Genomic DNA, 144,179 nt, shown 5'->3' with positions numbered 1-144,179 from the left:
CCACTCCGTTGTGACATGTAGTGTAATCAAACCTTACTTAAAAATACCATACATACTAGTGCCTGCAGTGAATTAATTTTTGAATATGCAAAATCTATGTTCGAAAGCTCTTTTCTGTATACTGTGCAATTGAAAAAACTTCATATATGTGAAAATACATATATAAATGTGTGTTTATATGCATATATTTAGACAATCACATATCTTTTTTTTTCCCTCGCCAAAAAAAGCAGTTTCTGAAGCAGAATAAATAGCTTCAATTTGCCAAAGTATGATCCAACAGCAACTCCTCTCACAAATGCTTTTTATTCTTAGTGCAGGGAAATAATATCAGTCTGGAGACTATATAATCCGTTTGTAGTCCAAAGTATTTGATTAGGTTTCTTTTCACATTCAATAACTTTGAATGTGGCTAAGTGACAACATTTTGTTGAAATAGCTAGCATACTTCTACTGCTTATTGTCCTATACACTGAAACCGTGACTGTCACCAGTATGTTTGCCTTTCATATATCAGAAGTGAGCTTCATTTCGTTATATAGATCTTCGCATTTTAACATCACCCTGAAAATAAGCTGCTGATTTAATGTGATTTAGGAACAAAGATTTCAAAGCACTGAGACCAAGATCAGTATGGGTCTGCAATACAAGCTTTTCATGCTTTCATTACCTCCATGCTGCTGACCATACACAGCAAGTGGTCCATATAATGCTGAAGGGAGTATCTCAGCAATAAATGCTATGAGCCTTGGCTCTGAGCTACACTGCCCATGCCTTTGCTTCATTTACATGCAACCACCAAGGTTTGCCTTTACATCTTCCTATTTGTTTGCTTGATCCCAATTATAACTAAATTTAACACCAAAATTTAATCAGTATGGTTCGGACAAGTGAACCATACTGAACTACGATGTAATCCAGAACCAGATTCTTAACGTTAAGCCAAGAACACACAATTTGAATACTGAAATCTTTTAAAGACAGGATTCAATTTTCATTGTATTTTTATTCTTGCTGCTTAATGAAACCCACATGGAAAGCATTGTGCTTAATGAAACTACAAAATTAATATTTCAGCAGATTAGACAGTATGTAAACACACAACTGAGCATAGGTTGAACAGATTATTTTAAAATATTTTTGAAAAAGCATTTTATAAGAGAAGTACCCTCTTGCAGGCTTGAGCCTGCTTCCTCTCCTCTCCTCTCCTCTCCTCTCCTCTCCTCTCCTCTCCTCTCCTCTCCTCTTCCCGGAGTGATCCAGAGCAAGGGCAGCAATCCTTGACCACTGAGCTTTGTGTCCATGCGCTATTCCCTGCTTTTGAGTTCTGTCTCGCATTTGGCTGGCTGAGAACACATCAGATTGGAAATCAAAGTTGTCATCATCCATGCATTTCCTCAAACAGTCACTTACGATGCTGTTGTCTGAAACTTTTACCCTGGAGGACTTGTGAGCCTTCCCTCCTTCTTTAGGACTTTATCGGTATTGATTGTTTACTGTGCAAGGGTTAACCACAGCTCTGCTTTCTTGACAGTGCTCTGTAGCATCTCCTCTTTCTCTCTAAAGAAGATAGTTAATTATAGTTTGTTTGCCAACAACTGTTTCAATACTGCAGGTCCTCACTGGTTTAGCCTAGCTAACCATATTTGAAATAATGGATTTATATGGTATGATAAAAGAATCCAGAATTTGAAGTTCACTTTTATTTTTGAATTAATGCACAGCATAATTTAAAAGGCCATGTTATGTAACTATAGTATTTTATGAACATTATGTTTCAGGTACTTACTAAAGCATCTCAAAAGACACAGGCTCCTTTCACACAGTGTAATTATACATAAAGCTCCCAAATTAGTTTGGTCAATGTACAGTCTGGCAGTTTAAGTTTAACATCTCAGAAAGTGCTTACCAAATCGTGATCACATGGACATCAAAGTTCACAGCAGAACCTAAATCTTGCTCCTCTGGCAACTTGCATGGCCTCTTCCACCCACCACCCTCTGCCATTTCCTTTTCCCAGCTGTACCTACATCTCCTTCTTCCTCCTAGTCCCTTGAGCCATACCTGCAGGAAAGCGCATATATTACACAGCAGCAGCAAAGCAAATATTTTCCAGTGTATTTGCTCTTCAAGGCAAGGACCACAAGTTTACCTTTAACAGCTAGTGTGAAATGCACATTTTCTTCAAGGCTTACTCTACAGTATCAGCTTCTTGCTGATACTTGGTTATGTGAGGATACAGCAGTGTGACTCCCTGAAGACTGAAGGTCAGCGACCTTGAAAAGAGTCAGCACAGCCAACCAGGCTCTCCTTATAATTCAAAGCCTTCATGCCTACCTGACACTACTTGGCCAGAGGAAAACACCAACAGCTCCTTTCAGCTTCAACTGCAGCAAATCCTCACCTCATCAACGTTTCTGGCAAGGTCCTCTCCTGTAGGGAAGTGTGATTTGCCATGTCCTGCTGTGACTCTTCCCACCTCAGCACAGCTAATTTCCCCTGGTGAAGGGGCATGAAGACAAGGACCAAGTCTCACTGGCACCAGCGTGGTTTGGTTAAGAGTTGCAATCACACTAGGAATATTTTGTCACTCTATTATCACTGCACTGGGAAAGCCTTATGCAAAAGAAATCTCTGAGATTCAGTTGCTTCCTCTCTTGGGCCCAGCCATGACTGAAGAGCAAAATCCACTACTTGTAAGAGATCACCAGTCACCCAGGAAAGTGAGAATTCCTCTGCATTAAACACACATATATTCCTGTACCTCACTACTTATGAAGGTTAAAGCACCTCTTCTGATGGGATTCAACTTTTGTTTTATATGCTCAAGCCTCGGCTCAAACTAATTAACATATGAGTCAAAGCTGATTACTATGTGCTTTACATCACATTTATTCGGAGTAATATCGATCTTCTGTAACCCTTCTCCCCCTCTGCTTTATAAATGAAAGGGTTATTCATGTGACAATAAGCAGCAATGGAAGAAACTGTGGAACGGGGAGAAGATAGCAGGAAAGGTAAGACCATTTTCTGGGTATAAAGTTAGGAAATGAATCACACAGAATCATTCAGGATGTAAGGGATCTCCAGAGGTCATCTGGTCCAACCACCCTGCTTAAGCAGAGCCACCTAGAACCAGTTGCCCATCCAGACAGTTTCTGAGTCTCTCCAAGGATGGGGACTCCACAGTCTCCCTGGGCAACCTGTGCCAGTGGTCTGTCACTCTCAGACTACATGTTTCCTGATGTTCAGACAAGGCCTCCCGTGTTTCAGTTCATGAATGAAGAAACTAAAGGATGAGAGCTGATTGCTGTATCTACATACATTTCCCCAAACTAAGACCATCCTTTCTCTGCCCCTTTCAAGGAAGCAGCACCTGAGGGAACGGTTATAGTCAATCAGAAATTTGGGACATGCTAATGGAAGCTGGGAGGCAGTATGGCAAAAGCGACAGCACTCACTGCAACTGAACTTATTGCCTATATATTAAGACACCTCCAAATCACCCAGCTGCCAAAATGCAGAGTATTAAACAGCTTTGACTTGCCTAAATATGACTACTCACACAACTTAAATATAGTTGCTCATTAGTTTGAGTCTCTTCTACTGTTAATGATGTTCCCACAACTAGTGCTCCTGCAAGTTACTACAAAACACATTAAGAATTTTACTGCACAAGCAGATCAACATTCAGTATTGAGACTTACTTTTATTAAAAACAGCAATGCATCATTTTACTACAGCTGAAGAACATTCAGAGGAGCTCTGCAAGAGACCAAGTGTTGGCGCAAGAATGTAGTTTCCAAAACTTAAAGAGGTAAGAACCATCAGACCGGGCAAAAGCTGCCGTTACACAAAAAGGCAGTATTGCCTCATAGACCAACTGAACTCAAAACAAAGTGGCAATCATTCATCAATAGTCTAATGCTAGTTTTTCTTCATAGAGCTTAGGACTTTGCATGCACATTTCAGAAAGTTTATATATAAATTCAGCAAGTAATTACTTTTGTGTTTGCTATATGAAGCCAAGTTTCAGCTCCTTTGTTCTGCAGTTAATTAAGATGAGGTTTCAGTACAACACATCTTAATATCTTAAATATAGGTTCAACTGCACCAAGCTATTTTCAATAGCATTAACACCAGTATTCCAAAAAATAAAACCTGGTCATAGCAAAGGTTATTTCTAGAGTACAGTAAGCACAACTGACATGCAATTGAATTCCTAGCCTGTCTGTTACACAAAGCAAGAAAATAACCTTATTTCTATGGCATTTGCCAAGTTTTTGTAACTTCTACTTCCCTCCCAGAATAATATAGAAAATAAACTTTGGATTGCTTAGCAGTTCCAGTTTCCACCCACCCTTAGCTCAATGTGCTGTTTCTACCAGGAGCAGGTCGCCTCCTCTGGCTCCAACTACAAGGCAAATCCTTGACCTCCAGTGAGGTGCCACTGATCCACCTCAACTGCTCCAAGTCCACTTCCCATTCTGCAGCTGACAGGCACACACAGCCTTGTATTGGTAACTTCGCTATCCTGCAAAATATTTCTACCCTGTTGTCCCAAGATTTAGAGGAAAGCCCATCACTACCACTGAGAGCCCAACAAATGAGACTCCAGAACCCGCTGTCTGGGTGGGCTTTCAGAGCACTTCAGTCTACATGGATCTTGAGATTCTTGAACATAGCTGCCCAGGCAGCAGATAAATATAAATATCCCAGCATTTTTTGGAGGCAGCTCATGACTTCCAATACTTTATTTGTATTTCATTGGACTCTACGATCTATTTATAAATTGTTTATCATACAGTTGCTAGAAGTCAGCAAGTCTGTGTCTAGTAAAATAGTACAAGTTAGTTCTATTAAAACATACATGAAAAACTTGTCCTTTTCACCTTTTGATAGCATTTTTAGATTATGCATACAGAGTTAGATTTTTGCTTAAAACTTTACTAGCTCAAAATCAGATCTCTGGAAGCTAAAGTAAGCACATTCCTCAACTCTATCAGGTCCAGTGTCATCCTGAGACTAACCAGCTACAGGCTGTGCCGCATGCCTTTACTCTATATTCCCTGTGCTCTTAATTATTCTCCCATCACAAAGCAAACTAAAGTGGTTGTCATTTAACATACACTGCTGGGAGTGATGATGAGGCAGTGTGCAAGACATAACTAAATCTTAGGATTGTAAGGAGATCCTGACTTGGAAGAGACAAAAATGCATGAGATAACAGCTTTTATGCTTCCAAAATGTCTCTTTTTAAATTCTGAATTCAAACTTCAGCACCGATGTACAGTTCAAGCACGTACATACGGCTGGATCAATACGTGCAGGGAGTTTGGGCCACACTCAGATGCATTCAGCCTCAACCTTCAGAGTACTTGACAGCAAGCTCCTTTCCTATTCTCCAGCTTGCAGAACAATAAATAGGTGGGCATCATTTCCTTTGCCTCTGCCCCTTCAAATAACAGACCTCTACTATTCTGGAAATTTGTGTAATTTACTCCGCATGCTCATTTGCCACTCTTCCAATGATGAAAGGACTGTAATTGGAACAGACATTCTAAAGTGTCAAAAAGCACCAAAAAAATAAAGCTGCAGTTTAGAGTACGTCTCCAGGAACGTACTGCCTAACAGAGAAGCAAAAGATGCTAAGAAGTCATTGGAAAATAAGTTCTATCAATGCAGTTATAGTTTGGCATTCAGATTTTATTTTAAATAGTACCCCAGTTCTTTCTCATTTTCCAATTCCTGCATCACCTTAATCAAACACTACACTTAAAAGATTAGTCAAAACCCTTCATCTCGCATTCAAGGCCCCAAGCACTGCTACATGGCTCAAGCTTGCTTTCAAAAGCCTTACACTGCAATGAAACAAGAAAGTTCAAATGCCAGGGGACTATCAGATCACATACATTTCCGTGTAAGAATGAAGCACAAAATCGGAAGCGTTGAGCTCTTCTTTAGTCCCACCTGAAAGCCACATGATTTCCTGTATCAAAGCAGAAGTGTCATCAAAAGGTCACTATTCAAGTATTACTTGTAGGACAGGAGGTACAACATGCTGCAGACATGTGGCAAGGACAAGCAAGGGCTACCAGGAGGCCAAGCGTTACTCACCTTGCCTTCAGAGCTGGCCAGCTTGACCACCAGGGAACTAAAGCAGGCGGAAAATTGGCTCCGGCTGAAACATGTTGAGAGAAAGCGAACAAACTCTTCATTCCTAACACAGCTGGACTCAGGTTTGCTATCTGCCATCACATCCAGTCCAGTGCAAGAGACTTCAGGATCCCACCCCCCTATTCTGGTCTGAATTTATACTGAATTAAGCCAAGGTCCAAACGTGTTACGCTCACCCTGAGAGAGTAAGCGTATGCTCCAGTCTGTGGGTTTCCAGAACTGCAAGAACCTATATAGAGTTTTAACCACCAAATCTGAGTATCTAAGAAGCCTTTATGAAATCTACTGCCCACCCCTCCAAAAAGGCTATTTAGTACAAAAATTGGAAACTGCAATTTGCATTACATATCCTGCTAGGCAGGAACCACCCCTAAACTAAATACAGCGGGACTTTAGCCCTGACAGTACAAGGTGTTACCCTATAACTGCACTGATTAAACAGTTGCAGACACCAGACTTCCAAGTCCTTTTTAGCAGACGTCACACTGCACAACATAAAGCAGCAGGCAATTGGCCAAAAATGGTTAGCAAAAAGGATTCCTTAAACCTCCAGCATCCAAATATAGCCCTAGCTGGTCACATGGGCTGCCATACAGTAAGTGCTCCTCACTTTACCTACCCTTTGATTAAACGGTTTGAGCTAAAAAGCATGTACTTAGAATAGCACTTCAGTTTCCAGCCCAGTTCCATGAACTGTATAATTCTGCTGTACCTTCCACGTTCAGACTGGCAGGAAGGAAAAGTTCATTTTGGTTTCTAGCGAGTCCAAAGGGGATCATTAGCTGCAAAAAGCTAGAAGAATACGAGACCTCTAACTTAGATGTGTATACACATCTATGCACACATATTTATGTGTATACATATAAAAGCAGCATATCTGCCATACAATGCAGCTTCTGTGAAAGACTTACTTGCTAACAAACTCTACAGCACATACTGATTTTTAATTTTAAATCACCATACCTTATTCTACCTGACCTCCAGCAATTCCTGGTTTTCTTATTACTCTTATTATGATGAAAGCTGATCAGCTGATTACGTCCACCTCACAAGAACTCCACACCTTAGTTTACACATCAAGAAACTCCGCAAAATTTCTGGATACCTGGGCCAGCTATTGTACCGTTGCCAGATTCTAACTTAAAACTGAAAAAAGGAGTTTGGCCCTTCCTTTCTCAACCCTTAAAGCCATTGTCCATGTTGAGTACGGTGCAGGTGTCAAATAAGGCCATATTGTAAAACCTTGCAACTAACCGCACTAATACAGGTGTCACTTATCCTTCCAAAGCCTCCCCCTCACATCAGTGAAGACGAAGCCTTGCAACACTCACAACAAACCTTGTGATTTTTGAAGATGCAGAGGCCTGAATTTAAGTCATAGCTATTACTCAACCGAGATTGGGGGCTTGGGGTTCCTAAAGAAGAAAACAGCTCAGTGCCACAAGGCAAGGCCTAAACATTGAATTAGCACACTTACTGCATTGTGTTCCAACAGGGCTCTATAGCACTGGTTTTTGCTGGGAGCAGAGCGTCTTTTATCCAACCCCAGTCCCTAGTTATGCTGCTATTCTGTTACACACTTAAAACAAAGCACAATTAGGAGCAGCGTGGAGCACGTTCACATACCCACCACCGATTCAGTTGCACCAGTTAGTTTCACATTTATGCCGACAGCCACGCCGGCCTGACTGCACTGAAATAACCCTCGGATACCCAGATGTTGCGCTATTTTTACCCTGGAAAAGAAAAAAACCAGAAAACCAACAAAACTTCAGAGCGGGAGGCCACGACAGCAAAGTCTTTATTCCGAGGCTGCCGCGCAGGTTTCGGTGCTCGGCGGAGCCCGGGCTCTCCGTCCCGGTCCCGGCGGGGCAGCCCGCAGTGACGTGTCCACCTGAGGCTCCCGGGGCCGCCGCCGCCGCCGGAGACAAAGTTCTGTAGTGCACTGACTGCTATCGTACCCAGAGTCGGAGTGTCACAGAACTTTGCTTCCGGAGGCTCCAATCCTCCGCCGGTACCGGCACCGGGGCCGTCCGCCCGCACAAGTTTCCCTGCCTGGGAAGGGAAGGGAAGGCGCACACGGTTAGAGGTGGGGAAGGGAGCCCCCTCCTCCCCCGCGGATCGGCGGAAGACCCGCTGGCCGGGGAAAGGGTGGATGGACATGAAGAGATTTTTTTTTTTTTTAAATAAAACCCCCCCAAACCCAGACACACCCTCCCCCGCCCCCCCTCCCGGGAGCTAACGGGCTGCCCTGCGCAAGTCGCGGCCGAGCGGGTGTCTGGAGCGCTGCCGATGGAAACCAGCGGGAGCCGGCGGCTCCTGCTGACAGCCCCGCCGCCGCGGCCCTCAAGCGGCCCCGGCCCCGCCTGGCAGCGCCCGGCAGCCCCCCGCCGCCCCGCAGCCCCCCGCGGAAGGGACCCGAGCGGCAGCCCCCCCTCCCCGCCAGCCCTTCCCCTCGGCCCCCGCCGCCGAGCGCAACAGGTCCGCCCCGCGCCGCCCGCAGCCCCCGGCGCCCCCCGCGGCGGCGACGGCGGCGGCGGCCTCGTCTCGTCTGGCCGCGTCCCGTCGGGCGGCGGCGGCGGCCGGTTGCGCCCGCCCCGCCGCGCCGCGCGCGCCGCGCCGCTCCATCTTGACTTTTGCCGACGTGGAAATTTTGGGTTCGGGGACGAGCCGCGCTCTTATTGGCCGGCGGCGGGCGGGGTCGGAGGTCACGGCTGCTGTCGCCGCTCCGCGCCAAGCCGCTTCGCAGGCGGCCCCGCCCCGCCGCCCGCCACGCCCACCCGCCCCCCGAGGGGCGGGGCCGCGCCGCGGGGCCCCGGTGGCCGTGGCGGCGGCGGCGGCGGCGGCGGCAGCGGGGGGAGGGGGGCGCTGAGAGCGCCGGGGAGGGGGCGCCGGCGACCCCTCGCCCCCCCGCCACCCGCGCTCGCCTCGGCCTCGGGCCGCCGCCGCCCGCCGCGCCGCCGGGGCGGGCTGGTGGGGGGGTACCCGCGGGCCCGCTGGGGGTGTGGACGCGGCGCCGGTTCTCGGTGCGCCTCGCCGCCTGCGGCTCCGCGGCGGTACCGCCCCCCCCCCCCCCCCGCCCCCGCCGGCTCGAAGCCTCCTCGGCCGGGGAAGGCGAAGCCGCGCTCCTGCGCCGCCGGCGGCGGACGCGCGTAGGCCGGGTGCTGCCCTCGGCCGGAGGTGCTCGGCCGCGGCCTCGGCGAGACACCCCCGGCGACACCTGCGAGCCCGCGGCGGCTGGAGGGCTCCCGTCACGGCTCCCGGAGCCCCCGCCGCGGAGAAACTCGGTGTAACTCGGTGGTGGAGGTGCTGCCCCTGGGCTCGGCAGTACTCTGCTCCTAAAATCGCTTCAGGTGGCCTGGTTTCCCCCCCCCGAGACAGCAACCTGGATTGTGGAGGGGTGTGGGCAGGAGAAAATCTCGAGTGTTTCTAGTTCCCGCTTTCAGTTTGAAGGACTTTGGAAAGAATGTTACAGCTTTTACTGAAAAGTATGCTCCCTCTCCCTGAAAGAAAAGCTGAGGGGTTCAGTTGTCTGAGGAGGGTGTTTTCTGCTCTCCTCTTGAGAAGGTGTCAAGACTTCACTAGTTCTGTGTGGGTCTCAAAGTACTCTAGAGTATGAAATTGGCTAAATAAAGATTTAAAAACAATAATTCCAGCAATTGTTATCTCTTATAAAATCATTAAAGTTAAACCTATTTTATTGATCAGCTTGTTCACTAGGCTCAGACGAGAGTGCTAACGCAGTGAACAGGTTGAAGACCTGATCCAGGATTAGGTTTGTAGTCATGTAAGCCTCAACTGTAAAAACGCTCTTGTACTTAAGGCACTTGAGCAGCCCCAGAAGAACTGCTCATCTCTAGGAGCTACGTGTCCACGAAGGCGCTGGTGGGAGGCGGCGTGCAGGCCCTGTCCTGCAGTGGCATCACCATGGCCGTGAACTCCAGCACTTGCGTGGTCCTTGTCGTTCACAGGATCACAGCGATGCCTGTTAATCCAAACCTGGGGCTGTCACTTCAGTGTCTGAAAGGGAAATTAACTGAAAAATGCTTGGAAATCATGTATCTTTTTTTTAGTTTATATAATTAATTTTCGTTTTTAATTTAAACTGTCTGACTTTAGAACGTAGTCTTTGGGGAAGGGGAACCTCAGAAGAATCTTCTTACCTTTGAATACTTAAATTTTGTCTCCTCTTCTTTAGCTCCGTTTGCAGAACCAGAAACGACAAGTCTCTCCCGAGCCTTTCTCTTCTGTTTATGAAGCATGTTCCTCCCTCCCTGTCTGCACCTTCACTGTGCCATTCAGTCTTCAGCCCTATCCCGTTTAGCTGTGGTTTTCCATGCGTAGTATTATTTCCCATCTTCTTGCTCCCTCTCTAGCCCTGCTCCCTCAGTGTACACCCCCTCTGCTAGGCCACGGAGCTGGCCTCAGCTCTGCCATTGCCACTCGGCTGTGTGTACGAGAATATTGATTTTACAGTGTGTATGCTCTGTAAAAAAATCAATATTTCAGTAGATTGAGCAGAGCGTGCGGCAGTGTAATGGAGCCCAGCCTGCTAATGTAACATGCAGGGGTCCTCATTCAGAGATTGAGGTCAGTCAGAAAATGGAAATGTGTTTTCTTATTTTATTGTCTGTTTCAGATTTAATGTAGGTGTTTATGTTCTAGTGTTTAACTTACAGGAGGGCACGCAGTTGCTTTAAAGTCATATCCAACAGAATGTCACATATTGCAGGCTACATACACAAAAAAGCATGCCTCAGGCGTACAACCCATTTTTTAGAGCTTAATAAAGCCCCTCTTCCCTTTACCCATTATATGTCTATCAAACAACAGTTGTGAGGAAAAACTAATAATTTTTGTTTCTGCAAATAAAAAATCATTTTCCGTTGTTTGGTGCAAAGCTGGGTTCTGATTATGTAATGAAACATGTAGTGCTTTAATGAACTCTGATACAGCGGCATGTATTGATGAATATCATAAAATGAGTATAAATGAAGAGAATGAGGGAGGAGAGATAGAAAATGTATGACACAAAACCTGAGTAAAAACTCTCATTGATTTTAATGGACCTGGGATTTCAGCCAGAACATTCTCCATGATATATTATCCGCTTTTTAAACCATTGCATCATGCCTTAAAATTTAGCAAAAGTGCTTCTTGAAATGACATGTGAAACCACTGCATTCTCAGGCTCAGAGTCAAGATTAGCGTAAGCTAACTATTGTTTCACAGCTCTGGAGAGGCTTGATATGGCTTTATCTTTACTTAATAATTTTATCTTCTGGTTTTGTTGGAGGCTATTTCTCATCCACCAGAAACTCTCACTGCAGCAGTGAGTACAGATCTATACAATGAGCAGAGGAGTGAGTGTTATGTTTGTGAATGTTACGATGTTTTGCGCTGAATAACATGCATTTAGAGATGCTACGGGGGCCCTCATGTTCAGTAAAAAGGCAAAGGTATTTATTCTTCCAACACTTGCATGAAGAGTTGGAGACTTTGATTTGGCAGTCGTGGCTGGGGAGGAGTGCAGGACTGCAGCAGTAATGTCTTCTTTCAGTTACAACTCCGGTTTAGGGCATGACTCATGTAGAAGGCTTCCAAATGTAAAATACTGCTACCTACAGATGCATACTATACTGGGGTTTCTCAAAACTCAGTTGATTTTCTTCAGTCACTGACCACTGATTTCCAATATGTTTCACTGTTTTGAAGAAGTATTTGTTGCTCTCAAAGCATGGAGGGTTAGGGTTTTTTTTATAGAAAACTGTTCATTTTAACATTTTTTAAAAGTTCTTTAAGAAATCAAATGCAAAAAGAATGGTAATAATACTTAGTATTACCAGTTGCTGGGAACCTATGCTCTTATCACTCTTAAAAGCGTACCTCAAGACATGCAGTATGTCCTAATGTCTTTAAACCAGTATAGTTTAAAAAAATAGTAGTGTAATAACATAGAATGTCAAATATATTAAAAACACTATGATATGATTCTATTTAATTCCAGAATGTTTTTCTCAGTATAGGTATGATAAACTGCAATAAAAGTATTATTCCAATTTAAATTGTAAGGTAAAACTCGTAGCTGAGGATTAAGGAATAATAATTAGGGTTGCATTTTATTTTAAGAATCCATCTGCTTTGGCAGCATGCTTCCAACTCAGAAGCTTCAAGAAGGTGGTTACTGCACACGACAAGGAAAAGCACATGATACAGAGGACCGAGCTGTGACTTTTTGTGAAGTAAGGATGAACGGTATTTCACAGAATGCTAGCTTTAACTTAAAAGGTGGGAGAGTTCTATGACAGAATTTAATTTTATGAACAGAAGACTCTTTTCCAAGGGTCCTCCTCAGCCAGCTTTATGAAATAGTAAATTTTTTTGTTTTGTGTTTTGGTTTGGTTTTTTTTCCATTTTGAAACAATTAGTACATTATAAGATTTAGTATTTAAATCTAATTTGAAACTGGAATTATGCAGGATGGAAAATTAATTATCTCATTATTTGGAGAACTTTTATGGTATTCATACAATAAGTAAAGACTCAGTCATAAGCATCAATCAATATTATAGAATGTTTTAAAACAAATGTAAACAATTTATATTATGACAATTTGTAGCACTACTTATTGATAAAAGAAAAATGATACATATAAACTCAGTGGCATATCATTCTAATTCTTAGTTGGTTATTATCTGAGATTGCTTTTGATTAAATATGATTTGTGTTGTATCTGTGTGATTTTGTACTTCATTACTATAATAAATGTGCATTAAAACTGCATTATAATGTCCTAATTGTGAAATTGCCATTGAGTAAATTAAGGTTATGAGCACTGTAATGCAGTATTTTACCAAAATGTTATATTTCCTAGTGCTTAAATTTCCTTGCATCTTAGAATCATTGAATTAATTGCTAAAGTTAATAAGTAATGATAGATAGTCTAAGCAAGTCAGTCGTAAGTCAGAGAAAAGAATCCAGGTTTCCTGACTTTTCACTGTCTCTCTAAAAAGTGACAAAGTTGATACCTCCTTCTGTAATTTTAGAGGTAAGTGACTGATATAAATATCATTTTGGTAGAATCTGAACATCACAGAATAAGGCAAGATCAAGAGTCAGATTAAAACTTTAGGATACAAGGACATAATGTAACAAACTTTCATTCAAGTCCAGTGGAAATCTTTCTGTTTGCTTTAATAAAACTATCAATTTGTAATGTGCGGGCATCAACTGTATGAATAGCTCCATTAGTTAAATAGCTAATGCAAGTTTGCTCATAACATCTCATAATTTAGAAATTTGCAGAATCAACCCGTAACAGCCCACAAAGATTCAGAAGGACTCCATATGTTATAGATCCCAAATGGAGTGACTCTGTCATCTGCATTTTTAAGAAGATACAAATGGATCTGCAAGGTGATCACTGCTGAGTTACTGTAAGAGTATCTGCAAAACAGTAGTAATTTGGAAAACAATAGAAATTTCAAAATTTGCTTTTGTTGTGCATTAAAATGAAATTAGGACCTTCCTGAAACAATGCTGAAATGGGCATAAAAGACAGAACCCAGTGAGAATACTGCCTTTTACTTTGTCTGTAGCTGTTCGGCTTTGCATAGCTGGCCCAGAAACAGGCTAACATGCTGAATCAATGGGATTTGAACCTCTCTTGCCCATATCCCCCAGGGAACGCCTGAACACTTGCAGCCATCTATTTTGAGGAAAAGAAGGGAAAGTTTGTCTTTCACTTTTTTTTTTTTTTTCAGAAATTCACTTCTGAATCTGAGAAGCCTTCTTACTGGAACAAATACTTTCCCACAAAAAGGTTCCGTTTCAGCAAGTCAGCATTTTCGGATACAAACAAATATATTGTGGGAAAATTCCCACCAAGCTTTACTTTGGAGTCCTTCAGAAAAAAATCATGCAAGGGAGAATTATTGGAATGGTGTTTACAAAGGGATACACATATGATCCTCTATAGAGTCCAAATAAAGTGATACGGTGGTATCTAGGACAAAGACTTGAAGGAATTTAACCTTCCATTTTTAGGGCAGTAGAAATCCCTGATACAGGAAAATCAGCCAGAGATAAATAAATGACCAAATTCTGTACCATTCACTACAAGCCATGATTTAATCAGTTTATAATAACAACTTTAATGGGGATTGTGCTGAAGCTCATTGGCAGACTGCAGGACCAGAACTGAGAAGTAGCAACCAAGAGGTTGTTGACATAACAGGCCCAACTTTCTTGAATGATGTGTCCTAGAAACAGAAACCAAGGACCATAATGCTCGAAGTGGTGAACAGCTACTTATGTAAGTAGTCTCACTGAATTCAAACCTGTCCTAAAAAGGTACTTAACAATCTTCTGGCTGCAACAATGTGAAAAGAAGGCAAATAAATAGAATAAGAACTATTCAGGTTGTAGTCAAACGCTTCTTGCAGAAATGGCTGGGGCAGTTATGAAGTTACCTGCTTCTTCTATCGGCCTTGCATGGGTAGTTCAAACCAACACGGTTGCTTTCACAGTGATGTAGAGAAGCACTTGCATAGGCCATTCCTGTAGTGAAAGCTGTAAAGTCTTACACCATCGCTGCCATTTCTCCAGTGGCCATCTGTCTGTGGCCTCCGTATTTGACTGCAACTTTTACTCAAGTCTAGAAAATCACAGTTGGTGACCTTCAAGGCTGAGGAAAAAAATTCATGTGGGAAAACTTAATGAATAAATGCCAGTAATGCAACTGGCAACTACAGACTAGCTGAGAGTGCAAAGAATATTAAAGTCACCTCCTCCTTCCTGCACATACATTTTCTCTGGGCCTTTTTAGTTAAAGAGGCAAAAGTGGTGTCATTTGCAGATACTAGTCTTGTAGGGAAGTTTGGTAAGCATTTGGGAAAGGAAAACTCTTCTTACGTACTGAATAACCAAAGAAGATAGAGGGTGGTGGAAAAAACGTGTGTAACAATTGTGTTGTGTGACAGTTTTTCTTATCTTCCTCCAAACCATTTGCCTGGTAAATCCCTTCTTTTTCCTTCTTAATTTTTAGGGTCTTATACACAGCTCATCCCTCAAGGCACAAGCACAAATATTAATTGAAACTTACTTGCTAACCATCCAAGGCAATAAAATCCTAGGTAGTAACTATTATTTACAAGTATTTTAGAAAATAATATTTGACTTAGAAATATCCAGCAAACACTTACTTGATAAAAATCAGAATATCTCTACCACATTTCTTTCATTTCTACTATCTACATCAAAGCATGAGTTTGCGAAAGATATGGTTATTTAGGGAAAAGAAACTGAATCTCCCCCAGAAAAGCCCTTTCCTCAGTCTTCTTAAACAGGTACATCACAAATTATCAGAGGCATTTGATTAGGAAAGACCTGCTCGAATGGAAAGGCTTTAGTTAGCTGGGGGATGGGAGAGATGCTACACTTCTGGATGAATCCCAGAGCTGTGGGCTTTTCTGGGTCATTCCCGTTCTAGCTCCCTCAGAGACTGTTGCTGTGCCAAACACTCGGCAGCTTCGATGTTCATCCTGGATGCAGCCTGGCTACTCCAGAAGGTTCCCAGCTCCTCGAACATATTTAAGACATCAGTTTCTGTCTCAGAGGTGACAGTCTGGGTATGATGACTCGGAATCCCACTGAAATAAGCATCATATAACCAGCCTTCAGAGGCCATCTCTACGTCCTCTGGAATGCTATGGCTTCTCATACCGGTCTTGACAGAGGAAGTGCACTCATCGCACCTCCTGGGAATTTCTGAAGAACACAGTTCAAAAGTTTCCGTTTCCACTATTTCCTTATTCTAAAGAAGAAGAAGGATCTTTGTCCTGTCCAAATCTTGAAGAGGTGAAACCAAGTTTGGCACCTTACGTTCAGAACATTAACAATCATTTAGACTTCCACCTCTGCTCGGGTCTGATTTACAGCTTTCACCTTGCAGGACACATCATTCAAATCACCATCTGCTAGGCCCACAGGAATAATCTTCAGGCCAAACCATTACAGCAACCCATTACTCCTCTGGCTTTCTACACCACCAGGAAACATCAGTGAATGCCAAACTTTTGCAACAGCAAACAAAGGGAAATGGGTATTCATTATCTACCATTACTTTCATAATTGGTTGAGCAGGGAAAAAACAATCTTACCAGGAAATCCTCACAAGTCTGAACTACATCTATCAGCCTTGTTTGCTTGCCAGTTCTCCTGATGAACCACAGGAAATTTATTCCAACTCCAGCACAGATTGTTCAGAGGAGACAAGATAGGCTCATTAGCACTGTAACCTACAGGCAGTAGGCATACACACAAAATGTTCAGTCTTTGGATGGGGTAGTGCAGATGCGACCAAATGGGCTTGCCTGATGCGATTGGATTATTTATTCATGTTTATGTTGATCATATAACCCTGGCCGTGGTTCCTTATCAACGTGTGTGTGACCTCGATAGAGCAGCCTGTTAGATCACAAGCTCACGTGCGTGAGAAACCTGGATAGCACAGGTTCCCCTGCATGCACCTCCCCAAAAGAGCGGTATTTCTTCTGTGCTGAAGGGTAAGTAACTCTTCAGTAAAAACACTGATTGATGCAGTGATCACTTTATTAATAGAGTCACTTGAAAGAGTGGTGGAATTGCTGCACAGGACTTCCTAGGCATAGTAAGCCACAAATAGAGTATGTCTTTTTTGAAAAATATATGATTTTGTGAAAGCTAGCTGTAAAACACATCATGAAATGTATTTTAATAAATAATCTGAATAACTGAACAGTATATTTAAAATGAAATACATCAGAAAGTAAACAAGGTATATATATTCCACGGGTCTGAAGGCTTCTGTTCCCTCCAGCTAAATTCGCTATCATTAAATGAAGAATTTCAATAGATTTATTAGTTTGTTGTCTATAAAAATTTTAGCAAATTTATATATGCCATACTCAGCTGCTTTCAAATAAAGGAGTTACAAGCTGTCTGACTAAAGGATTTTTTTTCTCATTGAAATCCACAGGAAGATTTCTGTCAACTTCATTTAGAGACGAAGGGAAATTTTATAAAAGTTTCCTTTTGAAACTGATTGCCTGGAGTCCCGTATGGTAAGAAAAATGTTGCTTTCTAGATCCCACCATGGCACTCTGCTAATTTTATGAGTTTAGGAATAACCTGTCAAAATTCTGAAACACATGGGGGTCCTAATCATGAGCAGCTTGTTCCAGCTGGAATCATATTTCCTTCATTGCAAGACAGCAGTGGGAAAAGTGCTTCACTGGCACCTCACAGAAATGTGGTGTGCTTTTCCTCCACGATTTCTCAGCCGAATGCAATAGGATGCTTCCTCTGGCCCTTAGCAACAGCCCTTAGCAAGGGCTGACGGAGAAGAGCAAGGAGCAAAGCCAGGACTAGCAAAGAGCTATTGATTCGTGAATGAAAGAGAACATTTTCTGAAATAAAAAAAATCAGCTAGTCACAATAACTCTAGGACAAGTCTAACTTTAGTGACTAGAAGGAGAAACGACAGGCAACTTAAATTGACATTGATCTTGCTGGCATTCCAAGGGTAATATTTTCATTATGATAAAATGTTCTTTAACAATCTCTCCCGTGAATTGGGCACAAACATGTTTTTCTTCTACATTAGTCCTGCCTATCTTCCTGTTCCACCTATTTTTATACTATTAAAAAAAATATTTGTTTAGGCAATGCAAACAAAATCCCCCCCTTCCATGTGTTTAAGTTCCCTTGTCGTTTATGCTATAATGTAGTACAAGACCAGTGAGACAGCTGAGAATTTAATTTCAAACCAATTTTTTCATCTGCTTTTCAGTGTCCACTCAGAAAAGCAAACATAAAACTTGCCCAAAATGTTTGTAAGCATGTAGGACCTGGATACAAGTTCTACAGCATCCCTTCCCAACAAACACACAGGCAGAGGAGCATACATACATACATAAATACAAACACACTTATGTAGGTGGATAGACAGGTGTGTTTTGTCCACAGAAATATTTTTGTGTATGATAATGTAGAATAATCAACACAAAGTTGCATATATATATATATGTAACTTCTTCAGACATTTTAAAACTTTGGTCCCAAAAATGAACAGGTGAAAAGATGCAATTACAAATAACCCCTGTGGATTCTCATCTTGCATAAATTTCCATGGTTTTCTTTGCCAATCTTCATCAGGCAATAATTTGTCTCATTAATATTTTTCATAGCAGGGAAGTAGTTTGTGTGCCTTTAAACACTGCTCCAACAATATATAGTAGTATTACATGACAAAATGTATTGGTAGCAGATATATGACTATTACTTGTTATTCTAAAGCATCAACAGTGCATTCATGGGCTACACAAAAGACAGAGTCTCTGACTGAAGTCCTGTAGAGTCTCTGTGAAGATTTATGTGATTTTTTTCTGCAACTTATGATGTGGCAGAATGACCAGTTTATGATGTGGGTGGAACTTTGTTCAACACATGAAAATGCCTCTGCTCTCCAGATTATATTCTCCTGTGGTAGGCAGTAATGCTTTCTGCCCTCCATATGGCCACCATGTGCCAGCAGACACCAAATTGGTATGTGGGTTAAATGTAAAATAACCACAAGAGCTCCTGAGCCAATAATTACAAAGCTCCTTTTGATATGGTTAGTGTATCATTATCTGTACTGTGCAATAAGAAAACAGAGCTCTTGTTGTCCCTCTCTTCTCCTTCAGTAGCTGGGGAGCTTAGTGCATAACTACCACACACAATTGATGTCCACGAACTGCTTTTAGGAACTGTCATAGCAGCAGCAAAAAGCACACCAAGTTCTCAGCTCTAATTACACATTAGCTTGAATAAAATGCTGGAGGGGAAAAGAAGTGCATTCACTAAAGGCATGTATCTTGCATCCTGCTCTGATTTGCCCAGTCTCTGGGGTAGATCAGCTGGTTTGGACAGCTTCTCAGATGTTTAAGAAGTCCCTCTGTCCATTTAAAGTCTAAATTACCAATTTTTAGCCCTCAGCACTTGTGTGTACAAAGAACACATGGCTCTGTAAACAGTGCTAGTTTCCCACTTCTATCCAGGTGCAGTTCAAGGCTTGGATATGAGGTATTTTGTGATTTTGGCCTTGCCACAAGTATCTAAAAACTAGTCCCTGTGCTTTTACCCAGTAGTTGAGATAAGCTGTAATTCAAAAGCTAATGGTTTCTGGATATGCCTAGCTACAGGCTTAGGACAGGTTGTTCTTAGTAAAGGGCTGATGACTATTGTTTTGCTATGTCGCACTAGATCCCAAGATTTTTGCAAGGGTTTTTTATAGATTTGAGATATTTGAGAAGCTGAATTTAGTGGGAGAGTTTTGTTGAACAGGGAGTGCTTATACTGGCTTTTCTCTTACACTTGGTAAATTTGGACTATTATTGGTCATAGTTCATAATGGTACTTGTGCATGGTTATGATTGACCTGCTGTGTTAAATGAAAACAAATAGGACTTCTCACTCATTTGTCTTCTGAACATGTAGTTCAGAACATTCTAGCTGTCTGTTCCAGGATGGGCTTCCTACTCGTCTCCTTGCAACATCTATAAAGTATTAGATGAGCAAAAATCTGTGTTTATCTGAAAATGCACAAACATTCCCAATAATCAGGAAGAGAGATGTTGGTACACATATAAAACCCGGTCAGAAAGTAACTCACACAGACCACAAGTAGGGTTTTCAGTTTTGTCACCTATTTGCCATTTGTAACAACTGACAACGTTTCTGATGAGCTTTATAATCTTCCTTGTTATAGTGTATGAATTATATTATTATGTTATTAATTATAGTATATTAATTGTTATGCTGAATGAAATAATAAAAAAAGGTATGTCTAGGGTATACAGAGGAAAGCTATGTGTATATATAAATGTGTACAGGGGCAGATCTTTAAGGGATCTGTTGTTAATGCTTTGAAATGCCTCATCATTTTTTCAATGCTTTTTGTGTTACTCTCTGATTGAGGACTTACACCTGAGGGAAGTGAAGGACATCTCAGTAGCAGCTTCTCCAGCTGTGATTTCCCACCTAGGCTTCACATTGCCTCCTCTGTAAAACCAACAACCTGACACTTCATTGAGAACCATGTCACACGTCAGGAGAGGCTGCAGCTCCTTCTCATGTTTTGTATGAGCAATTCCAGCTCGGCTTTAATCTTTATTAAGACTGTCAGGGAACATTTACACAAAAAAAAATCTTTTTGATGTACATTGGTAATTTGAATTTAATTACAATTGTATTTGTAACTAAAATGCTAGACATATTAATTCTATCCTTTTCTTTTTTCTTTCCCAATCTGTTATAAACCAGTCATTGGTTTCCTGACCCAGACAGCTCCCACGAGTATCAAACACCCTCTAAGTACTAGATTTTTGCACTGGCTCCCTGATTTGGCTGACAGACATGCAAAATCACACACAGGCGAACTGCTCCAAACCAGGTTGGCAGAGACTGAAAGCTGTTACTATCTGGAGTCTGTCCAGAGATAGATGGGAATTACAGTAATTTTGGAGTCTCAGTCAAGTTCCTGGCTGACCAATATCTACATCACAAAGCCACCACTATACCCTTTTCTTGGCAGTAATTAGTACTTTGTTAACAGTCACCATAGGGAAACTGTTAGCAAAAAGCACAAGAAAGACCAGAGGAAGAATAACAGGGGAAACAGCTGAATATCCAAAATAGCTATATGCAAATATCAGTAATATGTTGAATAAACAGGAAAACTCAGTCTTCTTATGCACAAAACCATAACATAATAGGTGCCATGAAGTCCTGACAGAACAAATTGGGTACCTGGAGTATGGACACAGATACAGCTTTTTCTAGAAGAATAGACAGGACAAGGCGTTTAGACATGCATACTTGCTTTCCACTTCAGGGAGAGCTAAGAAGCTGGCTTCTTGATTGCCTTAGGGTGGAAATGAGGAAAGAAAAGAACAAGATGGATGTCTTGTTGGAGGTCTTTTGGAGAAAACAAAATCACGAGAAAGAAGAAATACATGAGGGTCTTTTTGCTTGAGCCACTCACAGAGATGTTCAAGAGCTGGCCTTGCCCCTACAAGCACTTCGGATAGTGTAAAATCTACTGAAAAGCAGTAAAGGAGGACACAAGCAGTTGTCAGGGTCTTGGAACATACTGAGGGAAGGCTTTTTCTCGAAAGGTGGGTGGGTGAGGAGGATGATATTTGGGGACACAGTGAAACTTGATTTGATTCAGCTAATAATGAGAGGTTTCTTGAGAAGGTGGAAGGTAGTCTGGGTGAAAGCAAGTGTGAAATGACAGACCACTATTTTAAGAAAAGCCTCACTATTAAGGATGAATTACAAAAAAGACAGGCTTCTAAAAATTCATAAGCTGGGATGGAGGCCTCTTGAGAAGGTAATTGAAAGGATAAAAGAGTAGGGGACCACTGGCAGATACTGAAAAAAATATATATTAAAGGTTCTACATTAAGCTGTCAGGTACAAAGGAAAGAGAAAGCACAATTGCAGATTGATGTGGTACTCTAAGGTGTTCTTTAGGCACCTGAAAATCAAAGCCTCATAGAAATCCTGGAAAACCAGGACACCTCTCTATGACTGACTATATAATATGGCAGGATAAAGCAAAACGTTTGGGCACACAAGGAGTTACAAATAGCAGGAGGCATAAAAGGTGACCAGAAAATGTTACCAGAACATAAGACGACAAAAGAAATACAGCTATATAACAGAGAGAGCAAATAACATACAGCACAAAAGAGGCCAAAATATTAAATCCCTTTGTTGTTTCAGTCTTCACTAAAGTCAGTTGTGACCAACACCTAATAAAATCAGTTTAAACAGAAGAATGAGGGGGCAGGCCAGAGCAGAGAGGAAACAGTTAGAAATGCTTATCTAAGTTTGTGATATTCAAGGCCTGACCACATTCATCCAAAAGTACTGAAGGAATTAGTCGCAGTAATGTCTGAGCCATTAGTAGTTGTCTGGAAGGGTGGACCTGAGGGACAGGAAGGGAATAGATATAATATTTAAAAAAAAATATAATACCTGTCTGTTAAAAGGGGAAAATGAATTATAGGACAGTCAACCTACCTTTGACATCCAGAAAGAGACTCCAACAACTTAGTGTACAATACACTTACAAGCTCTTGGAGGATAAGAAGGTGTTAAAAAGTAAAACCAAATCACACCAAGTCAGATTGATTTCCTTCTTTCCCCAGATAACTCACATTCACAGCATTCAGTAGGCCGTATCTTTATTTTAGCAAGGGTTCTGGCATGACCCTTTGTGATGTTCTTATGGACAAGCTGGAGACTAACTGAAAATGTTATCTGGTTAAGTGCAAGAAAAATTGCTGTCTAAAAGAGTGCACACAAAAAATGTGACACACACAGTGAGTATTCTAAATGGGATCTCAATGGAAGATCTTGTATATCCAGTTTCTGCTTGATATGGATGATATGGGAGTGGAACAAAGAATACACCTACAAAATTTGTAGTGACAGTGAAGAAATGGGTGAGGGGCTGCCAGGTGCTTCAGAAACCAGGATCTGAATTCAAAATAGTCTTCACTCTAAATGAAACAAATGAAATAGAGTTCAGTAAAAACATATCTAAAGCATTGCACTTGGGAAGGGGAAGTCAAATAAACATTTACACAATAGGAAATAAATGCAATATTTTCAGGAGTACTGCAGAAAAAAAAAAGAAACTCAAAGTTATGGTAGATTTCAAACTCAATGAATTAATAACATGATGCTATTACAAAAAATGCAAGTCTGACTTTGGAAATGTATTCAGAGCTAGACTGTGTGTAAGAAGTGAGGGTTAGAAATTTTCAGCAGAAGTCCTGTTTCTAGCTCTAGGTGTACTTAAAAAGATAGGCAAATCAGAGAGAATCCAGAAGGAATCAACAAAAGTGATAAGAATATATGAAGAAAGGTGGCAGAAATGGAACTGCCTTCTAGAGGGCAATGACAAGGGACAAAGAGCAGGCTGCCAGTGCTTAAGTTTGTCACAGAGAAGGTGGTGGTCCGTTGGAAATTGGTAGAACAAAAAGAAATTTGTTTCATTGGCAGCAAAGCAAATTCAGATCTGATAGTGAGGACAAAATCCTAGCTATGAAGCCACTTGAGCAAACTCATTAATAAAAGCTGTGGAGTCCTCCTTCCCTGGAGAAGGATTGTATTTTGAACATGTATAGCAGCAAAAATAATAAAATAAATACAATAAAACAATCTAAATTAAAACAAATTTTCTTTTGGAGCCAGGCATCCCAGCCTGTCTTCTGCTGACAAATGGAAGAATCATTGGTAACTTACTTCACATGTTTATGCAGCACTATAATTATCATTACCTACAGACCCATCAAGTTCTGATTTGTCCTCCTCTGAATGATTGGTATCCTAGTAACACTTTCTTTGATTTTTTTGTTTATATCAGTTATTTTTATCTTTGCATCATTTGTAAAACTGCACACAGTAGCAAAGGCTAAGGACCTTTCATGCTGTGTAAAGTCTATGTCCTACCATGACAGATAGCATTTGTTATGCTCTTCAGGAGCTCTTGGATCACTTCTTTGGCAGTGACTGTTGCCTTCACAGTATCCTCTTAATGAACAAAGAAAACAGAGAACAAGAAAGATTGCTTCAAATCAATTTTTCTCCCTCTCCAAATCAATTTTGCTCCTTCTCCCTGTACTCAATACAGTTTGGCTAGACCGAGCAATATGAGTCTTAATTAGAAAATTATCACTAGACAAAGAACATGGTGACTTCTTCCCACACACACATCCACCATGATATAGCAAAAGCCACCATTTCCAAGGTCCCTGACTCCCTAAACCCACTTTTTTCTTCAGGAAAGAGAAACACTAATCCTGCAGTGTCCCTAAATCCCCTCTGAATACCACTTTGTAGCAGTTTTTATGTTAAGAATTTTCTGCCTGGAACTTTGGCTTGGGAGGTTGTCTCCAGGACTGTCATGTATCCTTCTTTCATAGAGGCCAGTGATTATACCAGCTACCGTTATCACTTCATTGTGATGATTGATATCTTCTCTATTAATAGTCTGCATGAGATTTAAGGTCAGTTGAAATCTCTCCCTGGCTGAAGGGGAAGGTGGCTACAGGAGTGCAGGAATTATTGGAATGTGAGGTGACGGCCAAGATTTTCCAGACGAGACAGGGTACAAGATGAGTGGAACTGCTCAAGCTCTTAACTTTGCTGCATTTTCCAGGTCCTACCTTCCCTTCTGTGTGGTCAGGGTTTTTTTCCCCCAAAACACCCTGCCACCCCATCCTCCCATTTTTATCTGAGCCATAACATTACTGCATGACTAAGGAAATGGAACAGTGAGGTTTGCAGGCTGGACCTCGAGTGCAAGCATCTTCAAAAAAGAGTGGAACAACTCTTTTGTCATCACTAGCTGGCTATGGACCCTCACCCTTGCCTGCAGTTTCTGCTTGTTCCTTAAGCAAGTTATACTCTGTCATTTCCTAGGAAAGGGCTTATTGCTTCAACATCAGATCTGCTTCCCCATTACTTCTCCCAGGTGTGACTAGACAAATTCAGGATCTTCACTGACTGCTGTGAGTGAAGAAACTAGTACATAGAGTCATCTTTGTCCTTTCTTGAGGTCCTTCACAAAGAGTAGCTGGAGAGAAAGCCTGCTTATAATTTGTGCTCTCTGCAGTGGCACTGTTAACCCATCCTGAGCTCAGCTGGTCTACCTCAATGTCTTACATCTGATCTTGATTAGTACAGAATCTCCAGAACTAAATTCTTCCTATACCATGGCTAGAGGCTCATGACTCCTTGAAACTCATATGAGTGAGACCTGCTGTTAGATAAGGTATGTTAGACGGGTGTGTCAAGGAGACACTGGTGACTGCATCATTAAAATCTAGTTTCTGCTTATGGAAGTTCCTTAAATACACCTTTATTATAGATGATTTGAAGAGACGTTTAAGGCCAACACTATTAATATGTGGGTAAATTATAACCTATTGTATGAATATCTAACTACAAACATGGTTGCCCAAAATACCTTGACAATTCCTCTTTTCTGTACATAACATCAAAACGGAGGAATCAAAATTTGATGGAAAAGACACTCACAAGTTTCAGTAATGAATACTGTCACATTTTAGAGATGTCATATTTGTTGTTTGACACTGAATCTCGAGTGACACACTAAAGTAGACGCTCCAGACTTTTCCAGGAGTCTTCTCTGTTGTGCTGTCTCTGAAGTTTTCTACCATTTCATATGGCAGCTTGTTAACAGAGATTAAGCATTGGCACTTACATCACCTCTACTTTAAATGTTTTTTAATATAGGACCAGATAAGTATAAGTGCAAGAAAGACATCAAGAAAAGACTGGAAAGAAATGGAAGCTATCCAGATAGATGACAAAGAAAGAGCAAATGATGGAAAAACAATAATCCTATCCTGTCCATATCAGGTTTTAGAAATTGAATTTCTGTTTGCCACTTCAGCATAACTTCTGAGTAGCTATATCATCATCCTCATCATCATTATTCATCTGCAACACTACCATGGTGAATGATGGCAGCATCAGAAGAAAGATGCCATTAAAGTCAGTAGTCTCGTTGTGCACTTGTTTAGCTATTGTACACAAAATAAGACAGTCCCTGTGCAAAAATCTGCATTTCTGCTTTGCAGACATTAACAAAACAATGCAAAATCAGAAAAGGGATTGTATTCTCAAAACTTCAGAGCAGACCCCTAAAACTAGGACAGTGCAGTGAACTTGGTTACCTGTTAATGTACTCCATAGCTGGGATCATGCACATGGTGCTTGGAAACATCCAGTCTCAGAGCTGACACTTTCCGGTGCAGCTGTCCTTGTGTTCCCATCCACAATTTGCTGAATGAGATGAGGAGGGTAAAAAACCCAAGGGAAAACAGAAGCCGTAAAATTAACTTCACAGAGTCCTGAGAACCCCCTACCTCTACTGTGGTCAAAAAAGCCCAGCAGATAATCTTGTCCTCAGTTTAGAAAATGAAAAACAAAGTGGGAGAGTTGTGATAGTGCTGTTGCAGTGCAGGAAAATGACTTGTTCTTATAAATGTGCTGTGCCAGGTTATTATACTTAGTTAATTTATCTTATACTTTGCTGTAGGTAAAAACACTTTCTTATTTATTTTTTGTTTTGTTGTGGTTTTTTTTTTCATTAGAAAATAGTCATCTGCTTTATTAAACTGTAGAATATGAAAGCCAGATGCCTTACATATTCTTTTGACTGTTATGTGTTTCCCCCCACTTAAACATTATAATTTTTCTTTAATCAAGACAAGAACATTTCCTAATCTTTCTTTTGGCCCCTAAACAAAGACAAAGTTTGGCCCAAACAGTGGAGGATTTATCAATTGCTAGAGCCATATAATCAATAATTTTCAAAGGGAAAATGTTGATATCTGGACACTCGCCAAGCACCACTCTCTGGGAAAGAGGAAGTTTGTAGACAATCTTTGAGGGGTGGAGTGCACATCTGTCTTTGCACTAAGGACAACTGGTGAATAATGATTCAATCCAGTATTTTTATTTTTTCATCAGTATTTAAAAAAAAAAATCTGCTCAGGGTGAAATTCTGACCCTTGCCATGCCACTGGTGAAACTCCTATAAGCTTTATTTGGATCAGGGCTTCATCCATGGTGTATCACAAGAATGAATTACCTCTTAATCTGTTGTTTCCTGCAAGCTGCTTAGACAAAAGGACATTATTCATTCAATGTCTATTCTTTATACAGGGATATCAGAGACTGAAACCTGTAACAGGAGAATGAAAACAGGAGAGAAACTTGACTTCCAACTAGATGTAAGAAGAGTCACAGTTTTGTGGCAATGAAATAATCCTGCTGAATGGAGACATTGCTGATGCCTGTGTGACTTTGTTCGAAGAGAAGAAGCAGAAGAAGAGCAAAGAAGCATTGATAAGTTGCTCAAGCACTGTCCACTTCAAGTTCAGCTGTGGGTCATGGTGCACTGATCCTTATTGTCTCTAGTACTCCGAAAGCAAATGTAGTTAGCAGAGTCTGATAGAAGTTTCGCTTCAATTGATTTACACCAGAAGCCTAGTGCCTGCAAAACTGTGGCCAAGAGAGGAACCAAAGGTGCAAAAACATATCCTGTTCCCAGTTCTTTACTAACTGTGCAGTGTAATCTGATCACAGGAGGATGAAAATGTTTATACGACATGACATCATGAGAGGACATAATTACACTGTGTAACAGAGGCATTCCCTGACACTAAATAGCTACGTGCATTTTTGCCCTGGGCACCACCAAGGCAGAGACATGACTGTCTAAATAGGAGACTAAAAGGAGTAACGGGGTTAGATGAACTTCAATTCCCAGAAAAATCTTGTACCTATTTATAAGCATCTAGAATAAAACAATGAGATATATAATAGCTGCCATTGATTTGTTAAGGACAAATTGCATCAAAACAATTAAATTTTTTGGTAGGTAGTAGACCATGTGAATAGGGAGAAGGAATAACTGCCATAGGTCATGACTTTAGTGAAACTTTTGACACTTTCTAAATGGGCAAACTAAGTAGATATAAAGAAATAAACTTACCAAAGAGTGGGGACACAACTGGCCAGAAAACTACACAGAAAGTATTTATTAGGTCTTCAGAGTATCTGTCTTAAGGCACTTTTCATAATTTTTGTTTGTTCGGTGGAAAAATCTGGATGTGTTAATATTCCAGATGCAAACCTGGAAGGTTGAAAGGTAGAGGAACTGAAAAGGATCTTGGCAAACTGAAGAAATTACCTAGAAATAAGATGCAATCCAATAAGTAGAAGATTTTACAGTTAGGCAAGAGTGATTAGCTGCACAAAGAAAGAATAAGGAGTAACTGGGTAGGGAAGAGTTCTGCAGAAAAGGATCTGGGGCTTGTTGCAGATCACAAGTTGAATAGAAGTCAACGAGATCGCACTGTTATGAAAAGGGCAAATATGGATAAAGAGAATTCTTGTCTGTAGGACATTTGAAGTAATCTTCCACTCTACTCAGCATTAATAAAACCTCAGCTGGAGGCCTGTGTCCAGTTTTAGGAAATGAGTTTCAAGAAAAGTATAGACCAATAGGGAAGAGTTTGGTTTAGAGGTCTTAAAGTTGGGGATGTTTCATCTAGAAAAAGAAAACTGAGGAATGAGATAAGTCTTGAAGTGTTATACAGAAGACTACAAAAAGGGATAGGATGATCTGTTTCCCATGTTCGTGTAGGACAGACAAGGAATAATGGGCTTAAGAAAGAATTAAGATAAACATTAAAGAAACCTTCTTCTAACTCTAAGGGTAGCTGAACTCTAAGGTAGTACTGAACTCTACCATTGGAAGCCTTTTAAAACTCAGTTATGCAAACCTCTGAGGCATAGGTACAGTATATGCGGTCTTAGGACAGGGGTAACAACTAGATGATTTTTCACAGGTCCCTACAAGCCTTATTGTCTGTGATGCTGTGTTCATTTGGAAAGGCCTGAGTGATTGAAGCAATATATATTATCAGTACATTGTAACAAAATTCAAATATTTTATACCCATATGAAAACTGTGTGTTCCAACATCTGGTTTTGTAATAGCTGCCACAATAAATTTTACCTACTAGTTAAGTGATCACATACATTTCCTCTTGCCATACAAAGTAGCATTTTTTCATTACTATTTTCCAAGGTTGCATTTACGGCTGTACCTTCTGAAACAAGCTCACTTTCTAACACCTGCAGGTAGTTTCATTTTTCTAACAATTTTGAAGAAACACCATTGAAACCCATTTAGTTTTGGTATGACAGAAAAAGCTAGAGAGCTTTGCCTGCTACTTTAAGAAGGCAGTGACTCAATTTCTGAGGATAAATATACCCATAATACTGTAGCTGGCAGTGGAGAGAAGGACCTTTAGATTATCTAAGCCATCTCTTGCTAAGGTAGGGCTATTCTTTACAGAGCATTTTATAACAGTTTTTAATGATTGCAACATATAATGGTTGCATATGGCTGGAGGGTAACATTAGCTTGACACACAGGGTGATATGAGCGGCCCTTTTATGTTTTATGGGTTGCCTGTCATGCTGTTGCTCTTATATAGTTCTTTGAACACAGTATATAAAGTACATATGCCAAAAAGAAGCTATGTAGTCATTCCAAAAGAGCAAGGGGAAGGGCAGGAAGGAAATACCTGCCTGTTAGATACATCAGATGAAAATCACTCCATTAATAGTGTGTTCAAAGGCTAAAGGGGAAGGATGTTTGCAGCCAGCTATCTCTGAACTCTTGAAAAACAAGTCACACAAATGCATCAGCATAATTGAAAGTGAGGATCTTCTCTGCTAGCACTCCAGATGATGGGTCTATCTCACTTCCAACATCAGTTTCAAACAGAGGTAAATCAGCGTCTGGAGCAAATCCTGATTTCCATCATTGGAGGAAGGATCTGGACCATTCTTCTCTTTTAGGTCTTGTACATCTAGTGGTTGTCTATCAGTACCTATGAGCTACTCAGACATGTGAGACAGTAGGGTCCTATCAGTTGTTCATTTGTTTCATGCTTCACAGTCTGCAATGGAAGAAAAGGAGCACTTATAGTACAAGAGACTTTTTTCTTTATGTATCTGTATACATAGATAATGAGTCATCCTCAGACCATTACAGCTACCTAACATAGTCACCACCACTGCCTTGGGAGCCAAGTTCAAGGGAACAATGGACAATGCAAACCCTAGGTACACCTGCCAGAGTTGGCTTCCCTGCCCAGGCTGGCCGAACGTCATCCTACGTCCTTGTCATTGTCAGCTCACAAGCACCAATTTACCTGATGCTCTTTCTGCAGGAGCTACAAGTCCTTCCTGCTATGATATCAGTTCCCCGATCCAGGTCACCATGTAGCTGCATGAATAGTTGTGCCAGGATGTGCCAGCATATTTACAAGGTGGAAACAAATGGCTGGAGGAGGAAGGGAGAAAGCCTGATTGTGGGGAGAAGCTACTAGGAGCCTTCTCAGAGCTTCTGAGTAGGCATGGTGTGGGTCCTCACCCAGGGTCTCCAGCCAGAGGGGGACCCAAAAGGGCTTTGTGCTGTGTGGTGAAGACACACAGACAACATCTAAGGGGCAGCGTTTTGTGTCGCTGGTTTGCGGTTTGGGAAAGCTGGATGGCAGAACCTCTAAAGCTGTCAGGAAGTTGGACAAAATACCTTGTCACCAACTTTATCAGCTGCTCTGCTCATGTGGTGCATATGGGCTTCACAGAGAGCTGGTAATATGCCAGTTTACAGTATGATTTTGTGAACTTTACAGAGTATGTGTATAACTGATGTCCTCTATAGTATCTAATATCAGCTGTTAGAAGCTGCAACTCATGTTTAAGTGTATAAAGTAAACAGTTTAGATTAGGGATTGAATCATCCCACAGGCTGATTAAGTATGAGCTGACCACAGGAGACCTTGCTCTTCTGGTTTTCAGGCTGAAACAAGGCTGCCATGGGTAGCTGCCTGAGCTGTTCAGAGCAGGGCTTGTGAACCAGCCCAGGTGGCAAGTGGAAGATTTTGAGACTGTGTTAGTAGTAAATAAGGATCAAGAAGTACAATGCAAAGTAAATGAGGGAGAGAAACAGAAAAATGAGCTGCTTGTGCATGTGTGGGAGTTAGTCAGTGCAAGCCAGGTCATCAGACCTCAGAGCTGGTATAGCAGCAGGGAGATTACTGCCCATAAGAGGAGAGCCCAAGCCAAGACACAGCCCAGCAGTGGCAGGAGTGACCCGTTCCCAGGTCAGCCTTCCCCAGACCTGAGGGCAGCCCTCGGATATCAGGGTGCTGCTGGGAGGCACCAGACCCAGTCCTGATGGCAAATATACCTTGAGTCTTGCTAGCAGTTCAGAATAAGTAGCTGCCAAGATATCCAGTAATTAGACTTCAACTGGAATTGTGTTTCACACCTGCCCTACCTACAGCCTTTTGTTTCCAATCTCATAACCAGAACTCTTGACTGAATTCTTGCTGAATAAACCATTGCCGCCTTCTGCCATTAAGGCTGCCCAGTGTTGCAAAGCAAGACAAAATAAAGATGCTGCTACAGAAGTACCAGAATCAAATAAAGTGATGTAACATCACCCCGAGGGGAATGCATCCCAAGGCGTGTTCAGGGTCAGGCACTTCTCCTTACAGCATGCTATGGTTTGGAAAGAAGTTCCTGCTGCCAAGCATGTCCTTTATCCCACCCCATTTCTTTCTACTGCAGAAAAATGAAATATCATCCATAACTGCAGGCAAATCCCCAAAATTCCAAGAAGCAAACTCTGAAAAACGTGACCTAAACAGAGACTGGAAACTGGAATAGAATATTGGATAAGGTCTTACTGGAAACTTGTCTTCTTGGAAGTGGGTCTGTGGCAGCATTGTAAATAAACCTCGTAAATTCCTCACCTTTCTGAAAGATGGCTAGCAAGGAAGCAGTAAATAGATACATTTTTCATTTATTACATATTTTGAAGTAAAATTTTAAAAGTTTAAATTTTTCAGTTTAAATTGTGTTGCCAGGTGCTCATAAGGAAGCCCCAGCTGAGCCCTTAAATAGGATTTGGATGCATAGGAGGTATTCTTCGGACAGGTCTCAGAAGCCCGCAGTAAAGCATCTCTCTAAATCTCACGGCTCAAGGCGCCAGAACAGACCCTTACCAAGACCATCCGTGTTCCTGACTTCTTTTACTCCAGAAGCTGCTCCAGCATATCAGGACGCTGTGATCAGCACGATGGCAGTTGACACAGTGGGGACCATATTGCTAATCTCCCCATTTTGCAGAATACATGTGTTCTGTGGAGTATTTTCTGCTCTGAATCAGGATGTTTGGGACTTCAGATCAAATGTTCTTACTGAGAGAGTCAGCCAGCTAATCTCCATGCCAGGAAATGAAGCCATCTGATGTCCCGAGGTGAAGCTATAGGAGGGTGTATGAGTCCAGAACAACTTGAAATCTGTTTTCTAAATAAATCCTCATTGGTTTGGAGTATTTGAGCAGCATGGGTAGAGTCTCTATTTTCTACCATGGTCAGTATTGCCTTCTTTTTATTTCCAGTCCTTACCAAGAGGATAAATGCAGAATCTGCTACTAATAGATACGATTTTACAGATTTTTATCTTTCTAAGGCAGTTTGTGAAAAATTCTGAATGCTGTCTGAAGGCAAGAGAATAACACTTCATACTGGCAAGTTGTAATTTGCTATTCTACCTGTGGATCTTGTATATTGCAATACTAGAAATAAAGATCCTGAAGACTGAGAGAAGCATGTACTGGTTTTTTGGCTCTAAGGATAAACTGCTATTGATGATGACATTAACCTCAAACATGAAAAATTTCAACTGAATAAGTATTTTTAAAATCTTATTTGTCTTGTGAGCACAATAGGTCTCTATCCTCCCATCTTTTGGAGAATAAGGGAAGTCCAAAAGTAAAATCCCTCTCTGAATTTTGCAGACATTTCTACTGCCTTGAAGCTTGCTTCTGAAAAGAGTACCTCCGTAAGATAAGTAAGAGCATAGGACGTGCTGGCATAGACAATTTGTGCTTCCCAGGACAACACAGTGGGGGTGGCACCCAGAAACCATACAATTTCCAAATGGAAAAGTGTGAGGGGAAGATTTATACAACTTTGTATGCAAATGTGAGGTGCCAGTAAAATTTGATACAGAGCTGTCTCTCCCTTTGATGAAGGGAGCTTTTCTTTTATGAAATTTTTAAAGCTGTTTCCCAAATGATTCAGGCAGTATGTATCAGGACCAGACAGACTACTGAGGCCATTGTTTATAATGGTTTTATTTAGAAGCAAACCATCATTAGGCTACTTCTCATTTAACTGTAGCCACTGAAAACTCTAGTTTCTCATCTGTCATCTAGAATCCCAGTTACTGTCTAGAGGTACTTATATTCCTCCACTGACTACAGAAGGCCCCACATGGTTATCTTAGTGTGAAGACACACAACATGAGTTGATCAAATCTGATTGCTGCTGGTGCCAAAAGGCAAAGAAGATCCTGTTTCCATGTCAACTTAGTTTGTGCCAGCTCTGGCATCCAGCAGACCCCTCCATAGGCCTGCTCAACTCAGGAGTCCAGGAGAAAACTAAAGACATCAGAAAACTGTGCATAGCTGTCTGCCAGTTTCATGAGATGAACTCATCCAGCAAAGAGCCAAGTGAGCTTCAGAGCCAGTTCTGTGACATTACACCACCATGATAAGATGATATAGATATATAAGAGCACTGAGGTCACCTGCTTGCGGTTTAACATAGGAAGCTTGGATTATTTTGGAGGAATTTGGACAATTTCTTTATATTGCAGGATGTAGATCCCCCATCATGTGGAGCTACTTGGAGTCCAATAGGGAATTTCTGTGCACAGGAGCCAGTTGCTCAGGAGAAAGATGCTGGGGAAAGATGCTGAAGTCTCAAGCCACATTTCTGTTAGTTTGTATAAGGGCTCAGACGACTGTGGGTCTGCATGCATGGCTTGTGCTGGCACAGAGAGCAAAAGAGCTAATTTTGTTCGAAGGTGAATACATACTAGGGATTTCTGCTGATACCAGAACACTGTCTCTGCAATTAAGAGGTCCAGTTAAGGACCAAGGAAACAGCAAATCTTCTGCTAACTGGACAGTCTCCACTACCAAAGCCAAACCTGTGGAATATGGGGACGAGGCATCGCAGCAATGAGGGACACCAACAGCGAGGTCAGGTCATCTCTGCCTCACTCCATACACAGCTCATGGGATTCTGTTCAATGCCTGCGTGAGTGCCAGCAGCACCATTTCAGAGCCTCAAACCAACTTTATCTGGAGAAATTGGGAGGATTTATGGACTCTGTACTGTAAAGGGCCTGGAAAGGAAGACCTCTGTCTTTTTTGCCTTTGAGGCTTACACTCTTTCTTTCCCTTATCACTAGAAGGTTTGCCAGAGCAGAGAATGAATTTCACCATCCAAACATTAGACAGCTGTGTAAAAGAAGGAAGAGAAGTGTTTTCCAAAAAGGAAGCTCAGATGTTTCTGCCCAAGGCAATTCAGGATCAAAAGAAGGACACATTGATTTCTCAAATAAAAGCATTTTCAAATGGGAGTCCCTTACTCTTTGGAGTTTTTTAGAAAATGATTTGCAGATGGCACATCTCTCCGCGGTGTGACTTCTTCTTCCAGATGCAGGGAGCATTTAGCATGTCCACAGTTTAGAGACAATGCAGCTTGAAGATTTATGTTCCGACTTAGTAAATTAACATATTATGGTGAGTACCTCCTAGGTAAATAACAGCAGTTTCCTTTCGAAAGGATCAAAGGAAATGCTAACAAAACCCTGCCACTGGCACAATACAAAGTACCCGTTTATCAACTCTCTGCAATTATTTACACAAGAAGGTCCCGAAGAGCCTGAGGAGGCACATGGTGCCAGCTGTGACGCATGGCCACATACACCTGGATCTGAGAGGCAGTGAGAGCAGCCCAAACTCTGTGTCCCCTGGACACAAACCTACATGAACGGCATTGGTACTGTTCTGAGGATGCTGCTCAATGAAAAAGTCTGTTTCAAGTGCACTAGTCCATATAGATCAATAACAAAATGCACGGATTTGGCAAAATATTCAGAGAAGCACACCTTTCAGAAATATAAGCAAAATCTTTACATTCTAGCTACATCTTCCAGATGTATCTCAGAGCACCTAGAAATTATTACTAAGATGAAAATCATATTTCTTTACTGGGCAATATGTCCTGTCTTTGTCAGCTGTGTTCTCACCATGATTTATGCACATATCTGTTACTCAGTTTACTGAGTGAGAGCCATGCATGTGAAAAGATGAGATACATAATTCTTGAGGCTAGCCATGACCAAGTCCTGTCAAGCGTAAAACTAAGTTTATTTTAATAAGAGTTGTTAAATAATAATAAATTGTCTCAAAGCTGTATCTTTGCCTTAATAACTGTCTTATGGAAACATGCTCTACAATTTTTATTATTTGTGCGTGCATACTAAATGAATATCAAAAACACACAGAAACACAAACACACAGTGGTTGAAACAGTTCAGTAAATGGCAGTATGGCATAAGGAGGCATTTAACACAACAAGTTGTGGACGGCATGTCTTGAAACGTGCCTCATCACATTTTGAGATGCTGGTTCAGTACTAATGCAACAGGAGCAGGGTTGCCTGCTGAACCAGCAGCAAGACTCTGCATAGAAACTTGGGGTTTGACTCTGGATCTTCCCTCCAAATGCTAACTTTCTGTTGTGCATTTCTGTGAAACAAGGTCACAGTCTTGAGGGCAGCATGATGTTCGTGTGCACGCACTTCAGACTGCTCCAACAAGAATATATGCCAGTGCTTTTGGGAAAAGTTGTGTTTTCCACTTAAGTGTGAAAACCCTTGTCAATGTGATAGCATGTGGAGTCTCAGGAGACTGTTCAGCAGGAGAACTATACAGAAAAAATTATACTACAGCCTCTTGAGAAGGAAAGTCTGTTACATGTGGGTTAGGTATAAATATCTGAACAGCACACCACTAAATGATTAAAAAAACCCTAGCAATACTGTCTCAGTGCACAGAATTAGTAAGAACCCAATTCAAAGCCTAGTGTAGTTAGCAGCAAGGTGTCCACTGAGTTCGTGAATTCTGAATAAGGGCCGCCTTTGGAATGAAAGAGGGGTTGTAGCTGGATAAGCCAGAAAAAAACGCGTCAGCAGAAAATTCTTTACACCATCAGTAATTAATTTGTTGACAGATATTATGTAGAACTGGATATGGTCATTGCCTGTACATGAATGATTTAACCAAAAATTACAACATACACTCTTCCAGAAGACTATATGATGAAAATAAACATCTACAGTGAGAACAAAAACATCTCTGAGCTCCACTTCATCATGTTTCAAAGGAGGCTTATACTAAGAAAATGTACAGCTAAAAATTTCATGGCTATGCTCTTGTAGACTTAGTCTTAACCAAGAATAACATAAGACCTGTTGTATCTAGAAAAACAGCTTTAAGTAGCAAAGCAAAATAATTATCAAGCTAGTTTCTCCACCAGGTAAGGCAGTTGCAAAGATTTATAGACTAATTCTGCAGGCTGGATTTTTTTAAAATTTAAACTACAGCTACCAATGAAAGGGAAGTGTTTCAGCAAAAGAGAAAATAATTTGAGATTATATTTGAAAAAAACTATTTGGAGTTTACAGAAAGAATTAACTTTGAAAAATGACCTGAGGGTTGTAACTATACACGATTGTTCTTATAGGAACTTGCAGCTGGAAAGCGGCCGGCCTAACCTGTTTCTCCTGAATGCAAATTCTTCACTGACGCAGTGGAACAGGGTTGTATAATATCCCTGCTCGAAGGGGATGGGCAGCAGCAGCAACCTCATAGCTGGCTTTGCATGCTGAAGGAACAGGAGTCTGGCAACTGTGTAAGCAAAGTTAAAACCTCTGACTGATCAAACACCCCTTTCGCATTCAAGGCAAGGAGTAAAGTGCAGAGATCAGGAAAGCCAGAAATTGTAGTTGGAATGGTGAAGTAACTACAGCTGAGGGGAAATGGGCTGGTCTTATTTCACTGTTGCCTAATTCTGCTGGGTTTGCTATTCTGAGGACAAAATGCAGTGGAAAGACATGAAGAAGCAAGACAATATATCACTTTACTTATTCTGCTTTTTTTGTTTTAGTGTTTCATCTTTTCTTATTTAACATGTGTAGAAAAGTGGTCCTTCTTGCTCCATTTTTTAAAAATTTAGTTAACCCGTCTTCTATTGTCTGTCTGACAGACACCTGGTTTCAAAGAGTTTGTTCTTACAATCATATGCTGTTGAGGTGGCCTTGAGCTCATATGCTGTGTCTTAGTCTTTGCTTCTATATAGTGAGCTTGGAGACTCAGTCCTAAAATCAAGGACATCTCTGAACCTGCTTTCCTATGATCTCTGTGCAAATCAGTGGTCGCTCCCCAGTAAAGGTATGTTTGTTTATCATTATGAATGCAAACACAATAATTCAGGACACCTTGTTATAAAGCCTACAGCCTCTGGGGACATTTAATTTACCATAATAAACAAGGTCATTTTTAGTCAACCGTGCCTGACAATGTTGAAGTTAATTTTAGCCACTTCATTTTTCCATAAATCTACAGGTTAGGTTCTAAATCATAGAATCATAGAATGGTTTGGATTGGAAGGGACCTTAAAGATCATCTAGTTCCAACCCCCCTGCCATGGGCAGGGACACCTTCCACTAGACCAGGTTGCTCAAAGCCCCGTCCAACCTGGCCTTGAACACTGCCAGGGAGGGGGCAGACACAGCTTCCCTGGGCAACCTGTTCCAGTGTCTCACCACCCTCACAGGAAAGAATTTCTTCCTTATACCTTATCTAAATCTACTCTCTTTCAGTTTAATACTGTAACCCCTCATCCTATCACTACCCTCCCTGATACAGAGTCCCTCCCCATCTTTCCTGTAGCCCCCTTTAAGTACTGGAAGGCTGCTATAAGGTCTCCCTGGGGCCTTCTCTTCTCCAGGCTGAACAACCCCAACTCTCAGCCTGTCCTCATAAGGGAGATGCTCCAGCCCCCTGATCGTCTTCATGGCCTCCTCTGGATATGGGTTCTGCCTCAGCAGTCTAGATGAAAATCGATAAATATTTTATTTCTAGAGTTGAAATAAAACTTACCACAATAGCATTCTGTATTGTAACTTTGTAGACGATTATCATCATTTTTACTCAGAGTGAAGTTAGACATTCTCAGCCTGTATTTATGATCAAGGATGCTTCAGAATAATGTGTATAAATTGAGTTTTATTGACCATTGAACATCTGCTGGCACTTAAGTATGTGGACACATAAACATGAACATAAGCTTTGCAAGTTTGCATTTTTTGATGCTCATAAAATTATAATTTATAATCAAGTATACCGTGTTATGTTTTCTTTATCACCTTCATAAAGATAAAGTAATATAAGAAGGGGCTTGGATTACAAAACCATTACAAGATTGCAAAGATTTAAGGTTTTATGATTTATGGAAGAAAAATTTCATTATTTTTCCCTTACATCTGACACCATTTAATTGCATTTTGCCTGCTGTGGTAGGGGAGATGTGCCAAACTGTGATTACTGCAAACAAAATTGGTAGTGCTATAAAATACTATTTTCTTACAGTGCATCCATTGTCAAAGGTGGTGAGCAAATGGCTTTGTCCAACTTTCTGTTCAGACAGTTTTGACCCATCCTTTCCAACACTGACTAATATAGAACACATACCTGTGCTGATGCAGACCCTTTTTCATAGTATGTGCACTTCACACACAACTGTTGTGGATACTCAAACCCTCCTGTGCGAGGACAGCTTGAGCAAGGATTTGGGAGGGGGGAAAGGGTAGTACTGGAGAGAAATAAAACAACAGGACATGTATCCCTTATGGGTGTGGGTTTAAGAGAGGTCTCTGCACATGAAGTGGCTGCTTGGAAATTATGTTCTTGTATGAAAATGTGGGTCATAGGAATGGAAAACAGCTCAGAAGAAAGAGTCTTTGTCTCGTTTCCCAGAGTTATCAAGCTTCTTTCATGTGGTCCAACCTGATAAAATTCTCTCTTTATTTCCAAAGTCAAGCATGAGCTAAACTAAACACACCAGCAGCATGGCCAGGTGTGGGAGCGGTAATGTTGGCCCCTCTGAGTTTACGGACCTGCTCCTCTGCTGACGTAGGTCTAACTGGCTCCAGGTTCAAGCAAGAGGACTCCTGAACCAGGTGTTAAACACAGGTTTTGCTAGGTAAGGGTTACCTAGAAAGTCAAAGCGTACTGGAAGATGTGACTGCAAAGACTGTGAGAATATTACCATTTCATAGGGGTCTGGGGTGCCTGAAGTGAAGAAAGAACAGACTTTCAAGACTATTCTTTCAAGACACAGATTTTGTAAAAAATGGTGGCCTATAGCAACTTAGCTAGCTAAACCAGATTTTAGAACACTTGGATAAGATGATCTTTCATGGATAATAATTAACAATCCTCCATCTTTGATTTTTAGGATGTAAAATAACTGTGAAAACCTACTACATGCTGTTGCCCATGTTTTTAATAAGAAATTCACCCTTTAATTGCCATCATTACAATGCTGATAAACCCTCCCCCACACCTTCTCTTTCCTGCCCCCACCTGTGTCCAGTGCCTAATCACTAGTGCTCAGGAACTAAATGCTGCAGATTTAAATACTACAGACCAAGATAAAGAGGTTAAATACAGCAACTTGACTCCTGCACAGCCAACTCCTACACCAAGGTTAGGGAGTGTGCCACTGAACCGTCTCACTAGAGGGCAGCCGATAAAACCTCTAGTAATAAAATTGCAGGAGCTGAATGTCTTTTTTTTTTTTTCTTTTTTTTCCCTCTGGAGTGTGATGGGATATAAAATTTGGTCCCCTGAAATTGCTGCCAGCAACTCTTTTTCTGGTGCTTTGTGTTTGTTTTTCCCATGTAGATCTGTAGAGGAGGATCCACACATCACTTTATATCTGTGGGACTCCACAGGTCTGATGGCACTGGAAGATCTTTGTGAGGCTTTGAAAAAGCATGAAGGTGAGACAGCACTTGATGCTGAACAGGATAACTGTTACTTTCCTACCCTCGCTTCTTTTTCTTGACTCCCTAAAGCAAGCATCACAACTTACAACAAAATATGCATAGCATGATACGTAGTGCATTCTGAGTTATTTGGCATAAATTTGCTTCTTAAGTAATTGAGAGGTTCAAATGTATCACAGTATTTCTTTTTTTTCTATAATTCTTGTAATACATTGCAATCTTAAGTGCCTCAAGGTTCTCTCACCTCTGGTTTCATAAATGCTTTCCAGTACCTGTCCTATCCTGTAACACCAAAAAACAAGTATGCTATATGCTTTCCAGAGAAACACAAGAAGAAGATCTCAAGAGCTTCCAAGATAAATACATTCTCTGAATTCCATACATTCACCACGTAGGTTTTTTTAGGCCAAAAATTTGCTTACAAGGTTTTGTATGGTTCTGAGCTGAGATACATTTTCTATCCCTATAGAAATGTCTTTATTTACTTGATCATATATCGCACTGCTATGCAAAAAAAAAAAAAAAGCATGTTTTCTCCCATCTTCATGTACCAAGAACAATGTCTATCAAAAATAGTCCTTTAAAACATAAACTGTTTCAGAAATAAATACCACTTGATGTTTATAAAGTGCATTCCTCTGGCTGTGGCTGCTAAACACTGCTCGATGCAGAAGTTCATGCTTTAAGTAATTTTGAGTTCCCCTAAAGGGAATAAATGTATCAGGACCTACTGTAATGTCCTAAATCCGATCCTGTTTTATGTTACATTTTCAAAATCCTTATTTTCTTCAAAGATGGACAAAAAATGTTAAGCTAGAATTTGATAGGTAAAGGTTCATCAGAAATATCTTATTCATGAAATTGAATTTATTGTAGAAGTTTTCATTTTACATCAACACAATAAACAGTATTTGGTTTTCAGGACCAATTAATATAGCCAAGTGAGCAATTAAACACAAATTTTCTGCTTTTTGTGTTTGCATAACAGCTGCACTTAGTTTGCAGTTTCACCAGATGTATTAATTATCCAAACATAGTTAACATTTTTTGTTCATGAGGGTAGTAACTTAAGTCATTGTTTCTTAATCAATTAAGAATGCTTGGTCCTTTTCACTGCATGTGTGTGTGTGCACGCACACATATGTGTGTGTGTGTGTTACACACACAATTCCTACTAAATTGATTTTGTCCATGATTACAAAGGTCCTGTAATACTACTGGCTCTGCTACCTGTTTGGGTGATCCTATCTCATCCATCAGAACAGCCTGAAGATACTATCAAAACAGTAGTTTGTGGAGCAGAAACAAATAATACATGATCAGAGATTTCATAAAATGTTACAGTGTTTTGCTCCTTCTCTGCAACCCACAGACTTTTCTCAAACCATCCCTCTCAGACCAGGAAATGGTAAGATATATTGGTTGGGAGAGGAGTTTAATTCAATTCTTACTCATTGCATTCACACAAAATAATTGAATGCGCACGCAGAGTCTGGTTTTTAAGGTGTACAGTCAGGCCCTTATCTGATTCACCTAAAGGTCTCCTTGATAGGGAATTGGCAATGAATTTCAAAAGCCTCCTTGCTGCCTTGTGTCAAGCAGTTTTCCACCCTGAGGCAGGATTGAGTCAGAGGCAGAGTTAAGATTGTTCATGAAATACATAGTGTGATACTTTTGGCATATTTAAAAGATCTTGAAAAGTTGAGGTCAATAACTTGCTGATTTTTAAAACATTTGTAAATATTCAAGTTTTTATTAGCTCTAGGACTCATCTGGTATATGGGAGACTCTACCATATGTTTACTAGAAAGCAGAATGTAAGGGACTGCTACTTTGCATTTAGTTGCTTTTGTTCTTAAAAAGACAAGGACGATGCAGAGCCTACCAAAGTCTCTACCATCCCTTCAACTGTGACTGCGGCAGTAGCCCAGTGGGGTACCACTAAGGAGGTTTAAAACCCCAGCAGTTTGCCTGGCTCCACCCCTCAGCTGCCCAACCATGTGGAGCTTATGACTTGCTTCCAGAACCAGCTGCAGTTACACAATTGGGGATTTTTTTTTACAAATTATTATTGGTGTAGTAATATTGCACTACACGACTGTAGCAATAACAGTTGTCTTTAGTCATGCCCAATCCCTCCTTCTCCCCTTCTTTTGACCTCGCCTTGTTAACTAAGACATGAGAGCCCTACAGGGAATGGCACCCCATGTCAAGGGAATCCTCCCCAGTGTCCAAGGGCCCCTTTCATACAGCTGGGACAGGGAGTTTCTGCATGGCTTACAGCTCAAAACAGTCTGATCTGTTTCCCTTATGTAGGAAAGATGGTTTCATATAAACAGACCAGAACTCAAGCTAAAATTTCCACGTGCATTCAGCCTGTTCAGGTGCTTGCTTTCCATCAGAAAGGTTAGGTTCCTACCACATTCAGGGCAGTGCTCAGGCTTAGGCTCGACCCTGTAGATCCTCAGGTCTGACAGCACCTATCTCCATATGCCCTGGGAACAGAGCTTCCCTGTGCCAGTCACCCCCAGTGACCCTGTTGACTTTGGGTGCGAACCCCTCTGCCACGTGCAGACCCAGATTTGGGCTTCCACGTGACTTGGTGCGCAGGAAGAGTTTGGCCATGCTTGCTCTCTTAGAGCAAGTCAGTGATCAGAATTAAAAATAAAACAGTAGCCTTGACTACACAGCTCCACATCTGGAAATATTGACACATGTCCTCAGAGGGCCCTGACTTGCTTGGCTGGAGCACGAGGTGACACTACCTCCCAGCTTCATGACAAGAGAAGGAATGGCTCTCCACTAAGCATGTTTCATTAACTCAGAACACACACTTCCATTTATTCAAGCCATATGGACACATTTTATATTTTTATTACCTTTCATACAACTGAGGCCACCGTAAATGCTTGCTATGTGTCTTTGCATATTTTAGTTTCCTGAAGCAATTTTCTCTTATGTTTCAGTTAAGTACAGGCTCCACAAAATGCGTTATTAATTACAGACGTGGGTTGCCTTATGCGGTATGATGTGTTCCCTCTGCACATTCACTTAAAGGTCTGTTGTGAAACAGTCATACATATAGTGGTATTTTATCTATAAACTGTCTGAAATAAAAGCCTTTATAATTAAACATTGATTAAAGTTTAAATTCTGCAGAGAAAATGCTCAGTTTTGGGAACAGTAGTTTCCGTAACTTCATAACATGCCAAAGACCTGTTCATTTCATTGGGAATACTCACATGCTTTCAACTGAACTCGCACTGAAGTAATTTGCTATGTCACAGTAAACAAATATCTTCTCATAGTACTGAAGTAGGCATTAGAAATCCCAGTGATTAGGGTCAGCTCCATCTTTACGTCTATGAATTAGCCTGCTGACTCCTACCAGCCACAGTGACAACTGGATTGACACTCCCAACTCAATGGTGCAGAAACTTTTGAGACCCTAACAAATGCTAATTTTTAGCCAAGTTCACCTTCACGTTGGCTTTAAACAAGTAATATGCAGAAGAAAGGTTATGCAATTTGTCACAATTTTTCAAACCATTGTTTTCAATAATGGTCTGTATCACTTTCCAAATATCTATGCTCATCTGCATTGGGAAAATGATGACAGAGTGAGAATGCAGAATACACTCATAATAAGAAGAGTAGTAATCAAATTCAGAGACATAATGTTAATTTCAGGGGTGCCTAAAACTTTTCCTTTTGCCTCTCTGCCACAAATGCCCACTTATAATTAAGACAGAGAAAGAGTTGGTGGTTAATAATCTCATTAACCAGTAATTCTTGAACAGACAGTAGTGAAAGATGTAATCTGATGAAGAACTAAGTTGAGGAAGGACTAAAGGCAGCGTAGTGCAGTGCAGCCTCCTCATTTCTTCTCATCCTACTAAGTAATCTCCTCCATTGCAAAGTGATTGCTCTGATTGGATTGATTTTTTCTCTGGCAGAATTGATGATACGAGGTGCAAAGAAGTAAAGAATCTGGCCCAAGAGACTTTTAAAAGCCTGCCAATCTGAAACAATACAGGAATCATCCTATGCCATGACTACATCATCACAGACCACTTAATTATACTCCAACATGAATAGAGCTGCTGTCACAAATGCTGTCTGTAACAAAATAAATGTTTATCACTGCTACACATTTTAAAGCAATTCCAGATTATTGTTCATTTATTAGCGTTAGAATATTGTCACTAGGTTACAGTGCTGTGAGTGCCTCTGATGCAGCACAGCAAACTAAATCTATAGAGCCGCCTCCCTCGGGTGCCTAAATTAGGTACCAAGTGTGGAGGTTCCTGAGATGTTCAGTGGAGAGAGGGGGTGAAACAACACATTTAAGCTATGTTCCTGTCCTCGTTCAGCTTGGTAGACAATTAAATCCATCAATTAAACAGAGACTAGCCTTTTGGCGTTAGCACCCACACTGGGTGAGGAAGGTCCCCAACATGCCCATCTTGAACAGTTTACAGCCCAAAAGCAAGAGTGGGTGTGGGTACTGGGAGCTGACTGTTGCCAAGGTGGATTTTAGACTTCAGAAAGAGATCTAGACACTGTGTCTTCATGATGCTCCTCTTCACCAGCCAGTCTAGCTATTGCTGTCAAATTTGAGTCACAAAGCCAATGCCCCAGTCTGGTCACACTTTGCTCTTTTCCCTACCTTCACCTCCCGCTCGGATCTCCTTCAGACCTGGCCAGGGAGAGACCAGGAAGCAGCCATGGAAGAGCCCGGGCTCTTCCAGTAAGGTTTTCCAGTTTTCCAGTAAGGTTCAAGAAAGATTGTCCTTTCCATAGCAGAGGTCTGGCACATCGTTCACAGCATCCTTACACCAAGAAGCAAGACATACCAGAGACTCCATGAATACCAGGCACTGCGTAAGTTGACCAAGCACCTGCAGTACCCAGCTCTGCCAAACTGAGTGAAATCATGGCTAAATGGCAATAGGAAAACCTACTGCAGTAAAACACCAGCAAGAAGCAAGCACTGTCTGCCATCTGCTGCCCCTGTGCACCCTTGTGCCAGCTGCTTCCCTCACCCCATCACTCACAGCATCTTCCTCCAAGGGACCCTCTTGGCCTTGGTGGCCCCATGTCAGTGATGGCCATGCTGAGGGGGAGGGCTGGCCAGGAGTTGGGTCGTGCCTCTTGCCTTGTGGTGCTACAGGGCTTCCCTGCATGTCACAGGGAACAGCCTGATGAGAAGGAAAGTGTCAGTGACTATAAAAATGGAGCGTGGATGTCACACTCTGGTTTCACTGTTTTGAGAGAGGCGAGCTATCTGCAGGTGTGGCCCCTCTAGAGAGCACATACCCATCTCATTTCCTGCTCCTGTGCCCCAGGTGTAGAGCGGGTGAGCGCAGCCCTAGTGAAAACCTGTGGTGCAGCACAGATTGTGTCCAAATCCTCCAGAATCTCTTTGCAATCCCATCATTTTAAGCAAGTCTGCTATGCTCATCACAAGGTTGAGGTGCCAGCCTAGAGCACAGTGACTGCAATGACATGACACGTTTGCACAGCAGTGATTGAACATCCCATTGCAGATTGTATGCTTAGCAGTCAAAGGTCAGGGGTGACTGTGGACTGCAGGAATCAAATGGAGAAGTAGGACAGGGTAGGACAGTTGGTTCAGGGTCTTTTTGCCCCACGCAGGAGGTGTTGCAGCAGACCTATGCAGAATATTCCCACTGGCAGCCTTTTAGTGTGCAGCTTTTCTACTCAAGCAACTGGCTTATCCACTTCTCTGCTACCCTGTAAATATCTGGTTTTGTGAGGGCAAATTCTGGTAAAGTCAGGGAAGTTATACTATTGTTACAAGATGGTAACACAATGGGACCAGTGTTATGACCCCCATAAGCTATTTCTACCTGGTGGGACTTTGGTCACTGTAAGGCACATTAAGCCAGAACCACAAAAATAGGTGGACTGGGGTACTGGGTATTACCTTGCACTTCTCATTTCTTATCATAAAGAAATACTCATGGTTTTGCCAGGAAACCAATGCCCTTTAGGCAGTTCTCACCTCCCTCAGAAAAGTAGACAAACCAGCTCTGAGTAAAGCTAGGTATGCACTGTAGCCCACAGTCACTGAAGTTAGAAGAGGAGGCTTCAATGGTTTTGGTTCCTCTGCCATACAGGAAACAAAGCTTTGCATACCTATACTTCACACAAGTGTTTCAGGGTTATTTTTGTCTCCAGGGTTAGACCCTGAGATAAGAAGCCAAAGGATTTATGTGTTCTGAAGCACGTAACTGTATTTTAATGCCTGATTAAAACCTATGAGCACTCCAGTGACACCAGCAACTAAATAATACAATTCACAAAACATTTTTTAAAATGGTCCTTATTGTCAGGAGGGAGGGGGAAAGAGTACACTGGTAACTTTTAATGTGTTCAAGGCAGATACCTGGAAGTGAGGTAGCAGAAGTCACGTTAGATGGACTGCTAATATAGAAAGCAGAGAAGCATATTTTTAAGAATTGTTTAGTTTTTCAGGGAGGGTTGTAATAAAGGAACAGAAAATGGAACAAACACTCTTTTTTTTTTGCAAGTCATCTCTCCTAGGGTTTCCCCACCTGCTGCACAGCAATAAAGCTGTCAGCATTTAAGATACTTATTTTCTAACCTGACAGCTTTTTCAGGGTTTTGCTTTGTACATTTTAGTTTCACTCGCAAAGCAATCTAAAGAAAGACACCAGCTGGAAGACCAAAACCTCTCGGTACTGGATGCAGGAAACTTCAATGTTGCTATAGATCAGACAGTCAACGGTTTTATAACAGCCCAGATTGTCACTTCTGTCTTGCTTTTGCCTTTTTAGAGTTTAACAATACTTCGGATTGTGCCTGCAAATTGTTTGCTGTTTTCTAGTGCATTGGAAACAAGAGTGGTACGTCCAGCGGGGAGCCTGCGGCAGCACTGGGCTGCCTCCCTTGCTTCTGTGTACACATCACGAACAGCCTCTCTAAGCCTTCCTGGAATGACATTGGCGCTAACACTACTCTGTTCTGCTCTGAACCATAAATAACACTTTGAAATTAATCTAAAATCTGCCCTTTCCTCTCTTTTTAAACTATTTTAGCCACGCTGTTTCCTTCCAACTTCGTTTCTTGATTTCAGTCATCTCTTACTTGAAGAAACAACTTCCCTTGAAAAGGAAACATAATCATGTTTCGCCCTCTGGTCTCTCATGTTCAGTAGTGTTTTCCAGGTATTTCTAGCAAAAGTAACAAAAGATTGCAGGATCCTAGCAGGATCCATAGTGACCATAAAAACCAAGGGGTAGTCTTTTCTCAAAGCCACACTGATGTTGAGAAAATGTAAGGGCACAGGAGAGATTTCTAACGGGCTGTTTATGATAGACCAAGGAATTATGTGTCCAAAGCCTAAAAAGTGTTAGACATATTTATTTTTTACTAGGGATAGCAGCATGTTTGTTTCCCCTCCATGTACGTATCATTGTGTTGGCATCTCTGCTTTCTGCATAGTCTGAACTGGCAGTTAAGGGATTTATTCCAGGTTAGAAGAGAAGAAAAAAGCTTCCAAGGATACAGCCTACCTGAGAGTCTTCTGAGTCTGTGTGATCAAGTCAGGTTGAGCAGGGCTGGTGCCAAGTGATAAAAATCATTAGATACAAATTTAATATCCAGCATTGCTGTTGGACCTGGAATTTCTGTGAACTGGTGAAAGATCCCTCATGCATGGGGGCTGCAGTATCTGAATGGGTCTCAGAAAGGTGGAACAGGCTGGGAAACTATAAACTGTTGAACCTCTATCACAACATCAGAGTTCAGTAATATACAGACTGCCATTTCTGCATCTGAAAGGAATACAAATGAGCTACTGCTATTGCTGAGCTGTCACTGCTATTCCTTCCTAGGAAAATATGTGGCTTTACAGAAATGGTAGTTGTGCTAAAAACAAAGGAAAAGTTAGAGAACCAGGAAAAAAAGAATGATATGACAAGAGAAGAAAAATATAAAGCAAAAATGCAGCAGCTTTAGCAAAATCAGTACAGTACCTTAGCATCTAAATGTGAAAGAAGATGAAACACAATGGATTGGTTTTTCATTTTCCTTGTACCTACACACATATTTATGAGTACAAACTGAGTACAAAAGAAGCATAAAACATTCCCATTCTGAGCTGATAGTATTTTACATCCATTTTGCCTGGGTCTGGATGACTTCACAGGTTTATGGGCAAAAAATAGCCAGAGCAGAATCTGAACACAATGCAGAGATATGTAGCATGTGCAAAGGTAGTTAGTGATATGTATAGATCACGTGTGGTTTGTGTCCAGAGAGAAAAAGAAGAAAGAAGGAAAAATAGGATAAAAAGAAAAGGAAAGAGAACTCTAGAAACTGGTGAGAAGCGAAAATAAATGAGGCAATTTCTAGTAAAAAGTACTTTCAAGAAAACTGTGATCTTATTGTGGATGATTTGCAAACAAAAGAGGTGAAAGGTCTTGGATAAATTATTCATTACCCACCAAGTTCTAATTAGAACACACCCACACATGCATGCAAGGGTTGAGAAGAGCATTTTTAGTTTCTATAAGCAGTTTTGATCTGTCTCCTAAAATGCTGTAGTGGATTGTCAAAGCAAAAACATGGTGCCTCAAGACTTGTCTCAAACTGGAGCTTTCTTAGGATCTTTATCTCCACAAACAGTTTTGAGGGTATCCCCTTGTGCCAAAAAAAATGCGCAGATGAGAATTCTTCCTGTAACAAAGGAATATGGCATCCCATGGACTGGATTGCTAATTGCAGCTACGTGTTTCTTGATGACTGATTATGGCATTAAAATAATTTTCTAGATGTACACCTCAAGAAAAAAAATAAAAATCACACTTAATGATTGCAGCTCTTCAGAGCCTGCCAGGAGAACTGGATGCCTCAGAATGCATTCAGATAGCACTGATTCAGTAGTGGCACATAAAATCCATCTGTCCAGAGACTCCATGAGACACATTTATCATTCAAGTTCAGCGTTTTGAAGATCATATTCCAAAAACCATTGCTAGACTAATATTTAATTGATAGTCTTATCCGGCAGCAGAGCTATAACAGACTCTCCAGGCAGACTTTGAGTCAATCAGTTACCATGAGATTTGGTACCCTATTCTGTTGATGCTTAGACTTTCTTTTTTGCACAGAGGGGCATTGTCTTTGAGACCGTGAATCTGATACTTCTCACTATTATACCTGCACATGGAGAACCACACGCACAAATGTCCAAAAAGAGGTGTTAAGCATTCACATTTACTGGATTAGTATATGCAGGCAAAGTAGTTGCAATCAGGCTCTTACTTGCTCTCAAAAACAAGGCCTAAATTCCCATAGAAAACAAAAAAAAAATAGATTCTAGACAAAAAAAAAGGGATTTGGGGACTTATGTCTCCTTTCTGCCATGCTCCTGTCACAATTATTGTGAGGAATATGGACATGCTGCCAGATGATACAGAAGCATATTAAATATTATCGGTACTCATGAATAATGATGGGTTAACCAAAACATAGTGTGTAGCATAGCCTAATTCCTGTCAGGGTGTGGACGTACAGCAGCTCTGACCCATGGTGGAGCAGGACAGAGAAGTCCTTGCTCAAGACTCAAACTTGAACCTCACTCATTCATAAGAAGGTATTTGGTGATGGAGTTAGAGAGCCAAAGGTGGCTGGGCCTGATGGTGGGAATGTTATTCTTGTGCTTTAACTGTCTTTGTTATTAAGCTCAGAAGAGCATTTGAGCTTGACCAGTTGCATATTCAATTCATGTCATAAGGCTGCAGGTGAAAAGAAAGGATTTATGTCATTAGCAAAGAAAGTATCAATGATGAACCGCCTCCAGGAGTGATGTAACACTTTGAGAAGATTTGGAAAGGGACTTTCACCCTGTGACCTGTGCAGTCAAGTTTTAAATAGTTTAATATTAAAATATTGTTTTACCAGGACAGATATTTCAGCAATGAGAATCTCTGCACTTACAGAGCTGAATCCAGTGAGGGGAGGGCATGCCATGGTACCAGGAGAGTTAAAGACATAGAAATTTTCCATGTAAACAAGGGAGAGCAGCTCCATTTTTCCTCAAATCCAGTTGTGTGCATTCAGGCCTTGCATTAAGAATAAACTAGATACCTGTGTAACTTCAAGAATGAGCACTCCCCTCAAAATCTGTGCCCTAAGAATCTGCCTCCTTTGTCATGCAAGTGAGCTACTCCTGCTTTTTACTGTATAAGCCATGAAAAGATGATGATATATTCTTTTTTTCTGTCACTGCATACCCATATGTTTATATAGTGATTACCTCTGCAGCTAACAGATGCACTTATTTTAGGGTTCTTAAACAGAAAACCAAAATCATCTTGTATATGCATCTTTCTGATACAGGCAGATGTGAAAGGTTTTCTTTAAGTTACTGAAGGAGAAAGTTTTTCTCTGCTTGCCTTCTACATTAATGTTTTTTGAATAATTGATTCCCTTCTGGGGAAAAAAAGTAGAGCATTTTCCTCTACATGCTGATCATTTTTGAAGCGAGATGCAAGATCTGATGGACCAAAACTCCTTTTAGGTCTGTATGACAAAGGCTGAACCCTTAAATTAATTAATTGCTAGTAACAAATAACAGCCCCTCAGGCATAACATTTATTGGAATAAATCAATGTTTTATTTTGCTTTGTGGAGGAAGTGCAGAAACCACCTATGAAGAAAAACCTGAGACACTGATAGAAGATTTTGAAAGGTATGCATAATTTAAGGATTACAGTAATTGACATGCCTCCTATTCTTAGATTTCTTTCAAGTCAGGGCTGTGTTTAGTAGATTTGGCTCTTAAATGATAATACATGTGAATTAGCTATTCATTCCTGTATCTAGATCTTTGCAAATCATAACACATTTATGGAAAGCAATCTTCCTCCATTTTCTAATTGCTGAGCTCGAGGGTTTTTTTTTTTCTTCTGGAGATTACACTGGTAGATTTTAAATGGTAGTTTCAGTTTGCCTATCCAACAGCAAAATTACAGCTGAAATTTCAGAATAGAATTTGAAAACATTTTCTTCTTGGCTTGTATTCTCCTAGTTTTGCATTTCCGGACATGAAAACATCCCTTCATAAAGGCGTAGGAAGCAAGATCCCTGCCCCAAGAAGAAGATAATTTAATCCAAATATAGAGGATAAGAACAAAAAGATCAAGTGAAGAAAGACGTGGTTGCAGATAGTGCCGGAGGGCACACTGAGCGAAGTCTAAGTGGAAGGAAGACATCTGAAGGGAGTTTTGAAAGCAAAGAAGAAATTATCTTAATGAAGGGGTGCCTGATCCAAGCTCAAAATGTTGCTTGAGAGTACATAGGACTCAAGGAGAAGGAGGAAAGACAAAGAGAGCATTAGGGGAGAATTAGGTGAGGGCTATGCCTCATCCCCATTAAAAGAGGTTTGCTAATGTAATTTACGCCAATAAAAAGCATGTGCTGGCAAAAATAATTTTTTCTTCATGAATACATCAGTTCAGCAAGTGATGAACAAGCAGCTTTATATATATATATATATACACACACATATACACACACATATCTACAGAACCTTTTTGTCAAAGAAAGAAGATGACAAAGACAACAAGAAAACCCACTACAGTGCTAAAGACCCAAGGAATTTCCTGCACAGACCTGGCCAAAACTATGCCAGAGGACAGTGGACAGTTAGGATAGTGGGAGACACTTAGGACACCTTGCGCTAGCTGAAAGACCTTTCCTTCCATACAGAAATGTAGGGAGCCAAAGAATGAGGCAGCCTTGAGAAGACAGGGCATTTATTTGAATACAACATAAAAGAAAGGGAACCAAGGATGGGGTGAAGTATGTGATCATCAGAGGGGCAAGAGAAAAAAGGATGGAAGCTATGAAGCCTGTGATCCAAACCCTTGTGTCTATGAAGTTCAAACTGTCATCAGATGAATATGGGCTCTGATGATTTAATTTACGCTGAAAAAACCCCTTCTGATTCTGAAAGCTGCACAGTTTCAGGTAAAAAAAAAAAAGATATGTACATTGAAAGAAGGCCATTAGCTCTTCCATTTGAAGAATGTACGACGATTTCAGCCCACTTGTGTTTACAAAGCAAATGCGCTAACTTGCATGCTGGGTGTGGTGCTTTGTTTAATTTTTGGTGTGCCCTAATTACTCACATTTATTCCTGCCCTTACAAAATTTATCTTTTCAGCTTTCCTCCTGCTTCACCTCCTTTTCAATAATGTAAATTACTTCACTTAGCTTCTGCTGATACTTAGAATAGTGCAATTTATTTGAACAACAATAACGAACTAATAATACTGGCTAATTTTGTAGCCAGTAATTTTGTAACGGATTGTATAGATTTGTATTACACTTTTATCTACCAGTACTGATCAAGAACTGCAGCAGTCAGCACAGTTCAGGAATTAAGAGCATTGTAGAATTAGAAATCAGACCTAATGTTTTGGGCTAGACACTGTAGTGACCTGAATTCAAAAGCTAATCCCTGTCTCAAAGTAGTTTGTACTATAGATTATACCCATGACAGCGATCACGGAACAGGAGATTATGACTTATCTTCATGAAGACACTTCTCTTTACAAATGACTCTGGAACGCTATCATCAAATAAGAGCATTATTTATTTATACAGCTCTCAAAAGTGTGTTAAGCATTTGAGTGCAGAAGCAGGCAGGGTGCAGAAGAGAGGCATTTCTTAGTCTAACAGAACCAAGATTTTGCACATCAGCTGTTAATTTTCCCTTTTTTTGTTGGCAGTTTGTATAGCACAGAGCACTGTTCCTTATCTCTTGGCAGTGAAGATTGGCAGGTACTGCTAGATTCTGTTTTAAAGGTACAGAGCATAATACAGTACGCCAATTTGGAAATATTAACAACTTCTTCCAGAGGGGATTTCCCAGGGTTTTATTTAAGAGACACTCAAGTCCAGAGCATCCTCTTTAATGAAAGAAAAATGCTCAGAAATTACATTCATGTCCTGTAAACCTGTCTGCCAATGCTGCTTTTTTTACTGGCATTACCATTAAGGCATTACCTTGACATGAGTTTATTTATCTGTTTGCAAAGAAAAATGGAGCAACAGATATATTTCATCTTGAAATTGTACCACATGGTTCCATAATTAATTGGGCTCAATTGCTCTATGATTTCATTTGTTCCTACTAATGTAGAAGCATGTCAGAGCTTACAGAAAGTTAATCATTGACACTAAGACATAGATGTTATACAGCGCAGTGCATCATTTCCCTTTTTGTGCTGAATGTGAATTACTGTGCTAGGAGAAACTTGAATAATGTCTCAGATTCCTCATACCTTCAAACACAGATGTGCATCAGTTTGAGTTGAAATATAATGCACTAAATCATTTGTATGTATTATCTCAGGGATGAATTTGTCCAATTCACCCTTTACAAGCTCCAAAGACAGAAAAGCCAGATGGGTCAGGGGTGCTGGATGGGACTTGCCTGGGCGGGGAGTCATGGATGGATTGATCCTCACCACCCCAAGCCACCTCCTGGCAGTTCCCTGGAGAAGTGCTCATACTCATGGCATAGCCTTATCAGGGCTGAGATTCTCCAAATCCCTTCTGACTTCCCTGACTTTGGGGACCTTATATAAACCTTGGCATCCAGATCCCAGAGACGGCTTAGGCAAGCTGTAGGCAGCAGAGGCCAAAACTTGGCTCCAAAATAATCACACAGCTGTTGCTGAGCTGTGGGGGTGCCTGACTTGCCTACATCCACCTCGGGCAGTGCCTGTGGTCCTGCTCCCAGAGGTTCCTGGGTAGCAGGGGCTGGACCTCCTGCCCTGCCCCAGCTTACAGGTAGCCAAAATGTCCCAAGTCCACCCCACCTCGTCTGTGTGTGCAGTCATGAGCGACAAGGCTGAGCTAGAGCAGGAGCTGTCATCCCTCTTTTGCATGCAGCCTAAATAACCCAAAGATTTCCCATCTTTTATAGCCAGAAGGGTGGCTGGGCTGGGTGGTTTGTTCAGCCTTTCTCTGGGTGAAGCTGTGCCACCAGGCAGCACAACAGGCACAGTTCCCATGCTGGTCATGGATTTTGTATTGAGTGAACGTATGAATAGCAGCAGCACCTGCAACCTGAACACAGAAATCCTTCCTCCATGCTGAGCACCCCTACCACCACGTGACGGCATCTGAGTCCCCCAGAAACCTGTAGTTTCTTTCTGCCGACGTGGTGGTCACGAAGGTGCTCTCCAAGAGACAGGAGATAAAACCTCTTTCTTATGTGCAAAAAGCTCTGAGATTCATGGCTGACCAGAGTGAATATTTTAACCATGCAGACCATTAAATGAAAGGTAAACACCAGCGCTCTGCTTTTACTAAAAGAGAAAAAAAAAAAAAGAAAAAAAAAGGAAAAGAAAAGGCAAAAAAAAAAGGCAGTCCTAACAGTTCCCTGAAAAAAATTATGGGCACGTACTCTATGGAGAAGATTTCAGGCTCAGGGTGCCAAGTGGATGGCAGTGCATGACACGGCTCTGAGACAGGCACTTCAGATGTGACATCCCTGTATCCAGCAGGACTGCTTGGAGGAGGGGAGGAAAGGCAAGATACCTAACTTAGAGTGGACTCTGTCCTAAGATTATGAGTTAAGTGAGTAAGAAAGGAAAGAAAGAGAGATGGCTTCACCCCAGGGGCATGGGGCCAAGAGCAGTTCTGGGTTTTGCAGTACACAGGAGAAGAAGAGAGGAGGCTTCTCAGCATTTTGAGACACGAGTTAGCACTTCAGACTTCCTAAAGCACTTCTGTGTGCAGAGAAAGCTCCATATAAACACCGTGCCCTTTCCAGCAGGGATTTTTGCCAGATTCCTCTGCTAAAGGCTGGCGTAATCTAGGACTGCAACTCCCAGCAGTCTCTGAGTTATTTTTTTCCCTTTGGCAGCTGGAAGAATAGGAGAGGTTAACCCACTCTGCTGGTGGAGCTTCCACCACTGATCCTTACCAACACATCTAGATGCAAAAAGGGATTTTTTTTTCCTCACAAGCTTCTTCTCCCATGCCTGCCCCCCAAAAACACCACTTCTTCTCCAACTCCATCATTAAAAAGAAGTTATTACTGAAACTGAGGATGCTTGTCCACAAAAGTTCCCTCCATTCTGTCATGGTTTAACCCCAGCCCCATACAAGTTACTATGAAGAAAATTAACTCTATCCCAGCCAAAACCAGCACACATTCTTAAAGGGCAGGACCAGCTTGGAATAGGGGCAATGTGATGCATTTTGTTTTAAAGCTTGCATGCAGAAGGAAACAGGATCTGTCATCCCCAGAGTAGCATCTTTGCATGTGTAAGTTTTGAATGTACTGAAAGAATAGGCAGGTGACTTAAAGGAATCATGAGGATGTCTATTAGTTAATCGCTTGGAGATCTCTTGGAGTGAAAGGCAGCAACTGAAACATGCCATACTTATTTTTGACAGCTGTTAGCATTTTCAAGGTCACAGGAAATATTAAAATCATAGGAGAGATAATGAAAGCACAAAGGCCTAATATGATTTTATTTGAAGTTGTCACGAATTGATTATGAAGCCAGCACTGTCCCATCTGATAGAGAGCAGCAGATGTTTACTGGATCTCATTGGTACACACAGATGTGGCTCTGCTCATCAGGTTTAAAATCTAGAAGGACTTGGCGCTTTCCACAGTGATTCAGTATGAAATATTTGCAGGTTCTTAATTTCTAATTTGTAGAAATGTATTTAAAATGTAAGAGAATATAGTTGTAATGATATGGCTAAAAGGAACAAAATTATGGCAACTATTTAATACTGAATTAAGGTAGAGGCTTATCAAATATCTTAATTTGCCTAACTGAAAGAGGGTAGATTTAGATTAGATATAAGGAAGAAATTCTTTATTGTGAGGGTGGTGAGACACTGGAACAGGTTGCCCAGAGAAGCTGTGGCTGCCCCCTCCCTGGCAGTGTTCAAGGCCAGGTTGGACGGGGCTTTGAGCAACCTGGTCTAGTGGAAGGTGTCCCTGCCCAGGGCAGGGGGGTTGGGACTAGATGATCTTTAAGGTCCCTTCCAACCCAATCCACTCTATGATTCTATGATAACAGAAAAGTTACTGGTTTTCTGCCTGCTGGAAGATGTCATGCCTTTGCTAGACACAAGATTTCACCAATCCATGCTCCAATAATCGCAACTTCAGTCACCGTCACTGAAAGATGGCAGATGGCCCATCCCCCAGTAAAGATATGACATTGGATGAGAGTGGAAAGCCCCATATTTCTAAAAATTAATTATTCTACAAAATATCTTACAAGGTGTCACAGCCTGCAGTGGTCAGCACTGACATGTCAGCATTTACAGTTTGAACTCGGTTTGAGTTCTGCCGTGTCCCCCACACTGCTGTGCCAGTGCTGAACTCTGTCATGTCTCTGGGGTCCCCCAGCTGTCCCCAGGGGAGTGCTGATGCCCAGGGCTGGAGCCACTCTGGCTGTCCCTGGCTGCCCTGCTTCCAGGCTGAGGCAGTGGGACAGGCCCTGGCTGCAGGGTCCTGCCCTGTTGCCCTGGGGAGCTTCTGGCCTGTCTGGCTCATGAATGCCAGATAAACAGCAGAGAAACGTAGCACGCACAGATATTCCCCAACCAGCAGCATGGTAAAGGCTTGCAAACTATGTTTGTTATAGCCAGGTGCGCTTCCTAGCCATTAGTCAGAAAACACCAAATATCTTACAAATTCAAACAAGAAGCTCACAGGGTGATGCATTTTGAGAGGGATGTGTGCGCAGTTCATTAGACATTAAGATCAGGGACTCTCCTGCACTGAGTTAGAGAAAAGCATGGTTCTCTTTCCTTCCACTTTCCTCAGGCTCTCTTGTATACTTTTGCTTATATTGCAACTGGAAAGCAGTCACATAAAAACCCTTCCAGTGCCTTCTTGCTAGTCACCTCTTCCATTACCAGTGAAGTATAAGCTGACCAATAAAGGCACACAAAAAGCAGCAATGTGTACTACCGAATAGTTCAGATTTGCGTATATCCCTAGATACTTATTTCTGTGCCTCCTGCAGCCACCTGAATGCAGCTTGCAACCTGCTGGGTTTTCTCTCTTAACACCTCTTGTTCCTTATATCCTCCATGAGGCACAGTCTGTCATATGTGTTTTTTATTATATGTTTTTACAGAGCCCAGTATAGTGGAGCCTGTGTGGTGGTAGCCTTCCATTCCTGAACAAAATGGTAAATAAAATGTTAAGCTCTCTTAGAAATCAAACGGGAAACAAAGCATCAGTATGCCACCGCATAAACCGTCGGTACTGTGTGTAGAAAAGTGAGGAAACAGGCAAGAGGCTGGATCTGAAGTATGGACTAGTGTCATGGTTTAACCCCAGATGGCAACTAAGCACCACACAGCTGCTTGCTCACTCCACCCTGGTGGGATCGGGGGGAGAACTGGAAGGGCAAAAGTGAGAAAACCCATGGGTTGAGATAAAGGCAGTTTAATAAGTAAAGCAAAAGCCATGCACACAAGCAAAGCAAAAAGAGGAATTAATTCATCACTCCCCATCAGCAGGCAGGAGCTCAGCCATCTCCAGGAGAGCAGGGCTCCACTATGCGTAAAGTTTACTTGGGAAGATGAACACCATCACTCTGAAGATTTCCCCCTTCCCTCTTCTTCCTCCAGCTTTATATGCTGAGCATGATGTCACATGGTATGGGATGTCCCTTTGGTCAGTTGGAGTCACCTGTCCCAGCTGTGTCCCCTCTCAACTTCTTGTGCAACCCAGTCTACTCACTGGTGGGGTGGTGTGAGGAGCAGAAAAGGCTGTGACTCTGTGTGAGCGCTGCTCAGCAATAATTAAAACATTGCTGTATTATCAACACTGTTTTCAGCACATATCCAAAACATAACCCCATCCATATTGGCTACTCTGAAGAAAATTAACTCTATCCCAGCCAAAACCATCACAACTATCTTACATGAAGGTTTGGACTGAGAGAGGCCTGTAGGAGTATGGCCAGCATGACAAAAGCAAACAAGGATTGTTTTTTTTTACTGTTTCTCATAAGACAGATCATATGATGTAAGGGACTATTAATAAAATGATCAGATAGCAGATTGCCCCAAGCAGTGTATGAGGACATTGTGGAGATCTAAAGTGCAAATGGATTCAAAAGGGAATTTGATGAATTCATAGGAAATAGACCCAGGAACAGCTGATAAACATGATGGCCCAGATGCAGCCTCTGGCAAGGGAAGACCCTATCCTGTGCATTGCCAGAAGCTGGAAGGGCTCAGCAGAGGAAGGATTCTGCCCTGCTCCTTACACTCTTTCCATCAGTGCTGGAAATCAGTAGATGTAATGAATGATGTAGTTCCTGTTTATAGGCTGTAGTGATCCAAACAGTAAATAACAATAGCTGAAAGTCCACTTACTATTAAAAATAGCAGTGAGAACGTGAAGTAAGTACATCTTTCTTCTGTCTGAGCTCTGGAGGGACACTTCTTTGCAGAACCTGCCACAGGAAGCTTCATGTAGAAGCAAGCGTTGTGACAACTAGGTGATTGCTATAACCAAAGCCTCTGAAATCCATCGCCACTTGGGAGTAATGCTGAAGGTTTTCAGACCCTCCTCTGTGACATATAACTGTTTCCTGCACCACCAAAGAAATCTTTCCCTTCCTTTTGTGTGTGAATTTTCATAGAAATTGTAAAATTGTTTCTTAGACAGATGGAGTGCTTGAGTCAGTCCTTATATCATTTTCTTTAACAGCAAAATGGGATTTGTTGGGTTTTTCAGGAAGAAGGAGGAATAATTTTGATAGCTCTTCAATGAAATCTACTGTATTGCTGATTAAAAGGATCAGAATCACACCCAGTAAAAGACCAGTAAAACTGCCCATTCTAGACCAAGAAGTGTATTTCCAGCTCTAGCTGTGAGGACAGTTGTTCAGAATTTAGCTATTACATTAAAAATAACCTGTATAATACCATATACAAATGCAGTTTATAAATAGACACATTTGGGGAAGTGTCTTTACTCCTCATTTATCCAGGGCATATGGACTAGTGCGATGATAAACTCAGTACATGCACATTCAGGATCTCTGGTTAGGCTAAATGTTTGCCTGATTCAGCATAGCATGCTTTAATAATGTAATTCAATTCTTCCTTATTTTTAATGTTATTTCAGCCTGTTAACATAATTTGGTGAGCTATTATAGTTGTTACAGCTGCTAGTTTTGCCCTTAATACTGATTTCACTTATGACCTCAGTCAGAACTAGATTTAAAGTTTGAGATGATGTAAGTGAATAAGGATTATTAGATTTATTCATATGGCAATTTAAATAAGAAACTGCCTGGCTTAGAATAAACGGTAAATGAAAAATGCATGTGATTTATAGACCTGTCCATTTTAAAGATTTATACATAGAGTAGGATGATTAAGTAAGAGACAGACCTGATTATATGAAATATGTAATTTTTGTAATGCAATATTGGAAGCAAGCTGCTAAACAGCACCAGCATAACAATGATTGCCCAAACAGCTTTTATTACAATATTACTGTACAGCTGGTATGCAGTCATGTAAACACAAGCAGCCGGCCTCCGACCATTTCTTTTCCTTGACAACTGGTAGATGGTGTTATGTTCCCATGAAAAACATCCTCCCCTCTCTGCGACTGTAGTACCATCTCCCATAAACAGTCTGGGGACTGGAGTGCCCTCCAGGCTTTGTCTACCCCTCCCATTTAAGAGCCCTGTTTTCCTATGTGTCTCTGCTTTCCTGTGAATGTGTGTTCAAGCACTCCCAAGGCCGCATGCCAAGATAACTGATCTTCTTCCAAACTGATCTTCTTCCATTCAACTCACCTGTATCAGAAATATGTAGAGATTTCTGAGACTTGGCAGAAGCAAGCGTGCATCTCCCTCAGGACCTGAGAAGGTCCAGGTGCACCATCACAGAAACAATAGGCTCACCAAAAATCCTTCCACTCTTCTACCACATACCAGCAACAACAGGCTCTGCCTTTGCTCTCCATCAAGCTTGAAGAGAAAAAGAAAAATGTATTTCCTTTCATGGGTTTTAAGGCTGGAAGAGGCTGTTGTAATTATTTAGTCTCCCTACCTATATAACGCAAGCCACAGACATCCATTCAGCAGTTCCATTCATCTTCTTGTTTAGTTCAGGACTGGATGAAGTCCTAAAGCTCCCCATTAGTACAGTAAAAGACCTTTATGAATAACACAGGTGAATGGTGCTTTAACACCCCTCATGTCAGAGGATTGCTAGAACCTGTTGTGTCTCCTAAGGCACTATCTGATCATGTAAGAATAAAACAGCAATACTGCTTGTGGTTATTGTGGCATTTTTGTGCATACTGGTGTGGAGATTTGAAGACCACATGGGAAACATACATACAGCATGTATACAGATACTAGGCTACACTATTCTACATGAATTAATACACTTTTTATGAGAAAGCTTAATAAATGTGTTCCAAACCAGGGGGTCTTCCATAATATAATTTGCATGAAACAGAATTGACCCAGAAAATTTTAATCTAAATCCCAATCTGATTTGTATAAAGTAATTTAATTTCCTCCCTAGTAGTTATATGGATTTTATCAATTATACCAATTAAATTGTCAAGCAGATTTATTGACCAGTCATCTACAAGACACTTTCTTTGATGTACTATTCTGGTATCATCAACTGGTCATGCATGTCTAGCCTTAGTTTTTGGTGTCATTATGTGCAGCTGAATGCTCAAAAGAGAAGGTTCTAATAAATGAGTAGTATGAAGCAAATTTTGAAATGAGGATGGAAAGCTCCATATTTTGAATTGCAGACACAAAATTACAGGTAATGGCAGATGCAATCAATTTAGATGCTTATGCATCCTATGTGGAAAACACACATTTGATTTCTGACCTCAGAGTTGGAGTTCAGTTAGAGATCTCCATACAAATAGGTATTATCTAAATGTAATAATTATTGCAAAAATGCACATCCAGTTAATTTTAAATATAAAAACTGAGGCATAAAATCAAAGGTTGGTTTTGAACTTGGCAACCTATGGTTTTCAGTATGTTGGATTTTCTCTATTGCCTGGGTTCTAGACAAGTGTCAAATCTTCCTGAAATAACCTTATTATCCATCTTGAATAATTTAATTATTAATATAAATTTTAATTTGTCAGAACAGATTACTAGAATCAGACATTTTGCTTCCATTGAGTGAGTCACAGTGCAACTTCTGATTTCTTCATAACATTTTCCTAATTTTCTTCTACAACTTTGCCAAGAAAATGAGAATAATACTGGAAAAAGAGTCAAGAAGTTCCAGATCTTTGTAGTCAAAGAAAAAAAAGAAGTATGTGGTTGCTAAATAAGGGAATTGCTGTGGAGCAGATTCAAAAGTCTAAAGGAAAAAGCAAATGCAAATAATGAACTTGACACCCACTGGAGTGTTTTGGTGCCCATTTGGTTGCTGCAGCTAGACAATGCACAATGGCACACAGCCTCCTCTCCCATTAAGGGTTCAGAGAATATGCACCATAGCCTGTAGCATGTTTGGTCTCCTAGAATATTCTTCTAGAACTAAGGTTTTTTTAGAAATACTAGGCACCCAGCATGAGTAAGAGAAGACAGAGTGGTCTACCATCAATAAAACTAAGCCCTGTGGTGTTGGTTGCAGGGAATCACAAATCTGGTGGTTGGTATTATCTCCTGTTATAACTAAACCTAAGGTTTTGCTTTTCACTGTTGACATAGGAAGTCTGAATTTTTTGTTCATGTCACTGTCATGCTTAAACTCTAGTCTTAGAATATTTTGAGAAGTTTATAAAAACCAATAAATGGCATGAGATTGTAAACTGAGCTGACATGTGAAAGACAAAGACCTTTTGGAAAGAAAACTTGTTGAAGCATTGAAGAGCCACTTGGACTATTTCAGAAATACTTGGCTACATGCATAATCTCAGTATTTTTGGTAAGCGTGACTGTGAACATAAGCTTTAGCCAACAGCTCTGTATCACTCTAGTGAATGATGTCATGAAAGATATTTCATGATGAATATAAAAGATAAGTAACAGATAGCTATGTCAGTGCCAGATACAGACCAAATACATCTCCTTAGCTGCTTGATGGCTCAGGAATGTTTCTCTGTCACGCTTACCCTTTCCCATTCCACACCCATGGTCCCTCCTTTTCCTCTTCAAAATCCCCAACATCTCTTCAGCCTTTATGTACATTTGAAAAATAAAGAATAAGGGAATCAAAAGTTTAATACACAAGCAAACAGTGTGGGAGAAATTTCTTCTTTGGACAGGTAGCATGTGGCTGACTGTTGTGAAAACAGTCTGCTAGAGTCCAGGACAGCAAATACAGCTCTGGCCAGGGCAATGCTGAAAGGAATAGCCCAGATGTTGAGCTGCATTAAAGCCATACTAAGCAGGTTAGAAAATAGGAGAAAAAGTTGATCCCAGACACATGGTTTCCCTTCACAGGACTTCAGCCACCAGTCTGGTCTCCAATGGAGAGTCTCAGTTTTACTCATGAAGCACCTGAAGGTGATGCTGGTGGGTGGAAGTGTGCAGGGCAGTGAGAAGTCACACTTGTGCCTAAACAGAAGAGAGCCATTATAACACATATATTCCATATGATTCCATCCACTTTGCCATCTGCTTTGTAAAGCTGGAGCAGCACAAAGCTGAAGGTACCTTTGGGCCTGCACTGGGGCACAATGCGGACATGATATTGTGGAATTACTGGTTGTTTTCATCCCATCTAGGAATCCTTTATATATTTCAGGCTACAGAAACTTAAGGTAAGTTGCAGACGGGCAGTGACTACAACTCCCTTGTTCCTGAGTCAGACATCTCACCTTGAGTAAGGCAGCAATGTTTTTACTCGTTAGTTTTGTGATGCTTTCTCATTAAAGTTCAGGGGCAGAGAGCCAAAGCATACATGCCAAAATGCAAGGACTAACTGAGCTCGTGTCATGCAGAAATACAGGCGCTGTAGCAGGCACAACAGAATCATGTGTCATTAACCTAGCTGGAGGGTGCCCCACCACAGAAACAATACATTTCATTATGAAGATGACAGTGTAACACCCTGAATCTAGGGAATATTATTTTTTAGCTACAGCAATTGAATATCCTGGGTTTGATTTCTGGCCTTCAGTGCTTAACGTAGCTGTAATTACCCAGGACTGTGATTTAAGGAGACAGTATCTCATTCTTTTCTCCTCATCTAAGAGTAGCTTAAAAAAATATGTATTATTTAAAATGGAGTCAACAACATACTGGTATCATCTGAATGACCCAAGGACCAGATATGGCAGAGAAGAAAGAACCATTATTAAATGAGCTCTTTCATCAGGTGGGTCAGCATCTGACACCGTGAGAAGAGGGAAGTGAGGTCAGGAGCAAGGTGCTTATCTTGGCCATGACACCCTACTCCAGAAAAAGACTGACAGATGTCATTTGGTCCTGAACAAAGTGATGTGAAGGATATGAGTTGGCAGCAATTCACGTCTCCTGCCCTGCTGGCTCCTTTTAGCCACAAACATTGGCAATGCTGCCTTGTGGGCTGTGGAGCTGGCAGTGCCTTGTTGGGTTACCCAGCAGATGACTCCACTCCCTGCACTTACCCACGGACCCAGGAGGGATGGTTTCATTTTTCATTGCCTCCGGTGAAGAGCTGTGCTGTTCAGACATTTAAAAACATCCCCTACCCAGTGACCAAAAAAAACCTCTGGGTTCAAAACAGTGTCAAGTTTTTGCTAACATTTCCTTGCTCTAAGTCTTTAAAGAAGGAGAAGAATTTTTAGGAGTGCTTAAGAAAGTGGTGGTTCTAATTTATTTATGAGATTCAAAATCAATATTATACTCAGGAATAACTTTTACTCTATTAATGCTGTGCATTCAATACATGCTGAGACAAAATAGGGTGATTCAGCCAACATAACATTAGCACATAAATGCAGGTAGCAACCTCTGTCACTAGCAGACCCTATGTGCTTTGGTGGCTCTTCAGATGTTATTGTTATTGCTATTGTTATCATCCTTGTTGGTATTTTAGCAACAGCAACCATACTAAGGGCTTTAAAAGAATTATGAGGTGCAGGATCCCGGCAGATATAAGGGTTTTAAGCTTTTTATTTAGGCATGCATAGCTGGTGCCTTACTACATGCTCATCACTTGGGGGAAATGGTGAAGAAGATGTTTTGCAAAAGGTTTTCAATCTGGCAATGGTGAATTGTTTTGTGTAAGTCGCTCTAGTCATAAAGGATTATGAGGAACTGAAGGAGTTAATGCCTCAAACATTCATCGAACTGTTTACTGCACTGATCTTCTAAGGAGGACCACTAAACATTGGCTCTGTTGTGTAAGTTTGATACTTTGTACAACTGTACCCTTGAAGAAGAGCTAGAGGACTGATAAGAGGGGAGCATCTGCCCCAGAAGGAGTCAAAGGCTTGATGATTGCCCAAGAAGCATGAAGTCAGCAAAAACCAGCAGTAACTGGGGAAAGGTAAAGGTGGCAGGGGGGAACGAAGGGTTAATGTACCCCATTCCCCCCTCAGCACATAGCGCAGAACCCATGCTCCACCTTTCCTCATCTCTCATGCTAATAAGTTCATGGAAAAACCCGCCTCTCCTCATCTAAGACAAACTTAAAAAGATGACAGGAAACTTTGTTGGCTGTGCACCCACCACCCAAGGTTACTGGACCTGAGACAAAGCTGTAACCGTGGATGGTGATCTGGATTCTTTGACCCTTTCCCTTTCCCTTTCCTTCCCTTCCCTTCCCTTTCCTTTCCTTTCCTTTCCTTCCTTCCCTTTCCTTTCCTTTCCTTTCCTTTCCTTTCCTTTCCTTTCCTTTCCTTTCCTTTCCTTTCCTTTCCTTTCCTTTCCTTTCCTTCCTTTCCTTTCCTTTCCTTTCCTTTCCTTTCCTTTCCTTTCCTTTCCTTTCCTTTCCTTTCCTTTCCTTTCCTTTCCTTTCCTTTCCTTTCCTTTCCTTTCCTTTCCTTCCCTTCCTTTCCTTCCCTTCCCTTCCCTTCCCTTCCCTTCCCTTCCTTCCCTTCCCTTCCCTTCCCTTCCCTTCCCTTCCTTCCCTTCCCTTCCCTTCCCTTCCCTCCTTCCCTTCCCTTCCCTTCCCTTCCCTTCCCTTTCCCTTCCTTCCCTTTCCCTTCCCTTTCCCTTTCCTTTCCCTTTCCCTTTCCCTTTCCCTTTCCCTTTCCCTTTCCCTTTCCCTTTCCCTTTCCCTTTCCCTTTCCCTTTCCCTTTCCCTTTCCCTTTCCCTTCCCTTTCCCTTTCCCTTTCCCTTTCCCTTTCCCTTTCCTTCCCTTCCCTTCCCTTCCCTTCCCTTCCCTTCCCTTCCCTTCCCTTCCCTTCCCTTCCTTCCCTTCCCTTCCCTTCCCTTCCCTTCCCTTCCCTTCCCTTCCCTTCCCTTCCTCCTTCCCTTCCCTTCCCTTCCCCTTCCCTTCCCCTTCCTTCCCCTTCCCTTCCCCTTCCCTTCCCCTTCCCTTCCCTTCCCTTCCCTTTCCCTTCCCTTTCCCTTCCCTTTCCCTTCCCTTTCCCTTCCCTTTCCCTTCCCTTCCCTTCCTTCCTTCCCTTCCCTTCCCTTCCCTTCCCTTCCCTTCCCTTCCCTTCCCTTCCCTTCCTTCCCTTCCCTTCCCTTCCCTTCCCTTCCCTTCCCTTCCCTTCCCTTCCTTCCCTTCCCTTCCCTTCCCTTCCCTTTCCCTTCCCTTCCCTTCCCCTTCCCTTCCCCTTCCCTTCCCCTTCCCTTCCCCTTCCCTTCCCCTTCCCTTCCCTTCCCTTCCCTTCCCTTCCCTTCCCTCCCCTCCCCTCCCCTCCCCTCCCCTCCCCTCCCCTCTCCTCTCCTCTCCTCTCCTCTCCTCTCCTCTCCTCTCCTCTCCTCTCCTCTCCTCTCCTCTCCTCTCCTCTCCTCTCCTCTCCTCTCCTCTCCTCTCCGCCACATTGCTTACTTTCCAAGTTTAAGCTGTTTCTACCACAAGTAAAACATTTCAACTTGTCATTTGGTGTAGTTTCATCTTAATTTAACCCAAGGGGATCATGAAACCTTTATGTCTCCCTGGGTCCCATTCCTAGTCTTAACAAGGATGCCATGGGAGAAGACAGATGCCTGAAAGAGGCCGATATACTAATGCTAAAAACATCAACAAAACAGATAAAAGATGCTACCCAAACAGTGTCCAGGTAAACATAGCATTAGCAATGCATCTGCAAACAGCTTCCAAGAGGAAAGGCAGTATGATACATATAGAGCTTCAACATACATTTGGTCTAATTGCGGTGAAGATGCAGCCATTGCAAAGGTGGCAGCTGTTGTACTAGTCTAGATCAATACGATATTTTCTACCTTTTCTACCCTTTCTCTGGAAGCATCCCAAAACCAAACAAGTTGGGTACAGTGCATTGTTGGCACATAACAATCTGGTATGAGAGATCCATGTGTCACATAGATTTAAGATATCAAAAAGGAAAAAGAGACAGAAGAAATTAAGGAATCTTTAAAAAGTTTTAGATAATTGTTACGAAAAATTGTAAGCCCCAATAGGCACTGAAGTAAGTTTCAAAAATTCCTTGAGCAACTAGCAATAATACAAATGCATCTGGAATAAGAAACCTTGAGCTGAAATCTTTTTTCCAAGCATAACAAAATAGTTTCTGACAGATGTGGATTCCTAAATGCCTAAGAATCAATCTTTTGACCTGGCATAGCCCTCTGCCTAAGAGAAACTCCCACGTTCCAGTTGAAATCTCCAACCTAACCTAAAATTGCTAAATAATTTAAGACTGAAGTAAGTTTCAGAGCTACGTAACTCTTCTTGTTCCAGCAAATCCACCTGAGTCAAAATGCATTTGTCATTTAACTGTGAACTCCATTGCTGGCTGGATACTATCTTTCTAAATGCTGTGGCTGCAAAATACAATGCAGTCTCCCCTTTCACCTTGCACTATCTTGCCTTTCTATCCTGAGTTACTACAGTCTCAGTGACAAATTGTTCCTGGCATACCACTGCATCAATAAGGGGAAAGAAACCAAATACAAAGAGAGATTTGTTTCTTCCAAGAGCTTTCAATGTACAGCAAATACATCTTGAAAGTACCAAGCTCTGTCTTTCCTATTTTCCTCTGCTTTGGTAGTTAGTGGTCAACAGTAGCACAACACTTCAGGCTATCAAAATTGTCAAGACACTGACTGTCTCCAAAAAGTCAGGAACTCTTACCACATCACATGCTCTTGGATCCTACAGATGCCACTACCATGGAACTGACTACTTTGACTGACAAAGAAATGGAAATGTAGTAGTTTCTACTGGTAAGTGCTAACCAAGTGTAGCAAGCAATGTTTTTTTTCTCTTCCCTTCCCAGCTCCCAAAGCAAGCCAACTTATTCCTGCTACATCTATCAAATGATTTTATTTTCTGCATTTCAGTATATTTTGTTCTGGTTGAGATTGTTTAGAGGACTTCCTCCTTGGATGTTTTTTTCCCATCTTCTTTTCTTTGGCTTTGAGCTGGTGTCCCTGCTGGGTTTTTTCTTGTTGTTGTTGTCTTTTGGCTTTGAATGTTGGGGTTTTTTTATATGGAAGGATCAATTACTTCTCATTTACCACTCTCTCCAGGAAGAAAGCGAGTGTTCCTCATGTCATAACTGTTATTTCCACTAGCCCTGCTCTCCGAGTGTGTCTCTGTATGTGTGTTCTGTCTCCTGCTCTGGTACATACCGTTGTGACTGTGTTAGGAAGAATTCCTGCTGAGCCGCGGGCCCAGCTGGTCCCCAGCTACCGTCTGAAGAAGGAAGAAAGCGTTAAGGCACAGATTCAAAATAAGCATGTAGGTGCCTAACACCCATCTGTACAGGGCCGCTACCAACTGTCCTTGCACTGAGATCCATCCATGGAACAAAAAGATGTCCACAGAAGAACAAAGGGTGGATTTTCCTGAGTTAAGACTACTGGGCCAGGGAAAACAGCCTCCCTCGTGGAGGATGGAGAGGGAGAGGGATCCTATCCAGGCCCACCTCAAAGAAGGAGATTCTGGACTTTGGATGTCTGCTATGCTTTGAACTGTATGTCAAGGAGGGAGAATGATACCTTCCTACTTTTAAAAGAAATTGACATTTATTTTCTTTTCTCCAGACTGTAGAGAGAAATACACTAAGTAGGTGGGCAAGGGTATTGGTCAAAAAAGAAGAAAACCTGGGTCCACCACTGTTCTGTGGGAGCCTGCTGTGCATACTCAGAGTGCCAGCAAGAGGGGGACAGTTTGGGTGAGGGCTTGGAGAAGGAGGGTTGGCAGCTTGTTTAAGTTGTCAGGATGAATCCAGGGGATAGGTTTCAAAAAGCAAGTGAGTTGCAGCTTCACATCACTTCTTGTTGCATGCTTAGCTAGTTCAATCTGTGAATGGGTGGCTCAATGTCCAGGGACAAAGCTTTTTGCTTTTTCAGTATCTTGAATGTAATGTCTTTCTGTGTTGACATATAATTGACTTCCCACCCCGAGTGTATATGTGTGTATATATATATATGTATATATTCCTTGCAAGGGGATGTACTGGGAGATGAGGCATGAAAGCATGTATGCGTTACAGACCTGTTTAGGAGGATTCCATGAGCCGCTCTCGCATGATCTGTGTCCAGCTCTGTAAACTGCGGTCTCAGTAGCACTAATGCAGCTATTTCAGAGCCCTGCCAAAGGATTTGTAGTACAAGCTTAATAAGTTACATGATCTGTCCAGGTATTTATACAGTGATTTCACTGGTATAGTATCTGTGTAACTGACATAAAGGAGAGCTAGTTCAAGCCATGTGATAAGGTGTGACATGTAGAAAAATGGGTCTCAAACGTATGCTCAGTTTGTGCCATTTGATTCAGAAAATGCCAGACCTGGCCACTGCAAATTCATTCTCTTTTTCTCTTTTCTGCCCACACAAACACCTTTAATGAATCATTTTTTTTTTCAAAGCACAGAGCAAAAATTTGACCAAAATTAACAAAGGAAGTTTTTATTCTATTTGTTTTATACCTAACAATGCTAGGACTGAAACTGAAGCCCCTTATGCATAGAAGGGTTCACAAGAGAGTACTTAAAACCAATACCAGTTCTGGCCAATACCAGGATCTCTTACACCGCGTGAAGTATGAAAATCAAAGTAGAATAGGGGCACCCATTAGGAAAGGAATAAAAATGTTGCTACTTGTTCACAGTCAGGGTGACAAACTAATGGGATGGTGAGAAAGCAGTCAGATATTAAAGTAAGAAAATTATTACAGTCTAAAACTAGGCAACAATTTCTTGACATTCTTATGTTTGTAACTGACAGTACCTGCCTGCTCCGAATAAGGGTCCAAACTTCACACTTGCATCAGCTGCTGCAAGGATTTCCACTCCATCGCTTAGCCTCTACCATAAACACTCTTATACTAAAGAGCCTGTCCCCCATTTTCAACACTGGCATGAAGCACAAAGGCATGCTGGGGAGCAATGCACCCATCTAACACAGCAGAATCGATACCAAGTAATTGAGTAACATATTTATTAAAGCTGATGTTAATGTCTTTCTGAGAGAAGATTATCTATGAACTGCTTACCTTGATTAAAAGTATGTTGCACAAGAAGTAGGTTTATAAATGGAAATAATCAGAAATGATGCATGAAATGTCACATGCAAGAAAATTTGCTGATGTGTTATTAAACAAAATAAATTATTATCAGAATTTAGCAATAAGGAAAAACCAAACAGCTCTTTACTAGATTAACTGCATGTAAGACTAGCAGAGTATACAAAACTATCAAGAGACTTCTCTGAATAAATGCCTACAGATGGATTTAGGAGTTGTAAGCAGCTGAGATGTAATCTAAGCTCACCTGCAGCTCCATACATGGACACATCTGCACTTTCTGTTCCCTGTGAATTCAGACCAAGAGTCTGGTAAAAACACTGTGGTGCTTACCCAGGCTGGATTCCGCCCAGCTTTCCCTTGTGCAGAGATGAGTCTGGGGGACCATATGGCATAGGGGCCAACTCTTGTTTCTATTTGAGTAACTCAGGAGAAACCCTGAGAAGTTACTGTATTGCAAATCGAGGTAAGAGAAAGAGGCCTTCATTTTTACATCATAACATTTTCCACAGACTCAGATCAAGCTTTTAGTCAGACCTAGGGAAGTCAGTTGTCTCTTTTCCCTGATCAATTGCTGCCGGAGCAGGGCAAACCGATATGAACTGTCATGTTTGCTGTTGTGCTGAACTTGATTAAGAGGTTTGGGGAGATCTCTTGTTTAAGGGTTCATGCTAAAAGAAGTGTTCATGCTACGACATCATCTATGTAGTGGTGTTTGCATTGATTTACTAGTAAACATGTACAGAAATAATACTGACTTTGCAGATCAGGATGAGGGGCTGACTGCCTTTGTAGGCAGAGTGTCTGCATGCAAAACAGCCACAGCGTTGACTAGAAGAGGGCACACAAGCTGTCTGACACCAACACCTTCTCTGTGGGACACTGCTAACTGAGCACTGAGCACAACCTTAGTCATCACTGTTTGAGGGCAGGATTTTAAAGTCCTGAATACTGGGACTCAGAGACCTGAACAGCATCCCTAAATCTACCTCTACAAAATCACTTCTGAGTGAAGGTTATCTCCCGTTTAAGGTAGCTGGGCCAGCCTGACAGAGGTTTCAGTCCCTCTCTAGGGGCCTGTGTGTGCTACTGAGGGTCTTAAGGACCACAACTCAAAACTCAGTTCAGATGAAAAACTAACGGCCAAAAGCAACTGCAACAGTACAGGGCTTCTGTACCCTATTGACTATTTAAAACCCATCATCTTGTTAAAGGAAAAGACTAAGCGATTAAATCAACCTGCTTAATGTACATTATCAGAGTGTCCTACAGTGGCCACAAAGTTGTCTCCCTTGAGGAGTGGGATGTGCCAAGCTGTGTGCCCAGCACTGGGTCAGGCAGAAGAGTGCCCTGTGCTGTAATACAATAGTTGTTCTTCAGGGAGTGCTGGAGATGCACTGGGCATCGTCACCGAAAAGTTAAAGGAAACGTAACACTGGCTTCTAGCCCTAAGATGTGCCCAAACATCCCCCAAGGTCTTCTCCCACAACATATCCACCAGTGCCTTCAAAACACATGCTCCTCTTGTTCTCCATCTCTTTCAAGAAACTCTATAGCATATATTCAATTGTCATATATTTCCTAATCATTAGAAGAGTTGATTTACAAGCTTAAAAATTATTTGCAAAGTTTTTGACTGTGCTACAAAAAAAAAAAGGGGGGGGGGTGTTTAACACCAATGAATAATGTGGAATGTAAGGACTTCTTGTGGTGGATGTCTGTCCTGGCATTTGTCCCATGAATCATAATGTGAAGTCTGCTGCATTTAGCTTAGGACACATATAAATTTTTGTTGCAACAGCAAAATAAAGAGTTACCTTCAGTTATGATTCTAGTTAAAAAGTCAGATCTCTGGCATGGAAAAAAAAGTTGGCAATGGAAGTGAAGTAAGGAACCTTAACAAAATGGATGCAGGACAACTAAGAGGGATGCTGGACAGGCAGGATGATGCAATAAAAGGATGAGTTACAGCAGGGTGGGCTCTCAGCAGGATGGGCTCTTGAGATAAGGAAGGGGCTGCAACTACTGAGTCCCAAGATAAGGAATGGGGACTCAGCGAATGATGAATTGTCATGACTATGGAAATGCTGAAGCCACGGTGACTAACGGAGAAGACCTAACTGGGTGAAAAGTCACGAGAGGAAGAGGAGGCATCTTCAATCTTCATCCTGAAGACCCCCGCCCAAGACCACCAGGAGCCACTGCGCAGGCGCAACAGAGAGGGACTTGGGGTGGGATTTATGTTAATGATTTCTTAAAACTAATTGTAATATCTCTCCCTATTCTCGGAATTATAATGAATATGTAAACGCTTTACGCTATAGAAAGGAGCCGCTTTTCGCTCCAAGGGGTGCACGCTTGTGGAGGAGCAATCCCTGTGCACCCAGCGCTGAATAAACATACCTTCTTTATAACCTTACTGGTTGTAAAGTCATTATTCCGCACGTCAGAAGACCCTAGCAGATTCCAGCTCATTAGAATTTTTGAAAGAACACTGTCATTTTAATCGGAACTCAAGAAACAAGATGCAAGAAAACACTGTGAGTATTGTAACACACCCTTTGCACAGTATCACACCGGACACAAAGGAAAAAGGGAAATATCATCCATGATAACAGAAAAATGAGAAACTGCACCCATTACACACAGACTTATCACTGAAGAAGTGACACTTTCAAGATCTGCCCGAACAGCCTTATGCCTTGTAAATGCCAAAACAAGCCTGAAACACTCAGATAAGTAGAAGTGATGAAAAGTGATAAAAGGCCTTTTCGGAGGACAGAGAACCAAACAGCTGGAAAAGATCCCTCTAGGATGTGTGAGAGTAAGTTCACGCAGTGCTAAGTAGATGTGTTGTGGAAAATCAGTTCAGCAGGTGGGAAAGCAAAGGCACTGGATCGGTATTTAGACACCGGGTTGACTGTAATTAAAACCCATACCTGTATGTGTTGTTACTTTTATTTGGGGATTCTAAAAACGGGGGGGTGGGGGGGGGTTGGACATGAACGTTTACTGCCAGAGTCAGGTGGAGAATCGCTTTGTATTACTATTATTATTGTTGTTGTAGTTTCCCTAGCTACCATACTTTCTAACTCGCCTCCTCCATTTCCAGCTCGCCCCAGCAGCCGAGGGCTGTGGCTGCCCCTGGGCACGCAGGAAGGCCCCCGGACGCAGGTGGGGGGCCCGGCCCGGCGGAGCGGCGCTTGACGCGGCGGCGGGGTGGGGGGGTGCGGGGGTGCCCGCGTCCCGCGTCCCCGTTCCGCGTCCCCGCCCGCCCGGGGGGAAGGGCCGGTGCGGCGCCTCCCCCCACGCACCCCACGAGGCGCGTCGGCTGCGGGGATCAGCGGGCCTGCCCCGGGCAGCCACGGGTCACCGCGTCCCCCCCACACCCCCGAGTCTCCTCGGGCTCGGTGGGCAGCGCCCCCGGCCCCGCCGCGCCGCGGGGGCAGGAGGGGAGGGCGGCGAACCCATGGCGGAGGTAAGGCCGGCGGCGGCGGCCCCGGGGCGGGGGGAGGCGGGGGCAGTCCCGGCCGGGCAGGCACCGACAGCGGCGGGCTCCGGGCCTGCCCCGCCGCCTCGGCAGAGCGAGGCTGGGGGGGCACCCCGGGGCAGACGGGCCGTCTGGGGGTGTAGGTGTGGGGCGGGCTGTGGGGACGCGGAGGACGCTTTTCTGAGCCAGACACCACCACCACACCCCCCCCCCAAAAAAAAAAAAAAGCGAGGAGGGAGATCTCTAGGAGTGTGCAGGGCGGGCCGGTGCGCTCCCCCCTCCCGCCGTGTCCCTCGTCCCGGGCGGGGGCCCCGGGCAGCGGGGAGCCCACGCCAAGCCAGCGGCGGGTCCGTGCTGCGGGGTGTCGCCGTGCAGCAGCGTGGTGGCGGCAGCGGGCGGTGGTTGTCCCGGCACCGGCCCGTCAGAGCTGCCCTGGCCCGGGCACACGCGTGGCACCTGCCACGCCGGGTTGCGAGGCCGGGGCCGACCCTTCTGCTTGGCATTTCCTCCGGAACCGCCTCGGTGTCCCTCCCGTGGCGCACAGGCCAATGTCATGCGGCCGCCGAAATGCGGCTTCTCGGCAGCGCACCGCGACGAGGAGCAGAGCTGCGCCCCGAACCTTGGGGAAGGGCATGTGCGTGTGGTAGTCCGGTAACTCCACTTGGCAGGAGCATTTCTTACATCTTGGGAGTCTCCCTGTGCCGGGGCTAACCTCCCTCCGGCCGCGCCGTGCCCCTGGTATCAGTGGGGCATCTTGAACCACACGCTCGGGCAGGCGGTGCCCGGCAGCAGTGGCAGGTGCCCCCGTTCCGGGCACCCAGCGCACAGTCTTTGCTGCACCTCTGTCGGTGTGTGCCCACTCAGGCCCTCGTCCCGCAGAAGAGCTGTGCACATCTGTAACTCGAAGATCAGCCGAGCCGTTCAGCTTCAGGGACTGCTTTTCTGAGTTGAGTCGCTAGTGGGCTTAGAGTGGCATTTTTCCAGAGTAGTTTATGATCTGGGACTTTTGGGATACATTGTGTGGATACAAAAGATACAGTAATGCCAAAATGATGATTTTTGTGACTCAGATGTTCATTAGCTTTTGAAATGTCAAATTGAACTACCAACATTTTCAAGTTGGTTTTGAACCTTTAGGAATAGTTGGTTCTTATTATGAATGAAGAGACTAGCATCAACTGATAAATTTGTCTTGCATGTTAGGTTTTCTTTTTTTCCTTTTTCCTTTTCTTTTTCCTTTTTTTTTTTTTTTTTTCCTATTTCCCCATGTGTTAGGTTGGTTATTTTTGTAAAGTAGTTGCAAAACTAGTTTCAACATCCTAACTGCAAGGGATCACTCCTTTCTGTGGAGAGATGATTCATGTCTCTGGTAAATGTAGGTCTGGGCCTCTCTTAAGCACATTTTATTTAAGTAAAAGAATGATTGGAGCAAGATAAGACAATATTAAGTTCTTGACCTAAAATGTAAATGGACTTCTAAGTGAAAACCCCCGTGTCTCTTCCACCAGACTTCTTTTGAAGTGCATGACAGGTCCAAAACATGAAACACAGAGGAAAAAGCTGATCTTTGTTTTAAAGGTGACCTCTGTAGGGTTGAGTAAGTCCACTCATGCTGTCAAAATGTTATTGTAACAGTTTAATGGATTTCAAAGTGGTTTAGCTGATTTATAACCTTCATTTTGCCTTTTGTAAAAATAGACCTGAGCTATTTTTAGCATTTCTCTTATCCACGCTAGATCAGGACGAGGAGTCTGTGTAAACAGATGAAAGAGATTGCTTTGTTCTGCTCGGTATTGTGGGATTGTGTGATGTTCTGAAAAGTTAGCAGCTGGATTCACCCACTCCTGGATTAATTTTATTCATTGGGCTCCAGTCCCTGCTGGGAACATTGTTGGCAACACAATGCGATCTGTTGATCCTCATCCTTAGGGAAATGGTATTTAAAACCACTCTGGAAGACAACTGCAGATGAACAAGAAAATGAATTCAGTGGTGGAAGCATGCTGTTGGAGCATGCTAAACCGTATGGGGTTGCCTGGCCTATTTTTCTGGTCTGTGCTAAGATAAAATGTAGTGCGGTGTTAGGACAGCCCGAGCACTTCATCTCTGACAATGAGTAAAGCAAACAGGTGAGTTCCTACACTCAGCTTGCTGCCCGACACACAGGGATCAGCCCTAACCTTTGTATTCACTATGTTCCCAGTAAACTATTTCATTCAGTCCCTTTCTGTAATCAAACATAAGTTTGCTGATTAAATTTAAACACCACAATATTTTGTTGCCTGAGTAGTAAAACCAACAAAATATATTTCTTCTGAAATACACCTTTTAATGGAGAAAATAATCATATGATCTTAGTCTTGCTATCCATTTTCTTGGATGGATGTGTGTAACAGGACCAGGGATAAAGAGTGTTTGTACCACAGCAGATACCACATTTAAAAGTTTCTTGTTCTAAATCATGTACATAATTCACTGTCCTGCATTACCTACAGCAGGTCCTAGAGGCTGGTTGATACAAGATGTGCTCATATGTCTTAGGATATTAGTTTAATGCCTCTCTGGGTCAGCTACAGAATCAAAGCTTGTAGGTTTGGTTCTCATGGATGTTTAAGATTGGGACTAAGGTACCAGGGTTCCTGCATGGGAACCATGAGTTACATCTTTAGAGAAGAAAAAAAAAAAAAAAAAAGAAAGAAAAAAAGCAATAAACTTTTGTTTTGAATAGCCAGGAGAACATGCATCAGTTCATGCAAGGAAATGGAATAATTTCTATAGTAATGAAAGGTCCTACCATTTGCAGAATGCCCCTGACCAAGATTTTAGGCTGCAGTGGGCATGTTTGCTAAGAAAATAGATAAAAAGCGTAGGAGTGAACCTTGTCTTTTCTTTGGGGTGATTATTTCTCATGGTACTTTTTTCCCAGATACAACAGTGTTTGTGCACCACCTAGTCTTCCTCTTCACAGTTTGCTGAAAAAAAGAGATTGCAATCTTGTTTTTTTAAGAAAGAATTTATAACAGAAGCACCACTTACTCCTTAAATGCTGACAGGATATTCAGCACCTATTTGAATGCTGACATTCACTATTGAAAACATGGGTGCCTAACTGTTCTTGACCTACTCAAACCTACTCACACAAGTAGGTCACACTGAGTAGGTCATATGTGAGTAGGTCACGTTGACTTACTCACACAGGTAAAGTTAGGCATGTCCACTTATTTTTTCCCAATGTGCTTGTAAGTTATTGTTGGATTGCTCAAGGGATGCGCTTTAAGGAAAATGCTGAATTGAGACACTCTGTGGCTGTGTAAATTTTGAAGTTTTAAGCACAGAAAAAGAAAAAAAAAACCCAACTGAAAAAAGACACACAGCTGACACTGGATATAGGTCTTATATTGTTGGGGAAAAGAGAGAAACCATCCCACAGGCACGTAACCTGGGGTGCAGTCAGTGCCCCACTCTGCCAACTGCATTTTCCTTGGGCTTCTCACTGTAACTCTGCCCTGACAACACTTCTAAAAGCTGTTATGTTGAACCATAAGTCCATATACAAATGAAGGAGACACATTTTCCAAAGCACCTTAAAAACTGCGTGTGGGGCAATGGGAGTGCTGCAAGATGTGGCATCAGTCCTATGTATATGGTGATAGTATTCACAAATGCAGAGAAAGTCTTGAAGCTTGTTATACAACAGTGTCTTAGCTGAAGATCTTGCAAGAGTTAAAAGCTGCCCTACTTGATTCAGTGGTTTTCTTTTCCCTTTCTCTCCGTATATCAGATTTTTATGTGTGCATGTATGTGTGTGTGTATATATATGTAGACATTTGAAGAAAGGGAATACAAAATTGGATGGGTTCTTATCTTTCACAGAATATACACGGGGAATTATTTAGGTTAGCTGGAGTGGACTACGTTGCTCTTCAGTTTTTTATCCGGCCTGAATCTTACAGTAAAAATGTTCTCACTTTCCAAATCGCATGAACCCCCAAGCACTGATGCTGCCTGTGCCAGCAGGAGAGCCAGTACGTGAATGAGGGCAGCAGTTGCTGTGCTGGGTCATCACGTCATACATGGGACATGCTCCAGCTTGGGCTAGGACAGAGAAGGAAGGCTCTGCTCCCACCCAAACCAAGAAGGTTTGTTTTATCTGGATGTATTACATTCTCTACGACAGATTTTGAAGCCCTTACCAAGAGCTGAATTCCTGGGCTTGATTAAAGAACACCTGCTCTAATTAATAATTAACAGCATAACATTGCTGTTGTTTATGAATTACAAAAGTTAAGGAAGAAGATACAGAGTGGATAATTTGTATTGCCTGTACTGTAGTCTCTACGTTTGTGTTTAGAAAGGGCAGTTTGGGTCAGGTTATGTAAAACCTCATACAAGCACTGTTCTCTGAACACTGTTAGAGGCAGTTTCACAGTATTAAAGCACTGCGGGGGGTGAATCCATCCCAGACTTCGGGCACCATTTGAAGTATTTACCCTGGGTGAGAATAGTTTGAGTTACAGATTTTTTTTTTCTTAGTGAGTGTCAAAAGTTTGGTAAAGTGAAGGTAAGTAGAAACCAGGTAGGCTTTTTTCGGAAGGCTTTTATCCAGTCTGCTTGAGAGCAGTTCCACTGAAGCTGTGTGCTTAACTTACAGAACATATTTCAAAGTATTCTTTTTTTTTTTCTTTTTTTTCTTTTGAACTCATTGACTAGGACATGGCAATATTGCTGTGCAGGGACATCTGCAAATAGATAAATGGTCCAGGTCCCTGCTTGTGGATGGCTCTTACCCATTAGCCAGAGCTTACCTAGGTTTAATAGGAGGGTGTGTGAAGGACCACACGGTGTTTCAGGGAGAGGTGGGCTAAGAGAAGAACCTCAGGCATCTGAGGTACATATTGTCTTGAAAGATGGTGATTTTAATTTCTGTTACAGAGTGCTGCGGAAGGCACAAGGGTTTTGAAAAAGCCAAGTCAAGCAAGGAGGGTGTGGAGGGAGTCAGTGGCATAGTGCTGACCTGCACCAGCATTTTCCTGCTCCCTGGAGAGCGGGGAAGGTATTCCTGGTGTAGGACATGCATGAGAAGTGTATGTGAGAGGAGATGAACGGAGTATCAGGCATAAAGAAGAAAGAATTGAAGTGTGGTAAATGTGGAAAATAGAAGACAAATTACAAACAGTGGCAGAGGGAAGGTGAAGATCCTCAAATCCCAGAGGAGCTACAATATCAGACTCTGTATTTTAACAGCACTCCCTATTCAGAGCTGTGAGTTAGCCCATGATTGGTGTTGCAATGAGATCAGTAGCTTGAGAAAGCTGGGAGCTGGATACCTGAGAAAGTATGTTCACCTGGGAGGGCTCAAACAGAAGACATCGGGAACTGAGTTGTGGACAAAGTTTTATCAGAAAGGGTGGTCCCTGGATATCTTTATATTTTTTCAGTAGTGACTACATCATACCAATGAGGCTATACTAGCAATCTAGCCTGGGTAAAGATAGAGAAAAAGAGAAGGAAAGAAGAGAGTCTCTCAGAGAACCCCGATGTTGTGTAGTTCACCAACCACAGTAGAAACCATCTTGGGACAGCAGAGGCATAGAAAGAGCTATTTCTTTTTTAATGTGCTTGCTTTGAAAGAGTGACTGAATAAATTTAATAACCTTCATCAGATTTACTGTCAGAGATGTTGTAATCTGTAGGAAGAAATTATTTTCTGGTGCAAACACCAGCACAGGACCAAATGGCTAGAGTGTTAAAAGTGCTTGGTTTATGCTTCAGAAGTGGTTTAAAAGGTTCATTTTGAAGGGGATATCAAGCCATCTTCAGCATGAAAACTGATGTCTTCATTGAAATTAGTGACGGTACCATTTGTGTCTGTATCTTCAACTTGTATCCGTCTCTGCCTGCATTTGGCGAGTAGGTTGGTGTTAATTCTGTGTTTATGCTGAACATGTAGAGTGCACAGAGTATGGGTGTTTTTTGTTAGCTGACACAGCTGAACCATGCTATGTAAAGCCCTAGTGCTTTTGTTTCCGAAATGCCTGTAGTTAGAGAGGTGCTAACAACTCACTGCAACAAGCTGGAGTGCCTTTAACAGTGCACGTTTGGTTGCAGCCCAGATGGTATTATTAGGATTTAGAGTAGATGTGTCGTAGACATTCAACAGGTGCCACTTTTGGAGTCACAGTTGTGTACCATTTGATTTACTCAATTGCATTGCTTAGCACGGTTTAGTGTTATTTTTAACCCTCGCCATATATAACACAAAAGTTACTTTGATATTTGGTGTTTCCATCTGCCATTCCACTCTCCATGCTTTCTAAACCCCAGCTGCATTTCAAATAAAAAAATAAATACTCTTCTGTTTCTGTGCTTTCAGGATATTTTAGGGCTCATTATGAATATAGAGAAACAGCAAGAAACATTTTGCTTTTTAGCTGAAATTAAGTAGATATACATTGGTAAGATTAATTAACATCACATATTTAAAGTACACAAGCAAAGAGCAACATAAGTAACCTTAGAGCTATATGATAACAGCTATGCAATATTATATTTGATTATTAATCATATTTAATAATGCAAAGTAGTAAAAAACTACTGGTTATGTTACTAGAAGCTGTATTTCTTTTGCCTAAATTCTGTTGGTGTGGGACGATTTTCTGGAAATGCTATTTAATTGTTCAAAATGTGACAAAGATCTCCAGGCCTGTGCCGCATCTTTCCAGCTAGTAGCAAGGAGAGGGACAGTTCTACCGAGAAGTGCAGTTAATAAAGAAGAAGGGACATAAGTTTGCAGAAAAGCATCTCAAAGGTTAATTACAGTAATGGAGCAATTTAAAGCTTGACAGCTAAAATAAAGAGAATGTAATGCAGAGGAGTTAGAAGACAGCATGTGAACAGGATACATGAGTAATCAGCACAAAAAATTATGTCCTTTTGCAAATAGTGGTAGTCATACACCTTTGCTCTGGCACTGGGATATTGGTAGGGATAGCTCAGAGTCTGATTGCAGTGAAACAGCTTTCCAGGGGCAAGTAGCCCCTGCCTCTCGGTGCTGTCTGTACACCCAGGCAAACCACCCTCTCTGCTCTGTTCTGCTGCGGTGAGACGTTTCTGTTACTCCAGAGCTAGGTCAGATATTTCTGTGCACTTGTAGCCCTGAGCTGTGTTGTTTTAGCCCTGTTTGCCAACTGCACACTGAGCTTGCTTATGCTTTCTGCTGCTCCCAGAGAGGGGGGTCTTGTTCACCCATGCAATGCATCACAGTAGACCTGTTCGTATTTTGATATCTTTACAGGTTCTGCTCCCTACACATTGTTTTATGGACAACAAATAATATATGGGTGTGGGAAGCAAGGGGAGAATATATGTGGAGGAATAGTTTGATGTACAGTGCACCCAATTCATGCTGAGATCAATACTGCGATGTACTTAATTGGAAACTGAAGGCTTTATTTTTAACATAGTAAGAAACTCTGGAAACCTGCCAGAGCAGGCAGCATCCTTCCAATTAAACATAGGTGAGGCCACCCACGTAATCATACTTTCTCTCACCTCCACATTGATTCTTGGACCATCTTAAGTAGCAGGTTTGACATAAATTACTATTTTTCATATTCTGAAGACTTACAAACTGAAGCCAATAGTTGACCTGAGGTAAGTTGTAACTTAGGGAGAGGGCAGATGCAGTTAGAGACCAGCCCTCCTACCTACAAGGCTGGTGGATAATTTTGTAAATCAGACTTAGGCTCAGATTTTTGTTCTCCAGCCCAACTGAAACTTGTAAATGGCAGAAGCAAGACTAGAGTTTGAGATACTTTTTTTTTTTTTTTTTCCCCCCCTGGGAATTTTAGTGTAAATCTCCTGCCTTGTGCTTGCACAGAAATCCTTCCAAATGCAAATCCAAGGTTGTCTTCAGGTAGGGTTGTGGTTTACCATTTGGAAACAGCCTGCTGTGGGAGGTGTGAACTTCCACACCCTCCAGTGGTAGAAGTGGAAAGGCTGTTGCAATAAATGTTGCAATAAAACCAATAAATGGTTTAGTGGTAATATTAAGTCTTCTACCATCTGCAAAAATCAGTCTTTTTCTCTGTTCAGGAACCAACCACATGTGGTCCTGATCTAGCTCTTGGACTCACAGTGGTATTACTATAACTCAATTACTGTTTCTTCTGCTACCATTAATGCAAAATAAGCAACAGGACAGAAATGCTAAGTGTGGCAGCGCAAAACTGAGTAAGTAGTATTTACACCTGATCCCTTTTGTCATTAGATGTATATTCAGACTGAAAAATTAAGCTATCTTTAAAGAAATGCCTTATTCAAAAACATGATATGGCTGTTTCTGGGAGAGGCACCCCTCCTATTCTGCCCATAGCAGTAGCTCAGCAATCAATCCCAAGTGATGCACAGGCATGGGAAGAAGTGTTCAGTTGTTGAGCAGTATTTTTCAGCTGTTCTTCATCACTGGGAAAGACTAACAAGCTGGTGGGAAGTGTAATGTCAGGGAGTAAATGTTTAACAGCATAATCCAGGAGATTTTTGTTGGAAGCCAAAACTGAGAAATTAAGGGGAAAAAGTTCTGGTTGTGTTACATGATTTCCATATAGCATCTTGCTGAAATGATCCCGTACATAGAAATTTTGCTGTGAACAATCTTACATGCACTGTATCTACAGCCAGTGTTGTGAAAAGCTGATCGCAGGGCCATGCTCCTTCAGAAACTGCCCTGGTAGTGGTGAAAACAGTTTTTTTAAGAGGATCAATAACTTATTGCAGTAATAATCAGTGTGAGCAAGCATGAGTATATTTTAATGTCATCTGCTGGAGGAAGAATTGGTGGTAGTAAGACTAATCTTCAAAGCCACACGATGCAGCATTATTAAGCTCATTCAGTAGAGATGTTCCATTCCCTTTGGTAAACTACAGTGAACAGTCATGATTACAAATGTGAGACCCTGCCTCCCTCCCATCCCCACTGGTACCTCTGTTCACATCAGCAGGAGCTTTGTGCAAAGATCAGAGGGAGACTCTGACCTCTGTCCTGTTCTTAAGCCAAAGGGTTAGGACAAAATGGCATGTGATCCTGTAGTGCAGTTGGTGGCTCTCAGCCTGGAAACTAAGGATAGCAAGACACTGTCTATGGCTTAGCAGAGAAAATAGTAAAATACATTATTTTTTCTTAAAAGTTACATAAATATCAATGCAGGCTCCAGATAAATCCTAAAATTCATGGTCAGAAGTATTCTCCATCTCCTTAGTGGTCAACAGCTCTATATATTGATAGGAAAAGACCTGAAAGTTCAGTTTTCTTTGACTTTCTGGGGGAACTGAAGCCATGACAGTCTTCACAAATTTCTATGAGCTTCAGGAGCACTTAGTTTTTCTTCAGAAACTAACTGTCCCATCAGGCACATCAGAAATTCAGTTGTCCTCACAACAGTTCTGGGAAGGACCATCTCCATCGTAGACTTCAGCAGAGCAGCATCATCTGTGGGCAGATTTCCACCATAAGCAAGTTGAACTGTGAGGGTTTCGAATGATCTGCAGGACACACCATGGGCTCTTCACAAAGTTACCGCAAGCTCTTCTTTTCCCTGGCGGTAGAATAGGTTTGTACCCCTGGTAATTTTAGTAGGAACCATCAAGTTGTCACCCATATACTTTGTGTATTCAAAACCAGTGCTTGCAGTTGTTTTTATAAGGCACCACATTATAGATAACACATTTCTAACCGGTTCCTGCATCTGCCTCTTCATCAGCCATTAGAGTAACGGATTTGATGTGTTATTCAGGAGCCGAATGCTGTACCTTAGCAGCAGCAGCAGCTTTCCAGGCCACTCAGCTCAAGAGGAGCTGCTTAAGGTCTTTAATAGTGGTTGTCCTTGACTTCTTATCTGCTTTTGATGTTGATGCATTTTATTAATTAGAATGATAATAGATCATATTAACTGGACAAATATTAGGTTGGTTTTTTGTAAAATTAAGGACTGGCCCTGATCTTGCAAACATGTAATTATGGGACTATCTGCATGCCTGTGAGTAGCTCCATTGAAGTCATTTAAGTGTTTGCAAGTAGCTAGTTACCATGTTCTCAGCATCCTGTATACTTAATTCCCTCTCCTGCTGTTTTACTACATAGAGGAAAACTGGGGGTTTGTGTGTTTGTTTAGAAAAGTAAATTTGTTTTCTCATATTTGGCAATAACCAGTCATCTGGTCATTTCCAACTGCAGCTAATAAAGAAGACATAATGTATTGGAATATCATTTTTAATAACTGAAAATTGCATTAGGCATCATTGAAGGAAAGTACCCCTTACATCAGAGTGACAGATGAGTGCCCCCAAACAGATATTTGTTGTTAGAAATGACTGTTTATAAAATTAAAGTTCCTTTCCAATCCTTGAAAAGAAAGTACAGAAAAATGGAAAGACAACAAATAAAATCAGTTAAAAATAAAATTTGTTTAAATAAATTTACTATGTAAATAAATACATTTAAATAAATATTAATAGAATAAAAATGAAATTAATATTTATTGTCAGATTAGATTTAATTTTACTCCAATCCTATTTTTAAACCTTACATTTAATTTTTAATGTGTTTTGTATGAAGCAATAATTTTAAAAAAACCTCTTAACACATTTTGATGACTACTACAGCTGTAGTTTTTTATATAGTTTATGCTTTCATATAAAACCTGTAAAGTAAATTTGTTGTGATTTTTAGAACAGAACACTAACTTGTTACATTTGCTGCTGTTTAGAGCTTGTCTTTTCTGCTCCTGCCATAGCATTTTGCTGGGGATATATAGAACTAATGCAGTGTGGCCACTTGGTTTTCTGGCTGCTATTCCACTGAGTTTCACAGTTTAATAACTCAGACTTGCCCTATAAAAGCTGAAATACCAAAGTTTTTTTAAAATATAAATATGCAATGTCCTTAGCAGTGATTCCTTCTTACGCTAGCAATACTCCAGTCCTATAATAAAATTTTTCAAAGTCTGCTGATATGACTAACAGATAAAAGATAACTTGAAAAATGCTTCTGAGACCACTAAATCAGAACAATTTCATTGCTGGAGATTAAAAAAAAATCCCATCATTTGGATTAATGGGAAATGGGTAATGACTACATGGGGATTGGCCATGTATAATTGCCTGTTTTAAGATTCCATCACTGACTATATATCTGGCCTGAATATGCTGTTGTGAAATTACATGCAAAAGACATTGATAGCCCAAACCTTCCATGAAATCACATCATCATATGTCTGTTTTAGAAGAATTTGTTTCCAGTGTTTATGAATGTCCATTTCTACTGCAGATTTCTGGGCACCAAAAGAGGAGGTAGTGTGTGCGCTCCTGAACTCACATCAGACTCATTCAGCCCCCAAAGTCTGCACAGAGTCAGTTCATCCACATGCATAAACCATTCAGTGTATATTTTATTTGAAATTCTATAGCTGTAAAAGAAAAAAAGTGCATTTTAAAGATTAATTTTGACAGCTTGTTGCTTAATAGAACTGTTTTATTTGTGTGTTCAGGATGTTGACCTGAAAGCATGTCAGGAAGCTTTGGATGTCTGTTGTCCACACCAAGGAGATGATCAGCTGGAACTGCAAGAGGAGGAGGAAGTCATAAATCAAGTAAATGATGAAAAAAATGGATGAAGAGAAAACTGTGAAGAGGAAGTGAGGGAGGATATAGATCTTATCAGTGAGATAAAGAGTAGTGAAGTAAACGGAGTGAGTGGTTTTGAAAGGAATATTTGATTTCCTCTTTTCTTCTGGAGTGTCCTTTGTAAGGGCAGGAAAGGAACAGTGACTTTAGAGGATACTTTGCAAATGATGCCTTTGTACACCTTCTTGAAAATTGCCCGCCCTGTCCCATATAGTTTATGTAGTTGAAATGTTCTGAAGTTTACAGAAATCTCTTGCAACTAACCTTTTTTCACTTTGGTTTTATTTTCTCCATCTTGAAAGGTGTTCTGTCTGTGAGCAAGGATTTTTTTTTTGACCTACGAACACTTGAGACGTGGATGCTAAATTACACTGCTTTCACCATTTATGTAAAACTTGATGCTTAGATGTAGATTTACGTTTGGGAAGATGGATTGTTCAGATCTTAATGTTTATTGTAACTAGAAGGGAGAGAAATAATCTTAACGATGTTAAAACAAAATGGGTGCACTTTGGGTTTTGTTCTGAGAACAAAAAGAGTATTCATTTGTCTTGAGACCTTATGAGAGCTGAAAACATCGGATCTGGTTTTCCTGACAGCCCCTCTGTTCACCACTGCCCTGGCAGCTAGGCTTTGAAAAAATACTTGATTTTTCCACAGTGGTGTAGGTGCAGCCTCGGAGAAGAGGAAAGCCCAGTTCTGCTGTTGTGGGGCAGAGTAGGATGCTCTTGCCATGGAGTTATTCTACTTGTTCTAGTAATGTGACATCTCCCATCAGGATGAGGACTTGAAGGCAGGTTCAGCAGCAGTGTTTCACAGAGCTGTGCTCTGTTTCCTCTCAGACTTTGATTTTTACCTCCTTTTATGCAAAATAACTGTGCTTTACAAAGTGTTTGTGTCTTCTGTCACAGAGCAACGGCAACCATATAGATTCCCATCTCTCCTTAGCGGGCTATTTACAGCTTCTGTCATCGCAGATGGAAAACATGCTAGAGGTAAATGGGAAAACACAGGTACTGCTAATAGATTGGGATACAGTAAGTGACTGTTGGATAATTACACTTGCTCTGTTTTGTCTAATTAAAAAAAACCCAGTGAATATATCAGCAAATCAGTGCAGTAAACCTACCTGAAGACGTTAAAGACACTAGCATCCATTTTTTACAGCAGCTGTTATTGGCTCTACTCAAAAAATTTTCCCCAGTAATTTGTCTGGGATTTGAAAACTGCAAAGTCCTGTCTTCTCTGTCACCTGGTGTTCAGTTGGATGGAGCCACTAGACAACTTAATTAGTTCAACTGATAATTCCCTTTCTGAAACCTAATGCCCGTTCATATTTATACAGCAGCTCTTGGTGTGTTTCTCTGTCTAGCAACACTGAGTTATTAAGCACTAGCAGCTATTAAGCATTTGCAGCCAAAGATTATAGTTGCCATAAATATTTGGTCAAGTGCTTACAAAGATACTACCCTCAAGAAGAACAGACCCATCTTTGCTGCAAATCGGGTCAGACATCATTAGCATAAAACCATTTTGTTTTCTTTTTTTATCTTCTGGGCTTCTGATACTATTCTTTACTTTCTGGGTGCCCATCTTCACAAATCAACAGTTGTTATCTTACTTGGAGTCTCCCTCTTCTCCTACAGCTCATAGCTGCAATCATTAACCATGAAGCTACTCCCTACATTCCTTTATTTGCAGGACTCCAAGGGCATTTTACATATGCTTTCCATTGGAGGAGCCTTATAGTGTCATTAGTGTTTTCCATATAACTTCATGTTTATCTCTGGAACGGCTAGTTTTGGGAATCTCTAGGTTGGATAGTACCTCCCAGTCTATAAATTAAATTAGCCTCCTCCTCTGCTCAGCTTTGGTAATGGATTCCACACTAACAAGGTTCAGAAGTTCAACAGTTTAGTTTTCTCTGTTCTTTTCATAATTTGAAAGGAATTTGGCTGTAGCCTTTATGTAGCTATAACAATACACGGTTGCATATTTTATTTAAGGCTATTAATGCACTGCCATCTTGTGACAATCTATCAGTTGAAAATGGGTTACTTGTTTCTTCCAGGTACCAAGTCTTTACAGTATGGGGGATTTTTTAATAGTTAATTTGCTAAGAATATTTGTTTTCAAGGACTTAATTGAAATTACCAGCTCTGTCGCTCAGACTACAGATGGTCTAGTAAAAGGTGACTCCCTAGGAGAAATAAGGCAAGACTTCCTTCTGTTACCTGAGCTCCCAGTAAGCATAGCAGAGAACTTAAGACATTCTGGTCTTTACAGCACATCATTCCTTCCCTGAGGAAAATGCTTTTTACATTGTTTATTCAATGCACTGCAGTCAGAAAAGTCCTCTCCCGCACCACAGTAGGGATGCTCAGCTATGGAGGAATCATATCATACACTTCCTACTTGATGTATTTACATTCTCAAGTTTTTTGTATCCATGTATTTTATGACTACTCTACTTGTTAGCAAGCACCCTGAGATAATCTTATGCAGTGGCTTTGTACTTCTAGGGCCCAGCAACTATAACCCAGGCCCAGAAAAGGTAGGCCTAAATGCTACTGCAGCACTTGTTTATCGTCTGAACTTCAGGACTGAAGGATCACATAGCAGCTTTATTTTTGTAAAGTAAAAATGAGTAGTAATTTAAAGTCAAAAGACATCCACAGAAGATATGATCTGGGGGGGGATGTTTCCTCCAAACTCATTAGTAAAGGAGCTGAGTTGAAATCAGAACACAATAGACCTTGGTTAAGAAGGAGCTATGCCAAATGTGGCAGCTCACAGCCCCAAAAGCTTTATAAACTGTGAAAGAAAAGCAGTGAGAACATCCCAGCAGGACCTTAAGACCTCAATGTTCCTGTCCTCCTCCCCTCTTTTCTTACACCACTGTTCTTACTGGTTAAGTCCTGCCAGTGAGCTGTTTATCTTCTTTACACAGTTAATTTTCTAACAGTTTAGCACCGTGAACCAGCTCACCCTGGAATCAGATGATCATCAAAACCACTACCCGGGAAGGGGCAGGAGCACCTCTCCTAGGCCAGATCAGATGTAACACCTAGGCTGTAGCCTGATGTACACTTAGCAACAGTCCCATTTTCACCTCTTAACAGTCATCAGCCCCACACTGTCCTTTGAGAGTCCTCCTCCCATCCCTTCAGTCACTTTTCTTCTGCACCCTTCCTGCCTCCTCTTGCCACATACCAACGCAGGTTATGCTGTGTACAAATGGGAAACAGTATTCACAATAGCTAGAAGAAGAGTTTAACATACAAAATTTTGACTTTAATAGATTCAAATAGTGGAATATTAAAAAATAAATTGATCAAGCCTGTATAGGTGAGGAATGTAAAGGCACTAATTTTATGAAAGATCTCGTTTTTCCCATCTTTTCATCATCTTTTAGGCGAGTTTACTGGAAGATATACAAGTTGCTACTTCTAGTAGAGGCCAAGACCCATCATTCTCACACCACAATATAAGTTTGACCCAGACACTTTGCCACTGTTTCAGTCCTCATGATGCCATGCTACTAAGAACAGACTACCCCACTCAATCAAATTCAGAAACAAGACATTTACAAAGGCAAGAGTCTTTTCCTCAGTCAAGCTCTAATATCACAACTCCAGAATCACTACTTTATGAGTCAGATTTGACAGGGCTGTTTTCAGCTGCTGATGTTAGAAACCTAACAGCCCATGATGATAATTCTGATGAAATGAAACTCATCTCTTTGGCTTTGGAGGAAGGCTTTCATCCTATAGAAGTTTCTCAGCTCTTTGAAGAACCTGGCTCAGACTTGGGACTGTCTTTGAATTCAAGTCACAGCACTGCCTCTTACTCAGCCTGCAATGAAAGTGCTGTTGGGTACAGCAGTGATGTAAAATCTGCCTCTTCACGTGCCTTAGGAGCTGTTGGTGGCCATAGCCAAGAACACAGTAAATACGTCCATGTCGAATATCCAGGTGATTCAGACTGTTCTAGAGAAGCCACACTTCAGCAATTTCTTTGTAACCACATGTATAATCTGCTGCCAAGTCATGCAGCATCCACTCCAAAGCATCACCAGCAAATGTGGATGGAGAAACCAAATAAAGTAAAGGATAGGTGGCATAATTCTACTGATACAAACCTTAGCAGCGATGAACACCACGCAAAAGCTCTGAGAATACCATTTTCGGTAGATGAAATCGTGACCATGCCTGTTGACTCTTTCAACACTATGCTAGCAAAGAACCATCTGACAGCTACGCAGGTATCACTGCTACGTGACATCAGACGAAGAGGAAAAAACAAAGTTGCTGCCCAAAATTCTCGTAAACGTAAACTGAATGCAATTCTTAACTTGGAAGAAGACGTATGTAATCTTCAAATACAAAAGGAGAGCCTTGAAAAGGAGCACTCTCAGTGTAGCAGATCAATCGGACGGATGAAGCAAAAGTTAAACAATTTGTACCGTAACATTTTCAGTAGATTGAGGGATGACCAGGGTAGACCTGTTAACTCTTGCCAATATGTCATTCATTGCAGTAACGATGGCAGTGTTTTCATAATACCCAAACACTTGGTCAAATCAGAACAGAAACAAGATAACGAAAAAGAGCAGAAACAACAATAAGATGGCTGAAGGTCACTTAAGTTTTATTTTTCCTGAAAGAATGATAAGGATATTTGTGTGAAGACTGTAGGTCAGTGATTACAGTAGTACAAACAGAAAAGACTACATCTGAGGAGAAAGACTGCATGTTTAAGGGTCTGGCAAACCCAGTCAATTATCTGTTAGAAGGTCTACCAGCTGAGGCTTCTGAATGAGGAAATCTTTTTAGTCTTAATTAGAATTAAGGGAGCTAGGCCATCACTGTAAGTGTAGTTATATAGGCCTATGTAAAACTAGGAATTTAGTTTCTGGTGATGGGGTAGAGGGGAGAACATCAATGGGGGGAAAAAAGCAAGCTTTAGATCAAAGTTACACATGGAAGAAAAATGTGATTTAGTCTTGAGTACTTGATTCTTCATACACAAAGTGACCTTATTTTATTATTCGTTTTTAGCACTGAATGAAAAATTGTAGCTCAAGTTCATCTTCACCTTAAATTCACTGTAGACTTATGTATTCCTAGGAGATACTCTGTGCTTTGCATTTGTTCAGAACTGTTCTGCTTTTCCTAGTTTACCTTTGAGGAGAGGCCCAGGAAGCTATTGCATTTTTCCTCTTTCTTCCTACTTTCACCATCATAGCTCCAAGCAAACATAATGTACCAATTAATTTTACAACTCATATGGTCAACCTGCAAATAGATTCTGAAAAATTAGTGTTGGATTCAATGTTGTCTTACCTTCATCCTCCGCAACTGAATTGTTCTCAACTCTCTTCCATGAAAATTAGTGATAGTGAATGAGTTCCTATTTTGTTTCTTAGTCTGTGATATATTTACTTGTGTACCTTTGCTTTTTCCCCCATTTGGATACCTTCCTGAAGTAGAAGTACTAAAGTTTTTCTTTTTAGCTTTTTAAAACTGGTATTAAGTATCTTCAATGTTATGGATTTTTTTTTTGTTAGATTTTCCCCAAATCCTTAAAGTAAATTAAATTGAACCAAATTACTATTTTTCTGCGCTTGTGATAATGAGGTTACACTCTGATAGTAGCTTTGAAGGAAGAGAACTTTTGGTTTTGATATTTATTTGTGCTATGAAAAAAGAAGACGTTATATTCACAGCAGCTTATCCTTTTCTATTTTACAACCTGAAAAGGGTCTGCGAAAAAGATGGCCTAAAAGGCATGTAGAAAATGAGGAAGGAATGTTAAGAGGTATACTAGTTTGTAAGGTATTAAAATAATTACTAATATTAACAACTAGATAGCAACAAATACTTTCTATATCTTTTATAAACAACACCTGTAAAACTGGTATTAAAAAAAAAAAATCTCATTGGTCATGGCATGATGACAACATAGCAACTTTATGGTCAGGTATGTTAAAAAACACTTGCACCAAACGCATGAGAACTACGTATATACGCAATACAAACTTAAATGCCAAATTATACCTTTTGAAGAAATAAACTATGTCATTAGCATGTAAATCATGTTGTCTGTTTGCACTTATGTTTACAGTAACTGGTAGCACCAAGTGGTATTTTCTAAAAAGGGAGCACTGAATGCAGTGAATTATCAATAATGAAATCATCAGTTTGAACAATTTGCTCTGCAATTTATATTAAAAGACTTCTTTAAATAAATGTGTGCATCTATTTTATTTATCAGTTTTGCTGCAGCCTCAACTTGATAGGGTAAATTCATAGCAGAAACTTTCATTGGTGAGGCCCTGAAATTCCTCGCTATTGGTTAAGCATCAGCGTGAAGCGTATCTATGCTAGCTGGTATTCACAGGAATTTCTTGTCATGAACTTCAACCAAAGCATGCAACAGGTAACAGATACATATGAATTGTGAACTTTATTTCTAGTTCCAGGAAAAGAAATAGTACGTGTTTGAGTCAGCATGATTGTCATCTTTTAATTAAATGACATAATAAGCATTTTAAATTCTGCTCATGTGGCCTTTGCAGGACCACATCTTTTAAGTCTACTTCATGGCCCCTGTGCACAAATTCTGATAGATAATAGATTAGGCCTGTAACTGATAAAACCAGAAACCCAAGTATTTCTGGTTTAGAGCCTTACAACACAAGTTTCTACAGTTCTAAAGGGAAGGGAGGAAAAAATATATAAAAATGGCTAAACCTTCTGATGCCTACTCCTTCAGTAGCAGTAGAGTGAGCACTGCAGACTTTTGTAAAGCCAGCTACTAATGAAGTATTAAACATACACCCAACTGGGTAACAGTTACATGATTAGATTTTGGTACATGCTGAAAATAAGGAAGCATGCCGGAACTCTTTCAGAGAGCAATCCTAACAGAAAGCAGTATACTCCAGATGATCCATATAAAGTGAAGACATCTGCCCCAACCCCATTCCCTTATCTGTAAATTTGCAGATGGGAAAGTATCATGAACTGCCCTCCGCTAATTCCACTCTCATTACTGCTCAACAGCTGTGTTTCTTTAAGAAATTTGTGTATGAATCTCAATTTCTGAGAGCTCAGCTAAAAACCTCTCAGGTGAATTATTAATTTTGGGTGGAGTGTGACTTATAGCAGTGCTGATGATGCAGACGCTGAGCACTAGGTCTGGACGTACTACATAATTTTCTCAAAGCTTCAGCTACCTACCCGCAGAAAAGACAAAACTAGGTAGGTAGAATTCAATACAATGTCCCATTTTTTTCAGTTTTAGTAGACTGCCGTTAAGTCACACCTAAAAACTCTTGATACTTTTTGAAGCGTCTTCCCTTTCTGTGACTAGCTTACATTTAAAGAACAAACTAATTGCTTACTCTTGGCTACACCTTACATTTTCATGTCCTTAAATTATTTGTGAAAGTTCAGCTAGACAAAACAGGAAAGATCAAATTTTATAGCAAGCTTTCCTCCCAAGACAAAGGGTTCCTGAAGCTACTTTTCATGTTTCATATAATGGCCTTAGACTGTATTTTCAACCTCTATACAAAAAGGAGACACCGGACAGTTCAGGAGCTATTCAGGGAAACAGCACTGTTAAAAGGAACTTGTAACTAACATGGTTGCAAAAGGTAGGAAACTACAACTTAAATCTATCTTGGCTTTTTTGATAAATTGTAACTTTCAAGAAACCAAAATCCTAAGTGTACAAACCTGGAATTAGGCTATGTAAAAACACATAATGTGGTACCAAACTTACTCCAGAGCCAGATATCTAGTGATAAAGCTGCTGGGGCCACCTCCTACCTTACTGAATACTAACATGGAGAAAGGCATCTCCCTGAAGTAGGAACAATGAAAACACTTTTAAGACTTGTTATACTGCTAGAAAACTGCAAAGCTGAGGATTGTAGATGAAGCCGTTGATACAGCAACAAAAAAATGGAAATACCAACGTGGGAGTCCTCACTAAAGTACTGTTCCCATGGTAAAGCTTTAAGTAGTCCATAACATTTGAGCAATAAACTGCATTTTCGTTACATCAATAATGAAAAGAGGTTATCTGCAAGAGGTTAGGAAAGGTCAGAAAGGACAGAGGAAAAACACTGGGTGGTAGGGAAATTGCTATGTGTAGATTACCTTCCCCATTATTGCTGGTAGTAACACGCACAGGCACTACAGAACAGCATTAGCTGGTAGCTGCTCTTAGATCCGTACCTTTTGTAGAGAAGCATCCATTGGAAACAAACACAACTTTTGTACTTTATTAGAATGCAATACCCTTATGACACATAAGGCTGAACACTCACGTACAGACACACCGCAAATAAGCCCTCCCAGAAGAGACACGGCACACTGCTTTGAATGACCACTGACAGTGCTGCACTGAAACGCAGCTTTAGATCCATGGTTCAGTTTTATTCAGTAGACTTGGCTTTTTACAGCAGCTAAATTTTACAGGCTAAGGTTGTTCCTGCTCAAGAGCTTACAATCTAAGTTTTAAGATGGGGTAACCGGAATAATGAACTTCAGAGAGTAAAAAAAGGACAAAAGCAACTTCATCAGCATGTTTGTCAGTTTTAACAGCTCAGTTATTTGTCCCAAAATACACACACTACGATCGTATCTTACAGGAGTCACAAGTATGGTTCTAACAAGAATCCTGACAGAGTAAGTAGAGGCCTATAAATGAGGCAACATGACATTTGGCACCAGGTTCTAGTGAAAAACTATTTATTAAATAAACCAAATAGGGATGACACATGTAACCATGTGGTCTTATTACCACAGCATACCTCATAAAAGCACTGCAACTCGATACCTGCTACACAGCTACTGGAACTCCATTAAATGCATCAGCCCCAAAGCGGACCAAGAAAGAGCAGAACAAGTAAGAGGAAGGGGGCAGGGAAATCATGTGTTGGTGAGAACTTGGGGGAATGACAATTTTCCAGGACTTGCACAGTCACCTTTTTCACAGAATGAAGCAGCACGAGAGGTCACACAAGCTAGTTTGTAAACTACGTGGTCCCCAAACACTGTTGGCCTGGTATGTTCATAGCACTTGGTCAGGCAAGTCACACAGCCATTTAAAGTTAAACAGTTTACATTTACTGCTGATAAATAAACCAGTTCTTGCTACATTAACTGGAATAACTTTGACAACACTGAAATGTCTGCTGCAATGCAAATCAACACTAGCTGCAAAGCAAGAACACAACTGTTAAAAGAGATAGTATGGCTTCTGGCAAAACAGATCAGCGTTACCCAGGAAAACCCTTCCATGTTACACTCCTCTGCATTCCTACCAGTATCGCTGCATAAACAAGACGAGAACCTGGCATCTCACTTCATAGGGAAAAAAAAAGAAGAGCACTACTACAGGATTTCACTTTGCATCATGAACTCTGCTTTGAAAACAAACCCAAACGCTAAAGCTACAGGGAATGTAGTGTTCCAGTATGTTCTCAGCAAATCATCCTCTTTCACAAATGTGGTCAAGCTGCCAAAACACACTCAGCTGACAGCTCCTTCAAAATGCAGGTATTTTGGGGGGTTTGCTTTTCCTCCCCCAGTAGTATGATTTCATGCCCAAGATAATATGTATACTCATCATGAAACTAGAAGAATGCAATCCTCTTTTCCACCCGATAGTTCAATTCCTGCTAATTTTACAATATTGAGGGGAATTTTTCACATTTCCCCACTTTTCAGCACCTGAAGCACAAGTAATAGAAGTGAATAAAATTCAACTTTCATTGTAAGTAACAGAACACAAAGTCTGAGCACCCAGAACCCTAGGATTGACCTCTCTTCACCACTTTATAAATGCAAGTCATACACTGTAGTTTTTTGGGGATTTTTTTTGCTCCCATACATTACCAACAAGTTATGTTGCCTTTCACATTCTTCCCTCAGCTTGCTGCAGAAAGTGTTTGCTGGGGGCAAGCTGGGCCTAGTACTGACAACCTGATCCTCAGTTCTTAGTACAGTGAAACATACTGACCAGCAATGTTACCCTTACTTTGAAAACAGGAAGTCTGTAGAGTGATACAGAATCAACTTCTTAGAAATTAAAGGAGGAAAAGTATACATTGTCTACAAATTGAGGACCAGTAATTGACCACACACTGGTTTTTTTATTCAAAGTTGCTAGCATTCAGAATGAGGTTGACTCAAAACTTCTCTCACTGAATTAATCAGTAAACATTGTCTTGTCACTTGCTTTAATTAAGAATATACCCAGAAAGAAAAGTCATCAAAGTTCAACAGCAAGACAACAGGAAAAACTTACTCAAATACTCCAAGCTTTCAAGACTTTAAATATCCAGTAGCTTAGTTTTTGCATACTGCTGTCCCCTATACGCTCCTCCCCTCCCTGCCACCAGATAAAAATTAAAACATCCTCATTATGGAAAATACAATGTACTTCAGTAAATTTTGAACCTTATTGCAAAACTCAAAACAGAAAAAGAAAAGAGTTATTCCCCTTTGAAGTGGTTTTTTTTTTTATGTCATATGAATGTAGACTTGGCAACTGTAAAGAAAAACTTCCATCAACTAAATCTAAGTTACAGGAAAGAAGGCACATCCCTTATCATCTGGTCAACTCATTCTGTTGGAAAGAAGAAAGTAAAGCAGATTGTGCATGTCTTCATTTTCTGCTTCCGTTGCAGCCCACTGGTTACCTATGCAAATATTTCAAAGTTCAACTTAAGAAACAGAAAAAAAAATTTATGTGAATCCTTAAATATTTTTGAATTATATAAAGAAGGTTAAAGACATGATGATTCTGCCAAAACTAAGCATATAAATTTCAAGTTTAGAATAAACTGTGTTTGTAGATAACATGTTAAAACAATACAGACTGAAGATACCTTCCCTCAAATACATTCCCCAACCAAAGCTTTCCCAAGCTCACACTTGGAGTTTGGTTTGGTGGTTTTCTGGGGTTTGTTTTGGTTTGGTTTTTGTCAGTTTTTTTCCCCCACGAGATGTAGCTATCTGTAGTAACAGTTCTGGTACAGCAGGAACTCTACATTCCATTCAGTCTTTCTCTCTTGGTGCTAAAAGCTCTTTACAGGTGAAAAGGATAAAGCTATTATCCTATTCCATTTTGACAAACTGTCTTAAGTGGTTAGTTTCATTAACAGGAAAGGAGGAGATATTTTTATAAAGTGATATAAAACACAGCCAAAAAGCTATTTTAAAGCAATTGTGTCCAACAACAAAAAGATCAGCATTTTTAATTTGTAGCACTGTTTCTCCCAACAGAGAACAGATGCCTATGGTCAGAGACCCAAGTTCTGTGAATACACTTGCCAAGTTGACTTTGTTTTAAATCCACCTCGAAATGGAATGTTTCAAATCATGAAAGGGCTAAAAGCTGCACATAAACATTATTTAATGTTAGACACACACTAAGTTTTATTAAGCATTACACTAGAACTACTTTGGTATAAAAAATACTTTATTTTAAAGCTATGAAAGTTATAAAAATATGTAGTTAAACTTTCTACTCACAGAATGTTTGCTATTTAACATTAGTGATTTGTTTCTCCTAATGAATCTGAATTTTATTCGAAAGGTTTACAAGACATTATTACTATAATTTTAAAAACCCAGCATTACAGGGAGCTGTACTAATTGTGATGTTTTATCAGTATTCATTTAACCTCTAGATTTTTAATGAAGGCAGCAAAAACAACTATTTTCTGATGATACAGAATTTCTTATTTCTTGAAGCGTTTCTGTGGTTGACCACTTCTTCATTAGTTACCTGCAGCATGGCACCTTCCTGCCAAAGAAAAAAAAAGTGTATCTGAAGATGTTTATCACATATGTCTAAACCAAATTACCAATAGGGGAACTTCAGCCATTTTTAAAAAAAAAAAGTATAAGCAGTTCACTGGTGTGTCTAACACAAAAGGAACAGGACTTTTGTTAGCTGAGTCCACGTTCTTCAGTGGGTAGCCTTTTAAAGGCAATGGAACTTTGAAATTAGGGCATTTTTTTGGTTGCCTTTTTTTTTGGATGGGTTTTGTTGATTTTTATTTAAAAACCAAATCTAGTAGAGTATGCCACCCTTACTCTGAATAACTCATTCCTTGATGAATTTTCATTAATTTGAGGTGCAAACATTCAATGCAGTGAGAGTAAGGCTGACTGAATTTGGCACTAAGGTTTATTAGCTGCAAGAACTATAAAAAATGGTGGAAACCTCAACATTCTAGCCAAATTCCAATTTACATAATTACATTACACGCTTATGAAATACCACCTGCAGTTTCATTTGAAGTTTTCACTTCCCCTCCTAAAGAACTGCTTATGCAGTTGTTAAAAGAATGGACGACACATTCCTTCACAGAGGCAGATGTATTCTGTGGTGCAATTTTTTTCCTTACACGTAAACAGTCTACAGTTACTTGGGAACCTTCAGGATGAAACATGTTATATAAAATAGATTACAGTAGACAAGACACATAACAACATAGTTCATTTTCAACAGCACAGAACTACCTTCACTGCATTACCTTGCAACCACCATAATGCATAGACTCCCAAGAAAAAATAAAATGTTGCAGGATGCAAAAATAAAGTTGTATGATTTAATTAACTTGTGACCTACCATTTTAACTACCAACACCAGGGATGGAACCCTTGCAAAGCTTTACTAATGGACACTTGCAGGTCTCATTTGTTCAACTGTAGCAGTGTACAGTGGCAGCAGTCTATGCTTGTCCAGGGTTCATATCATAGCTAGATTCCAGTAGGAAAAAAATATGTTAAGTAGCTGAAATTAACAAAAATTTTTTTGTAAAAAATTTAATAATACAAGAAAACAGGATTCACAAATTTCTTTTCAATTGGTAATTGTTAACTCAATTCATTGCTATGTTAAACTACATAACAATCACTATACTGAAAGAATACTGTCATACAATATTAGTTTCTTGGTTTTGGAACATTAAGAAAGGAAAAGTAAATAAGATCTTACCTAAAGAAGTTTAACTGAAGCTTAGAACTATTTTGCTCTACACCCTCAGCCTTCGTTGGCATCCTTATAAACTACTGTAGTTAAAGCTTTGCAGAAATACAGCGCAGCTTTTTAAGACTGGCTGAACTTAGTGACGTTTTCAAGAGTTCTCTTGTACTAGACCTGTGTCCCTGGAAGAGTACCTCGCTGGGGATATTTCCTTTCCTTGCCATTGAAGAAGCAGCATCTAAAAGATCTAAAAAGGTGTTTCTCCTTGCAGAGATATCCCTTAAGTTATCTAGATATTTTAAACCTGATCATTTACAGACAACATACTTTTTTCTGACCAGCATTTAATTTTACATGTACAACAATAGCTTTATATTATTTGTGGGACCTTATGCTACCCACTCCTTGCCTTATTTTACAATATTAAAAAAAAAATCTAAAATTACACAATATTTCCTTTAGAATTATTTTATTAAATCATAAATGTACAACAGCTTCTTAACTCTACACACGCACTTAAATTTTTAAAAGGAAAACGTTATGTCTTATTACACCATGATCCTGGCTAATAGCTTTTCAAAACTTTGAGAAAAATCTTAAAAAAGGTTTCACATGTCACCTGAAACTTACAAATTTAACATTATCAAAGGAATGCTTCTACACTTACAAAGACCACTAGAAAGAAACAACAATTAAAAAGCTAAGAAACTGTCTCAAAGGCATTTTTACAATCCTTCCTCCACAGTAAGGTAATGTTATTAAATAATCCAAATCCATTCACAAAATGGCTCTCTGCATCTGCTCTGGTGTCTTCTGCCATATCACTGCATATTTATGCATGACTGAGATAAGTGTTTCCTTAACATTGTTATTTCGATAACCTGAAGCTGTTCTGTTACCTCTGGGCTCTCATCCTCTCCTATTTATACAGTGAAGCCTGTTTCAACAGAAGTAAAGAGTAAAAAAATAGGTTATGAAATTATTCATCTAACCATTTTTTAAAGGAAAGATAATACGATCCTAAAAAGCTTTTAACTCCTGCAGCTACTCTCAAGAATCACTGCAATTTTAACACTTAAAAACATACTTACCCATGGCATGCTTGCAAAAACTCAGTAACGGCTCCTCCCTCCATAGCCACCACTTCCTCCACTGCCCCCTGGACCATAGTTTCCTGCAATTGCAGAAAAAGGACAGAACAGTTACATCAGTACACTTTTTAAAGCTAAGAATGCTTTTGATTCTGTATGAAGATTAACATCTGCTTTACTTCCACAGATGGCATATACAATGAAGATTTTAACATTTCATTGTCTTCCTCTAAATAACCTTCAAGAACTGCCACAAGAACTACATGCTGAAATTGTAGAAGATTCAACAGTGTCACATGTAATTTGATGCACTGTACTGTCTTAAGCCTGTGAGGGCTGAATTTATTTTGCATGCTAAACCTTACAAGAAAGGGCTTAGTGTTTCACATTCCATTTCACAAGCTTTACATGCCGTATTAAATAACATTTAGACAACAAAAAGCAGGAAGTGTCATAAAAAAGTGACACTACAACAAGAGAAGGGAAAAAAAGAAATCCCAGCAAGTTCAGTGGACATTAGCTAGACTCTACAAATAGTGTGAACCGACAGCAAAGAATATGAAACTCTGCTAAGATCTTTGCAGACTGAAAACTACAAAACATTTCATAATGCTCTGGAAAAAGTTAGTATCTTGTTATTAATCTTTTAAAAAAATAGAAATTTTCCCGGAGACAAACTTTACAGTCTCAAGATGAGAAATTGTAGCCAACTTGCAGAAAGAACATGGGCACTTACAGTCCATCTATTGCAGAAGTTATCCAATTTCTATGTATCAATCTTATGATCACAGAATGGTTTGGGTTGGAAGGGACCTTAAAGATCATCTACCTCCAACCTCCCTGCCACGGGCAGGGACACCTTCCACTAGACCAGGTTGCTCAAAGCCCCGTCCAACCTGGCCTTGAACACTGCCAGGGAGGGGGCAGCCACAGCTTCCCTGGGCAACCCGTTCCAGTGTCTCACCATCCTCATTGTAAAGAATTTCTTCCTTATATCTGATCTTAATCTATCCTCTTTCAGTTCAAAAGAGTTACCCCCGTCCTAGCTTCCCTTCCACCTCCTCAGAAGATTAAATCCCACCCACTCAGGCTCCAAGGCAGGTCAGGACATATACAATACCTCCACCATATGGTCCCCCCATATTCCTGCTGCCACCAAAATTTCCACTCTTCATTGGACCGTAATTTGAAGGTTGTTGGTTGTAGTTTCCAAAATCATTATAGTTTCCACTTCCGTAATTGCCTGCGTTATCAATACAAAAGTGGAGAAATACCTAGATGAGCTAAAACGCATACGGCACCCACAAAATTATCTCATTGTTAGAATTTTAAATAAAGTACAAAAATCACACAGGTATTCCAACACTGTATGCAATGAACTGCTTTTTCATACTATTTGGAAAAACAAGAGCTTCCTTAAACAACGTTTACAACACACTCCCCCCTTAGCCCTCCCACCCATCTCAAATGACTTGCAGTAATCTACAACTGAAATGTTTGGTCATTTCAAGCCAGTAGGTTACCTCCTCCATAGTTGTCATAACCACCTCCATAGCCCCCACCCTGGTTGCCATATCCAGGTCCTCCTCCACCATATCCTCCTCTTCCTCCTCCGTAACCAGGACTGCCACCAAAGTTGCCACCTATGACAATATAATCCTTTAAAATAAACTTTTCAGTGTAGAAGGCAACCAAATTCTACAGAATCAGAGGGTATTTTCTGTTTAGAAGTCTACAGGGGAAGAAAACGGTAGGAGTCTTGTAAAGAAATTTCTATGAATACTATTTTTAAAGGCACATAACAACTCCCACCCTAACTGAACTTTGACCAAAACCCACCAGTCAGACAGCCTAAAAGCCTCAATTAAAAGGCGTAATTAAAATCTTGATTTTTCAGGAAGTTTAAGAAACACTGCTATTCTAAAAATAATAAAAGGGCATGGTTACCCAAGAAATAATCAAACAATTTGCCAAATAAAGGTTTAACATGAGCCAGCCGCCATGTGTGCTTCTTAAAGCCAACCAAATGGTTTTGGCAATTAACACGAATTTTGTACAAATGGTAAGGGAATGTAAAAGTGTTTCTGAATGAGAGAAAAATGACCACCACAACAGTAAACTAACCTCCAGGTCCTCCACCATATCCGTTATACCCATCACCAAATCCGCGGCCACTTCCATATCCATCTGTAGAGGAAAAAACCCCAAGTACTTCAGTTCACCTGTACTCTGAATTCTCAAACCCCTATGACCTCAAGGACCAAATCTCAGAGATTATTGATTAAGCACACATACACTTGAATTTAGAAAAATGTATGTGAAATAAACACATCCAGTAATTGCTCTACATCTTGTATATTTGTGCATTTGTAAGGTACTTTGTTTTAATTTTGGACATAGTGCTTCCACTGTAAAGGTCAGGCAAGTGCTGCACAGAATTACAGAGAAGAAACTCTGAATTCCTTAATAGAATTATTAAGTTTAGGTTAATTTTAGCTTTTAATAAAATCCTTAAATGCCCCCCACCCCCCCCCCCACCCCCAACCAACAACTTCATTTTCCTGAATATTCACTTAATCCATTTGTGTGCTACAGAAGAGGTTTTCAAGTTATTTTTCCCAAAAACTTCTCTAACTGCTACAGCTGCATTTAAATTAAACGGCAGTAGTTTACAAAGTTACCCAGAACCAGACAGACAGTATAAATAAGGAAAAAAAAAGTGCTACAAACATGCCTGTCTTACCGGCTCCCCCTCTGAAATTGCTGCCAGGTCCTGGACCAAAGTTGCCACCACCTCCACGTGCATCACCAAAACCGAAGTTCCCTGTAACAGTTATAAATGGTGAGATCATGGAAAGTGAACACAAAATCAAACACAAACCATTAACCGTTACTTGTACATACCTCCTCTCCCACTCCTAGAATTTTGAACTTCCTGCATTTCCTGTCTAGAGAGAGCTTTCCTTACTTCTGCATTATGGCCATTGATGGTGTGATATTTCTGCACTGTAACCACATCAAATAAGAAAGCTTCAGCATTTAAGTACTGAGCTGGCAACAACTAAGTGTATCAGTCTTCCAAAAATGAAGTAATTTCCAAATTAATCCATGCATGTTGCACATTAATTTAAAAAAAACAAACTACCATATGATTTTTAAGCAAAGCAGCCAGCACTTATTTAAAATATATGTTCCCACACAATTCATCAAAATTATGATGTAGCAAATACTCATGCACATAACTAATCCCATTATCTCTTTAAGTTTAGTTTTACACAATTACCATGACTGCAAGGATTAATACCATCCAATTAAAGAATGAAATGAAGCTCACTTACATACAATTTTATCCACAGGATCATGGTCATCAAATGTAACAAATCCAAACCCTCTCTTTTTACCAGACTGTCTGTCAGTAATAATTTCAATAGTGTCAATTTTTCCATATTCCTCGAAGTAGTCACGAAGGTGGTGCTCTTCAGTGTCCTCTTTAATACCACCAACAAACAGTTTTTTCACAGTAACATGAGCACCAGGTTTTCCAGATTCCTGTTAAAAGAATCCTTGAAATTACCACCAAGAAAAACATTTCACTAATCACTATTTTGCCAGGATTTCAGGAACGAAATACTGATAAGCTAAGATTTTTCAAGCACTGAGGTAGCCCTCTTACAATGCCTGTCCCTGTAACCTTGCTTGGGGGGGCCTTCTGGGAGAGAAGTAACATGGGGTAATTTGGAGGTTCTCCCTCCCTCCTGACCTTTATGTCAAAGCCCTAGAAAGCACCGAGAAAGATACAGATAAAAGTGCTATGAAATGCATAAAAATAAAGACTTTAAACATATTTGGAGAAAACTGTTTGAAAGAAATGCAAGTATTCAGTAACCTGAACTAAAGCATGGTTTTTATAATTGAAACAAAGATGTCAGCTTCCTCTGCCCATCTCCCCAACAGCAGTGAAACCCACATTCCACTCCTATGAACAGCAAAGGTCCTTCAACCCCAGCAATTCCACAACTGTGCATTTTAACCCCTATTCAAAATATGAAGACAACTCCTCACATTCATCGGTTATTTTTACACTTTGAGCATGATATCCAAGTTGCTGCACTAGGTAAGAATGACTTATTCCTAAAGCTAAGCAATAGCTTTGTCTGTATAGACAGTATGCACATATGCTGCTTTAATTACCTTTTTCCAAATGCTACCCAACCCTACATTCTGCAGGGAATGGAAAGAAAACTGGGATAGCTAACAGAGGTACCAGTGGTTAAGTTTTCCATTTTCTTTGACCTCTGGGCCAGCTCATTCAATTCCAGTTCATCAGTACGAATGCATTAAACACCTGGGTCCAACTGGCAAACCCTCCCAGACCTCCCACAATGTGGTAACAGAAGTCACCTAGACTCCTCACTCTGTGCCACAGTAACCTGGCTGAAAAGTTTACAGGTGCACTGCACTCCTGTGCACACACCTAATTTGTACCCTGAAGTTTAAAATCAAATATGCCTGGGGCTAAACCCAGAGTAGTCCGAAGCTGATTTGGTACACCACCACCAGAAAAAAGAAGAGTTTCCCTACTACATTCCCTATTTTTAGACTCTTCAGTTACATACCTTTTAGAAATACTCCAAAAGATCTTGGAGTAGAGTCAGGAGAGATTGACGGGACTTTATTAATTTGAGGTTTAGTGACAGTAACCATTCCACAGAGAAGAATTAGTTTGGAATTTGCATAATTACAGGCATTCAACATGTTTTCAGACCCCAGCTGCATCCATTGCAGACAGGATTCTACAACCAGAATAACTTAATAATAATTCACTTTAATAATAGACATTTATGTAATAGTGTCATTTAACAGACCAAAAATGTGAGAAATGGAGCCCCACTACAGCCTTTTAACTAGAGAATTTAAACCCAGGCAATTTCAAACAAGAACAAAGCATAACTGTCCAACCAAAACAGAGATTCCTCTTTCAAAGCATGAAAAGTATCTGCTTTCAAAGCCATGCTTACCTCTCTAGCCACAGCTCTTTTAGGCTCAACCACCCTTCCATCAATCGTGTGAGGTCTTGCAGCCATGGCTGCATCAACTTCAGCCATGGAGGAGAATGTTACAAAACCAAACCCCCGTGATCTTTTGCTTGCAGGATCCCTCATTACCTAAAAATAATAAACATGTTTAAACCATTTCTACCTGTCTCATGTTAAGCTTAACACTAACAACATTTGGATAAAACATGTAAGCTTAATTTGCATTTTCCTTGATTTGATTTTGAAACACAATTATAATAAAGTAGCAGGCTATGCTGATTAAGTACATGAATGGCACTGCTTGGCATCACAGAAATTCAACCCATTGCTGTCCTCCAAGACTGTACTGTAACTCAGAATGCTGCTATATCAATGATGTATATGTTTACATTTTTTTCCTCAAAAAAAAAAAAATCAAACACACAATTGCTTTTAAGCTTTCTGAAGACCAAAGACTCTGTGTTATAAAATACGTATTTACTGCTCCCAAAACAAATTCAGTGGAGAAACTTCTGCAAGAGTCACTGTCCCTGTATTTAAAATATGTATACACATGGTGCTTAGGGACACGGTTTAGTGGTGGACCTGGCAGCATAAGGTTTACAGCTGGACTCACTGATCTTAAGGGTCTTTTTCAACCTAAATGACCGTGTGAAAACATCACACAGGAAGACATCCTCCTTTTCCAGCTTTAGTGAGGCTGCTTACCACAATACCAGCTTTCTGCTAAAGGTTACCAATCACACAGATGTAACAGCACTCTGTGTAAGCACTCCCTAATGCACTTCAGCCAATCACAACCAAGTTAATTTTAAACTGCTGAAATCAGAGGTTAGAGATAATCTGCAAAATTTTACAAGAAACAGACTGTGAATGCTCCCTAACTCTACCACCACAGTTTGCATGGGAAAAGTCTGTGCGTAGTTTCAATGGACTAAATAAATCAACCAACTGTATGCTTAAGACAATTTAACATTCCATCTTTTTATTAAGCTATTCAGAAAATGAACTCCCCACTTCTACAATTTCTAAACATTCTATGCCATCATTGTGCATTAGTATGCTGAACTTACCACGCAGTCTGTAAGCTTTCCCCATTGCTCATAGTAACTCCTCAAGCTTTCCTCTGTTGTTTCAAAGCTTAAGCCACCAATAAACAGTTTGCGGAACTGCTCCTTTTCCCTCTGAGAGAAAAGAAGATTACATTAATATAAATAATAATACCCCCTCTTATGGGCATAATTAGGTAAGATTTTTCTAAGTGTCAAAGACTTTCAGTAAGAGATTTTTTTCAAAATTAGGCTTGGCTCTTCTAGATGTTCTACCACTATTCAAGAAATTAAGCAAATTATACAATTCTACGGGTTTACTTTTATGATTCAGATTTCAATAATGTACTTCTTCCCATCTCTTTCTCCAAATATTAAGAACAAGGGAACACACTCCAAGACTTGTAGAACAGTCCTCTCAAAGATCTTTATGACATGCTTTTTAAAGAAAAGGAAAATAAAAACAAAACCAAAAGTTCTCATTACAGATAACACGAATACATTAATACTGTCTGATTCTATTCCAGAGGACATTTATTTTTAATAACAATTCTGGCTCAAACTGTTGTACATGAATAGTAGCATGCTATTTACCCAAAGCACTAAGAACAAAACCAAATGAAGATACAGCTAAAGATGTTCTAAAATTGGTCATCAATTCATGTTTTTCTCATCAATTATTAAAACAAATGAAAGCTGGGTCATTTGTAGAATTAATCTGGGATCCTGCACCATTTGAATTAGCTGTAAACCTATCCACCCTCAACAGCAGCAGTATTAAAAATAAGTGGATTCCCTTTAAAATGAAAATGTGACTAATACATATTCACATATGTATCCGCTAATATAAATTATGCTTTCAGCAAGACTTTGCTGTATTACCTTTCTTTCAGAGACATTATCACTGCACTTGTTCAACAGAAATTTCTGCTGTGATGACCAGTACATCATTAAAAACATGCAGGACCAATAATAAGATACTACATTTACTATTTTGTATGTGGTATTACAGCAAAGCAGGAAGGACAACCTTCCAACCTCTACTAGTTAAAAATACCTTTATACTAACTTTTTACACCAAGCAGGCATCAGAATTGTCATTTTCTACACACAACAGCTTCACTAGATCATACATTTTGCCATTTCAGATGTCAAACGGCAACAATTAAGAAAATGCACTAAAAAGCAGTCCCCTTCCACAAAACTTAAGATTTCAGAATGTTCTTGGAAAAAGAACTGTCCTGCTAGGGACAGGAGAATGCAAATGCAATGATTACATCAGCTTTATCCTGTTAACTAACTTTAAAAACCAAGAAAATGTGCTTGGGTGTTTGGTTTTGTGCTTTCTTTAGGGTGGTGGTTGTTTTTTAAGCAACCCAAAAACTGCATAGTCAGCTATAACTGACAGACACAACATGACCAACTATGCACTGGACACTAAGATAAACCTAAAAAGAAAATTAGACAGCCAATGACAAAACAATGAGATTTGGGAAATAAGCAAAATATTCAGTGCACAAATGCTTTTAAAAATATTAAGCCAACCTAATCTGCATGTAGACCAACATGTTTTCTGAGGTGGTCCAAAGCAGGCCTGTATCTAGATGCATGTCACAGGAAGACAATTACTGTAGGTAGTACTGAATCCAGTTTTGTTCAAAATGCATCACTCTATTACCAGCTTGAGATACTGCAGTCTGAAGAGGAAGTCAACCCTTAGAAAAATAAACTTTTCTCCCCCCAAAAATAAACACTGTATTTGAGAACGATCAGTTTAAATGTCTCTTAAAAACAGTTGGAACTTGCCCCTGATCTAGTATTTTTTCTTCTAACACAGAGGAAGCTCTTTGTACACAGGCAAAATTAGACACAAGAGTTTAAAAGCAGCAAACCCATGTTATGTTAAGTTTCCTTTCACCTCATAAAAATAAAGGATGCTGCATACCAGACTTGGACTAAAATGTCATATACCTCAAGTCATACTATCCTTTATAATTTGAGTAGGTTAGCAGAGAAATCATTTTAAGCAACGATACTACCAAAAAAATCCTCCTTTCAAATTACTTCAGTTCTGCAGCTTGAAAATTAGGGACTACTTGCTACAGTTTCAGAAGCCCACAAGACACTTTTTCCTATAGAACCAACTGTCACATGTCTGATAATGCACATTTATATTCTTATAAAATATATGAGAATCAAGGAAATTTAGTAGGCAGGTAGGATTTTTTCAGTAAGTGTTAGGTTTACCTTTGAAAACAGTTATAAACATGTCAACAAAACTCCAGGAAAGAATAGGATCTGTCAACTGTAACAACTGCATTTGTTTTTTAAAGGACATATACAACACATTACTAATAAACATTAAAAATAATAGTAATAATACTTTATGGATTTATGAATTATTAGACACTGTAATCTACCATGCATTAAGTGTTATGCAGTACATGCCCTACCAAAAAAACCCATCTACGCACCACACGTGTCAGGACACGGCAGTAACAAAATTCACTACTAGTTCATCAATGAAAACCACCGTGGGAAAGTATCACAAACATGTTGTTCCACTAATACATGCACAGCCTCTGGACATAGAGAGATTATCTGTCTTAAATGTATCAGTTTTAAGAAGCTCCGGTCAGCCTAGCATTAACCTCCCACCAGGGTCCAGAGAGCTCTGACCATCTGAAGTTTATGCTGAAGCTATAAAATGCATGATAAAAATTATTACCACACCCATCCCTCTCAAGAATCTTGATGAAAAGCCTCATTTGGTAAAAACAACTCCCTACACATACAACCCATCTCTGCCAAGGCCCACAATATAAAAGCTGGAAGAATAACCTCTTTCAAGGTTTTCATAGTATGCTCCCTGGCAGGAATGGACTGTGAAGGGAAATCTTTATGAACTCTGTAGAATCATTACTGTTTATTTTAAGCTTTCCTGCACAGGCTTAAAGCAACACTTCAAAGGACTGGAAACTGTATAGCCTTTGCTGGAAAATTCATCAACAAGAGCAAGGAAATGTGCTTCATATATAAATAATGCGTGCACAAATACTCCAAGCTAACTTCTGTGGGGTTAAGAACCCGAGTAACAAAAACGGTAAGCAGAGACCACCAAGTGGGATCTCTGAACTACTATGGCCAGGCCTGCCAAAAGCAAGGCTGGGTTTACTGCTCCCGAATTAGAAAGAAACTGCTCCCCACCCCCTCCTCGGGCCCCGTTAGCCCCTATACGTTCCACAGGGCTTCGCAATCCAACCCTGGTCGTGCCGCTTCGCCCGCCCCCGCCGTCCGACGTTATGGAGCGAAGCCGCTCCCGTGCCGGCTCCGCCATGTGGCGGGTATCAGGAAAACAGGGGCCCCCGCAGCTAGAAGGGGAAAATGGCGCCCAGAAGCAGCCGTCACCTCCAGGGACAGCGATGCGGCGGGAAGGAAAAAACTTTTGGAAGCACTGACCCCCGATAGAAAAAAAAAACCACACCCACAAACCAAAAAAACCACAAAAACACCCGGGTCCTCGGGCTAAACAGAAACCAAGTGCTGCAAACCGCTTCTACCGCGCACCTACACCCAGGGTACCAGGAAGAGCCTGCAAGCGCTCTTTTCCGCCCCCGCTGATACTAGACGATTGCAGCTGCCGTGCAGCGCCTCATGCCGCCCGCCTCACTCGCCTTCTCGCCCCCCGAGTGATCCTCACAGCCTCACGCACCAGCGCGTCTCGGAGCCGCCATTTTACCCCTCCCCCTCAGCACCGCCATTACTAGCAGTGCCACCCCAGCCGGTCACCGCCTCGCAGGGCAAAGGCGACCCCCCGGACCGCGCAATGATCGACCCCCCACAGCCAGGTGTCCCTCTCCTCTAGCGCCGCCTTAACGGCAGCTCGGCTAACGGGTACATCAAAGGATTTAAGAATTAGCCACCCGCCATGCACGGCTACCGCAGCTTCCGCCTCCTCTCTCGGCTGCGCACTAGCCCCAGCCGCCGCTTCCAGAACCTTCCTCCCCACTAACGCTTCCTCTGCGGACAGACATCCATCCCCCTGCCCGCGGCACCCCCACCGGCACCCAGCAGCAGCACCCCAGACCAGCGCTGACAAGGGCTCAAGCCCGCTCGCAACGCCCAGACCCGGAAAAATTCCCTCCGCACGCGTAACCAAACGCGCCACCCTCCTTAAAAAAGCAAACTCCGAATTCTCCCTTTTCACGTACCATATTCTTCATGGTTTACGTATTCCTGCTTGAGAGTACCGTACAACCGGTCAGTAATGGCTGCCTTAACTGTTACGTAATTTGAAATTCAGCTCCACGTAGTGCTAGCGCCCTCCTTCTCCAGCTCAGGCTCGCTTCTGAGCTTTTAGGATTTTTTTTAAAAAAAAAAAAAAGCTTGAATCTGGAGCTTAAATATCTCCAAAGGGGCAGCACTTCTGTATAACGCCCCTACGTGTTTTTATCACGTAATAAAAAGTCATCAACTCCGTTAGTAATGGCTGCCTCCGAAATGAGCCGAAGGAGCCGTCGTCGTCGAGCTTATCCGCTTCGACAGTCGCCGGAAAAAGCCGAAAGGGGCATGGAAGCCCATTCGACTCGCTTCGGCAATTTCCGGAATTTGCCGAAGCAGAAAAGAATGGCGCTCGGAACCTGCTCGGCAATTTCCGCAGAAAAAGACGCTGCAGTCACAGACTATCCAGCCCGTTCGGCAATTTCCGACAACGGAAGAGACTCGCGATACGTGCCCGAGCGGAGCCGAAACGGCCCGATCACGACTGGCACCGTCGTGGTGTGGATTTTTTTTTTTTTCCCCCCCCACGGAAATTGCCGAACGGCCCCGAAGGCTCAAACCTCAACGCGAGCGGTTATAATTAGCCCAAGGCGGCCTCGTATCGCCCCCCCCCCCCCCCCCCCCCCTCCCCGTTGCCACCTGTGGTACTGGCAGGGAGCGGGCGGGAGTAGAACGAAGTGCACCCCCGAAATCTCCCCTTGTTGTTGGCGGCCTGGCCCCCCTCCCCCTACCCCTCGGCAGGAGGAAGTGATAACTACCCAGATTTTGGCGCCAGGGCCGACACATCGCGGGGGCCCAAGAGGCAGTGGAGGGAGGCGGACTTCGCCGCAGTCTGCTCCGCTCTACCCCGCACCGTCAACGTCGGGCGCACCGCCCGCTTCGGCACTCTCTTCTTCCTTCCTCCCTCCCCCTCTCTCCCTTTTTCTCTCTTCAGCGGCCCCGCACGCACCGCGACAAAGGGTGAGTGCTGCCGCCCCGCGCACCAGGGAAATGGCGCTGGAGCTGCTCCTTTCTTCCCGCCCCCTCTTCTCCCCCCCCCCCCGCCCCCCTCCCCCAGCTCCCGGGGAAAGCCAGAGCGGATTCACCCGCGGCTGCTCAGCCGGAGCGAAGCCAGCCTCCCCGCCCCCCCCCCCCCCCGGCCGACTCCGACCCCTTCCCACACTAATAAAAGAGTTTCCGAGCCCCCCTCCCCTCCTTTCCGAGCCCCCATCCCTCCCCCACCGCCCGCACTAACGACTAGGCCTCCCCGCCGCAACGCGGGAAATGGCCGCGCTCCAAGCGGCCCCCTCAGCCACGCCGCAACGAGCTTCAAACCCACCCCAGCGCTCCCCGCCCGCCCTCCTCGCTCCTGGGGCTCGCCGGGGCCGCCCTGCCGCACCGACTGAGGGCCTCGCTCCGCGGCGGGCGGCGTCCGCTCGGGCCCAACGCGCCCTCATGGCGGAGGCCATCATGGCGGCTGCACTTACCGGGCACCGCGGGCCCGTTCCCCCGCCCGCCCGCTCGCCCACCCTCCCCCTCCGGCTCACCCAGTCGCTTTCTCTGTCGCCGCGAGGCATCTTCCTTCTTTTGGACGCCTGACGCGGTCCTGCGCTAGCCCCCCGTTGGAGAGACGTCTTGGCCCCCCTCCTGTGCTGGCGGCGACGACGGTAGGAGGTTGCAGCTCGCGCGTAGGCGGTGTCGTGCGCTCTGCCCCGTCAGCCGCCGGCGCGCAGTGCTCGGCCAGCCCAGCCCAGCCCAGCCCCGCCAGCCGCCGCCGCCGTGCCCGCCCTGCGCCGCGCCGCGCGGCCGCCCAACCGCTCCCCACCCCCTCCCTGCCTCCCTTCCCCCACCCCCCGCCTCAACCCCCCTCAGATGTCGCTGTTGCCGCCGTTGCTCAGTGCGCGCAGGGCGAGAGCGAGGAGGAGACGGGAGACCCGAGCGGCTGGGCACCATTGAAGTCTGTATCCTTCTTTCTCTCTCCCTCTTTTCTCTCGCTTCAGCCGCCTCCTTCCACGCACCCCCCGCCCGCCCCGGCTCCCCTTCCCTCCGCGCCCCGCGGCGTGGGCCTCGCCTGCGGGCCGCCGCGGGGAGATGCGGGAACACAGCCCGCCCGCTCCCCCCCCCCCCCCTCAATACGCCGCCGCTTCCTTGGCGGCGGGGGGTAACGGGGGGGGGAGCCGAGGGGCCGCGGCCCCAGCGCTTGCACGGCGCCTCCCGGCCCGCACGGGAAGGAGGGAGGGAGGGCCCCGGGGCGAGCGGGCTTTGCCGCGGGGAAGGAGGGTTGCGCCGGGGGGCGGGGGCAGCAGCACCCGTGCGGCGGCGGCGGACGCGCTCGGGAGACAAAGCCAGCCCGCCACCGCCGAAGGGCGGCCTCCGCCACCGGGCGTCCCTGCTCCGGGAGGCGGCGGGGGTGTGTGCCGGGCCCGGGGGAAACGTGGCGGGGTGGGGGAGGCGGCGTGGAAGGGGCCCTGGCGGCGGGGGCGCGGCGCGCAGGGCCCGCCGGGCGGTGGCGGCTGCCCGGGGCGGCAGCGGCGGGGCCCCCCCTCCCCCGGCCCTCGCTGTGGGGTGGCGGGCCGGCCCCGCGCCGCCCGGGGCAGTCCCGTTAGCTCGCCCGGGGCGTCCCCGGCCGCCTCACGTGCGCCCACCACAGGCCCGAGGCGCAGCCTCCCCCAACGGGCCTCCTCCGCAGGGCGGCCTGCATTTTCTGGTGGGGGTGGCACGGGAGGGCGGGTGGTGTTTCTTCTTATTGTTGTTGTTTCTTTTCCCCTTTCTCCTGGCTTTCAATCGGGGACAAGACAAGGCCCCCTGCGCGGGGGCCCTAGCCCCGGCCCTTCTCCCGCCTCACCTACCCCACCGCCTACGGGACTGCCAAGATCCACCTCCCGTGTCAGGGGAGAATTGGGCGGGATTGCCGAGTCCGGGAGGTTTTCTGGCCTTGAAGGACTTTCTCTTTTGCCTTGCCCGGGCATATGGGGAATTCTAACAGTTCTATAGTTTGCAGTGGGGCGGGGACAATACATGCCTAAGGAGGTGGCCAGTCCGAGAAATGACATGGAAAAGGGGATGGATGGTGTTCAACATCATTTGCGTAGGTTAGATAGGTAGTATGTACAGCTTAGCTGAGTTAATGTTGCTCTAGGACCTTAACTCTTGCGAACTTGAGAATCAGAAGGCAACGTTATAGTTGCATTAAGATAAATATTTGCTGTTTATAAGCATTTACTACAACGTAAGAGTAATGGGTGACTCATTACACCACAGATATGTAGCTGCTCCCCACCAGATTCGCAGTTAATATACCTAGCTGTATCTCGATTAACTGGTAGAATCAGAATTCCTGTTCTATTGGGTTTAAGGAAATAAGCATCCCTGATGGTCCTCCCCCTTTTCCCTAGAAACATCTCTATGCCTTAGAAGGCCTTGAGAAAAACCTTTTTTCAACCCTATATACCACTTTGTCAGTATCGTTTATCCTGGCTAGCATAATGGTGCGTTACTGGGTTATGCCAGACAAAGTAGTAACCTACTTTTTGTTCTGGATTTAATCCACATTAGAAATGTTATATGCAGTGAATTCATGGGGGTTGGAACAAGGACCATGCTTGTATTGGGATGCCTTTCTTTGAGTAATGTAAACTTCCTTTTAATTGTCATGCATTTTTCTAGTAAAAGCTCTGCAAGTCTGCAATAAAAATGGCCTCCAATAAAACTACATTGGTAAGTTCACGCACACCTAAAGTATATAAGGATTTAATCAACATATTTTTCTTCAAACTTATAACTTGGCATCTCCATTTAAAAAGATACATCCACATCTCCCCTCCCCAGCATTATTCTGACCAAAATTTCAGATCCAGAAAGTAAGGCTACTAGAAAGGACATTGTCTTTGGCTCTAATAAATCTGCCATTTGTAAAGAGACTTGTTGGGAAAAAAAAATATTAAAGGACTCTGCACTATTTCATCTTGTCCTACAGTAGAAAACACTAAGGATTTTTTTAGCCTCCTTTCAGCACACCATGTAATTCATCGTATATGTAAAAAATAAAATCCAAATCACGTATTCATTTAATTTCTCCTGGTGTATTTGGGGAAGACTAATTGCTTGAGAAAAGGCAGTCTTTGCAGATGAAAAATAACATTATTGGAAAATGATGTGGCATAGTTAAGATGCCTTTTGAAATGATTTTAAACAAATAACAGTTTCTTTGAATTTCATAGGAGCAGAGATTATCAGATGCCAACCCCTCCCGGACCGTTTTAATGATGCATTCATGGATCTCAAGTCCTGTAAAGCTTTGCTTGACATTAAAATACAGACTTCTAAGGGCAGTTGGTTGCTGATTACCATTCAGCTAATAATGATACATAGTTTTGTGAAAGATAGAACTGAAAAAGTATAGCGTCAGGTGCATCTGAGTTTGAGGCGGGGAAAAGTAAGCAAAAATACATGTGTACAATTCAAAATTTGGATAGCAGAACAACTGATCTATAATGTACCCAAAAGGCCTGTTCTTAAGTTTACTGAAATGATTGCTGATTGACCCAGATCAAGATATATTAAAAACTTGTATTAACTCCTGGCTTAGAAGTGCAGTGGAGTGCTTCCTTCATATCATATGATATCAAACTAATTAAAAAGATTTCACCAAGGTCAATGTCTGAACTTTCTGTTAGTAATTGATTGCCTGTTTTTCCCTAATTTGAGGAAGAGGAGTTAGTCAGCCTGGGGAGGGGATGCTTCAGGGAAAGGAAAGAATCTGTGAATGCAGTATTTTTAATCTTTTGATGTTGTTGAGAATTTTGCTGCACAGGTCAGGAAAATCAGTTATGGTTCCCATGGGAACCATAACTAATTCTGCTTCATTATCTATTTGCATGCAAAACCCAAATGTATTAAGCGATAGCATAGCTCTGGAACTGTAATTCTGATTTTGTTACCTCTTGTATGTTAAAACCCTTCACCACAGTGTCATATCAGTGTTTTAATCGTGCCCCTCAAAGAAAGAGTGATTATCCACAGATCTACATCTGTCATATGTGACTTCTGAATGCAGAAAGGGAAACAAGTCACAGATGAGCATTGAGTGGTCAAATGCCCAAGTTACAGCTTACAATGTGCAACCATAGAGAAGGGGGAGCTTCAGGGCTCTAGTGTGTTGACATTTAGTACCCTTTAACTTCAGTCAGGTGCCACATTCACTTGTGGGCCAAGATTTTCACTGGTTTGTGTAACCTCAGAATGTACAGGTTTTTAACAAATGTTCAGTATTTCTGCAGGCTCTGCAATCAAGTATTATTTTAATAGGTTGGAAAGGCTTGAAAAGCAGTGCTGATGCACACGAGACCTAATTAAGTTTCATAATATTTAAAACAAAAAGCAACATACTCTCGATTTTGTTATTTCTTACTGCACTTCAAGAAAAAAGTACAGACTTCCATGACATTCATTTTCTTCTGTGAAAGATTATATAGATACTTAAGTCTTAGAAAGTTAAAAAAGTGTTGCTTTGATACAGAAATCCAAAACATTTATCTTTAAGTGACAAGAATTAGTGAAGCCGAAAAGAGTACCAGGAAGCAATCTTCCATTGAATCAAAGACTTTTAGTCCAACGGAGAGCACAGATGGAGATGTACCCCACTTGTAGCCTGCTTGCCTCATCACCAGTAATTATAATGTTATTACTATGGTATAGTGAGTCTGTGTCTTTTTTTTTTTTTTCCCCTCTGCTGCTTTTTTTTGCTTGTTTGTTTTCCTCATCTCTACCTGTTTCTCTTTTTCACACTTCTGTTCCTTCAAAGAAGCTGCCTTCATAGAAGTGTTGGACATCTTCATCTTTTTATTTTCCTTCAATTTCAGTCTTACATTATTTTTCCTGTGGAGGCAAAAAAAGTCAGTGTGCTTAAGTTGACACTTTCTCAGACATGAATGCTGTGGTCAAAATACACCTGGGATATGCAGGCAGTTAAAATCTAATTGGAAATACATGCTCTGCTTTAGATAATCTCTCTTCTATGTTTCCAAATCAAAACAAATGTCACATGAGATATAATCATATACAGAAACTTGCTGTTTGAAAGAGAAACTTGAAACTTTTCCTCCTCTTTGTTTTTTGCACCTTCAATTTATGGGTTGCTAACCAGAGTAAAGCTATTTTGGGAAGGGAGGGAACAATTAATTATGAAAAATAAGGGGCACAAAGACAGGGCTTTGGAAAGAATCATCTTCAAATCTTCAATTTAGAAAAAGACAGTTTTTCTTGTGTCTAACATACATTTTTTTACCTTTCACCACATTAAGACAAAATTCTACAAAGTCTAAAAATTTGACAGTTTCAAAATTGCTACGCTGTGTTCTCAAACTAACCCACATTAATTCTAGAGAGGACTAGAGAAAAGCCATCAAGCAAATAGAGATGCTCTGTGATTTTTGCTTGTCTGTTTTCTGTTCCATAGGAAGTACATTAGTGAGGAATTAGTTCTGTCCACTTCGATTTAGGGTGCTGCATGACTGTACGTTTTAGGAGCTTAATACTGCTCCCATTAGTTTATGGCTGCCACTTTAACAATCTCCTTATAAGGTGCAGTCCAAAATGGCAAGCAAACTGCTTTTGGTCTGCTAGTGCTCCAGAAATGTGATACAACAATATGATAGGCTTGTTCCAACCTTTTTAAGATTACAAACAAGGAAATTCTGAAATGTGTCCTTCTATTACTATTTAATTGTGCCTTATTAAACTGGGAATGCCTTGAGGATGATGTGGATGTAATATTTATTTTGAGAACTTAAAGAATATTATTTCAAGTATCAAATGTAAACTTAAAACACTTATAAAGTTTTTTAAGTTAGCAAAATTTAATTTACGTGTTAAGTGCTGTACTTAAGTGTAGCTGTCTTAAATTTTTTCACCTTTGTGACGTCTGTAAGTTACATTGGTGTGTGGCTAAGAATGAGAGGGACTGCAGTAATGGAATGCTCCTAGCATGCATCCTGTTCAATAGTTATGGGTTATTGTTGAGTATTTTGCTTATTGTAGCAATACATAGTAAACTTTGCTCCCATCAGCGTCTCCTTTTTTTTTTGGAAAAGGTAGTAACCACCTTTTTTTGAGTACCATCCCTTTTCTATTTTATGCACTTTCACAGTTCCCTTATTACTTTTCTTTACTTCTGCCTTATGCTGTTTCTTGCCCTCTGCCTTTTCACAGGCATAGAGTTAACTTTTAGAAGCTTCATAAATTTATGAGCATGTAGCACTAAGAATTAAATTTATAAGGGGAGTAGAGGTACTGAGTATATGGACAGAAATATTTCACCTTTTTAAAAACTGATGTTGGGTGTCTCATTAAGCAACTGAAAAAACCCAAAACATTAACATCTTGCCCAGGTTACCCGACCACATGCCCTAACGTAAAAGGAGTCTAAGCTGGCTTTAGTGTGAATAAGTACATGATTCTTTGCTGTTTACTGAGCAAAGTTGGGTTTGGCCAGTGAAGTGACTGTGTAAAGCAAAAGAATGAATAATGTCATTCTGAATTTATTTTGTAGCACAAAATGGGAAAGAAACAGAATGGCAAAGGTAAAAAAGTTGAAGAGGCAGAGCCTGAAGAATTTGTTGTGGAGAAAGTCCTGGACAGACGTGTTGTCAATGGAAAAGTGGAATACTACTTGAAGTGGAAAGGATTTACAGAGTAAGGCATACCTATTATTTTTTTTCTAATAGAATGCTAAATAGTAACCATTTATTTGAAGTAACTATGCAGAGAGGGGATTGGATGATGTGGATACATTTTAAAGAACCTCAACAGAAGGACATCCATAAATGCATATTCAAGTGGGGCAGTCAAGTATGAAAATAAAATAGAAGATATGTAGCTTAGTGTTTGTGCTACATAAAATGTTCCAAGACTTTTACCAAGTCCTTAGCAATTGTTCTTTTACCACTTTGTCTTTGATTTAGCTTGTGTCAGTATCTATCAAGGTAAGCTAGACTGACAGTTGTTCTATTTATGTATGTGAAGGAATGAATGTTACTTCTGAGTAAGAGATTTTGCAGGGATTTAAACTGTAGACGGCTCTGAAGTGATGAATTTGAAGCAGATAGTCTGCTTATTATACACTTTTCTGAACTGCTCTTGAATTAGATGAATTTGCATAAGGAATTCTGTGGCATGGTTGCCTTCATCAGGCATACCCGAAAGGTATCTTTTGAGTCTCTTTCCTGGGATATACGGAAGCACAAGAAAACCTTACAATGGACTTAAAAAGTTGATTGTTAAGGAAGGCTCATAGTTGTGCCTACTCCCTCCTTCCCATGACACTTTCTGGCAGACTGCTTTGCTAGCTGAAAAAAGGGTCATGCATTTACCATTTGAACATAAGTAGTTACATACGCAGTCATATTATTGCATACCTCTCAAAGTGATTGCATTGCAACATTCTGCTTTCTAGCACCTGAAACTTGCGCAGTTTCAGGTAAGTGCATCTACGCAAAACACAATGTGTTTAGTATTCGAGGGTCTGATTTGAAGTTGTAAAAATATGTTTTAGTAACTGAAAATAATTTGCAGGCATCCTGCTTGTGCAGTAGAACTGTGGCAGTATTTGTGCATGACTGATGAGGTGTTTAGTTGTTGTAGGGAACATTCATGGACATCTTACATTTTAGTTAACAAAATGCACGCTTACTGGAACATTTGTAGTGCCCAGCTCTGGACGTGGAACCTTAGTTCCCTCTTGTAGTCAGCTGAAGGAGGGAGATAGTTCTAGGTATAGTCGATGTCAGTGCTTGGAGGCAACTTTTGAGAGCATTCCTCATGTATAGAAGCTTAGACATACATACCTACACTGTTTGTAGTAAGTGTTGCGTACATTCTGTTCTCAGTAAGTCTTAGTGCTCATATCCTTTGGTTTGATTGCATGGACAGTCTTTAGAGGAACCAGGGAAGGGAGTCAGTTTAAATGGATCGGTAGGTTTTGGTAGGGTGGGGATTGCTTGTTTTAACTCCTATGATCCCACACAGATCATGGGAGTTAATAGAGCTGCTTATTCTGTATCTCCAGTTTAAGAACATTGTTTTTCAACAGTAGCAGAGCATACTTCTTTCAGTCATCAGGTGCAGTACATGAAGGATACTAAAGATGGCAAGATAAGCATCTTTAGGTTTAAGAAACCTGCCTTACATAATGAGAAAAAAATAACTTGCTTAAGGTGAGCCATGTGGCTAGTTTTATGTTTTTCTTCTTTTCCTAGTTTTACATAAATGTGTGTATGTTTCAGTGCTGACAACACATGGGAACCTGAAGAAAACTTAGATTGTCCGGAGCTAATCGAAGCTTTTCTAAACTCTCAGAAAGCTGGTAAAGAAAAAACAGATGGTGCCAAAAGAAAATCTTTGTCAGATAGTGAATCTGATGATAGTAAATCAAAGAAAAAGCGTGATTCTGTAAGTATATGTTCATGTGCTAAGCTTTGTGTTTCCTGTGTGTCTCCCTACCTCTCCATCCCTATCGCCCCAAAAATCCTGTTGTGACTTTGAGAATGAGACCAAACATGGGTTTAAAACTGTAAAAATCACACAGCATCTGGAACTGTGGTTTGAAAAGGGTAATCATTCATGGTGGATAATGAGACTATCCAAATGGTGGGTAAAAGGTGATTGACATGATAACTAAAAGTTCTTGCATTGTCCCATGATGCTTACTGAATAATTGAAAGTAAGACTGCTTAAGAGTTATTTAGAAATTATATTAAATGATCAGTTTGTATTAGAGCAAAAGGTTCATGAGTGGAACAAAGATGAAGTTCTATTTTGGATTTCATGTTTAGTATATGATTTTAAATATGTGAGTGGCAAGATGGCCAAATGTGAGGACCAGGCAGTTACTTAGATTAGAACCAGACATGATGGTGGAGAGGGAGTAAAAAAAGGGTGACTGAAAAAGCCTACCTTTTCTTAAAGGTCTGGGTTTCTCCTACAATTTAAATGAACGAACAACACGACAAATTTAGTGCTGATAAGTATAAAATAATGCACATATAATGATGTGCAACATAGTTCACGTTTTTCTCTGTGAACGTTCAAATAGCAATTTGAAATGAAACTGGTTGGCAATGTCAGTGATTTACCGAAGACAGCTGTTGGATGTGTGGTTACTGTCAAAAAAGTTGGAAGGCATCAGAAGGAGTAGTTGATGAATAATACAAAGAATAGTTTAGTTTTTCTGTATAAAGTCAATTGTGTGTCTTCATCTGGTACAGTAGTGGTCACTGTCTCCAAAAAGGATATTGTGAGCCTGGAGGAACTAATGCAGGAAATAGTCATGATATTCCTTACCAGCAGTGCGATCTCAGTGAGCCAAGAAGAGTTGGTGCAGTTTCATGTTTGGCTTAAGCCAACAGAAGTCTGTTGTTTTGCTGAAAAAGATGTGTTTTTCCTGCTTCCAGGAGTGCATTTTTGCTTCGCCTCTTTTGTTGCTTTTACTGGCCATGCTCATTTGTTTATCCGCTATAAGGATTTTTAGGTCACTTGTTTCATCTATTGAGTTTTCAGAAATAAATGGTAGAAACATTGATGTAAAATTCCTTCATTGTTACTCTGCATCTAAATGACTCAGCCTGAAGATCAGTCATGAAAAAATAAAATTAATGTAATCTTCAGACAGTTACATGTAATTATAACGTCTATAATTATGTAAGGCTATATATTTTTTGTTCTGATATACGCATATATGTATATAAACACAAGAATGCACATATCTAGCTCTAACGCCAAAACAGAATTTTATCTTAAACTAGATAACAATCTTCTAACTTATTTAATAGGTTGATAAACCAAGAGGGTTTGCAAGGGGTCTTGATCCTGAGCGGATAATTGGGGCTACGGATAGCAGCGGAGAGCTTATGTTCCTCATGAAATGGTAAGTCTGACATCCACAGTTCTTGTCCATATTAAGGGAGGGCAGGCAGTTGCACTTAGGCTAATGAGACAACTTCATTTCAGGGTTAAGACAGAGAAGCTGGTAGTCTGCTTATTAACCTTGTATTCTTACTAAAACAAGGCTTTGATAATCAGTTAGTACTTAATCTCTTTTCCTTCAAAACCCAAAATAACTTTAGATTCTATCGGTTCAGTTTTACAGAAGTAGAAATTTGAAAGGTTAATTCTAATAAAATAAGGAAAAATTGGCATTTGTATGGAAAAACTGGATCTCAGTAGTGTTCTTGCTGAGGGAATGGCAGGCAGAAGTCCAGCTTTACATGTTCCGATAAGCAGAAGCCAGCTGCTGGATAGCCAACCATTTAACCAGCCATAGTGCTAGCTGTTCTGCATGCAGGGAAGTGGAATTGGAAGCAACTAGTGGAGGAAGCTGAGGTTGAGAAGAAGAATAAACAATGTGAAGGAGAGGTTTATCGTTATTGGCTAGTAAGAGGGGAGAGTGATGGGGGAGGTTTGTGTTGTTGGGAGGGTAGGTGGAGACCAGTTTCATTAGCTCCAGTGTTGACAGAAGGACTTCTTGCCTTGTGAACAAGTAGCACAAAACTAGTATGTTTTTCCAGTGTTGAGAATACAACAGATTTGAATTAACATTTGCTGGGGTCAGATTTCTTATGGTGGTCAGATGAGATGAATGATAGCCTGGGAGAAGGGCGTAATTTTCTGAATGGAGTCAAACTGAGTGGTCTCCAGAGAAATGACTTGTCATGTGATGTGCCTGGACTACTGAAGATCAGTGCTTTGGAAGATTCTGTCTCCCCCTGCCTTTTCAAATTCTCTATAAATTTTATGTGAAACTTAGAAGAGTTGCAAAATCCAGATCGTGACTATTTGAATTTCTGTAGTGATAATTGGCAAAATCAAACACAAAGGAAATGTACAAAAAGAATCTTTTTTTTGTTTAGTTCACATGCAGTTGATTAGTTTTTCATAATTGATGGTAGGCAAGAAACATAGGTATGAGTATGTATGCACAAAACTGACTTGTAAAGGCAGCATACACTTTAAAACAGAATCTGAAGCATGTCAGGCTGGAAAGTTTATTATCCCCAAGACAGCATCAAAATAGCAGTATGAAATACAGCAAGTTACTTGAATAAACAGTAAATTTGGATGTTACTTGCATAAACAGTAAATACAGTTTGGATGTAAGTGCCACCTCTTAAGACTGATGCTGTTGATTTTTAAAAGTCTCAATTTGAAGTTTTGGTTATGCTTTAAAAGAGAGAATTAGCAGTTTTACTTGTTTCATTACATACTGCAATAGGTAACTGTATAAATGGTTCCCTTGAATAGCATTTTTCTTTTAAACAAAAAAATGTGGGAAGGGAAGGAAAACGCAGCTATGAAGCCTTGCCATTAGCATGGAAATTCTTGGTAGCTGTAGTGGAAGGTTTACTGAAAACTGATTTCTAGCTGACATTCTTTTCAGAACTTACGACCTATCAAGAGCTGCTAAATTTACTGAATTGGTGATTATGCATTTTCTTAAATTCCACTCTCTTCTACATCAGGAAAGACTCTGATGAGGCAGATCTGGTGCTGGCCAAAGAAGCTAACGTGAAGTGTCCTCAGATCGTAATCGCTTTTTATGAAGAGCGACTAACTTGGCATTCATGCCCAGAAGATGAAGCACAATAATTGTTTGCATTGCTTTTTTATATATATGAATATTAAAACCTGAAATTTGTTTTATTAGCAATGTGAGAAGCATACATTCTAACAAGAATCAAATTTGATATTTTTTTGAAGTAGTATGTTTTGCATCAACAGCAAGTAAATAAAAGCTTTCTGCAACTTGTTCCATTTATCACAAGAGAGCATTTGATACTACTACTTCCTCCATATTAGGTAAAAGCTTTTATAAAACATTCATAAACTTCCATAGTTATTACAGAATCATAATGAATGTCTAAACAAACTCACAGATGTTTTGTAGTCTTCTATACTATTGATGTGCATGTATCTTCTTTACCCAGACCTAGCCCTTTAAACCTGTAGAATCATTCTTTTTAGTATTTGGGATCACTTGGTCTCAAGGAGACCAGGTGAAAACTAACTTTGTAGTAATTTGAATGTTATCAGACTGTATATTGTTTACTTTATTGTAAATACTGGTGAACAGTGGTCAATAAAATAGTTTTATATTCTTCCTTTATACTGATAGGCTGTGACTCTTTTGAAGCGGTATATTTCTGAACTTTTGATATGTTAAGCTTTCAATTTAACTGTAAGTTGTTTTTTTGAGCATAGGTTGATTAGTTAATATTACCCCATTGCTACTCTGTAATCACAATACCAGACAAATACTAGGCTTTGATTCTTTGTATTTTTTTGGTGAACAATGCCTGAAGCATAGTTTTTTTTTCAGTGAGGAAGGGCCTACGTAATGAATGTGCTTTGGGTACTTGTTTAAGTCACAGATAGCAACTGCCTAGGTATTGCTGCTGGTCACAAGACCAAGTGGCCTCTGCAGGACTACTAGGAAATATTTGACATGTGTTGACAGTATCAGTCTTTGCTTTACTTTCAGGTCTTAATACAAGGCTATAGTGTAACTAGCGGTGGTTCGGACGGAATTATTCTTCAGGCCACCGCCTGAAGAATACTTCCATAGCCTTTAAAGTGGAATATTTCAATGAAGATAGTTGTCGTATACGACTCATATACATCATCGTATATAAAAGACTTTGCTTCTATTTCAGATTAACTTTTAAAATGAGTCCTATAATGAGCTGCTTGGAGAATGCCTTCAGGAGGGCAGAAGTAAGGGGTGGGGAACTCAGGAGGAGGAAAGTTGCCTTTTTCCATTCTTTCTCCAGTTGCCATTCCTCTTTTCACTTGCTTTAATCTATACACCTTCTTTTATTTGTGTTTTGACTACCATGGTATAGTTTGCCTGCGTTGTGCCTCTCCATATGTCAATGGCCAAGCTTGTTTCAGAATTCCCCTTAATTTAGAGTTTTGACTAAAAAAAATAAAATAATCCTGTAATATGCTACTGTCGGTGTCCTAGGTCAGACAGTTAAAATTGCCTAGCTATGTTTTCTTAGAAGGTTAAAAAAAGATGGATATTCCTGGAAACCCTCATATGGTGTGCTGAGGAGCAAATGAAGGAATTCAGTCTGGGCTTGATGTTCTTTTGATACTGTTTCATAAATTGTTACTATATTTGTTGTCACATAGTTTCAAAAGCCATTTACATTGTGAATCAACACTTGTCATTGTAAAACATAGCTAGACACCACAGTGGCTAAACTGATGCTAAATTACCTTTTTATGTGTAACTGCTTTGTCTTGTCAAGATTTTTTACTACTGGGTTTGGGCAGAATTCAGTTGCCATCTATTTGTGGCTCTAGGAAAAATCTGATATCCCTGTTAGTGCAGGGGTTCCCTTGCACCAGGTAATGATAATTTCAGAGCTTAGCTAGCTTCTCTTGCCTGTTCATTAGACAAATTACCCCAACTTTGTCATATGTGTAAGTCTTCTACAGAGTTCATGGCTTAATTCTTTGGGGCCTATAAAAGGAGTATTTATACATCTAGTATATAGGATTCTGAAATCCTTGCTTTTTTACTCAGTAGTTTGAGAAAGACATGGACTAAACAAGAATTCCAAAGCAGCTTGCGTTCTGCCTGCTTCTTCAGTATGGAGTGCTTTTTCAAGAGTCTTAAAACTGTTATTCTATAGTTTATGTTTTATTGTCTGAAATTTAGCAGTTTCTATACTTTGTTTCAAGTGTGGCTATCAAGTTTATATGAAGTTGCTGATTTGAAGCGTTAAAGGTTAAACAGTTGATTTAAATTATTGGTTATTGTAAGTGGTAGACATAGAGATTTTTGTTGAAAGGTTGACTCTCCTCAATTTGTAACTCTTAAAATATAGATTTTCAACTAGATACAGCTTTTACATTATATTTGGTTCTTCCTTCTGACTATCCGTAAAAATGCACTGTATTGAGATTTAAAGAACTTTACAGCTTGTTAGACAATTACTTAGATTTCTAATCTTTTACATTATGATGGTAGAAATGCTGACTGGTGTTTGTTTCCTTTTTTTTCCTCCTCACTTTGTGTCAAACTGCATTTTGATAGTAATGAAATGCAACACTTTTAAAGTTACAAGTTATGTAAAGTTATGCTGAATGTGCTGCATACATATGCAAAAAAGTTAACAAATGTTATTAATTTAAAATTAACTGATTAAATAAATGAGATATCTTCTGTAGTTAGTGAGTTGTGCGGAGGTTTCTGGTCATTGTCCTTTCTTATACCAAAACAAATAGGTTTCAGGATGTCAGTTCATGACCACTCTGTGTTGATGCTGCTGTCCTGAAAAAAGAAAACAAACAAACAAACAAACAAAACCCCAAACCAGTTGTACCTGCTCCAATACCAGTCCTCTCCTGGCTGAATAAAACACTCTCTCCAGGTATTATTAGGTTATGCAAAATTCAAATCATGATCAGTTATGGCATCATCCTCTCACAGCCTGGTTGTTCTTTGCCAGGAAAGAATAAAACTCCTAATTTCTTCACTATTATTGAATTAATTGCAAATTAATTAAAGAGCAGTTGCTGTTAAGTGGAATAAAACAAATATTCTTAGTACCTGCAAAAAAAGCCATCACCACTGCAAGTGAACTTTATCAGTTCAGCACAAATGGATTCTACCTGCTTTGTGATAATTCTTCTAGACTTACAGTCCAGTTCCCTTTAAAACTGCTTGACAGTTTCTTAACAGTAGGTTATAGTACCTTTAGGACTCAATATATGTTGCCATAATTCCACATCTAACTAGAAGTATGTTTTTCCTTTAATTGCAGATTATTACTTATCTTCTTGGCTGAATTAGGCTATTGCACTGTAAAAGATTGTCCTCCTTTTCTGTTCTAACAGCTTTCTCCAACATCATCAGCATTTTCCTTACCATTGGTGTCCTCTTTCTGTTTGGACTTTCTCCTCAAAATGCCACCTTTCATTCAAGTTTAGAATTTAGCTGCTTATATCTACTCTGCTGACAGAGGCCTCTAAGCTTGGACTAGCACCCAAGCCAGATGGGCCCAAATTTATTTCTGAGGTGCCTCCCCCAAAATGAAAAGTTACTACACAATCTTACTGCACCTCACAAGCTGAAGTGCAGTACTGTGGAAATACAGCTGTATGGTTCCTGGACCAAAACATTTCAGGGTCCAACAGAGCCACGTTTTTCCTTGTTGATTTATGAAGCTGTGTCTCCAGTAGCTCAGGGATCTGTGCTTTGCTTTGCAGAGTGAATATGCTCACTAGCTGTTGGGTTTATCTAACTCAGATGTGTACTGTTCAGACAGTTTCCATCTGATAGTGTTTGGCTGTTTTCCCAGCCTTTAGTTGTGACAACACTTGAGGGGATGTGCAGTGGCTGAGGTAAAAATGTTTGGTAGTACCTTCATCTCAGCAGGACCTGGAAAGAGCTGCAGAAGCTTTGAGCTTCGTTCCTGTTCCTTCCTGTTGGGACAATCACAGCCGTCAGCTTGGTTAACATCAGATTCTTTAGAAGTTCAAATGGAAAACTTCCCTTTCAGGGACTCCTATGAAATCACTCTGGGTTCTTATTTCAAATAAATGATAGATGGTTTAAGCTAAAAAAAAAAAAATAATTATGTCAAGCAAAATTGATGCACTTGTCCCAGAGAAAGAGCCTGCAATTGATCCACCCCCATGCAAGCCAGAACAGTCCTTGTAAAGTGCTGTGGGATTTATTAACGTGGTGAGAGAATTGGATATAATTCCCAGGGCTCCAGATGGCACCTGCCAGATGGGAGCTCATATTCTTGTGTCTGAAGACACTGGTGTTGATGGTATGGTGTTTTGAGAATGCAATAACCTTTTGTCATGGATTTTCTTACTAGATAATGGTTTTAGTAAATGGCCAAGTACTTCCATTTAATGCAGTGTCTGCAAAATTATTTTAATCTAGTGAAAAGATAGCCCTTCTGGATATAGTGTTGGATGGCAAGGTTTGGTTTGTTTCCTTGGTTGAATGTACAAATCCCTCAGATTTGCTGGACCAGCAAAGGCATCATTGGCTTCTGCATCTGCTTCCTTCTTCCCATAAATGGTTTTCTTATTCAGGTGCACTGAGTTCCCCTTTTGAAATCTGTATGTATTTTTGCTTCAAAATCTCTATCAAAAACCACTGGGCCTTGTTTGACTTTTTATAAGCAGAGTCAACAATCCGGAAGTTCTGTCCTTATAAAGAAAAGGCATGTTAAAGAAACTTAGAATCACAGAATCAAAGAATCATTTAGGTTGGAAAAGACCCTTGAGATCATCGAGTCCAACCGTAAACCTAACACTGCCAAGTCCACCATTAACCATGTCCCTAAGTGTCACGTCTACACGTCTTTTCAATACCTCCAGGGATGGTGACTCAATCACTTCCCTGGGCAGCCTGTTCCAATGCTTGACAACCATTTTGGTGAAGAAATTTTTCCTAATATCCAATCTAAACCTCCTCTGGCACAACTTGAGGCCTTTTCCTCTCATCCTATCTCTTGTTACTTGGGAGAAGAGACCAACACCCACCTCACTACAACCTCCTTTCAGGTAGGTGGAGAGAGCGATAAAGTCTCCCCTCAGCCTCCTTTTCTCCAGGCTAAACAACCCCAGTTCCTCATCTGCTCTTCATAAGACTTGTTCTCTAGACCCTTCACCAGCTTTGTTGCTCTTCTCTGGACACACTCCAGCACCTCGATATCTGTCTTGTAGTGAGAGGCCCAAAATTGAACATGGTATTTGAAGTGTGACCTCAACAGGGCCAAGTACAGGGGCACGATCACTCCCCTACTCCTGCTGGCCACACTATTTCTGATACAAGCCAGGATGCTATTGGCCTTCTTGGCCACCTGGGCACACTGCCGGCTCATATTCAGTTGGCTGTCGACCAACACCCACAGGTCTTTTTCTGCCACTCTTCCCCAAGCCTGTGGCATTGCACGGCATTGTTGTGACCCAAGTGCGGGACCCAGCACTGAGCCTTGTTGAATTTCATACAATTAGCCTCAGCCTATCGATCCATCCTGTCTAGCTCCCTCTGTAGAGCCTTCCTACCCTCAAGCAGATCAACACTCCAACTCAACTTGGTGTCATCTGCAAACTTACTGCGGGTGCACTCAATCCCCTCGTCCAGATTATTGACAAAGATACTAAACAGAACTGGCCTCCAGTTGGTGGTCAGTCACAAGTGGTGAGCCCTGGGGAGCATCACTTGTGACTGACCACTGACTGGACTTAACTCCACCACCCCTCTTTGGGCCCGGCCATCCAGCCAGTTTTTTACCCAGCAAAGAGTGCACCTGTCCAAACCATGAGCAGCCAGTTTCTCCAGGAGAATGCTGTGGGAACTGCGTTCAAAGGCTTTACTAAAGTCTATGCAGACAACATCCACAGCCTTTCTCTCATCCACTAAGTGGTCCCCTTGTCATAGAAGGAGTTCAGGTCAGTCAAGCAGGACCTGCCTTTCATAAACTCATGCTGACTGGGCCTGATCACCTAGTTGTCCTGTACGTGCTGTGTGATGGCACTCAAGAGGATCTGCTCCATAACCTTCCCTGGCACTGAGATAAGACTGGCAGGCCTGTAGTTCTCCAGATCTTCCTCCAGCCCTTCTTGTAGATGGGCATCACGTTTGCTACCTTCCAGTCAACTGGGACCTCCCTGGTTAGCCAGGACTGATGATAAATGATGGAAAGTGTCTTGGTGAGCATTTCTGACAGCTCCATCGGCACCCATAGACTTGTGTGTGTCTAAGTGGTGTAGCAGGTCACTTGAATTATGGGGGCTTCATTCTACTCCCTGTCCCTGTCTTCCAGCTCAGGGGGCTGGGTACCTGGAGAGCAACTGATTTTACTATTAAAGACTGAGGCAAAGAAGGTGTGGTGGTTTAATCCCTGCCGGGGTCTGAGACCACGCGACCGCTGCCCCTCCCCCACAAAGGGAGTGAAATACAAAGACCTGGGGCTGAGATAAGGAGAGGTTTAATACAACAGTGCAACAGCAACACAACAAACAACAACAATAACAATAACAGTAACAGTAATAACAATGAACAGAGCAAGGTATATACCGATACAGCAGTGAGAGAACTGGCTGCGCCAACGCACGCGTCCACCGGTTCTTCCCGCGCTCGCGCCAGGATGTGACATCAGCATGATATATGAATAACCCGGCTAGAGCTTCCCCCCCACTGCTGGGGAAACTTAACCCTATCCTGGCTAAACCAGGACAGAAGGCATTAAGTACCTCAGCCTTATTCTCATCCCTTGTCACTATGTTTCCCCTCACATCCAGTAAAGGATGGAGATTCTCCTTAGCCCTCCTTTTGCTGATAATATTTATAGAAACATTTTTTATTGCCTTTTACTGCAGTAGCCAAATCGAGTTCTAGTTGGGCTTTGGCCTTTCTAATTTTTCTCCTGCATAGCCTCATGACATCCTTGTAGTCCTGAGTTCTCTGCCTCTTCTTCCAAAGGCTGTAAACTCTTTTTTTTCCTGAGCTCCAGACAAAGCTATCTGTTCAGCCAGGCCATTCTTCTTCCCTGCTGGCTCGTCTTTCAGCACATGGGGATGGCCTGCTCCTGCGCCTTTAACATACCATTCTTGAAGAATGTCCAGCCTTCCTGGACTCCTTTGCCCTTCAGGACTGCCTCCCAAGGGAGTCTGTCTACCAGGCCCCTAAACAGGCCAAAGTCTGCCCTCTGGAAGTCCAAGGTGGCAGTTCTGCTAACCCCCCTCCTTACTTGTCCAAGAATCAAAAACTCTTAACATCTCATGATCACTGTGCCCAAGACAGCCTCCAGTCATCACATCACCCACAAGTCCTCGTTCGCAATCAGCAGGTCCAGTGGGGCGCCTTCCCTAGATGACTCCATCACCAACTTGTCTACGATACAAATGCATAATTTTATCCAAGGAATTTTTACAAAATAATCCTAAAGACAGTTATAATCTCAAAATAGGATGTAGAGACTTTATGCAACATAGTATCACAAGATTGTAAGTGGAGCACCATTGCCCAGCCAGAGCAAAGACAATTTATGTCTCTAGGTGAAAGATGAGCAAATCTCCACCTTGTTCCCAACTTGAAGGTATGTTAAATTCAAGAACTGAGAATATTTGTTCCCACATCTAAATGTACATGTCTGCAAGAAGATGGTGGTATTTTTTTTACCTCTCAATCATTTTGAGATTAAATGTTTTCAAGCAGAAATGGTCTCTTTCAGCTAATGCCTCTGCTGTGTACTGTAGCACTGAGCCACTGCCATTTTCTTTTTTCCATTGTCCTCTTCATTAGGCTGAAGATTTTTCTTGAGCCTGAAATCCAAGACTCAGAATTGGTTTAACTTGTTAGAGCTCTTTATTTGTAGGAGTTTTTTGACTGAAAGACAACCTTGGTTATGCTTCTCATTATTTCTGGTTTTATTTTGAGTCTCAGCTAACCTGCTCCTAAGTTTCATTCACGCTTAGTAAAAGATGTATTCCTTGTTTTGTTTTCTGCAGTGGTTTGATATTTTGTGATGGTGTATATAGAAGCAGCTGTTCACAGACACAACGTGTGTTGAAGCAAATTGATACTCTGCATGAACATTTTTCATACTGGAGCACTGCTTTTTGGGCTGTGGTGGTTTGACCTTGGCTAAATGCCAGGTACCCGCCAAGTTGCTCTTATCACTTCCCCCCCCTTCCCCCTTTTTTCTCAACAGGCCAAAAAGGGGGAAAGAAAATAAGATAGGAAAAAAACCAGCCCTTGTGGGTAAAACAAAAGCAGTTTTAACGTAAGCAAAGCAAAGCAAAGGTCCGCGTGCGGAAGCAAAAAGAAAACAGATTTATTCTCTACTTCCCATTAACAGGCGATGTCGGGCCTTCTCAGGAAGCAGGGCTCCGATATGCGTAGTGGTTGCCTTGGAGGACCAAGGGTGACCCTCCTCCCCCCCTTCCTCCTTTTTCCCAGCTTTATACTTGAGCAGACGTCATATGATATGGAATATCCCTTTGGTCAGTTCGGGTCAGCTGTCCTGGTTGTGTCCCCTCCCAAGATCTTGCCCACCCCGTCCCACTGGGGTGGGAAAATGTTGGAAAGAGCCTTGGTGCTGTGTAAGCACTACTCAGCAGTAGCCACCACACCAGTGTGCTATCACACCCTTCCAGCTCCCAACGTAAAACACAGCACCATGAGGGCTGCTACAGGGGAAAACCAATTCCGGCTCAGCCAGACCCAGTACATGGGCATAACTTCTGAAATTGTTTCTCACAGTATTTCTACCTGAAGTGAAGGGAGCAGAACAAGGAAGAGAAGTCTCACAGGAGCATGCTTCTCTGGCAAGTCACAGCTCTGTTTTTCACACTCAGCAGATTTAAAACAAGAGTTTATACTTTCTATGTGTTTCCTCAAGCTGAAACTTCAGACCTTCCAAGGCTCACTTTCCTTGGCTTGATCACTTTTAGATGCTTCACAGGACACATTCTGTTGTAGAGGAATTAGTTTCTCTCTGATCAGTATCGCATTTAGCCACTGTACACAGAATGACTTCAAGCAGGAAGGTCTAATAAGGAGCATCATAAGAGATTGGTCATAATATATTAAAATGCTGACAAGCTGGTGATTTTCCTTCAGTGCCATAATACTTGAGAGTTGCTCAATGCTTCTGTTTCAGTTCTTGCTGTAGAGTTTTTTGGCAGAAGAATATAGGCAGAGGAAATATTTGTATCCCAACCTCTCACCTGCTTGACAGGTAAAAGCAGTGAATTCTAACAATCACAAAAGGTAATAAGTAATTGTAGTAATGCAGTAATTAATGTAATAATGTAGTAATTAAATGTAGTAATTTAATGCATTATCTTTATGTATCAGCGCATGGCATCAATATAACACAGATGTTGGCAGGAACGTTAAGAAGAGAGGTGGTTTGCATGGTCAGGAAAACAGGTGATACCTGGAAAGCTCTCTGCAATGTAGCCTATGCCACAGAAAGCTCTGCAAGTCCTTGGTTTTGGTATCTGTGGTGTGCATCTGTGGGTAACTATGACAGTGGCAGGACCTCTAGCAGCTCCTGAGGTGTTACAGGCTGTGAAGACTGCTCTTTCTGTAAAGAGACTGTTGATACAGGGCTGACATTGAGGCCTATGAATGGATATGCCAGCCAGTGCCGAAGGACACCAGTCCTTCGCCCAGCAGAGCAAAACTTGTCAGTATTGCCCTTTACCAAGCACGCAATGTATTTCTCTATCACAGAGAAGAGATTTCGATCCATCGCCTCCTTTCCCCCATGGTCCAGCTCTTCTCCTGGCTAGGGAGGTCACTATTTCTTGATCCTTTCCTTCCAGAGCTCACCCTTCCCTTTTGGTACCAACTCAGAAGATTGTGTGAATCAGCAACAAGCTGTCCCTTCACGGCTTCTCCTGTTTCCTGCCTTTGCTTATGAACAGCTCTTACAACAACATTGCTGCTGCAGTTCCCTCCAGCTTGTCTCCCTTGGCCTTGGCTGAAGCTTTGGTGTTTCAAACTGGTGTCCTCAGCATATGCCCTGCACTGGACTTCCCAGTCCTGCTGTGATGTGAGGGTTTATTTGCACTAAGCCAGGAGATAGGTATAGATACAGAGATGTAGATATGGAGATACAGATAATAGATATAGATATAGATAGATATAGATAGATACAGATATAGATATATAGATATAGATATAGATATAGATATAGATATAGATATAGATATAGATATAGATATAGATATGTGTGTGGTTGTGTGTGTATGTGTATTATTTTTTCCTGTTTGTTTCTAAGAGGTGATTATGCTCATTTTATTCCAGGAGTGGGCAGAGGCAGTAGCATTTTCTACTGTTGTTTTCGATGTGAATAATGCTGTTTTGCCTAAAAGAACAGTTTATTCAGACAGACACCAAAATTTCCTCATTTCAAATAGGAATCCAGCTGGAGCTGGATCTGCAGCCCACAGCACCACCTCCAATAACAAGCTTGGTGATTTTCCCTTTTGTCCTGATAGAGCACTCCAGAAATAAGCCTTATGAGAGAGAGACCAACAGTCCTTCTGCATTTTAAGGGTTTGAACAAACTTGCCGGGGTGATTTTGTTGTCAATCTCTAAATCTCTACCTCTGTAAAGTACCCTTAAGTGATATTTAGCTGAGGTTTTTTAACTATTCTGCACAACAGAGTCAGTTTCTTGTTTTTCTGAGTGTTGCAGGGAAAACCTGCTCAGTCCACTATGGCTTAAACCAAATTGGGATCAAAGCATTTTATTGATCTGTCAACAACATGGAATAAAGCAGCAGTGAAGTGTTGCATTCAAGTAATAATACAACAGGTAAAGCCCCAGAATAGATGCATGAATGTTAATAAACACCAGCAAATTTCTAAACAGCCTCCATAACAAATGTAAAAGAGATTTCTTAGATGCTACAAGCGTTTGTATGGGAAAGGCAAGCATTTGCAAAGCCCTGGTAAGAACCCACCTGTACCACTATGGATGTTTCTCACTACTCAGCTTCAAGAAAGATCAATTCTGTGTAGGATGAAGGCAGACTAAACACTTGACTAGGGGTATGGAAAAGAAGACAACTAGAAGGAGCAAGACAAAGGGTAGGAGGGCTGCCATCACTTTCAAGAAAGATACCAAGGATAAAGCCCAAAGGACGAAAAGAGCGATTGACATGCAGGGAAAAATATGGTCAAGAACACAAAACAATTCAGGACTTCTTTCCAAGAAGAAGGCCTCACCATAAGCAGTGCAGTAACAAATGTCACTTGATGCATTGATAAGGAATGGTGAGGAAATCCTGCATGCTCTCAATGTCTCTGCAAAGTTCATGCAGAGGGAACCAAACCCCTTCCCTTCACTTCTGCCATTGTCACAATCAAATTAATGTAGATGGTATAAATGCCCTTATATACATAGTCTGAACATATAGATTCATTTACAGGGATGCCCAGCAGCTGTGCCCAGTGCATGGCCACCAAGGGCAGGGACAGTCCCTGGGCCTCCTGGGCACAGGGACTGCCAAAGGCTTCCTGTGAGGGGTGCTGGGTGGGGCTGCGGGGGGCGGGACTGCGGGGAGCCCTGTCACCCCGATGTCACAGTGCCACCACCCACCAATGCCTCAGTCACAATGTCCCTGGGACAGAGCCGGCCTGGGGGCAGCCCGAAGACATTCGAGAGGAACTCCTTGAGGAGCCGGTGGGATTACTTGGAGGGGGCTGAGGGAGGAAGACTTGAGGCTGGGAGAAGCTGCTGGAGGTGCTTCGCTACAATGCCAGCTCCCGGTGGGGCCACATTCAAAGCTCACCTGATGGACGGGAATCCTGCTTCAGTCTTTGGGGAAGAGAGGCAAGCTCCTCGGGAGATGAGAAGAACCACCAACCCCTGGAGGTGCCTGAGGCTCTTGGGCTTTTTCATCTGAATAGCAGTGGCAAGACCAAGGGAATGTCTTCTTGGGACTTGAGGAGCACTGCAGAGCTTGCTGTCCTCATCCTCTGCGGAGCCAGTGGCAGCAGCGTAAGAAATGGGATGCACAGATATCCCAGCGCCCTCCCCCAGTGCTTTGGAGCTCCCACTGGTGTCCTGCCAGGCACAGGAAGGATTCTTGCCCCCCAGGTCGATCAGACCGGGGGCATTTTGCTACGCTTGGAAGCCCCTGAGGTGGCTCCAGGTTGAGGGAGGAAAGGGGATGGGCAGTGCTAGTGTCTTCTCCTGGGAGGCGTGACCAGCCTGTGGGACGAGGAGGAGGCAGGTCTTGCTCACATGCTCAGGGAGTAGCCGATTGCCAGCTCTGGGGTCAGGAAGGAATTTTCCCCCGGGGTGGATTGGCACTGGTCCCCGGGGGTTTTTTGCCTTCCTCTGCAGCACTGAGCATGACCACTTGTCAGGGCTCCTGTTGTCCATTTTGGCTAGGTTACTGCCTGCTGCTCGTGCACCACGAAGATGGCCTCTCGTGCCCTGCAGCTGGGGGGAGGAAGGCTTTTCTTCCCCCAAGGTGGGCTAGCAAGTGTCTCCAGGGGTTTTTTGCCTTCCTCTGCAGCACTGAGCAGCACAGCCTCTTGCCAGGGCTCCTTTGGGCCGTTTTGGCTAGGGGCCTGCTGCTCCTGCTCCATGAAGTTGGCCCTTGTGCCCTGCATCCGGGGGGAGGAAGCTTTCTAGACTCCCAGGGTGGGCCCCAAGGGTGGCCCCCAGGGGTTGCTTCTTGTCCTCTGTAGCACTGAGCACAGCCCCTTGTCAGGGCTCCTCTGGGCCATTTTGGCTCCGTTCTTGCCTGCTGCTCTTGCACCACCAAGGCACCTCTCATGCCCTGGCTCTCTGGCTCTTGTTCCCGTTGCAAGTCTCTGGTGGGAGCAAGCTCTGCTCTTCCTTGGCTCCATTTCCCCAGGGGTTCTGGCTTGTGCAAAAGGGCTCCAGGCTTCCTGCACCATCAGGAGCTGCCACTTTCCAGCTCTCCCTGCATGCAATACAAGCGCTGGGCAGGCACGAGAGCACTTTTCATGCCTTGCTGGCCAGGAAGCACGGTGGAGGAATTTTTTGAAGGCGAAAAGTGTGATTGCCATCAATATGAGTTATATTTTTGAAAATACCCCATGGTACCACACACCTCCTCTTCTACTTTTGTGTGTGATTGGTACCAATCCTCAGCCTTCAAATTCTCACTCTTCAGGAAACAGGGACTGCTTGGCCTGTATTCCTGCTCCTACTTTCTGTAACTCTGTGTCTTGCCCTTACCAGACTGCAAGGGATGTTTTTTCAAGCTAAACTGAAGCTAAACATCAGCCTGCTCCTGGCTACACGTGCGCATTGTGTTAATGCTTGTGAGCATTGTCTCTGAAACAGATTCAGAAAAATATCATAACATAACATAACATAACATAACATAACATAACATAACATAACATAACATATAACATAACTATAATTAATATAGTATAATATATAATACAATACAATATAATTAATATAATATAATATAATATATATAATATAATATAATGTAATGTAATATAATATAATGTAATATAATGTAAGAATAGAATAGAATAGAATAGAATAGAATAGAATAGAATAGAATAGAATAGAATAGAATAGAATAGAATAGAATATATAAATAACACAATATAACAAAAAGAAATAAAATGACAGAAGAGTGCAGAGAAAAAAGAAAAATGGGAAATGAAAAGAGAAAAGGAAAAGGAAAAGAGAAGGAAAAGGAGAAGAGAAGATAGAAGGGAGAGGAGAGGAGAGGAGAGGAGAGGAGAGGAGAGGAGAGGAGAGGAGAGGAGAGGAGAGGAGAGGAGAGGAGAGGAGAGGAGAGGAGAGGAGAGGAGAGGAGAGGAGAGGAGAGGAGAGGAGAGGAGAGGAGAGGAGAGGAGAGGAGAGGAGAGGAGAGGAGAGGAGAGGAGAGGAGAGGAGAGGAGAGGAGAGGAGAGGAGAGGAGAGGAGAGGAGAGGAGAGGAGAGGAGAGGAAAAAAAAGAAAAGAAAAGAAAAGAAAAAAGAAAAGAAAAGAAAAGAAAAGAAAAGAAAAGAAAAGAAAAGAAAAGAAAAGAAAAGAAAAGAAAAGAAAAGAAAAGAAAAGAAAAGAAAAGAAAAGAAAAGAAAAGAAAAGAAAAGAAAAGAGAAAAGAAAAGAGAAAAGAGAAAAGAAAAGGAGAAAAAGAAAAAAGAAAATCATGTTTCCACTGCTAATCTTTCTGATTTGTGTACTTGAAAATGTTTCTGGAGCTGAAAACCCCCTGGCATTTCAGGCAAATAACAGTCTTATCCTTATTCAACTCATCATGAGTGCAGGAAATTAGAATAGAATTGAATAGACTAGAACAGAACAGTTGTGCTATATTATGCATATAGTTATGCATGGCAAGCTATGGCCTAGCCTGAGGGGTCCATGCCGGAGAGTGGCTATCTGCAGTGCAGGTCCCAGGCCCGTTGAGGAGACGGTCAGAGAGGGGCACACCTACCACATTGCTCAGGCGGGGACTGGAGGTCTCAGTCTGAGCTGAGACACGTCCCCTGGGCTCTTGACAGGAGATGGTGGGGGTGGGAGTCTCAGGGGAGGCTGGTCCCAGCCACTGAGGCCTATGAGCAAGCACCCCAGGTGCTCATATACTCTCCTGTAGACATTTATGGTTGGCCACTTTGGAGACACAGTATTGGGCCAAATGGACCCTTTGCCTCTGATGGAGTACCATTGTTCTCAGAGTCTTGTGTGTTTTGATGTTTTTCGAAGGAAAACAACTCAGGCATTTCTAAAAATGAATAAATGAGTACAAAGCAAAAAATGGACACGGGGAAATGAACAGATACTGCTCACATCAAGAAGATTTGCAACCGTTTAGTTCAGGAGCACATCCTGCTTCAGACTGGGGGCTTGATCTTTGACTCTCACTAGTGTCAGATATGTTCTTTTGTCATCCTGTGGAAACCCAGCTAAACTTCAAAAAACTGCACTTCACACATGCTTTTTGCACATTTGTTGAGATGATCAAATTATCTAGAGATGATCCACAGCTCTCACCCCCATCAGAAGGTAAGTGCCTCCTTGCCACAAAGTGACACAGTGCCTAGGATGGGACATGATTACCCATTCAGTCCCTTCTGCTAGTGCAGGGCTGGGAAGAAATGCTCAGAAATGGTTTCCGAACAGTAAAGAAGGAGCCCCAGAATTGAGCCCTGAGGAACACCGCTGGCGACTGGTCACTGGCCAGATGTAGCCCCATTCACTACAGCCCTTTGAGCTCTGCCCTTCAGCCAGTTCTTCACCCTGCTCACCTCATGGTTGGACAACTTGTCCAGAAGGATGCTGTGACGGACAGTACCAAAAGCCTCACTAAAATTCAGAAAAACTACATCCTTCACCAGCTGTTCACTCACTAGGTGAGTGACCTTATTGTAGAAGGATATCAAATCAATTAAACAGGATTTACCTTTTGTGAACCCATGTTGACTGTGCCTGATGATTACATTGTTCTTTAAATGTCTTTCAGCAGCACCCAGCATGATCACCTCCATAATTTTTCCAGGTACTGAATCAGTTTTGCACATAGAGTTGCACACCAGTTTTACATCTCCACAGTAAAGGAGCTGGATTAGGTGAGGTCTAATGATTCTACCAGCCCCATGGATCACTGCACTGTGATTCAGGGCTTGGTGTTCAGTGGATTGTTTACCAGAATTTGAAACGATTGACCTAAAACCAAAAAACTCTGCAGATAAGGAGAAAAGCGTATATTGGTGAATTCATAGTTACATAAAGGAAACCTCTTTGCATAACTAAGAAATATTACTTTTATTAAGTAATTAATTTTGTGTTATATGAGCAGAGTTGCAGTTTGCATTTTCAGATAATTTCCATTTATTTGATTAATTGAAATAAACAGGCATATACCTGTAAAAGTAGAAAGAAGAAATTTTTCATCGGGGCAAGAAGAACATTCACCTTATATGCTGAACCTTTAAACTCGATACTTCAATTGTTGTACTAAGCCCTAAATCCTGTTAAGGCAACAAAATCAGACATTCGAGGGAGAAACAGCATCTCACCTGGTTGTCACAGACATTCTGCAGTTTTTTGCAGGAGTGTCACTGGCTTTTACTGAGCAGCATTTCTGATTATTCTGTATGATTCCATTCCATACATTGTATCTGATTAAAGTTTTGGATGCTATTGGTGAACATTTCTTGATTTTGATACGTCACAGCATGGTTGATTTCTAGTAAGTACATATCTCTGAATTCAGGATTTTTTATTTGGCAACCACTCCATTGCTCTAACTGCAATAAAAAATCCAACAAATAGGTCAGTACAACTCTACAGATGAGGAAATTTAAGGAAAAAGATACTACAAAGATACATCTGAGATGTATGTAAAGGTGAACAAAGAGGACTTGCTCCCTTAAGAATTTATGAATTACAAATTTTGATTTTCAATACAATTCTCTGCAATGTTTGTCCTAAGAGACTGTTGTGAATTTCCAAGTATTCTGTAACCGATGCTAGAAAGTCAGTGGTTTTTTTTCTCACTTAATGACATCCAAAAGCTAGTTTAAACTAGATAACTACAGTTAAATGCTAATAAAACAGGGGAAAACACTGAGAAATACATAAATGCAGTTCTCAACTACAGGCAACATGAACAGTACAGTAATGTCTTTTGCTGTCCCATGTGCAATAAGAATTTCTCCTTGGTGTGCACACGCTATGGTCAACGAGGTAAAAATATATCTCATTTTTGTGGACAATGCATTTCAAAAGAAGCCAGGAGAATTACACCAATAAAGATAAATACAGTTAAGGAGGCAACTATAAAGGAACCAATATGTTTGGACAACATGAGACTGATAAATATATTATTTTTCTTCCACTGTCTGAAATTCAAAGGCTGCTTGAACCAAACTTAGAAAAAAACCAGTTAAATCTATTTTTTGAATGAGTTGTTGACTTAGAAGTGGTTTTACTCCTTCAGGGGCAGTTGAAGGTAGAGTTGCTAGGTTTAAGCATTTAAACATGTTGTTAGATATAACACATAATTAAAATATCTCATGTGTAGCTGCTTTTATTTGAAATGCTGTGGCTAAATCTACAAACCCTCACCAAATTGCCATAGGCAATGGTGGTGGTGATTCAGTAGATGGCACTCCAGCCTAGGAGTTATGTAGTGGCCTGCACCCAGCCCTGTCACCCCCCAGCACGTGGGGTGGCTGTACCCACACTGGCTGAGCAGGCGCTTACGAGGAGAAAACAACGCAATGGGGAGCCACAGGAGATCCCTGAGCACACCAGGCTGTGCATGGTGTGAATGGCATCTTGGTCTTGTGGGGAGTCAGTCTCCCTCATGCCATCCTCCTGTTGGGTCTTCCAAGAGTTTCACGGCTAAAGTGACCCCAGGCTGTTATGTTTTAACAGATTTCAGCAATCTGTTCCTCTTCTTTCAGAAAGACACTGATTCCTGGGAGGGTGGTGATTGTTTTTTCCCACATAACTGCAAAGAATTCCTATGTGCTATGCTGCAATGATATACCTTTTGACTGCCCCGTAGGATGCAGTTTACAACCTACCAGAATACTAAGGATTGGGTTCAAATTAACAATGTACATTTTTCCCACATTCGGTGTTCCACGGTGAATTTGGTGCCAACAGTCTAGGTGTCATTTTCAAAGAAGTACTGTGCACAATCTTTCTGAAAACCACTAATACTCAATAGTTCTTCAGGCTTATTAGCCCTCATCTTGGTGGATGACTTTGAAGAGTTGGAAGGTGCCACCAGCCTGGCCACTGTGACAACGTGGACAGCATTGGAGAAGACGGATCATGAAAGCAGCTGTTTCTGTATGGCCATCTCCTTGTGATGCTCCACTTGGGATGAGCTACTCCCAAGAATGGAATGGCAAGCAGTGGCCAAAGAATTTCAGAGGTGAACGGCAGCTTCCCTTGAGATGGTTCCAGGCACTGATATCTCCTTCAGGAATTTAATTGTGCTCATTGCTTTCTAGTGACTAATGTATTTGCTGCCAGTATATCAGCGGTCAGAGCTGCTGTCATGAAGATTAGTTCCTCCGTTAAGAGGATGCTGTTTTTATTTAGAGGGAAGTAAGTGGGCCTGGGGAATAAAGGTAGTAATCCAAGTCTTCAATATTAACTGCTTAAATATGGTTCAAGGTTTGAATAAAGAGACTGGTTTTCTTTATCCCATGGCAGACACGCAAGATCCGTGCTGAAGTTTGCAAATGTATTTTTACGATGAACAACAACTAAATGATGAAGTTTAAAAAGTTTAAACTTAAATTGAATAGATATGTAAGATAACATTAATAAGAATATTAAAATCCCTTATCAAACATATTGTAAAGGACTCTCTTAACCTGCCAATAGTTCTAATGAAAAAGAACAGCTTCTCAAGCTGATTTTGGGACAGTCATGGTTACCTGCCTGCTTGTGATTGCATGGCTGCTAGTCACATTGGTGATGGTGTGCTGTCCTAAAGATACACCTTACTATTTGCTTCCTTGGCTTCCAAATGGTTCTGCTGAACATTTAGACAGGAGGCAGAAGCTGTTCAACTTCATCCATGATAGCTGTGAAGTAGCAGTAGGGATAAGATGTGGATGACTGCAGACTAGCTCTACGTAGCCATGTGCACAGTTTGCTTGCTGTGCATATGCGCAAGAGCAACAGGAGAACCACAGCAAATGCTGGTAAACATAGAGTTGGGAAATTTTCTCACAGGTTGGAAATGTTGTCTCTGCAAAATGCAAATATGTCAAGTTGGTTAAAAGATTACACATTGATAAATCACTATTTTTCCAAGAAAGTTGTGCTAAAACAGACCTTGAAGCAGCACTTACTGAAACGTTCCTGTTCCTTTTGCAATAACATCAGTAAATGCTGGACTAGACTCACAGAGCTGACCTCATGGTGCAAGGCTGAGCATGCAGCAGAGCAGCTGAAGAGAAACAATGCAAATAAATGAGAGCACTTTACCCAGATGCATAGAATGATTATATGTACACTGGGGATGTTATGTGGAAAGAACAGACATGGAGCATTTCACTTTTCTTTACACAGTTGCAAGAAACCTACAATACTGACACCATCACAGGCTTGACTCCTACTCTCTCACTCTTTCCCATGATAAATATTAGCTGCTCTCTAAGAGATGCTCTATTTTGAAAAAGAGGCAATTAGGTTTGATAGGACGTGCTTTGTATGGGCAAAACAAGTTCAAGGCAATACTAAAACTTGAATTAGTAGAGGACAATGTATGTACATAAAGCCATCAACACTGGAGTAGATTTCAAAGACAGTTACAAACTTAAGACATACTCTCTGTTAGTGGAGAGCTGAAGTTCAAACAATTGAATGCCTCCTGTTCTTCCTTATCATCCTCTGTATTACTTGCCATCTGAAGCTGCTCAATTACAGCTGCTACAGACTGTTCACTGCCTGTGTGTGTTTTGAATAAGCTCAAAAATGGAACCAACTTAGTCTTTTTGTGTCTGACCCAGTCATATCTCACAATTAAGACAGCCTAGCAGGCTCTCACTTAAAATTTGCATGCCTCTTTCCTGTACTTAGTGAGAAATGAACTCTGTAGTTGCTGAGACCAGTCTGAGTGGAGGTCAGTATATCAAGGCCTGTACTATTGCAGATATGAAAGACAACATGCTCTGAAAAGGCAGGTGAGAGCTACAGGTAAGGGATAGTTGCTTATGTACTCCCTTGAAATCTCAATTCTAACTGTTCCCCAGATGTTACACAACATACCTGTAATCAGAGCACAATCAGTATAACTGCACCAGCAAGCCCAGCTACTATGTTCTCAATGCACAGGGGCAAAATGCTTTTTTAATTATTTTGTTTTATTTAAGTAATACAAAAACTTTCCAAGAAAATAAATTATTGCAAAAAGACTTTCGGTTTCTTGCTTAACTGTGCTAATGAGGTGAGGGAGTGCAGCACAGTACAGCATGGAATTACTTATTTGAAATCAGAGCAAGCTCATGGTAGGGGCCCATGTCACAAACTGAGCTAAGACAGGAGGCATTACAAACCTTCCTAGGAATAGCGCTATACCAACAAATCCTAAGGTCAGACCAATGAGTTTTGTAAAATTTTAACTAAGAAATTCTCACCACTCTTTCCACCACAGAAGTTACACCAGTATCCAACACCGGTGGTTACAAGGTAATTAAAAAATAAACCCAAATGTTTTAGAATTTGGAGTCAGAAAGAGGGAATCAAGCCACAGGCAGAAACTAAAGAGTCACCCAAATGCCTGAAAGAATGTCTAATTAAGTAACACACACTTCAGATAGTCCTTGGCCTTAGATTTTTGGCCACATAATATAATGAATAAACCTCACATGAAGTCATTAAGGGCAGACAAAGCAATCATCTACACCATAGGACTTGTCTACACAGGAAAGAGCTCAGAACAGCTACTGCAGAGTAGCTCCCCAAGGGGACACTTTTTTGCAGTATGTATGCATTTGTGTGGTTTAGCTTAATACACATGAGAAGTGAACTAAGTTAAAAGCAAACAAATGCATCCATCATGGAAAATAAGAGCATCTACTTGAGGAACTGGTACACTATAGCTGCTGGGCTTTGAATTGTACACTTCAGATTGTTTCATAGTAACCATCTTATACAGATCAATCCAAAGTGCACTACTCCTTCATTGTAAATGTACAAAATAAAGGAAATGGAACAATAGACACATGGCTTCATGATGAGGTAATAGTTAGCTAGAAGCTACTTGTGGTCCTGAGCTATTGCTGCAAATCACACATGTAGGCTCACAAAGTCCAGGCTGCCAACTGCAAAGAAGCAACAACAGTCCAGCACCACTCATGTCCTACAACATGTTTCTGTGGCCATAAACTGCCTTGCAAATATTTATAAGACAATCAAGAAGCTCTTTCAAATATACTATTGCATATGATGTAATTTATATTGTAAGTTCAAATGTTACATGGATGTGACTGCTTATTCCATGTAGACTTTAGAATTAGTCTGAGAAAAATAGCACCATTTCTTCACTGTAATGCCTTTAAGGCAATGGATACACTCTTCTAAAAGGGACAGAATACACGGGCAACAGGGAGGGCAAAGCCTGTCTGATGTAGCTGTGCCAGGCAGTAGAAGGTATCTGATCCACTTGACTTACTATTGAAAGAACTAAGCAAGACCCCCTAAAATACAGTGTCAAGAGGGGATTCTGAACAACAGATGGTTTTGTCCGCCTGTCTCCTCTGTTTAACAAGGCAGCTGGTCCGGTAGATTTCATCCACATGTACTTGTAAAATTTATTAGCAGTAATGAGGTATTGATACATTTAAGAGTGACAGACATTGACATATTAAATGCTGTACTAGAGGTTGTCTAAGTATGGGAGTCATACCACCACATAAGAGTAGTACCATTCTAACTACATATGTGTGTCTAAAATAATAAAGCCTTGTCAAAATGTTCATTCAATTGGCATTATGAGGGTATATAGGAGGCTTATGCCTGTGCTAAGGAAGAGGATAAGTTACACTAATGTATGGTAGATCTAAACCAGTGTAATACATTAGTATTAGGAATTGTACCAGTGTATTTATTCTGGTAAAAGATTACCCTCCTAAACAGCACCTACACCAGCACAAACCCTGCATACAACCAGGCCACAGGGCCAAGTGCAGGTAACAGCAGGAGAAGCCCTGCAAGGGAGCAAGCTCCCATCATTCCTTGGCCTGGTGGGAGCCATCCACAGACATGCTGGGAAAGCAAGGTGATAGCATTTAACTTAAATCTTTCTTGTTTCCTGCTAAATGAGATTGTATGATATGGTGTCCTGGTTTCAGCTGCGATAGAGCTAATTTTCCTTCTTAGTAGCTAGAATAGTGCTATGTTTTGTATTCAGTATTGGATTTGATACGAGAAGAATGTTGATAATACACTGATGGTTTTAGTTGCTAAGAAATCAAGGACTTTTTAATTTCCCATGTCCTGCTAGTGTGCAGGTGCACAAGAAGCTGGGAGGGAGCAGAGCCAGAGCACTGGACCCAAATTAGCCAATGGAGTATTTCATATCATCTAATGTTATGCTCAGTATATAGATGAGGGTTGGCCAGGAAGCTGCAGCTCTGTCTCTCTTCTGGGATTGTGGTTTTGGGATTTTCCCTCCTCTGGGATCGCTAGCCAGCAACAGGCTGGGCATCAGTCAGTGAGTGGTGAGCAATCACATTGTGCATCACCTGTTTGTATATTCTATTATCACTATTATTATCATTATTATTTTAATTTTATTTCAATTTTAAAATTGCTTTCATCTCAACCTACGAGTCTCCTTGCCTTTACCCTTCCCATTCTCTCCCCCATTCCCTGGGTGGGGGAGGTTGAGCAAGTGGCTGCATGGTATTTGGCTGCCGGCCGGGTTTAAACCACAACATATGGCATTTTTACATGAACCAACAGCAGGTCAGTGAAACTCAGCTGATGCACAGTAACTTGTCCAGCTACCACATCTTTAGCACAGGCATAAGCCCTG

General features: G+C 41.5%; 3 protein-coding genes and 1 long non-coding RNA gene across 23 annotated transcripts; 2 read left to right on the top strand and 2 right to left on the bottom strand.

The window, feature by feature from the left end:
• Positions 1 to 5,688: 5,688 nt before the first annotated feature.
• Positions 5,689 to 6,136, bottom strand: LOC141940854 (uncharacterized). The gene is made up of 3 exons (XR_012628142.1): positions 6,118 to 6,136; positions 5,971 to 5,989; positions 5,689 to 5,861 (listed from the first exon to the last, which is right to left on the bottom strand). It is a non-coding gene; the product is annotated as an uncharacterized LOC141940854 (long non-coding RNA).
• A 66,030-nt stretch (positions 6,137 to 72,166) lies between these two features.
• Positions 72,167 to 89,513, top strand: NFE2L3 (NFE2 like bZIP transcription factor 3). Of its 4 annotated transcripts, none has more exons than XM_074862312.1 (5): positions 72,168 to 72,316; positions 72,605 to 72,666; positions 84,526 to 84,627; positions 85,573 to 85,656; positions 88,077 to 89,513. In XM_074862312.1, the coding sequence occupies exons 1-5, from the start codon at positions 72,241 to 72,243 to the stop codon at positions 89,286 to 89,288; spliced, it is 1,536 nt and encodes a 511-aa protein (XP_074718413.1). In that variant the 5' UTR covers positions 72,168 to 72,240; the 3' UTR covers positions 89,289 to 89,513. The 4 variants fall into 4 exon arrangements, with proteins under 4 accessions (XP_074718420.1, XP_074718413.1, XP_074718414.1 ...); XM_074862313.1 differs by lacking the exons at positions 72,168 to 72,316; positions 72,605 to 72,666 and adding exons at positions 72,713 to 72,970; positions 76,976 to 77,121; XM_074862319.1 differs by lacking the exon at positions 85,573 to 85,656 and having other exon boundaries at positions 72,167 to 72,316.
• Positions 89,514 to 96,145: 6,632 nt separating this feature from the next.
• Positions 96,146 to 110,834, bottom strand: HNRNPA2B1 (heterogeneous nuclear ribonucleoprotein A2/B1). 8 transcript variants are annotated; one of them, XR_012628124.1, is made up of 12 exons: positions 110,662 to 110,833; positions 104,879 to 104,989; positions 103,788 to 103,934; positions 102,108 to 102,318; positions 101,674 to 101,775; positions 101,504 to 101,593; positions 100,894 to 100,956; positions 100,293 to 100,412; positions 99,890 to 100,012; positions 98,770 to 98,852; positions 97,322 to 97,452; positions 96,146 to 96,490 (listed from the first exon to the last, which is right to left on the bottom strand). XR_012628124.1 is itself a non-coding variant. In XM_074862378.1 (12 exons), the coding sequence occupies exons 2-11, from the start codon at positions 109,075 to 109,077 to the stop codon at positions 98,791 to 98,793; spliced, it is 1,041 nt and encodes a 346-aa protein (XP_074718479.1). In that variant the 5' UTR covers positions 109,078 to 109,207; positions 110,662 to 110,804; the 3' UTR covers positions 98,131 to 98,615; positions 98,770 to 98,790. The 8 variants fall into 8 exon arrangements, 7 of the variants coding, with proteins under 7 accessions (XP_074718463.1, XP_074718454.1, XP_074718479.1 ...); XM_074862378.1 differs by lacking the exons at positions 96,146 to 96,490; positions 97,322 to 97,452 and adding exons at positions 98,131 to 98,615; positions 109,066 to 109,207 and having other exon boundaries at positions 110,662 to 110,804; XM_074862362.1 differs by lacking the exon at positions 97,322 to 97,452 and having other exon boundaries at positions 110,662 to 110,834.
• On the top strand, positions 109,957 to 124,341 carry CBX3 (chromobox 3). Of its 10 annotated transcripts, XM_074862428.1 has the most exons (7): positions 111,672 to 112,831; positions 113,335 to 113,403; positions 114,657 to 114,782; positions 116,664 to 116,806; positions 118,396 to 118,561; positions 119,941 to 120,035; positions 121,627 to 124,341. In XM_074862428.1, the coding sequence occupies exons 3-7, from the start codon at positions 114,741 to 114,743 to the stop codon at positions 121,751 to 121,753; spliced, it is 573 nt and encodes a 190-aa protein (XP_074718529.1). In that variant the 5' UTR covers positions 111,672 to 112,831; positions 113,335 to 113,403; positions 114,657 to 114,740; the 3' UTR covers positions 121,754 to 124,341. The 10 variants fall into 10 exon arrangements, 6 of the variants coding, with proteins under 6 accessions (XP_074718577.1, XP_074718557.1, XP_074718547.1 ...); XM_074862456.1 differs by lacking the exons at positions 113,335 to 113,403; positions 114,657 to 114,782 and adding an exon at positions 110,049 to 110,095 and having other exon boundaries at positions 112,781 to 112,831; XM_074862446.1 differs by lacking the exons at positions 113,335 to 113,403; positions 114,657 to 114,782 and adding an exon at positions 110,932 to 111,071 and having other exon boundaries at positions 112,781 to 112,831.
• Positions 124,342 to 144,179: the final 19,838 nt, after the last annotated feature.

The sequence above is a fragment of the Strix uralensis genome, chromosome 1, assembly GCF_047716275.1.
Source record: "Strix uralensis isolate ZFMK-TIS-50842 chromosome 1, bStrUra1, whole genome shotgun sequence".
NCBI classification, from domain to species: Eukaryota; Metazoa; Chordata; class Aves; order Strigiformes; family Strigidae; genus Strix; species Strix uralensis.
This window is presented reverse-complemented; position numbering and strand designations above follow the sequence as displayed.

Excerpts from the sequence above, each read along its gene's own strand:
- HNRNPA2B1 (XM_074862362.1), bottom strand. The coding sequence starts at position 110,691 with ATGCCTCGCGGCGACAGAGAAAGCGACTGG. Across the intron at positions 104,990-110,661 it reads GCGACAGAGAAAGCGACTGG|AGGGAAAAGGAGCAGTTCCG; the intron begins GTGAGCCGGAGG and ends CTTTTCTCTCAG. Across the intron at positions 100,413-100,893 it reads ATATGGTGGAGGACCTGGAG|GTGGCAACTTTGGTGGCAGT; the intron begins GTTAGTTTACTG and ends ATATTGTCATAG.
- CBX3 (XM_074862428.1), top strand. The coding sequence starts at position 114,741 with ATGGAGATGTACCCCACTTGTAGCCTGCTTGCCTCATCACCA. Across the intron at positions 118,562-119,940 it reads CAAAGAAAAAGCGTGATTCT|GTTGATAAACCAAGAGGGTT; the intron begins GTAAGTATATGT and ends CTTATTTAATAG. Across the intron at positions 120,036-121,626 it reads CTTATGTTCCTCATGAAATG|GAAAGACTCTGATGAGGCAG; the intron begins GTAAGTCTGACA and ends CTTCTACATCAG.
- NFE2L3 (XM_074862312.1), top strand. The coding sequence starts at position 72,241 with ATGAAAAGTGATAAAAGGCCTTTTCGGAGGACAGAGAACCAAACAGCT. Across the intron at positions 72,317-72,604 it reads TCCCTCTAGGATGTGTGAGA|CTCGCCCCAGCAGCCGAGGG; the intron begins GTAAGTTCACGC and ends CTCCATTTCCAG. Across the intron at positions 72,667-84,525 it reads AGGAAGGCCCCCGGACGCAG|GATGTTGACCTGAAAGCATG; the intron begins GTGGGGGGCCCG and ends TTGTGTGTTCAG.